We start from the raw sequence: 144,179 nt of genomic DNA, 5'->3' as shown, positions 1-144,179 counted from the left end.
TCAAAACAATTTCAAATTTTAACATGTCAGTTTTTCTTTATCAAACGTCCAGCTGTCTTTGCATTTTTCCACTAATGAATACATAAAAAATGGTCAATTACTAGAGAATGTGCTGTAAGGCACGTAGAGCATTGGTCTGATTATATTACCGTACTATTTCCTGGCTCGCAGTGACTTCCTGAAGTCTCCACTGGTTACCTGGCAACTGGAACCAGCCAAGAAATAGTCCTTCACATAACCCAATGTAAAATGGTGAATTGACATGTTGACACTTTTGTCCAAATCAGATACAGCATGGTCATTACGGAGTTTTAGAGGTGCTAAAGGGATGATATTGCTGCTTTCCCGTTTCACAATTGGAATAAAAACTGATTTTAATTACTAGATGTAACTGGTAGGATTATTGGTGAGCAGGAGTTCTTACACTGACATTTATAATGGAAAAGTTTGGCCAAAAGCAAACATAACTGCTACTGCCTACCACCTTTGAATAAATAGTTTGAAACATTACTACCATTTAACCCAGTTTAATAAAAAAATGTGTCTGTGTGAGCTACATCAGTTAGAAGAGTTCCATGTGGGAGATTTTTCTTCTTTTAACAACATCCAATTAAATTATTTGCATAAAATTGGACTTTATACTTTATAAAACTAATTTGTGTGTCCATCGCTTCCTAAACTCTTATAATTCCCGCTTTTTTTGTATAAACTAATTGGATTTCTTTAACTGTCATTGGATGTGTTAACTGTAAATCATAAGTTCCTTCCCAGCTTCCCATAATATAATAGCTGTTTCTTCTCCATTATTATTATTTGGAAGTATAGCTTTCCATTATCTCCATAATGTTTTCCCTCCTTCTATTTCCAGATTTATTGTTAATAGTACTGACCTCTTAGATTTTCTTTACTCTCACCGTGTCATCTTTTAGAGATACTTCACTACAAGCAGACACTGCAGGAGCTCCAAACCACAGAGGCCAGTTCTTCCTCTTGATGGTATTACTCATTCAGACGTGTTTGATGTACAGTATCTCCCATTTTTTCAAGTCTTGTAAGCTCCTCACGTACACTCAGCCAAAACTAATGCTTGCTTCATGAGGGATCCTGTGTCCAGCTGTTGTTGAAACGGTGTTAAAGAGGTGTTGATTCAACTGTGTGATTATTTTCAAGGCTGCAATTTGTGCTGCTGTTGAACTGTATTGTATTAAATAGGTAAGGTATGTCTGATGTGATGAATGATCCTGCCGTTGAATCAACACCTCTTTAACACAGTTTCAGCACAAACTGAACATTGAAACATTTTCACTTGGTTCCTTTTTTTCCCATTTGATGACAATATCGTTTTCGAGAAGACAGGATGAATATAGAAAGAGGGGAAAAACACAGGAACACTTTTTGTTATTGTGAGAACCTTTCAATTGACAGGTTAAACTTACTCGTTTCTTTTCTCTTCTTCTCCCCGTGAGTTTTTACACTTTTCTGTCCTTTCTCTGACTCTAACATTTTCTTAATAAGACATACAGTATTAAGAAGGAGAAAAAGAACAACCTAGAGTCACATGTTTAATCTAGTGGAAATTATGAAATCTCTGTTAAATGTGGAAAGTAAGATGAAAAGAAGTTGAGGGTCGGCTGCAGAAACTGAACATAGGAACAAAGGTTCTGTGCTAGATAAAGGAACCTGAAACCTCTGCAACAGAGCCTGCATGGAAATCCAATAAATGTTTAATTCAAGTACACGTAACTAAACAGCAGGAATTGGGTACTGCACTTAGTTCCAGTGGTGATATTATATTGCATTTTCTTTCCGTCTTGCTTTTTATAATCTTGTCTCTTCTCCCGTCTTGCTTTCAAAAGACAAAGCCACTCTGTTAAAGGTGCATTATAATCAAGTTTGACTCAACTTGACTGTCGTCATTCTCTTCTTCTCTCTCCCTGCTGGACTCAATCTGCCATTTATTTGATCAAATCACAGCAGAAACATTAATAAATTCCAAGGAAAGGTTTATTTTACAAAACCCTGTGCCCTGCTGCTTGCTTGTTTTCAGTAACTCAATCTTTGCATTTACATTCTTTGTACTATTTGGATGTGAAGCGCTGTGTCTGGCCTGTTCCCCACCTTCGCAGATTCTGCCGTTACACCCATGAGCCATTGTGATGACATCATGTAGAAAAATCCCAACTGGCTTCCCAAATAATAGCATCATTGAGAGTGAATACTCGTCTCAGGATTTTCTTAACAGTCAACAACTGAGGCGTGTGCAGCAGCACAGATCAGATTGAGGCTCATTAGTTTTCATGAAATGTACCTCAGGGTAAAAGGGTTGATCCCTCCGTGACTGTGGTCATTTATGGTGGGTTAGAGTTTTCAGTCCGTCAGCCAAGTTAGTACATTTTTATTTTCTCTGTGCCATATGTGATTTGTTCGTATATTGAAAAAAAAAAAAAAAACTTCAAAAATCTGTTTCCATAATAATGATAATAATAATAATACTAATGATGATAAAACTAATGATGATTAATCTGACGCACCAGATGGTTTGATACACAGAACCATCTGGGAAAGGGAGATGGCAGGTGCTTTCAAAGAAATACTTGGCCTGGGATTGGAGGAGCCATCTATCATCTGACGTAGTAGGACAGTGCCGAAGAAACAAACACAACAAAACACCAAGCTGCCGTCTGAGGAGCTTTGAAAGGTTGTTAGCATCTCCAAAGACAGTTCTTGGTCTTTTGGTGAGGATAATTTGTGCATAAAATGCACGTACGGACACCAAAAAAGATTCTTCTCCACAGCTCCTTCCTCTGGACGCTGACTGGTCCGAACCACTGTGGTTTATTGGCAGATGAACCACAGATATATTAGATGTACATATATTCTCGCTTCCAGCTACCTCACAAGATTAAATAATGACAATAATACACTTTATTTATTTATAACAAGGTTGTAAACTTCTTAACAGAAACACAAGATAAAAATAGCCAAGTAACACTTAGAATACAAAATATTACAACATAAAAAAATAGCTAGCAAAAAGATAGGCTGACTTAAAAGCACATTCACAGAAGTGAGTATACTGTAGAAAAAGTACTTTGAAGAGATGTGGAGTTCATTCATGGACTTGTTGAATGTGCAACTTTCATGGGCTGTAAGGCAAAGCCTGTCCCACAGGTCAGGGCAGATATCACCCTGACGGTGACACGAGAGGAAAAGCAGGACATGACAAAATTCATCAGGATTTATCCTCTGGGGAGGACAGTGATGGATGGAAATGTGCATTCATTAGCATTTTCTTTTGCCAGTTGCAGTGTGTCATCTTCTTTAAGGCATTAGCTCCCTCTCCCTTAAAGCGTGTTAGGGTTGGATAAACTCACAGGGAGAATAGGCTCTTTTGAAATGGGGATGAGCCACAGCTTTGGGTTCAATCACCAGGATATAAAATGTGACCAGTGTCCTCTCACGGAGCTAACGAGAGCCGGATCACAACCTCTGACCCCGGCGTGCTAAAGGTCGCCATGCTCATGTGAAATTAAGAGCTATTAACAGAGGGGCCATTGCTAATGAGGACCCCTGTCTGGACGTCCGAGGAGAGCTCAGGTCTGTGGAATGTGGGCTCCTCATGTGCTCTGGGAGAAGTTAGCACCACAAGCTCTCGTGATGCAGGATAAGCTCATTTAACTCATTAATAACAGCAGTTAGGAGCACTACAACAAATCTGCTTTTGGCTCCTTGAAGTAAAAATGAAGTAGAATTTTCTTTTTTCTCTTGCTGTAGGCCAAATACATCCAACACCTGACAGCTACAGGCTTCCTTTACATTTGTTGTGGACAGTCATGTTTCCCAGCAGCAGATGAGTCCTGAGGCTTTTGGTGACCTTCTGACCTTTCCTGTAGTGATATCATCTCCAAATGATTCATTTTGATGAAAGGACAACACCAAAGTTAAACAGTTAGCACAGTCAGGCTCTATTAATTTATAAAACTTTACACATATCATCAGTTCATTACATATATAAATATTTTTTAAATTCATAAATTTCAGGGATTTGCAATACAACTGGAATTCACTATTAAAAAAAGAGAGAAGAGGCAAACTGGCAATCTGTGAAGAGAAGCTAAATGCATGAACGCTCCCCAGGGGATGAACCTTTTCAGGCCCTTAAGCTTATTTCCATCACCTCCTTCCATTACTGATAGGACACACCTTGAACACACTCATTTCTGCCAAGGTTCTGGTTATTTCACATTTTCAGATTTCTGTATTTCTTTTTTTCCCTCTGTGTTCTTCTAACTGCTTTGAAGGGGGCGGGGCTGTAAAAAGGTGACTTCCCTGCACCAATCAGGACCGAGCAATATTTGAATCAGAATCTGGTGACAGTTGGTGGTTGATCAAACGTTATCAAACCACACACATGCAACCCTGATTAAGTAGATTAGCTGAGGTTTGAGTGTTAAATCCAACTTGAACTGTTGCCTATTTAGTCATGGATATTTAATGTTATAGAAAAGTACTTCAGAGTTCAAACCAAGTTTTCAGACGTTAAATAAAATGTCACCCACAAACCAACTAATTCTCTCATGGATTTTATGTGGTGGCAACCTGCACATATTGGAAAACCAGTTACACACAAACAGGTTTGCACTGAGGGGTGTAATGAGCAGTACAATCTCTACGGGCTGGTATTGGCTTCGGGTACAAAAGCTTGATCAGAGTTGTAACTGCAAAGTACTCATTAAGCTGCATAATAAAGGTAGTGCACTCTGTTCATGCATGTCTGTGCACTTATTTACATGTGTACATGTGTGAGGGAGTGCATGTGTTGCTTAACGCACCCGCATGTCCTGTTCCAGACCTCGTATGGTTATGATTCAATTTTTTTCCCTCTGAATGTGGCTACTGTCTGCCTGTGCAGATATGAACTGGATTCCAAGTATCTCATCGTGGTGATTTGATTACAGATCATTATCCTGTGAACTCTCACCACCCTGTGCTGCTGACATTCAGGCACCAGGAGGCGCTGCAGGTCACATGGGGTCTATTACTTCCTTTGTGGTCTGAGTGGGTGACAATGATGTCAACTCTCTTTAGGCCCTCTTATTATTTTACAGCACACACACAGCTATGAGGGAAATTACAGATAGAAAAGTGGGAACGATCCTCTGTTTGCTCTGTAGTGTAGATTAAAAATCCTGTTTTACACTGTGCTGTTATTATGGTGTAACACATGTCATGAGTCAAAGATTTTATCATCTAACAGCTGTGAGGTATGAACATGCTGTGTGGTCATCCTTGTGAAATCTACACACCCTGACACTGTTGAGCCACACTTCTAGTGAAAACAGCAGAAAACAGTTACTGTCAGTGTATGTGAATAAGGTCATCTCCTGGTAACTGGTAACAATGACACATCTGGGATCCTGAGAGCATCTGAATATAAAAACTTAGAAACTGAACTCATGACAAGCTTAGTTTAGATAAAGAAGGTGAGTAAGATACCTACTCTGCCTGGGGGCAAAACAAACAGACACATGAAATCTACTGCACATGGTCAAACACAGGAATATCTGGTGCCAGAGGTTTGACCAGGTCAGCATAGCAAGACGAAAAGGAAAATAATGATAATAATGATAATAATAATAATTAAATGTTAGAAATAAATAGATAACGAGTTTGACAAAATTATAAGATCTGTGTAACTTCTCTATGTTCTACCCCTACCACCAAAAAAAGAATGCATTACAATTACTTCCACAGACTCTAAAGGCATTGTAATGCTAAACTAAATTAATGATAATCACACACACTGATCCAATGACAACTCATATTAAGTTTCATGACTTTAAGCTGAAAAAGGGATGTGACAGTCGTTCTTTAAGCACTTTGATAATTGATAATATGATAATTATCTGTTCCTAAACAAGGTGAAAAGGGACATGAATGTATAGGGGGTTGACACATTTTGCTAAGTGAAATGAAACCTAATATGAGCCTTTTTATGTATCAGTGTTTGCCATGTGGATTCATTTCAAAGTCTGAAACGTCACCTTATAGGCTTCACTAAGAGGAAGTGATATCTAATCTGTCTGTGACCAATTACTGTCATGGTTCCTGGCGCTGAACACAATGTACAAACCAAAGGTCTGGTTGGAGCTACCTCATGGTCAGGTGCAGTGTCTGAAACTGTAAATTATATTGTCAAACTTATTAGGTCAACTGTGTAAAAACTTAACATCTAAAAACTTTCAATTTTTAAAAAAAAATTTACTTTGTAATGCAGAAAATTGAAGAACACAATAAATGTTAAACTAAATCTGTAATTAGGTGGAAATTGCTTTTTAGCGACGACATAGCAGTGCTTTGAGTTTAATGCTAGGCTATCACGCTCCAAATCCATACTACATAATAATTCCCAAGCAGATTAATTGATGTCTGATGTTGCATGTTGTTTCATTTCCTGTTAGCATAAAATTGGTATATACACTAGCAATAGTACGTCTACAGTATTTAGTTTTATTTAGTTTAGCTTGTTAGCATGCTAACATCTGCAATAGCATTAATTACGAAGCACAGCTGAGGATGATGGGACTCTATCCACCCAGATATTTCATGCTGATATTCACATGTGGTTCTGAACATGGGCCACATCAGTCACATTTCCATGTGTAGCAGCAGCCTTTAATAAAAAAAAAATATACAGTAAATTGATGATTGGAACTGAATGAGTATCGTAATCCCTCTATAATCCTTAAGGGAAACCACTGACGGGTGAAACGTGATTTCCAACATCTTTATTATCCTATTGTGTAAAAGGTGAGTAGTGTTTACTGATGACAGCAGGGACACAAAATCACAACATGAAAGCCAACCAGTCCCCCTTCAGTCATGAGATAAGTCACTGTTTACATTCTCCCGTTTTCAGAAAATTAAGGTTGATTAGTTTAAGTGTGTGAGGTTAGCTTATCTAAACTACCACTGTGGGAGACCAGCAGGGACAGTAAGAGAAATCCTCCAGTGGTTTTGGTTCATTTCTGCTTCTGTCGCTTGTATGTAAATACAGCAAAACATATTCATTTACTGTATTTAAGGAAACGTGTACAAACACAGAACACAGTCAGTTCAACATGTTTATTCAGGTTGGGAGATTTGTTATTGTTCAGCAGAGAAAAGGCTGAAAAGTAAACCACTGGGAGACAGGTGACTTTATGCCCAACTGTACTCCTAGGGACATCTGATGCCTGCAGTATGCTTTAAAAATAATGTTGTGTTCCAACCCTGTCCCCCAAAAATGATGCGTATGCATTGTACTGCTAATCTGCAACATTACATTTGAAATCTGGCTCCATTTACACTTGTTATTTCAAGTATCTTTTAAAAAAAAAGAAACATCCAGATGTGATTTCATACATTTTAACATACACATTATGTGTCTCTTTTGGCCAGATCACAAATCGGATCAAAATCCATTTGTGTTTTCCAGGCTACATCTGTAATCACTGAGGAGGCAGACCGTGGATGTAGTAAGAAAACCAGACAGTGAGAGGCTATTTCCTGCAAAGCTTTTGTATGCGTGCGTCTTGGAGAGACAGATGCATTCTGGGTGCATTTGGATGCATTTACACGTAGTTTTCATAACTATAGCATGATTAACATAATTATTATGTTTCAGTCACTCAAAGCACTTAAGCAAGGTAAGGGAAACATCCTAGTCTTTGTTGATTTACATCATTCAACCAAACCATAAACTTTCCCTTGGCTAACTTGTTTTTGCAGTTTACCACAGGAGGCTTATCCCAGTCTCTGGTGTCAAAGTCCTGTGGTTTTTATGATCACCATCCACCCGGATCACCTCTCTACAAATTCTGGGCACATGGAGATGGACGGGAAAATCAAAACGTAATTTCTAGGAGACAGTTGTGTTTTCACAATGCACTCCCCGAAAAAAACAGCTGCTGCACCTTCCACGTACAGGTGTATAATATCACACAGGTGATCTCCACTGAGCTTTTAATGCAATGTCCAAACAGCTGGTTGAACTTGTAATGATTTAATTGTGTCTGTTATATGAAGCTGTGTAATATTTCACTGCCAAAATGATGCTATTGTTATAGCCAGCGTTAACATTAGCAGCTTACTCACCAGTCTTGAAGGAGTGTCGCCAATTCAGCATCAAAGCAACTCTTGTCAAACGGCAATCACTACCACTCGCTCCCGGCAAAAAAACACTTTCAGCGGTACAGAAAACGTACAAATGGCCTATTTGAAGTGTTGCTTTTGGTCCTCAGCAACTTAAAGAGATAAGATCTCTAAAAACCAGTCAGTATGTCAGGGGTTTCCCACAATTCCAAAAACAGAAATCCTCTTTTGGTGTCAGCGTATGTGTTTTGATAGTCAACTCTCAGAGTGTCTATCTCCAGGCCGAGGATGACTCTGACTAGTGTATCATCAGTGTATCTGCTGCTGTTCAGTCTGACAGTTGCCACATAATGGATAGCTGGGGCGGCAGAGTAAACAGTCCAGGGCGTGAACTGTGTGCAGGGGAGTTCAGACACGCTGATTTATGGGCCTGAATGATAAATCACCTCCTCATTCAGAGAGGTCATCCTCCTGACTGAGGAAGATCTGTGGATTCAGCTGTGGCCTCCGTGACCCACAGCCGGGCCCGCCGCTACAGCCTGGAGCCTCAGTGCCAGTCAGATACTCCTCCTACTCCTTGTCAGTCATCTCCTCCTCATCCTTCTTTTCTTCCCTCCCTCGCCTCCTCCTACTTGAGTACTTTGCTTCTACCATCTATCTCTTGCTTTTCATTCTCATATTCCTCGTCCTCCTCTTACCCTGACACGTCTTTGTCCTCCTGCCTTTATTTCTCCTCCACTTTCTGGCTCAAATTTCACAAAAAAAACCCCAAAAAGGTTCTTCTCCTCTTTCACCATTTAACCTTCTCCTTTTTATACATCCATTCCCCTCCTGCTCCCGTCCCTTCACTCCCTCTCACCTCTTTCTGCCCCTCTTTTCATTCCTCATCCTTTCTCAGCAGTAACAGTGCTCCGTCAGTTGCTTCGCTTCATCTTCCTTCTCTATTCCCTACTTAATCGTGCTGCATGCATTAGCGCTCACTCTGTCATCATTTAAGTGTCTGTCGCAAACACCTACTTTAAAACAAATGGGGTGAGAACATGCCTTCTGAAAAAAAACACAACAGTTTATCTTAAAGCAAACATTTATGTGTACACTATGAAGTCTTGCTGTGGACAGGGCCGTCTGCAAAAACATGTTTGAGCCAGTAAAAAAAAAAAAGAAGTGTAAACGCTTTATTTTGAATATTTTGTCTCTTTATTTTGCCATCAAACAGCCTCTTTCTTATGGAACTACATTGTTTCACTGTTTGGCTTGACTATCGGTTCCATGTTTTATTTTGCTAAATATTTAGTTCAAAGGTGTCGGAGCTCTTTATTGAGAGGAAGGTACAAGTGGTCGGCAGGTGCTAAAAATGTATGAAGTAACGAAAATAATGGCGTGTTGTGCAGTCTTGTGGGAGTGGGCGCGCATACGCCACAGGGGTGGTGGTGGTGGTGGTTGTGGGGTTGTATTCGAGTTAATTGGAACGAATTGCGGGTCACCCACCTGGACCCTCCATCCAACCTTTGGTTTCTCCGAGTGTTTACCTGAAATCTGCTACAGTTTTATAGGGTCGCTCAGAAAACAAGCCGACTGACCTGTTGTTGCTATGGTTTTTGATTCTTAAAACCACAAATGTATCTCCTTAAGGATATCAAAACTTCAAATACAGGAAAACACAGGAAAAGTGTCAAACTGCTACTAGCTTTTTTTTTTTTTCCGTGGGCATTTTTTAAGCTGGCGAAAATACGTTTTTGCGGACGGCCACGTCCACAGCAGCTCAATGCTCAGCTTCTGTGACGGCTGCTTCTCCAAACTGGCAGCATGCTGATCCCAATCTACTGCAGGCAATACACTGACTGTAGATAAGTACCTCCCATCAAATAACCTGAACTATCACTTTAAGTGATTAATCAATCATCAGAATGGTTGACAATTAACCCATCAAGTGTCTAATCATTGCAGATCTGTGATGCTCACTTCATGTGGTGATTGTCCAGGTGAAGGTGGGACCGGGCTTTGAAGTAATCTCTCCAGCTCCTCTGTTTGAATGATTCACACTACCAAGGCTAGAAAGACATAAAACAAACTTAGAAATCTTAGCCTGGGGTCAGGCAGGCAGTGGGTAACAGCCAGAGGAGGATGTGACTGCACACTGACCTTATCTCCAAGTGTTTTAGACGTAGTGACCTTAGGTAACTCCACTTGCTTGAATATTTTCTTTGAAAACGCTAGCTTTTCTTTCTTTTGTTGTGCTGGTGCTCACAACTCTCAAGGCACAAAAGAGCTTGACTCCCTGACAGATAACCTAATAGAAGTAAATGAAAGTATTACATTTTATTTAAGCTGGTTTAATTCTATGTATTGCAATAATCTCAATACTTTATATGCATGGGCTGATTCTATTTCAGGGCTGCGTGAGCCTCAGTTCATTCTTCATGTAAGCACCTTCCACTACTGTGGCTGTGTATATATTATCTAAGCATGGCTGGGCCTCTGTGTTCTGAACCAATCAGGCTGGACGTAGTATTACTGCTGTCATCTTTCTCAGCACCTTTACAGCAAAGCTTCTTTCCAAACATCAGCTCTCGAAAAATATTTTGTTCTAGTTGCTGTTGTTGTCGGGGACTTTGTTTTTTCTCTTTGTCTTTTATTGTTATGTAAAATCTTTTCACCTATTCTCTATTGTCTGTTTGTTGTTCAGCCTTTTTTCCTGTTTTCATTTAGCTTTGATCCAGGGCTAAGACAGACAATAGTCTACAGACAATATCGCAGTGTCTTGTAAGGCAGAAAAATGATGACTTCAGGTGGGTGTGAAATAGCTACAAACCGCTGCTTTATTCCGGCAAACAGAGGAATCTCATATTAGAGACGACACAGACCATAAGGCCGGGTACGCGCTGGCTGCATGGCATGTCCAGAGCATGTCTCGCGCCTCGGCAACGTAGCCACCACGCAGCCTCTTCCCGTCGTGAGTCTCTTTGAGTAGAGAAATTGCATTCTTGGTGGTTTAAACCAGAGTCCAAACTCTGAGGAATGACACACTACGCTCAGTTTGAAGTTGGTAATCTGTCGGCCTAATGTAACTCACGTATAATAAAGGGTTTCCCACACATAGACTTTACACGGGCGGGTCGCTCTGGTTTATTAAAAGTCGTCCAGGTATATTTGTCAACTCATTTTGACCTTTTATTTGTATGCCCTATTGATCGATTAACTATTCTCTACTCGTTCCCCTGTACCGTTTCGTTCCGCTAACGTGCAAAGACAAACAGAAGGGGAGAAAGGGACAGAGGGAGAGACATGGACAAGTCAGCTCTCAATTCCAGTGGGTGGTCAGTGAAGATGCTGGCACAGGCCATGAGACAGCTGAGGGAGAGGCAGAGGCAGCAGGTCCCAATGTGGTAAGAGGAATATGTCACTGATAAATATTTAATAAATGCAAATGTTGCGTTAACATTCACATGTATTTGTTGTTGGTCTCACCAAGTCACTATGTCAACGACCCACCATAGCTGTGGTGAAAAAAAAAGAGAACTTAATGTTTCAATACAAACCTTCTTGAGGAATTAATTTTCTTAATTTTTTATTTTTTTTATGTAATAGACCATACGCTGTATTTCAATCACAGCCAACTCCTCCGTTGTCAGTTATGTTGTTCTTGCTGCCTGTTTGAACAGCTCTGTTTGAACCTGCCAGTGTCCTAACAATGGCCTTATCTAAAGTTCATGTTAGAAGTTTAAGTTAAGAGTTAAAGAAAAATTCCTTTCATTTTAAATGTTTGCTGTGTTTTCCCACGACCAAACCTCAACACTGCTTTTATAAAATTCACGGTCCAACTTAAGAAAGCATGTAATGGTTTTTTTGTTTAACTCCTGATAAACTTTTTAACAGACAGTTTGTAGAAGTTGGCGGTCCTTTTTTTCCTTTTCTTGATTCAGTTGTGTTTTTATGGTCATTTCTATCTTCTTCGTATCATCTTCTACAAGCTTTTTACTCTGCAAGTTCTACCAAGGGGTCAGTGTTTTCAGTTGCTGGATCCAGAGTCAATAGGTTCTGTAAATACTCTGGAACAACTGACTAATGCTTGAGTATTATAAAAAGCAAGTGCTCTAGTACTTTTAACTTAATTTTTTTTTTTAACTTGTATTAGAGTAATATTTGACTGACTGTCTAAACTTTGACTCAAATAATGGAGCTGAGTACTTTATCTGACTGATAAAATACTATGATGATGGTCGTGTATCAGGGTTAGAGTTTTATTTTAGTTATTCTTTCGTGGAAGCCAATTTTGATCCAAATCAAGAACAGAGGGGAAAAAAATGAATGGGCTGTTAAAGCTCCTGGTCTGTTCAGCCCCGGCCTGTCACCCACTAACAGATTGAAAGTAGTGCTGTCCCTCATCAGTATGGAGCAGGTGATCTCCGCCTCTCTGTCTCATCTTCCACTTTTCTCATTATCTCACCTCGGAGCAGACGCACATGGACACAGTGATGGGAAGTATTCACCAAGGAGATGTGTGTTTGTGTTTGTGTTCATGCTCCAGCTTATCCTGCATATTTGAGTGTGCTGGTATGCGCATGTGATGTTGTGATATCGAGCGGAGGTTCTGGAATCACCCGGTGCGTTTGTTTGTGTTACGTGTGTGTGTGTGTGTGTGTCACCGGACCCTGTCATTCGATTACAGGTCACACTAATCTAATCATCCAGCTGTGAGCAGCCGTTTATGAATGGGACTGTAGTCCTGGTGAACACAGACCTCAGTCTGTCAACACGTTACCTTTTGCTCAATGACAAGCCGGTGTCTGGACCGACTCTGATAGCTGGCGGATGTTTCCCAGACTGATTACTGTGGGAGTGAGCAGCCTTTGCTTCAATTTAGACACCTCAGCAGCTCAGGTTAGGCGTGCGAGTCTAAACAAGAGGTCACGCCTGGCCTCCCGAACACATCGCCCGACGCAGGTCTATCTGAAACCTGGAGGATGTCCAGGTGTGACTGAGGACAGGCGCGTCTCAGAGATAAAGCTGTTATCAGTGTGACTTACTTGGACTGGACGGGGACGAGCGACTCGGCTCCGATCCCTGAAATCATATCGACGGGAAATGCGGTCCCCTCGGATGAACTCCGAGGCGTTTCGTCTGCTTTATCATTCATTGGCCTGCTTGTGAGGATTGGCAGCTGATACACATTTTCTCAGGCTCAATCAGCTGAGCGGCTTGAGGTAAAACCGATCAATACTTTTCATTTTTAACAAAGAGGCAATATCGACCGCCTGAAACAGGCTCCTCAGTGGGCAGGGGGAGACTTTCTTTGCTGTGATAAGAGGCGTATTATTTTAATCATCATCATCTTTCATTTGCTCCTCTTTTATCTGTCGCCCTTACACAGGAAAATGCTTGAAGAGAAGGTGGCAAAATAAGAAGCTGCACAGAGTGCTGTCGAGTCAGACAGGCAGAAACAGATTAGTTGACTCATCTCTGAAGCAGTCGCTTATTTATTTTTTTTAAGTCTTTGTTGAATTAAAGCTGTAGCTAATGGGATGACATGCTAACGCCAGGTTGTGAAAACATGCTGGCATTCACTCCTGAACACAAACACACAGGACACTGATTAAAACCCCTGTATATATAGAGTACTGGTAATGAACCCACTACTTTTATATACCACTAACTGGGACTGTAGCTATAATAATAATAGTGGTTTTACCATAACCACTACTGGTGTTTGTTGTGGTATCACCACTGTCATGACGCTAGATATATAATTTGTTGTTTCCTGTAGGGGATTCAGCCTAACGTACTCTGAGCCTTGTGGCTATTCCAGCCGCTAACAGGCCACCACACATACCGGGTGTACAGATGTTGCAGTGGGTGCACACAGGGCCTCACACCTTACTTCAAATTGAATTTCCTTTCTGTCCAGTGAGAATAAAGGTCACATGAAATATTTTACTTCCTGACTTACGGCTCCAGATGATGGTGCCCCCAAACCAGAGCAAGACTATGTAACTGATTCTTTTAATATCATAGCCGATCAGGCTCTCGCAGATCTCTGCGCCTGACTTACCAAAATGTGGGAAACATGAAAACGTGTTTGATTCATTTTTCCTTGGACTAAACTATGTGAAATAGAAGATACGGCTCTGCAAACACACCACAACAGACTGACCAGGACTCCAAGAACAGTCCCAAAGACTGAGGATACTCAGAGATGTAATTCAGACTCTAGGTTTCCACGGAAACATTGGACAAACTTTTAGCAAATGTGAAGCCGGGCTCATAATTTCTCTGATTTTTCTTTCATTTGTTGCCTAAATATAATCACATGATGTGAACCCTGGTCGTGTGCTTGTACACCCACCATTCACACCAACCACTTCCTGGTGACTCTGCTGCTGTTCATACATGTAGCGCTTCATTCTGTAAAAAAAATATATATATCCATAATCCAGCCAGCAATTACACTGCAACCACAACATAACATGGGAAAGCATTTTAGCAGCAGGGTCCTGCACCCCGGATCCTGTGATGGCTCTGGGTGCCACAGATGTTAGAGAAAGAACGCGGGTCTTGTCTCCTCGTCTCCTCCAGCTCGTCTCCTGTGGTGTCGCTTCTCTTGAGCCGGATGTTGGGCGACATCCGTGCTCACAGTCATTGATGTTGGTTTAAGTTCATTTAAGTTAACGTATAAACACAGAAAGAAGCAAAGATACCAAAAAAGAAAAAGAAAACCCTCAGTGATGAGAGTTGTTATTATTATTATTTATTGTCAGTCACAGCCTTGATAAAAGCAGTTTCCCTCTGCTCAGCAGCACGCCAACTTTCTTGTGTGAGTGTTTTTCCTCCTCCTCCTCCTCTCTGGGCGTCTGCCTCTGACACAATCATGTTCAATAAGACCTGTCTTCATGACGAGCAGAATAACCAACAGAATAATGACAGCCATAACGACCATGACACCACTTGTAGCGGCTAATCAATCAAAGTTATTTGAAGTTAGTTGGAGTAACTGACACACACACACACACAAACACACACACACACACACACACACACACACAAAACACGCACGGAGATATAATATTGTTAATAACTGAAATCATATTTATTCAATAATATTCTCAAATTGACTTGAGACAATGAGACAATAACATCCAACACAGGAGTGTGACATGATTAAAAGTCAGTCATGTGCTCTCTGTGATCTAACCTGACAGCCAACAAATCAATGACCTACTTATAGACTGCCAGAACAGAAGGAACACATCACGTCACGCAGTCGGCACCTACACAGGCAGGGGCGGACTGAAATAATGATTCAGGCTGGGAATTTGACTCCATCCCAGGCCACCCTCGCAAACCATCAGACCGCTGATGTTGCAGACTAACCCAGTTTGTTGATTTAACGGGTTCCAGACGAGTTATGAATTTGGCCAACATGTTCATCTGGGAGGAGAATTATACAGATTTTGAAACACAAAAATTAGTGACCGAGCAACAAATCTGAAGAAATGTGTTCGATTATAAATATTTTATTAATCATTTTCACAATCGTATGTTATTACAGGAGAAAGTGGAGGCTACATGTGTCCATATTTATACTATGTTAATAAAGCATTAGGTGAAGATCTTTCTCTTTCAAATCACTGTTCCCACCGCTCATCAACAATAGATCAATATTATTATTATTGATGGCCATTATCAAAGGCAAACTCCATGTAGAAAGATAGGGCTGGCAGCAGCAGCATCGGTGTGGACACACACCGTGAGCCGGAGCAGTTTAGAAGGTTGTCACGCACAGGTGAGGTGACGCAAGAGGTCTTACCTTCCTGCTTGATATATTATCACCGTTCAAGTTGACTGTTGGTAACGTAGCCCAGAACGACCCTCAGGCCGCAGGGAGATGTCCCGCCTCTTTGCTCATCATGTCATCCATCACCCACATTCTGCTTAAGGCCCCTAATGGCCAGTTTTATTGAACTGATATAAATATTTCATTATTCAAATGAACATTATTCAAGATCACACTCAGATGCATCCTACAAATGTATTTATTTAAAGTGAAATCCTCTGAAAAGGCTCCAACAATACTACTGCTGCTGATATTACAACAGCCACCGCTAACGCTGTTGCTACAAGTGTCTGCATAACAGACATTTCGGTTGTGTTGTTCAGTCGTCCATCTTGCGCACATCTGGTACAGTAGGTACATTTTGATTTGAATCAATCCCATCACAGCGGCGGCGTTTTTAGCACTGCGCCTGAACACAACAAGGCTGCTGCTGCTTTCACTACACAGCCCTCACACGGCTTTTACTGCTGCTGCTGCTGCTGCTGCTGCTACACAAAGTGCTCTGGATAAAAGAGTGAAATAAATGCAGTCCAGAACCAAATGATACAATTTTTTTGTATCTAAGCAATGATACACCACACTGAATAATGCCTCTGTATTTCAGAATCCACCCTGCTGAGGTGTCACGTAGCAAGGCATTGAATCCGCAGCAGGTGTTGAACTGCTGCTGACACAGCGCTTTGACCTGCCAGAGGGGAAAGTGAAGAATAATGTCAGTATCAGTGTTACCATCAGATGTAATTACAAGACAATGTAATGGTCATATTATCATAAGAAAATAATGAATATATGTATTCATGACCACCACACACACACACACACACACACACACATCATGATGAAGCCATAATATGAGACAAAGAAAGCGTGTACCATCACGCAGCCTGATGGAGATCAGAGCAGTCAAGTTCCATCACAGTTTGTCAAGAGGCAGAGAAACAATGAAACTGCTCATTGTATTTTTATTCATCGACCAAATTGGCAGATGAAATACAAACCATATTCATAAAGTGGAAATAAGAGGTGGAGGCAACACAAAGCTAATGGCTCTGCTAGCGCAGCAGGGCTTATTGTTTGACTGCTGTAATAGACTCTCAAGGACAAGCTATTGCTTAGAACTGTCCTTAATGTTTGCAGAAAACCACATAATTATTCTGATAGATGAAATGCTGTGAAATCCAGCCGGGGTGTTTTTGCATTTTTCTTGAATGTTCAGATAAACACCACAAACCCGACAAAGTATTATTATGTACAAGTAAGATTTCTTTTAAAGTTTACTTCCTTAACAGTTGCATAAAGTCACATAAAGTCACAGTTGCATGCCTTCCGAAATGATCCATGTGACTGTGCAACAGCAGCTAATATGACCCTTCTCTGCTCAGCCCCCTCTCTGGTTTAGGTTTGGGTAAGTTAAGTTTTATACTAAAACTACTCAGTTATGGTTCAAGATCATCGTCCTGGTTCATGATCATTATTCACACGTTTCTTGTCATAGGTTGTTTCAAGTGTTTGAACAAATGACTGGTATCATCATTTCCCATGTTTGCATTGCAATACAATGTCTTCACAGATAATAGCAAGACAATAATGGAACTAACAATTTATCGTTAGTTGTACAAATGGATGTGCATATTTGGGTAAATAAGCAGTGGATAAACAGTGATATTGAAATTAACACTAATACTGGGTCTAAACAACTTGTCATGTTTTCTACTAATGTGTATTGGGTGAAGTTAATCCATCAGTGTGTAATGACCCAAATTTGTAGATTTTTTCTCACTTATCTCCAGTGTGCACAATAATATATTAAACAGTGCCAGTTTACCAGTTATTTTGTCTTTCAAATTATTCATTAAGCAGAAACGCCTGGTTCCAGTCAGCTATCTCTCTTTATGCCATTGTAAATTGAATATCTTTGGGTTTTGGGTTGTTGACCAGACGAAACAAGACATGTGAAGATGTCATCTTGGGTTCTATATATTTGGGACGGGCTTTTGTCACTTTTTGTGGTAAATTTAAAATCACCAATTAAAAAAAATAAATAAAAATTCTAAACAAGATTTAATATTCAAAATAAGAATGTGTCACAGCCCTAAATACTACACAACAACACAGGGCTGAATGTGTGTCATTATAAGAGGTAACACTGACAAAAAACTTGAATGAACATGGAATTATGAAATCAAGTAAAAAAAAAGTCTTTTGAAAAGACAAATTGTAAATAAAACTGTATTTAACTGTTACTATGAAAATGACTGAAATCGGTGGTGAAATTACGTTTTTCAATCATTTCACAAATTGTTCTTTCATATATTTTAAACCATTCATATGATTATCTATTTGATAATGTCTTTTGTATTTATTTAACATTGACACTTGCTCTATACATGGTTGGCCAGTTGTGAGAGTAATGACAAACATCTGCCTGACAGTGTTTTGATATCGGACTGACTAACCTGTGGTATGGATGAAAGTGCTGCACTTTAGCTGCTTGAACATTCAATAGAAAGATGAACAGTCATTCAGCCATACTACAGCATCTTCCACCATAAAGGAGGGGGTAATGGTGAACCTGTTGAGTCCTCCAGTTACTAACAGATAAAGAAGGTGTCACAGCCTGTGCGTGAAGACAATAATGCATTTGAAGGTGTAGTTAATGAGAATTTCAACTGGAGGAACCAGGAAAGAACTAATTTGATCCTCTGTTTCCTCAAGAAGCTCATTCTGTCAGTTTAATCATCATCATCGCCGTCGGGTCGCGGCTTGACCTCGTCCTCATCGCTCCATAGGAAGAGCTTTCACTCTGGGAGCACAGAAAGTTGCTGCTCCGATGTTTTCACACAGCCAGGCTTCCTTTGTCCACGGGATAGATTGAGTTCTGCTCACTATATAACCCGGGTCAGTTCAGCACATTATGAGGATCTTTTGTTTGTGCATGACAAGTTTACAATAACCAGGCACATCAGTCAAGGAAAGACTAATTACATTGAGCTATCACCGCTGCTTCCATCCAACCTTTTATGAATCACTTCAGCTGAATTCATTGTGTGACACTAACCAGGGACTGAGAAGAATTTACTTTCTTTGTGGATTCCTGCTGTCAGGTAAATGTCAGGTAAAATTGTTATTCTTAAATCTGTGGCCATGTTTTTTTTTTTTGAGATTCATTTGCTTTCTGGAGCCAAGAGGTGATGAAAAACTCCTGAGCTCTTGATTGTAATTGTCCCGTTTAAGCATGAAAGATAAAATCAGCAAGATTATAGTGAAGAGACCACCTCTTTCTCAGAAAATGTGACTCCTGCTTTCACTCCAAGCAGCCCCCTAACAGATTTACCCTGTAATCCTTGCTGACAATTCACCAGCGAGGGCTTTCAGGATTGTAAAGTAGATTAACTAAACAAATACATCACCTTTGGAGGCTAAATCTGTCTTCAAGGAGACTTGTGAGAGATGAGTCCGTGTGCAGGGAAATAAAGAGCATGAATGAGACCAAGGTGTCTGTTTGTGACAGCAGGGTGATCGGATACCTACTGAGGGCATCCTGTGACTTAGAAATCACACATTTCATCTTTATAGCAATCAATGTGTCACTCACTGTTGAAGTGTCCTTGAGCAAAAGCTGAAGAAATCTGTGATTTGCTGCCAGGGGCTTCCTCTCCTTTGGTTTGAATGACCTCTCTTGAGCAAAACATGAAAATAAAGTCTTTATTTAGCTTTGTAAAGTCTTAAAGAATCTCTGAAAATACAGGAAAATAAATAAAAATGGTTGGAGCTTGAGGGGGAGCGTTGAAACGTAAATATAATTTTTCTGCTGAAGCCTGAATCTCCACCAAGCCTGGGAGGGATACTCACAGCTTCTTACAAGGAATTCCCTAATGCAATCACATCAGCGCCATCATTTATCAGATTTATTAGCTGCCATGATAATTATTGGATTAGTGGATGTATAAGATTTTTATTCCCCCTCTGTTGCTCCACCATGGAAGCCCTGCAAGGCAAGTGTTTGTTTTTGTAATACGCAATAAATTTGCGTATTACAAAAACAAAGAATATTAGAATACATTTCTAGCCAGCAGAAAGACATAACAGTATGTTACATAACTTGCTTACACATAATATATGTACCTTATGTTAGAGTACATGGAGAAATGAACAATCACCTCTAACAGACACATGAATGCACTTTAGCTTCTTGGATATTACAAATTTCACTGGTCTCTCAGGGCTTTGGCAATTGAAAAAAATAATCACAGCCTCTTGTGGCCAACATGAAAATTACAAAAAAACAAACAAACTTGCTTCTCAGTGCTTCCATAACATTGACTATAAAGATTGATGTAGCGCCCGTGACGTCACCCACAGGTTTCTGAAGAAATGTTTTGAAGCTCAGAGTCGGCTGCTCCACCGTCGCCATCTTGGCAGTACCTGACTCTGCTTAACTCCTGGCTGATCCACAACTGGGCAATTATGCAAAACTTTAAGCCTTAATAAAATTTAAATGGATGAGTTATATAAAAATTCACCCCATACAGTTCTCATGAAGGAGGAAATTATAGAGATGAATACTGTTTTCGTACCAGGCTGTAAACATGTTTATTTCTGCGTTCTAGTCGGGCATTTTAACATGGGAGTCGATGGGGATCGACCCATTGTTGGAGTCAGACTCTAGTGGTCGTTAGAGGAACTGCAGTTTTTGGCGCTTCCATGTTGGCTTCATTTTTCAGCCTCGGAGGTTCGCCGCTTGTTCCATACCCCACACTGTAAGTATTCTTATAAAGTGATGTAACATGACAATGGCACCTTGAATGTGTGTGTTCTAGGGGTCTACATAAACATGAATACATTTTTCATACACAGATAAAATGCTCTGAACAAATACATTAACATTCAAAGATTTGCAGTAATGTTGGTCCCCCTGATTTACACTCTTTACCACAAATGTCACACTATCTCCTCACAGACATCACCCAGTGATGTCATGATCTCTAGTGTCCATAAATCTGTTTATTGTCTTGACAAAGAGCTACTTAAACATCATAATTATCAGCTCACACCTTTTCTTCAGTATCAGGTGATTGTTGTCTGTAGAGTGTAACCAGCAATAACAAAACATGTTTTGGAGGCTTGAAGCAGGCACAATAGTTACTCATGGGGTTTCTTACTTTCTATTGTCCCTCTCTTCTGAGCTTATTTCCTTTCACAATCACACCCACCTGTGTCACATCTTTTCACAGGCAGTTGTTTTGTATGTTTATTTATTTGATTTTGTCCAACATAGTCGACTGTAGAGACTCAAAAAAACAAAACAAAAAAACCCCCAAACAAATAAAAAACATTTCCTTTGGGAGTTTGACAATTTGCTTCTTGATTCCCTGCTCCCTGTGTCTTTTCTCTGCCTCACTCGGATAAATGTGTTTCATTTTTGTTGTGAGAACTGTTACAAGAGCTTTTGCCGTAAACTGCCACATCAGTCTGCTTTTACAGGAAGCTCACAGGTTTACAGTGAGCAGGAATGGTATTTGTATCAACAGGAAAAGTGTGTTTCCATGAGATATTTGGAAACATAACTTTGAAAAAAAAAAAAAAAAATCAGTATATACATGTCTTTTGGAGGCCGTTGGTTGTTGGGGCCCCTAGGGGACTACCGGTGCACTGGTAAAGTCTGTCTCTGCCTGCTGAGAACATTTTTTCTTGAGAAACTATATTCTGCTTGGCATGAATGACAGGGTGATTACAGGCATTCAAATACTACAAGGAATGAAAATGTTACAATACTTGGTTTCACCCATTGTGGGAGATAATTGAAAAGTTATGCTATTAGTGCTCAGACACTAATTATTGCACTTAGAGCCTGACTATGTGATGTAATATTATACTGTATGCGACTAATAGAAAATTACCAAATCCAGAGGGGGCCAAATGATCAAAACAGGTCCTAAGATGAGGCAGAAAATTCTACACCAACGTACAGTCACCAGATCTGTTGTACAAGTGGTCTATGGACTCTCTCCAGAGTCTGTCTGACAGGATGTTCAGTGTCCAGATGTCTTTGGTTTCTTTGATTGTGTGGGACATTTGAAAAACGATAATTCATAAAGGTCCCATATTGCATGAAGTGAGATTTCCATGTCCTTTCTGATTATAAAGCAGGTCTAGGTTCTATATTCATACTGTGAAAGTATCAAAGCCTCAGTCCACAGAGAAATGATGCACACAGCCCACAGAGAGTTACACTTCTCCTGTGTTTTATTTGAAGTGTTGATCCATAAGAAGATATATTTGTGGCTCTAAGAACCAAAAACCATCTCAGTGTAGTTTTACATCTCCTCTCTCAAGCTTCTCTCTGGAGCTCTTGTAACAACAGGTTGGTGAGCCATTCAGAAGAGAGGAGGCTCTGAGCCTCTCTTCTGATTGGCTGACTGTTTTCTGCGTGATCCAATAAAAATATAGCAGGTTTCAGGTAAACACTCAGAGAAACCAAATCCTGCAAGGTTGGATGGTGGGTCCTGGTGGGCAGGGCTTAGGGTGTGGCTGAGGGCAGTGACTGTTTTGTTGTGACATCACAAAGTTACAGAAGTCCTGACTGCTCGTTTTAAGGCTCGGTTTCTGAATACAGGCTGTGTGCATTTCTCTGTGGTCTGAGCGCTTTGATGCTTTCACAGTATTAATATAGAACCTAGACCTGCTTTATAATCAAACAACACATGGACATCTACCTTAAAATAATAACAGGACTTTTAATCACTGGACTGTAGGCAGCTCTTAAATCAAACTTATTTCCATTGGAAACAATAACAACTTATATTATTTCTTGAATTCGGAGAGCAACAGATTCCTTGACTCACTCCAAGGCAGCGTCAGTAGCTAACATGCAGACATTTTGCAGCTCTCTCTCCACTGAGTCCTGGCTGCTCCGCTCTGCTGGGCTGGCACAGACGCCTGTGATCCATCATTACCAGCCACAGCCAATGCAGAGTCACCTCAGCCCCACACTTCTCCGCAGGCTGTCTGCTAATTAGGAGAAGCAGAGAGTTGTGAAGTAGCTGCGATGTAATAACATCTACAAGTTATGCATGCACACCCCAATATGGAGCAGATATATTTTAGATTTAGCTCAGCGAGGGGATGTTTAAATATGCTGTTATATCAAAAGTTTTGTGTTAAAAAGAGACAACTTCCATTGGAACAAGCACAAAATTAAAATGAAATGTAAAACTTTAGTCCAGGGGATAACTTGAGTTGAAAGTCAATGACAAGATAACAATAATGTCAATTTAAAAAAACTCTTTTAGGCGCCATCAAATGTGAAACATATATCACATATTTGTCAATTTTATGCCCAGAACACCACGGAGCTGTGTTTCTGTATGACGTGTGGGCACAAGCTCTATCTCAACGTACCACCTGCCGCAGATGATTATTTATTTTTACACAGAGCGGAGAAATGTCAGTAAACGCCGATGACTGCTTTCAGGTGATCTTTGGAGTGGCATCATCTGTGTCGCCCACATGCTGGTGTTACCACATGTCCCACCAATCGCTGCCACCGTTGCTACACCTGGCAGCTGGTTCCCGTTGGCTGTTTGACAGGTTCGTGATGATTTGAGTTTGCTCACAGGAAGCTGTGCAGGAATTCTTGGTGCCGAGCCAAACTTTGAAAGTCACAGATATACAAATGAGGAAGAGTGGGGCCGACAGCTCGTACTTGGCGCTCAGTGGTTTTTTTTTTATTAAATTGTGTTTCAATCCATATTAGGGTTAATCAGCTGTATGTTAAATATCTATTACACAAGCATTTCTTTTAATCAATGTATTTTCCCTCAAGGCAACATGCAGGGTTTGTTCCTGATACTACCAGCTGCTATTCAGGATCAGCTGCTTCCTAATTGGTCAGCTTCTTTTTCATGTGAGTCTTCAGCATTAATAGTGATGTATGAGACTGGGCTCCATCATCATTAAGTAGACAGTGATTCTGCAGCTCCACTTTCAGCTCCTGACACTGTTTTCTCCTCACTGCAGGTGAAACAGTCGTCACTACTTGAGGGCTGCACTTCACGCTGCATGGCCAACAGCATGCAGACACTAAATTACCCCCACATATATGACAGCCTAAGAAACCCACATGGTGCTATAACAACCTCCGCATTTTGGAACCTGGCTGCAGGAATTTACTTCCATTTAGCCATTAGACCCTTAGTGAGGTCGTTGACCTTTGCTGGCTGATAAGGCCTGTTTTGCAGTTGGTGTCCCAGTTCGTTTTAAGTTTTGGTGTGAGTTAGAGCTGAAACAATCAGTCAATTCATTAATTATTTGCTGGACAGGTGAGTAGTTAGCAGCAGTTTAAGTCATTTTTAAGCAAAAGTTACAAAAGCAACTACAATTACAAAGCAACCAATGCTGTCAACTTGTGGGGAAGGGGGGCGGGGCTAAATAAACCCAAAACCCTGTGTACAGAGAGGAGAGTTAGCATTAGTCACTGCCAGTTACAAGCTAACAGACAACACAAAGAAATAAAAGACGCTAACTACGCTAACCGTTGTGATCCGTCTGCTAGTCTCTGGTTCTGGTCTCAACAGACTCCTCATCTGAGTCTGGGTCTGAAAGAGGCTCAAACATGTGGCCGAGTCTCTCTGATGTTTCCTCCTCTAACCATCTTGATGCTCTCTGCTCTTTCACCTGTCGTCCTAGCACAAGCAGAGGTGGTGGGCGGGGCACGAGGCCTTATCTGTCTATCCTTTTTTTTTTTTTTTCACTTTTTATGTGGGAAAACCATGTTAAACAAAATATTAATCATAGCAGAGTATTTTTCACATAGTTTTAAACATGTCTAAAGAGGAACTTCAAAGCAAGCAAGCTGTATGAATATCTCAACTTGGGCTTCGTGACTGGTATTTTTCCAAAACTATTTCCTTTATTTAATCTTTTATAGGGAAAATGGTTAATGGGGAAAGTAACAATAAAATGACCTGATAGTGAAAATAAATGTTGGTCGCAGCCCTAGAGCAAGTCTTGTAGGGAAGATCAATTCGTTTCTTGATGGCTGTCCTGGTTATGTTTAAATCTTATTTCCTTTATATTAAAAGTATCATATACTTACATCAACACACCATAACGTAGTAGTTTATTTGAGTTACTGTGTGTTTTCCATGATCTATGCTGAAGTCGCTCCTCAAATTATTGTTGTAGTTTATGTTATGTTTTTGTTTTGATATCAGGGGCTCTTCCTCAAGCTGACCGCAGCACAAGACATTTATTTTCAAAGCCTGTGATAAAGGCCTCCAACTTTATTGAAAAGTGTCTGTTTCATTTTCACACAGGCCTTCCCGGAGGGGGATCAGATATCTGTCGGAAGCGAAGCCAGACAATGTATTCCCTCCTGCCCTTCCATAGCCCCAGCCGCCCCCCTCCTCCCTTCCAGGACCCTGTCAGGTTGAGATCTTGACCTGCCAATGGAAGCCCCCTTCAGCCCCCAGCCCTGCCTCATTCATCCCACAGACACATGAGCTCATGAGTCCTTTCGATCACTGGCTTCAGATCAATTTTACTGCGCTTGGAGCGATTTTGCTCTAGTAGTCCGATTCACGGCTCCCCCATGTCCTGTTATGATCAAGCACCCACTTCAGATTAAAGTGCCTCAGATCAAAGGCTAATGAATAAAAGCTGGCTACGCTAATATCCAGACCTTTTCATTCGATAGACTGAAAGGTGTGAGTGCTGCATGTATTATAAATCACTTTGATAGAGATTAACTCAACAAGCTACTTCAAAGGGTCATTTCTTGCCAAGCTGATTTCTGCTTTTGTTTACAGGTCCCCCAAACATTGTACAGGATGTTTTTCTGGTTCTCAAGAGGGGCTAAGACCTGGGTGCTGGCACAGAATATGACTCAGTTAATGTAAATCATTCTGTCTTTATTCCTCTCCCCAAATCTAATCTCGGCTCCTGCGGTTTTAGAAATAAGCTAATTTCAGGCTGACAAAATTGTGTTATGAGAATGGGAGTGAGTGGATTGATTGAAAGGGCAATAAGGGCCGATCAATGAGCAGATGAGCTCTGGACCTTCAGCTCCACAGTCTGTGACTCCCTGAGGCAGATTTGGCAGTGATTCGGGTGACACCCTCTTATTTAGTGTTTGAAGCGGTCACCCACAGCTGTGTCTCTTCCGGGTTTTTGAATGAGGCTGCATAGATCTGATCCTAAAAAACACAAAAACAAAAAAACGATGCAGGAACAACAAAAGCAAAAAGTAAAACCAGATATTTCTTTGTGTAACCCTGCTGGAAATAATGGGTTAGAATAGGAATTATTTTATAAACTAATAACAACTATAAATATTTGAATTATTAATTTAAGTTTTAAGTTAACATTTTATTTTCTGCAATTTAATATTATAGTTGTGATAATTTAGTTAAAATTCCCTAATTTTCTAATCAGGCCCCCCTTACCTGCCTCACCTAAGGTCCTAGGGTGAGTGAGCGTGTGTATGAGAAAAGGGAAGTGCTGTGACGAGAGAGATGCGGGAGACAAGTCGACATATTGAGAGAAACTACTGTGTTGTGACCTGTACAACAAAGTGTAAAAAGAGTGAAAACTAAGTCATAAAAGTTAAACAGTGAAGCAGTTGTACTGCGGGAGCCGCGGACCGGGAGGAGTGCCGTTCTTTTGAATTGAGTTTCCATTCCTCGTGTCTCGGTAAGCTAGCTTTCCCGGTGCTGCTTGGCTAATTGCTAAGTGTTACCATGGAAATTGTTACATTGAGAGTTCAATTTAATATCCTATTGTGGTTAATAAATATTACAATGTTAAGAAGATGCATAATTGATGCATAATATTTAGAATATGTGTTAAAAGTAGTCATTTTATTGTAAAGGAAAAATCGGAAATGTATATTACTGTGGAGAGCCTAACCTCTTCACTTTTCATGCTACTAGAAGTATTAAAATACTGTCCAGCAGTAATGTTGATTAAAAAAGTAGTATGTTGTAAAATTGAATTCATGTTAAAATTAAAAACTTGTTAAAAACTTATTTTACCTACATGGTGAGATAGACAATAATTGGAAAGGAAAATAAAGGGAAAATACACATTGAAGGTAACGTTAGTAAATGTTATTGTGTAATGTGTTGTATTATTACTTAAATATTGGTTAAGCTGGAACAGGTTAATTCATGTTTTCGTGTTTAATATTTGTAAATTGTTAATATAATGATTGTATTCTGTTAGAGCAAAATAATTCTAATGTCATTAAGATTGAATTGAGATGTTGAGCTAGAAAATAACATGCTTGTCATAATGTTGAAAATACATTCAGTCTTATTTAGATGTTATTATCTAGGATAATGTTGTACAACTTTAAAGAGAAAATATAACTAATTGCATTGCATTAAGAAATAAGATAAGGAGAATAGAAACTAAACCTGTGTTGTAAATGCAGGTCTGGTTTTTGGGTTGAGTGAGAAATCCTATGGAGGAGTCGTACAACAGTTCCAGTAGATGGCGAGCCACCCAGTTGATACCAGGAACTCAGAACTAGGATTCCACTGAAACAGCGGATCTACTTTCTACTTGTGGTAAGATTGTGTTGTTCCTCGTGACTGATACAGCTCGAACTCACAGCAGACTTGGAGTGCTCTTTGACTAAACAGACTGATAGATCAGGTTTCAGCCTGATTTGGACTTAAACTTGACTTTGAGCAAAACAACATTGACTTTGATCATCAGACATTGAAAGAAATTGAAGAGTGACTAAGTCACACATAAGGACAATTTATTTTATGTTTAAGGGTCATTTTGTTATTTTTCATATTTGTGAAAATTGTGTTGTTCTGCATTCTGAACAGAAACTAAAGCTGCAGTTAACTAAACTCGTGCCTCTTGTGTTTATGGTGATTGTACTCTACTGCTTAGCTCCTTCCGAACCTAGAGTATAGCGCACCCACGAGTGGGTTACATTTGCTTTGACTGACAACAAGGGGGAACTGCTAATGAAAGTAATATGAGTGTAAGGTTGTCATGGCAGTGGAAAGGTTGTTTTCATCCGGAAAATGGTTGGATGATAGAAATGTGGTGAATCAGGGAAGCATGGGGTATCTGCATCATTGTTTCCCAAAGTCTCAGTTTTTGCACGTCCAGATTAAAACGCAACCCTGGAGTTTTCAAGTGAAAACAGGACCAGCAGCATTCAGGAAATATCTGCAAACTCTCTCTCAAAAGTGATACATTTTAAAATTAAAACTCATTAGTTTGGATGTCGCCTGACGGCAGAGGAGTGATAAAGGGACACCTCTTCCGCCTCGTGTTTTGTCTCATTGTCACACAAAAGGCCTTTGAGATGACCACAAGGGCACTTTGGCTCATTGAACGGGCACTTGGCCGGGCCACAGGGGCACTTTGGATGACTAAGATACACTTACCGGGTTTACCAAAGGTGCTTTTGGGGGAAACGGTTAACCAGAGGCAAACTTGGGCTGACCGGAGTGGTACTTGGTCTGACTGGATGTGGGGGACTTGGTCAACCAGAGGTTCACTTGGGGGCTCTTAGTTGAGCAGAGGAGCACTGAAACTCATCATAAGGGCAACTTGGTGGTCAGGTGCATGAACACTTGCACAGAAGGGGCACATTAGTCGACCGGCATGGCACTTAAGTCGATCAGAACTACACATCGATCTACCACAGGGGCACTCGGGGCACTTTGATCAACCAGAGAGGTGCATGGGCTGGACAGAGGGGTGAGCTGACTCCACCACAGTGGAGCTTCGGCTCACAAGAATGGCAATTTGCTTGACCAGAGAGTCACTCGAGTTGACCAGAGAGCATTTGCACTTTAATCGAGCTGAGGTTGACAACTGGGGCACATTGTTTGGTGGTTGACCAGAGGTGAATGTTGTTAGACCAGCGTGGCAGCGTCGACTGGAGGGATTCTTTGCCCCCCTTCAACTGCCCCAAGGGTACTTTGGTCCACCAGAGAGGCCCTTGGGCTCACTAGAGGGGCAATTTGGATGACAGGAGGGTCAACTGAGGTACCTCTGACCAGAAGATGACTAGGCACATCTGATGGTGCCCTTTGGTTGACCGGAGTTGTACTTGAGCTGACCAGAATGGCACTTGAGCCGATCACAGGTGCACTTCAAGGCGCTTTTGTCGATCACAAGGATGGATGCTCGGGCCAAATAAAGGGGCAATTGGGGGCAAAGGTGCTCTGTGGTGAATCAGAAGGGCATTTGGGCCACCATGTGGTGTGACAAGAGACAATGACATGTGCTATGGAATATAAAGGCTCCAAACAAGGGAGCGCTTCATCCCACCACCACCCTCTATGCACGCCACTGGTATAAATGTACAAATGTGGTGTGAACCCCCCCCCCCCCAACATAGCTAACATTCCAGTGTCAGCAGCCCTCAGTCTGAATGACTTTAAGCAGGGCTGGCTCCACGGGTCACATACGTTACTTACCTACATGCAGGGAAACATCCCTGTGAAAACATGGATGGAGAGGAGTTTTTTTCTCCATAAAACATGTGAAGCGTGTGTGTGTGTGTGTGTGTGTGTGTGTGTGTGTGCGTGCGTGTGTTTGTGTGGCTCCTGTCGTTGTGTGAGCTTACACACACTCTCAGGCTTTTGTGTGAGCTTGTGTATTTGTGTTTGCAGAGGTCATGTATACAAAAAGAGTTCAACCAGGTGCCACACACAGACCTACAAGTGCAGATTCGACAGGAATAACTCGGACCTCCCACGTCTTTTGGGATCTGAGTTTGCCTGTCATCGTGCATCTTCCTCACACCCCGTCTCTCTCAACTCCTATTTCACTTTAATTTGTATATTTTTCACCACAGCCAAAAATTCTTTATTTAGAGGCTATTCTTCTTCTAACCTCAACACCTACATCCTGCACAGGGCCGTATCCAGGGCCAGCTGCGAAGGTTCACACTGGAGTTTTAGACAGAGCGATGAAGAGAGAGAGAGATGGAGGAATAAACCGCTCCCTTGGGGGAGAGATAAACATTTACTTTTCCATGAAGGGATGGTGATAGCATTACAAGCAGTTGGAAATGAAGAAAAGAGGAAGTAAAACTAAGTCAAATGCACAGTGAGAACAATAGATAGACGGAAAGGGAAGTACATGACTCATCAGTCAGTGTTTAATGCAAAGTTTATTCCAATAGCAGTGCCTGGTCTGACTTTTTTTTTTTTTTTTCCCAAAAACCTTCTGAAAAGTAGCAGAGCAGGGCCTGTTGAATGTTAAGTGACCATAACCACTACCAGGCATTAATCTGCAGTTCGGGCAGGTTACCAGAACACACTGTGGGCTTAGAACAAGAGAGAAGAAGCAGAGCAGGCTGTGATTTGATGGTTTTAAATAAAAAAATGAAAAAATGAAAAATTGAAATATCAGCCCAGCCCAGTCTCATGGGGATTTCTACCTGCCACATTGGAAAGGGTATGGTGTGAAAAACTATAATATTTTTATAGGATAAATACAACTGCTACATAGCCAGCACTGTCCATGAGCTTTCAGTGATGTTAGATTTATAAATATAGAATAGTATAGTATAGTGTATTTTACAGTTATAGTTAAATAATTGCAGATACAAAAATGTTCATTACGGCAGCAAACTGATAATGTAATATATGTCAATGCTGCTCACTTATGTTGTTTCGGCTGGACCAGCCCTAAAAATGTAAACGTCCATGACTGACTCACTGACTGACTGACTGAGTGATAGAGTTTAATAATCAAACTGCAACATTGGTCGGCCGGCCGAGTGTTGGAGTATCCCTCAATCGCCATTGGTCTTTCAAAATGAATGGCACATAAAAGTTTCTATTGGGGGGTTGTTTACATCCTGCAGTGTTGGAAACGAATTGCGAATTTGAGGCTTATTTTCAAAAAAGCCCCTAGTGACAAATCCAGCAATTTTTTAGACAAACCATGGCTACTTAGAAGAGAGTCTCCAGTACTGCCCTGCAAGTGAGAGGCACAACTCTCTCTGTGTCGACTCTGTTCAGTGAATGGCGAAGAGGCGCAGCAGCAGTTTGTTACCCACATGGAGGCTGTTTGCTTTGTGACAAACAAAATAAGAAAGCTTTTCTGTCGCTGTGGTAAAATCAGGGTTTTATCAGCAGAGCAGCAGCTTGAAAGTTACCGCTGGTTAATATGTAGTAGGCCGAGTTTCACTATTTCAAACTTGTTCCATTGTCTGACAACAGAAACAGAAAAACATGGAAATGAAAGCAGCTTTCCTGGAAATTCGGCTGTATTAAAATACTGTATACGTAAGCACAGAGAGGAGGAGAGAAACAAACAGATAAGAGCCTGAAACCAGCTGACACTAGGCAGAATTACAAATACGACACAATGATGTCAGTTGTTTACAGCGGTAACAGTGACACAGCCATGCAGACCTACCCATATGACCTAGTCTTGTTTCAGAGTGGAAGGAAGTGATAATGAACCAACACAGTGCTTTGGTGAAATCAGTCAATTGGATGTTAAAGATAATTTTCACTGAAAAAAAACAACAAACCCAGGCAGTGTTAATGTTCTCTGGATGGTGGGCGTATAATGCAGCTGGGCTGATGTGCTTGTGATTTGGTTTAAGCTATGAAGACACTTTGGTTGGAGAAAGTTGGTGGTTTGAATTAAATATTGAAAAAGTAAACGTCTCGCTAACTTTGAACTCTTACACTTTCCCCAACGTAACCAGGTGCTTTTAGATTCCCTTAAACAGAGACAAATAAATGTGAATCAGCCTGTAGTTGAAAATGAAGTCTTATTAAGGAGACAGGGTGAGATAGCCTATGCTGTCAGTATGCGTCATCTACGACCCCTCCCTCCACATCTTTCAGGACAATTTCTGTTACTTTCCGAAACTGACATTCCCAATTGGCTTGGTGTGCACAGGCGAGAAGGTAGGCACGTCCTCGCTGTCGATCACTTTCGTGTTTTGGACTGTAATCTTTCCCCCGGACGCTGATTTTGTTTTATATCCAGAGCATCAGAAACTACTTTTGGACAGTTTTTTTTAGCCATAACAGACGTCTTCATCTTCAGGGCAGATTGGAGGTTACACCGACTCGATATCGAAAAGTGATGAGACGGGCCGTGGCTAGCTGGTTAGCATGTTAACAGTAGAACAAAACAAGTGATAGAGACAAGAGTGACACATTAGTGTTGCTTTGTTCACAGCTGGAGACAGATCTTGGCGAGTAAAGGAATGAAGTTTGATGTGGTACTCGCAACGTTTCTTCTAGACTGGTAACAGCTGTAAACTGTGAGCTGTATACTGGGAAAAACTGTCTACTTAAAGGAAAAAATCAGCTTCCAGTTACTTTTGGTAAATTTACTAACAGCTGCATTTTGGGCCACTCAGTGGAAAAAAAAATTCAGATTTAGAAAAAAAAGGTAGTCTGGTCCATTTTTCTCATTGGTGTAAACAGCTGAATCACACATCGAGATCTTTGTTCGGCTCTGCTGCCTGCCTGTAAAAGTCCCCACATGCCACTGGTGTGAGTAATCCTAAAAGATCTTTGGTGAAATTTTGACAAAACTCAAATCAATCCACAAAATACAAACATCTCAAGTGGTTTCAGCAACTTAACTTAACTGTTGAGAAAAAGAGACAGTTTGTTCATAGAAAGAGATCAGAATATCAAAATGGATTTTTCTTTGCAGAGCCGAACGTCATTACACTGTGTTTACCAGCTGCTAATAGAGGAGCACTGAGGGGTTGTAATGTCTGTGTCACAACATAAACACTCAGTGGCACTTTGATGGTGCTGCTTTATTACAGCTTGCATTCATACACACCAGGGAAACAATATCAGAACGATCTGCAGCTCTTCTTGCCGCCCTCACTCTGCTTCAAGTGATTCCACGTCCTGTGGCAAAATTGTGTGTGAAACACTTCATATAGACTCTCACTCCTCCATGAGCGTTACAGTGGACTCATAAGGCCATGAGAAGCATTAAAATGCACCACTGTGTGTTGTGCTGGCAGCCCCACTGACCCTAATTCATAATGACTCCATTGTCTTGGGGGACACAGACATACATCAGGCATAAATGAAGTAGGACAGGCACTTTAGCTGCTGAGATGAGGTGATTATAGCTCATGGATTAGTCTGCCTGTGTGAGGTGGATGATCAGCCTGATGTTCACACATAAACACACACACACGTGCACAAAAGAACGCAAAAACACTCAGACCTGCAGGGTTGTAGCCTATATACTGCAATTACAGGACATACGGACATGTGCATCCACGTACACATGCAGTGACCTCACCTCGACACCCGAACAGCTTGTGGGGTTTTTTTTTACTGTAAAAAAAGGACCCCTGGAAGATGAATGCAATGCTGTCGAGTTTGATTTACGTGTTTTTTTTTTTTTAGATGCAAAGGACAGTCAAAAGTACAGAGAAGGGTTTCATAAAACCTGATTACCTGTGCAGGTTTATTTCAGTAAGTCAGGCTTATTTTACTTTGTGTTACATTACATTTGCTTCATTTAGCAGATGCTTTCGTCCAAAGCGACTTACATCACTAAAGCTTCAAGCTCATTTTCAGGAAACTTTATTTCATACAGGAGGATTAAATAAGCCTGATTTAAGTTATCAGACTAGCCTAGCGCTGGTCAGGTTTGTTTTCAGGCTTAACTTCACCTCAGGATTAGCCAGTTTTACAGTCAATCTGTCAGACTGAAGAGGGTTCCTACATAAAGGTTCCTATTTTACCTTTCTGTTGCGTAATTAAAACCTGTCACTTTAATACATTTAAAGAAACAGGCACCCTGAAATCGTATTACTTCAAATATGAAGGGTGAACAGCCGCTCTGAAGTACAACCGTCATATGGAGGCTGACAAAGTAGCCTAATACACTCGGGTTAAAAAAAACCCCAACAACACTATCTTACTTATTTTCTTGCTATAAAATACATCACTAGACTGTGGTTGTATTTCATGTGTCAAAGCCGGTTAATGTCACGTTGCGTCTGCATTCACACTTTCATTCATTTTGAGCAGCTGTTCTGTGAGAAAACTCACTCCTCATGCAGGACTTGAGCCGACGGGGGGAAGATTACAGACACACTGAGCAAACAGAGGCGACCAGTGTTTTTTTTTTTTTTTTATCTCTACTTGTGTCAAAAGCATGAGGTCACTGTTGGTTTACAGGATGCACTAACACTTCACAGGGGTTTTTGTGAACTTCTGTTGTTGTGTCGTGCTGCTCTGTGGCTGGAAACATCACAGTTTTATCCATATAGCTTGCTTTTTTTTTATTTTTTTTTTTTATCTGTGCTTCATGTTCAAGGCCTTTTGTTTGAAAGTCATGAACCAGACTTGATGTATCCTGATCTCAGCAGCTCTAATCTGGATTAATGACACTGTTTACCGCTGGTTCAGTTTGTTCATGCTTTCACAGTAAAACCTGATTTTCTGGTTCAGCCTTATGAAACACTCCTAAGCTGTAATTGTAGACAACTCAATTCAGCTATATGCACAGCACCAAACTACAGGCAAAGTTAGTGACACATCTAGCAGCTGAACGTGCAACAGCTGCACATATGTTGAGATAACATGCGCATTTGATCTATAAAGGTCCTCGGTGGATACAAACCTGCTGCAGTTATCTCACTCTGTGGAGCTCTCGGCCACTGTGCCGCTCAGTCACAGCCAATAAAGCATTTGATGTGATATGTATAGAGCCCTTGATGTGATATCAACCCGATGGCCTTTTCTATTTCACTTCATTTCGCAGGTGCTCACCCCAGGGCTTGTGTCCCGGTAAAATGAAAAAAAAAAAAGTATTCCTACTCGTCCCTTTAACTGTCGCGTTTATAAAGGCTATTTCATTTTGTGCTCTGAGAGGCCCAACAGCTTTAAAGTAAGTGTACACACTGGGGGTACCAGGGGCCAAACAGATGGAGGGGAAACTCTGAACCGGGCTAGATGGAGTTCATGGAGCCTGTTCGGGTGGAATAAATCAGGCTGTTTGTGAACAGGAGCCTCCGTTTTGAGGAGACTGTTCAGTGTCTCAATAAAGTTTACAATCCTCCTGTTAAGCCCAGACCAGCTTCCTCGGTGGTACTGTTGTTATGAGGAGGATTAGTCTGAGCTCATGTGTCTCTGCACTCACTCACTAATGGACTCTGCTTTCCACCTGGTGATATTCATGCAGTGTAAATACTTTATAATCCAATTTTGGTTTTTTTTACCATCCAGGAGATGAACAGTTAAAACTGCCTCCTCTTTATTGAGCACAGTATTAAATCCATGCGAAAAAGACTCACCATGGAGCATCAGGCAACTTGTGGTGGTTTTCCCATCACCACCACTACGTGGCGCAGTGAGTCATGAACCCAAGCAGCTGCACAGCTCACTGCAGATCCACAGCCCTGAAAACCTGCGGGAGACTTGAAGTTTTATAATGTCTGCTAGATGAATGTGTGGCCAATAAAGATGCTGAGAATAAAATGTGCTGACAGTAGAGATGTGCGGCTGTTTTTGAGTCATGCATGGAAATAATGTATTCCCCAAAACAAGTGAAAACTCTGCCAGCTGAGATACTTATCATACACGCTGGTTTTCAGGGCAGTCGTGCACGTACACTGTATTGAAACCAGTTGAAGCTTGTTTGACGCACGAGAGAACAATGGGAGACTAATGAAACTGCTGACAATAAAGTCATAAAACTAGCATTGGAAACAGCTCAACTTTGGTTATGGCGCAGTTGAAGCAAAGCAACTTTAAAGGACAAACGTGAGAAAGTCAAACTCGGACAGATTTTTACTGAAATAATGTTGAGACAGTGAAAAAGGGGAGGGGACTTATTTTGCAGCATGTTTATGAAATGATCTGGGATCTGTCTGCCGGCCCTGGGAAGCACAGATACCCCCCAGGAGGAGGGATGTTGTTTTTGTAAGCGAGACGCCCGTCATTCAAAATCCGAGCCAATGAGACTGTGCGCAACCGTGAAACTGTACACTGCAAGAAATATCCGCGGTCACAACAAGCAGCGGCTGCGCTAAAAATCCCGTCTGGAGAAAGTTGAGAGTGACATCACTCGCCGTGCACGCAACAAATCCGACGTTTTCTGCCTGAATTGCAGACATTTGAATGTCTTTTCCGAAGCGGACTGATCCACTTTGAGGTGATTTTCTGACACATGTGAAATGCATTTACCATAAACCGGATCTAAAGCGGAGCTGGTGAATCCATTCATCAGTTTTCTTCATTTGAGAAAACGAGCTGCACGTGATTCAACAGTTTTTGAGACCGAACGCCTCAAGCGCAAAGACGAACACTTTTTACAGTGTGCCCCGGCTGGCACAGTAGGAGGGAGGAGGGAGAGAGAGAAAGAGGGGGAGAGAGAGGGATTGGGGGGGGGGGGGTGGAGGAGTTGGAGGAGGGGGGGTTGGTCCGGGAGAGCATGGCCGCAGGAGCCACAGCGCTGCTGACTTGGTTTGGTTCTTCCAGATTGGTAACACCGCTTCTCGTGCGCTCTCGGTTATGTGGCGGAGCCGCTCGTCATTTAACCTGGACGTCGTGTGCGTGTACGCGCTGCGGAGAGGTTTGATCAAGTGCGTGCGTTGTTATTCGGCAGGGCAGCAGCGGGTTCAGACGGAGCCGAAGCTGCGGGTTTGACTCTTCTTCTTTTCGGCTCCTTGGTGATCCACGCTGATCAGGAGCGGAGAGCCCGAGCGCGCGGGGACTGTTTCTCTGCTCTCTTCATCTCTGTGTTGTGGAACATTTATTTCTCTGATTTCTCTGCCTCCTCTTCTGGGAAATTCAGTTGCGAGTTGGAGAAACTGTTCGCTGCGCGGAGCAGAGTTGAGCCGGAGGGAGACTGTTCGTGGTGCGGGCAGAATAATTGTGGATTTTCACTGTCTGTTCACTAGTTTCAGAAGAACTGTCTCTATTAAAGCGCGTGAAGAGTGAACGATCTGAGTGTGAAAACGCGGGCTGAGCAAGAAAACGCTGTTTTAAAAGAAGAGAATTTAGTTTTTTTTTATTATTATAAACAGTGAGGAAGGAGATACATCTGTGCCGGGACTAAGTGGACTCTCATCCCCTCACATCACAGCATTTCACCACCACCATCCATTAGAACCTTTAAAACCCGAAGCGGGAGGGACTGTAATCGATTTGGCTTCATCGGAGTTCCAGAGCAAATATGCCGCAGGTGGAAATGATCCTCTTCCTCATCCTCATCATTGGGATGTGTGTGTACGGCCAGGACCCGGCTTCCAAGGTGGTGTCCGACCGCTACGCCGTCTACTGGAACCGGACCAACCCCAAGTAAGTAACCCCGTCCGCCTGCTCTTCTCACAGGGACGCACCGGCACACTGGCGCTCGCTCCCTCCGCCCGCTGAAGGCGGCGGACTTCACCCTTGACGCTGCCCGGTTTGAAGGTGCAGTAGCTCGGGGTGTCTGGGTGTAACCTGAACACTCCGAGCTCAGTTTGCAGCATTGAAAGAGCTAAAAATCAAAGTGTTCCACTTATAAAAAGCAAAACCTAAACTGCACTTTATATATGTAGAGTTTAAGAATCAACCTGTTTTACATCAATTTGTAACAATGCACATCATGTAGTTACATTTTCTTTGGATTGCAACCATCACGAGCTTCTCTCCAGCTCACACAAGATTGACAAATTGACTGTTTGTCACTTGGTTTACTGTCGACAGCCTTTTACATGTTTCTCTCACTGATAAATTGTCGTGATGGTTACAGTTTAATAATCTCTCTATCAACAATCAACTCTGCATCGTAAATCCCGCTTAACAGTGGAACAACCAGACGTTTTCACACGGGGCTCTCCGCTATTACGCACCATTACGCGCTATTACGCATTCATGGTCAGTATTTGCTCCACATCCAGGTTGAAAGGGAAATACATGTAGTGTAGTTACGAGCTGCTGGGAGAAATGTACTCCGCTGAGCGCGAGCCATGCTGGGTTCAAATACAGCTGAGTCGCTCCCAGTCTGCTGCCATCGATTAGAATTGACAGAGTAGTTCTTGTGCCAAATGGAGACTCCTCCAGTGGGAGTTTGGAGATATTTCGTGCCAAGTTGTGTCGAGTTTAGGTTGTTTATTATTATTATTATGAGCATCTCAGTGACATACTGACTTGCATTTAATTTGCTGATAAAGTGTGTTTTGTTGTGTTGTTGGTTTGAGTGGAAACCTGCACGTAAAAACTTTGGGTTGCTTCCTGGTTCTAATTATCACAACTTTTCTCCCAGAAACTCTTGGGAATGAGCCCAGATTCTTCTGGTGTGGATACTAAAGTGACACTTCTCCCCTTAAGCTGCCTCCTGCGTCTGTCAGGGCACCTCCCTGAGTGACTCAGTGCCTCACTCTTGGTGCTTAAGCACATATGAGATAATGAGTGTGTGTCACTTTGTTTCAATTGGACTGCAGTAATTTCGCTCACTGGTATTATCGGGCTACAGTTTCGGCGTGAGTCAAAAAAAGAAATTCATATCACTGTTTACTCAGGGACAAGAAACTGGTTTGTTGGGCTTCAGAGTCTAAACACACAACAAGGCTGCGGACGTGTGGCGGTATAGCAATGACCCTGAGGCATACGTGTGCAGAGCTTGCTGTAGGAGAGTTTGACCTGACAGGATGTGAATGATACAAATGCAAATGCTGTGGTGGTGACATGAAAGGCTGATGGAGTTCCTGCTCTGCTAACAGACAGATATCTGAGTCTGATAACAGCTTTCTGTCCCACTCAAAGGCTGCAGGTTGTTTTTTTGTTTTTGTTTTTTTTTTCTTTTTGGCCTTCAAGCAGTTCCCAGTTCCCAAGTCGGGTTTCTTGGTTGCCATGCTCCCCCATCCAAGTGCCCCCCTCCACCCTCTCTGCCCCCCCCCCCCCCACCCCCCCTCGGCCCACGCTGGGGCAGACAATAAGGGGGTACACAGGGGTATTTCAGCAGCGGCCAAGACGCAGCGTGGTGCTCGGTCTTGTGAGAGATCCACACATGCTGAGGTCACACACTCGGTAGTAACCAGGCGAGTCGCGGGTTAAGCAGCACAGAGGGGACCGTTGTCAGGGTCAAAACCGGGGCAGTACCGCCGGCCATGGGGCCCGGTGACGGCCCCGGCACGGCACCCCGCCTGGGCTTTGTCTTGGCAGAAAGGAGGCTAAATAAATGAGTAACTCTAAATGACTGTCTCCTTTTCTCATTCATGACTTTAATCTAAACCTGACCTGGGCTGTATAATGTAAGGGAGGGACGTGCTCAAAGCCTGGGGGCCCCCTGACCCAGAGCAGAACCTAACAGTATTCCATAGAAGCCTGCGGGCCCTGGGTCCCTGCTGTTTAATGTAACCATACTCAGTATTGGAGCCCTGGGAACCTGCTGCGGTACAGTCCCAACTTCCAGATGAGCTTTCTTACCCCCCTCTTCTGCCGCCAGCGCTGTATATCCGACCAAAGTGGGGAAAAATAGTATCCAGAGCAGCAGTCCACACTCAGCCATTCATGAAATCCCCTACAGGAGCTCCGGAATTGAAATGGGAAGTGAATCGTGAAAAATGGAAATGCGATGACATTTTCATGTTTTTGCTATTGTTTCAAAGGGGCAGAGAGGAGCCTTTTTGTAATTTAGATAAACATGCGTTTATGTTTGCTGTGCTTTCATCTCAGGGCAGCATCTTCGTGCTCTGATGCTTGGTGCTGATTAGGCTCAGATGAGCAGGACTGGGAGCGGTGGAGGGATTTACAGCCCTGAGGATGGTTCAGTCTTGCCTGGAGTTTAAAAAGCTCTGAGCCGACAACGAGTTACTGTGCTCGTAAAAGTTACTTAATGAAATTAAATAAAACTCCAGTATTGGAGCCTTGTTAGGGGAAAAACTGCTGAGACATAATTGATGTTATGACTCCTACCTGTTTTTTTATGCCAAATCCCCCCAAAAAAAGAACTGAAACAGCTTCAGATAATTGTGCTATTTAGTTATTTATCACTTGGTGTGGAGGCCGCAGTAAAATCTTTTGCATTGTTCGGTCTCAGCAACAGTCCATTTGTGTGTGTGGGCGTGCGGACGCTGTGCACATAGTTCCTATGCAGGGTTGGAAAGCCTGGGAAAACTCCTGCTGTAGATTTAGTTATAATAAATGTAGGAAATTCACAAATCTGTAAAGAGTATTTGGCAAAACACAGTTGTGTCTTACTCCTGTTAGATATTCTCACGGAGGAGGGATGAAGGATGATGCGTAGCTCGTTGTTCGTACTACAACTCCCTGTTTCGCAACACAGAGACAAGTTTATCAGTCCTAAGTACATGGTTCCACTTTCTGATAACGCAGATAATATACAGGGTTTATAAGTTGTAACTAATGACTTTACTGATGTTAATAAATCATTTAATAATAGCTCTGTAAGAAGCCGTTTGTCAGATGAACTTCTGGGTTGCCAGGTTGTGAGAAACAGTCTGACCTCCTACTTTCTTGCACGGCTGCAGACCAAAACCCATTTATATTAACAACTTATTAACATTCACAACTGCAGACATGATGGATTATTGTATTGGAAGAAGCCTTTATTAATGACTTGCTAACATTTATAATTTCACATCTGTTGGCTTATTAGACAGAGAGAAAGTTGTGTGTATGTAGCAAAATACAAAGTTAGTTGTAGATACAGATAGTTTTCAGATATTATAAATGAATAATGAAGGATCATGTGAGACTGCTTTTATAATTTAGCTCTGGTCATATTATAAAGGCACAATTAGCAATTACTAAAATGGTTAATAAATAATAATGGCCTTTTAGATCAGAGTTTATAGTGCCATTAGCAACTGCTGTTAATCATTTAACATTAGTTGCAACTTCTAAAACCTTTATAAAGTGACTTATTAGGAAGTTGTAAAGATTCATAAATGGATTTAAATGTGCACTTTCCTCACTAATAACTGATTAATAATCTATTAAGCATAAAGCCATTATTTAGAACTTATAAACGCTTTATAAAGTGGATCTACGTCTAGATTACATGTATTAGAAGAATTAAAAAAAAATGTCCTTGTGTGATCTGTAAACCTCATTAACAGATTCATTAGTCATTAACAAAGTCTTAGACACAACTAACAAACCGTGTGTTAAGCGGGTTTTGTACGAAAAGTGGCACCAAGACAAAAACATTCCAATCAAGGCAAGAAATCAAAACCTGGAAAACAAAAGCTGCAGCGTTTGGTGGTGGAAACGCTCATGTAAGAAAAATGAGCCACAGATGTTCCTTGTCAGCTCCGCCGTCTGTGTCGGTAACCAAATGATGGAATAAAGTGTATGAGTGGGGTATTTACTGCTGCTCTGACAAGGGGCTATTAGTGAATTCCCCGCTCACCAGCTATTTAGCTGCTTCATTAAAACCCGCCCGGGTCCATATGGTCTGCACGCCGCCGTTGTCGTGGCCCAAGGTGTTTATTTGTTGCTGATAGGTGGGATCAACGGAGAATCAGGGCCGAGTTCCGTCCCTAATCTCCCAAACTGTTTGTGTCTCAGACGCCATGGAAACTGATACCCCTCGTCATCAAAGAAGCTCATTGGGTGGGACTAACGACCTGACAGCTGGGGAGAGAGGGATTCCAGTATTCAGGGAGAGCACTGTCACCCCAGGGGTTTCCTTTAATCCCTGATAATGCCCATCCAAAGCTTTCCCCAGCAGATGCAACATATTTCTCCATAAGGCAATCAAACAATCTTTTCATGTTTGGTCTAAATGTGGCGATTGACTCTCTCTGATGATCCAAATGATCTTTTCCCTCTCAATTTCTGGACATGCTTGATTATTTCTGGCTGAGGTAATACCTCAGAAAGCTCCATGACTTGACACTTGTGCATATTTCTTCTCATAGCAGAATAACCTCCGCTATTTGCTTTTCTTACACTGCTCTCTTTTTAATCTCCACTTAAAGAAACAATGCTCCATTTTTCACTTGGTGGGGAGCTGATGTTGTGATAGTTTCCCAGTGGCATTGTGAGTTTCCCCCGTTTGCATTGTTCCCACTGTTTACCCTCGCTTTCCCCTCTCAGCCTTTTCCCCCGGCTCCCTGCCGCTCGGTTCCGCTTGGATTAAAAACGGACACAAAAAGGCAACCACGTCCAAATATTGACTGGGTCTCAGGACTGCAGCCCTCTCCCAGCGCCCGGCACAGACTGCCTGAAAGGCCACTATTGTTCCGCTCGTACTCAGCGGCCCATAGCCGGCTTTTAGCCCAGCACAGAGACAGACTGAGACAAGGAGGAGACGGGAGCGGTGGTTTTGGAGAGTGTGCATATGTTATCTGAGGTGGGGCAGGCGGATTGTAACAGGAGGGACAGCACAGAGAGAAACTTCCGCATTAGAGGCCAGAGGCTACGGCAGAGGAACAGTGTCCAGGCCGTGGAGTCCCAGGGTGGGGTCACAACCAGTGGTTCCACCCTGAGGAAGTGTCAGTCTCAAAAGGCATCAAAGAGCGCTGACTGAATGTGATTTCCTGCACTGGGGGCCTCAGACACTATCAATAAACTGAGGATGAGAGGCTTCTTATCTGAGGTTTACCTTCCATTTTATTACAAAGTGCAGGAGCATTAAGCCTCCGCGCAGCACTTTAGTCTCTCAGCGCATGAAATGAAAGGGTGTCACATCTTAGATATGAGATCCCATATTCACTTTCTCATTTCATGTCAGTTTCCCACCATTCGATTGTACCTTACAGGACGTACTTAAAAGACTGAACCTCCAGGTCAATTAAACTGTGACTTTCTATACCCGGCTCTCAGCACAGGGAGGAACATTCCTGGTGCTCTCTGCGACCCTGCCTGCAGACAGAGGCTGCCCCGGCCCTCCCTCTACACCCTGACTAATAAGGCCGGGTCCTCGGGCTGCCGGGGCGTGATTGACAGGAACTAGTGACGAGAGGTTACTAATAAGTGTTGAAGGTTTATTGGTTTACGGCAATAATTCTCTCCAGCTCTGGCGCAGTACAAACACTGTGGTCACAGTGACTGTTGCAAATCAGTGCGTTTTCCTTTCTTTTGCTGGTTGTATCTTTCATCACAATTGATTTCCTAAAATAAGAGAACAAAAGACCGGAACAGCTTGATTCCCTCAACAGAACTACAGCTGAAGTCAGCTGCTTTCAAGAATTTTCTTGAACTGATTGAAAGAAGACGGAATAAGATGAATCGCTGCTGTTGAATTAAGAAAAAAAACCCTGAATTTAGAAAATTCAGCTTATTCCACCATGCAGTACGATCCTCTCTGCAAATTTCTGATAGAAACCCTTCTGTTTCAAGAATTGTCTCAGTTTCAGTGCCCTGGAAGAAGGCTGAATGTGATCGTTTCAGCTAGTTTTTGATGAAAGTTGTCTCGTTTCAAGAATGTTCTGTAGCTGAGTCTCAGGATCTTAAAGAAGACAGAAAGCAGATGGCAGCCCCACAATCCTTTCCTGAGCTGGAAACAAAACCAGTGAAAAACAATTATTTCAAGCTGTTTTCAATACAGTAATGAAATTGTTTTCTTATTCTAGAGTTCATTCTCAGTTTTATTTTGAAAAATCACACTATAGATTAAGGGAAAAATTGTTAAATTGCATTAAAATGTTTGACTGGTGTTAGAAACTGGTTGGAATAATGTTTCTGAAGTGGATTTTCTTTTCAATTACTTTAAGATTATAAAACGTTTATAACTCACCAGTTGCCAAAAAGCGACTTTGTGCTCAAATCAGATACAGTGCGAGTTTGGCCTCCTCTGTTTGATATGTGCGACAGTCAATGGATTAGCGGGGGACTCTTCAGGCCTAATCTCAGTCTCACTCCGCTGCACAGAGGTTCACTTTTCTGCTGTTTTAATCTTGGTGGGGCTTTTTTTTCTTCTTTTTTTTTTTTGTGTGTGTTTGCTGTTTAAATGTGAGTGGTGAAATGGCATCCCCTGTGTCTTTGTAGGCACCGGTGAGGGTATTAGCAAAGAGGCTCTAAGGGGCTTAAGAGGTCAGCCCTCCCTTTGTGTGGAGACACAAAACACTTCCTGTGGGACCCTTCACCCCTCTCTGTTCTTCTCTCAGAAAGCCAGGCCCTGCCTGACCATTCACATTAATCAGCCTTAGCTCCTAATGACTGCAGTAAAGCTTCTGAAAAGTGCTTCCAAAATGCTCCTAAAGAGCCACTAAGCTGCTAACAGAGCGGGCATGGCTGCTGCTGTTTGCAGGGCATCACGCAGCATCAAGGAGAGCGGGGCGGGTGCTCGGCCATCCTGGCTGCTCTTGTGTTGTTCTGAACGCCATAAAATAGTGAAGCATTGGTTCAGATTGTTTGTCAAGAGCTGCGGTGTAAACTGGAGTCCAGGAAAAAAGAGAGAGAGAGAGAGAGAGGTGTGCTTCTCCTGTCTCATGCACCTGAAGGTTTTTCTGTTCAAGAGTTCACTGTAAAAGACTCCATTTGAGGAGGAAGGGTTTTGTGTTTAATCGATCCCCTAATGACTTTTCTTCTTGTACAGGAGTGTTATTTCAGCTTGATTCCAATACAAATCCACTTGTTTCAACCTTTTCTACAAAGACGCAATATTTTCCTGCAACATTTGTCCTCGTCTGATGTCCAGTCTCACTGGGAAACTCTTGAAACAAGCTGATTTGTATTGGAAACAGGTTGAAACAATATTGCTTCACTGGTATGTTCTGTCCTCTGCACTTTTATGGGTCACAGCAGACAAAATAACTTGATACGATGGAGATTTTTTTTTTTGCAGTGTAGAAGTTAAAGGTGCAGCTATCCTCTATTCTCTGAAGGATGAGTTGAATAAAAACGGGGGAGATCGGGGAGGGAATAACTCTCTTTGGGTGATTATCAGGTTTAATTTTTGTCGGTGAAACGTCTGCAGCTTTGACTCGTCAGCTGTGATGTCAGTAGTTTTATTACCTGATGTGGATCTCCTGACGTGGGAGGCTTCGCTGTCTCCTCTGCTTTTAGACAAACGGAGGTAATGCGAAAACTGGCACATCAGTAGACCGGACTCGTGTATGATTACAGCTGAAATGTAAATTGGCTTGAAATGTACGCTTGATAAAAAGCAAATGTGATCATTTTGACAGCGGGGGCCAAACCTCCAAGTAAATGTTTCTGGAACTATATTTGGGTCAGTGCGGCTTTGGAGGGAGGCCTGAAACTGAAAGTATGTGCACCTCCTCATCAGAGCGATATTTCCTGATTTTAAATGGCTGCTGACTTCTAGCTTTCTGTGTATCTTGGAAGAAATTAGACAAAGCTGATGTGTGAGCGAATGACTTTTCCAGTCAGTTCTTCGTGAATCATGTGTGATTCACAGAGTGATGAAGCTCTCGGAGCTGCGCGTACGACAGACAGTTTTTCCTTTTAGCCACAAAGACAAAAGCAAAACATCTCTGATGAAGCTAAACATGCTTTTGTGGGAGACACCGCTGCCGTCTAATTGCTTTTGTTTCTCGGGTTCAGATGTCTGGTGTAATGGTTTTGGTATGAGGGTTTATCTGATGATGGTCTGGAGCTGTGTTTTTCAGACCACAACAGAGAAGAGGTTTGAGCTTGTTTTGCCCCTCTCCGACTCCCGCGGTGAAAAGTATTGAAAAGACAAATGTTATTTATCCGTGTGAATAGCGGTTGTTTGATGAACTTGGTGTGACTTTGCAGGACCTTTTTCGTGTGGCGCTTCTGGTCCGTGGAGACTCAAAGTGTTTCCTCCTGTTGGATTTCAGCACACTTGGTGCTTTGGGACTGATGAAATATTAAAAAAGCTGTTTGTGATCTCACGATAGAGCCTGGACAAACCTTCACACGCAACCAGGAGAAATCCAGGTCAGGACCGGCATGACTTTAATAGAGGGGTCGACATTATGTCGGGTTTTCTTTTTTTTTTTTTTTTTTTTTTTTCTCAAATCCTTTCCTGGCCTGTGCTTCATTGGTGATGAATGACTGCGATTACATTGTTTTTGGTATTTTATCATCGCGCAACTTGAGTTGCAGGGTCATTAATTGAAATCTCAGACTGCCAAGATCTGTACACTTTCCATAGACGTGGCAGACCTCTCCTCTGCGCCTTTTCTCTGTGGTGTGCGGCGGAGCGGGGAGCACAGGCAGCCATTTTCCAAATTCGACTCCATTTTGTTTCAGGGAATAAAAGTAGGTTACGAATCCTGGGATGTCACTTGAGCAGTTTCTGATCTTTCTGATCTGACACTCAACCACTGCAAAAATCTTCTGAAGTCATTCATGTCTGTGAAAGAAATCACTTTTACGTCTGCCACTGGGTTCTGAAAGTCTGATTTTCCTGAAACGTGAAACAGTCTGGAAGAGAAGTAACAACGTTTCAGTCATTATAAATGCAGATCGGCTCATCTGAAATATTTTCCAGCATCGTGTCGTTCTTGATTCCTTTTTTCTTTACTGCAGTGACCTGTTTGTCTTTGAAGATGCAGATTCTCATTTCTGGAGAATTTTTGAAATTTCTTTTCACCTCAGTTTTGAAACATGATGATATATTCCTTCTTCGTTTGCAGATTTTTCCACTTGTTTGAAGAAAAATGTGTGTTTTTAGGACTCAATTGATGGATAAATGTTCAGTTTTGCATTGATGAAAATTTAAACTATTGTCCTAAATTTGTGGAAACAAAAAAAGGTTGAATTTTTGGGGCGAGCAATGATTTGCACTGTTAAAAAACTTCCACAAACAAGTTAAATATTTTTTTATCTACAAAAAAATCTGCAGTGGATGAAGGCCAAATTAATTTCGACAAGCCTTCTTAAAACAAGATTTTGTAAAAATCAGGCCACTACAAAACACTATCCACCCTTTAGATTGATAATCAATAACCAATAATACTTCAGAAACTGGTGACAAAAGTTTTTGAGGTTCTACTCAAGTCACAAATCACTGAGATTAATTTGTAGTTTTTGTTCCTGTTTTCAAATTGGTCTTGTTCTTGGAAAAAGTAAAATCATCCAGTTTTCTCTTAACACATGGTTGAGATGCGAGTGCGACAACCAAATAGTTCCCTCTTCAGGTTTGTCTCTTGTGGGTTCCGTCTGAAAAAATAAACAAAAAATAAAGTAAAAGAAACTTTTCTGAGCGGCCTCTTTGCATTGAGTTCTGATCGACCTACTAACACAATGATGATCGCACAGCCTGCCCTGTGCTTGTTTATGCACAGACCCTGTTGGTGTGTGCCATCACTGCTGCCCTATATGGGTTGGTACCTTAGTGCTCATATCACTGGCCACGGCGGCAGCGGCAGCAGCAGCGCGGCGGGAACACGCGGGCAGACGCTGCGAGCAACCCGCACTGATGATCCCCTTTTATGTCTTGGCTCCATCAGGGCCCTGAGTTATTCTAGTGCATAATTGATGGAGGAGTTAGAATAGCAGAAGTAATGCAATGAGAGGGTGCAGCCAAGCGGAGCGAGGGATCGCGTGCGTGGGGCTGCAAACATTGCAGGGGACGAGAGGAGGGCATCTGGCGTAACAGGTCCCAGCGCTGAGTCGACACAGAATATGTCACCGGCTCAGCCAATCGGCGCGCTCCTCTTCTCCGCCAATGAGAGGTCTCCACTTGAGCGGAGTACTACGTTCTCATGAATCGGGCGAGAGGCTCTTCGGTTATTAGTGCTCCTCAAAGCTCCTGTTCCTCCTTATTTTGTGGTATTAAAGCTTCAGGTTGAATCAGAGATATAATTGAGATCATTTACATTTTACTGGAGATTCCACTTTGACTGGGAAGGAATGTTGTAAATCTCCTCAGGGTATTTTTTTTTTGTCTCAGAAGTTCTTTCTTTGTCCCTGTAGTACATTCCTAAGGTTGCCTTTGCGGTATCAGCAGTGACAGGGTGGATATCACACCTAGACGAGCACCTACAAAGAGAAACTAATGGCCCAACAAGGCTGCATTGTCTGTTTAACAAAGGGGACAAGGTCACAGATAACCTGTCCCGTCCTGCTTCAAAGAGACTGATGAACTCTGAGGGAACAAATAAAAAAGACCCGCTGCCTCACCCAAAGTTTCCCTCTGTTTTACTGTCATTAAGAAAAGACTGTGTCTAAAAATAGCCCAGACAAATAAAAGTATTCAGTTATAAAATAAAGGCAGTTTTGGACCAAATGTTGAATCAGCTAATTTTTTCTAGATTAGATTTAAAAGATGGGAGATAAAAAAAAAAAATGTATGTAAATATTTCTGATTTATTTCAGCAAATAAATAATCATAAATCTCACTTTTAAGTAATTGAAAAAAAACCTTTTTAGCACATATGACATAGAGCTCTGCCAAAAGCATCCACTTTAACCAGTTGTTTTATCTCTTATTCAATCTGCAAAATGTATTTTCCCACAAACCTGCCTGTGGTGCTGAGATAATCCCCTTGATTACAACATTTTCTTGAAACAAGAAACAGTATCTTTGAATGAGAGAAAAATAAGTAAGAAAAAAAAAAAGGTCAATGAAACAACTCTCCCGTATAGAAAATGCTTCAAATGTGTTAATTTGTGCTGGAACGTGATGTTATATCACCTCATTAACAGACCTTTTCATAATTTTTAAATACAGTTTTTACAGTGTAATTATCCCACTTTAAAAGAAAAGTGATGAAAATTGCAAAAACAAACCAACAAATAAAAAAAACCAAAACAAAGAAAACTTACAGAACTAGTTTTCTTCACTTTATCTCTTATTACACAAACCATACGACTCCTTCATACAGTGTTTGTTGTGTATCAATTAGTTTCATACTTTGTGTCTTAATGTGCAAAATGTGCATTAGCCACAGCTAATGGGAATTTGTTGAAATTTCACGGGCAGAGAAAGTGTTGTTTTAATTATGCAGCAGCCCAGCGTAATGAAAACACTAAGTTGTGCAGAGTTTTGTGCGGCTGTATAGACAGTAGCCGGTGTTTGAAGTCGCCTCTGAAACACAGACCTGTCCAGCGGAGCACTTAGAGGCCACTGGACCGGGACTGTGCCCATTAAGATCATAAAATCCCGCTCATAAAGATGTTTTATTTGTTTCCTGAGTGTGCCGGCTGCTTAGGTTTCCATCAGAAGTCTTTATGGCTCAGTGCTCATGTTTCTGTCTCTGGATGGAGGTGATATTAAGTTTTAGTGGACTTTTGTAAGTAGCAAAAACCTGGTCACCAAAAGTTCACTTATTATTTTTTTGTTTTTCGTAACTGGACCTTTTTTTCTTTCAGCTGCAGTGTGATGTATTGCAGTGAATCGCTTTGTTATAAAGTGTCATTTTACGGCAGGTATTTTAAATTTCTGCGTCAGAGGGAAAACAACGTCAAATGCAAGGAGATATTATTTCAATTTATTGCTAAATATTTGATTAGGTAAATTTAACTAAACCCCCCCCCCCCCCCCCCCCCCCCCCCAAAGTAGGCTTTTTATCAATATAATCAGATTATCATTATCTGCATCTACGTATGTCATGCATTTTTTTTAAATATAATTTTTATAGTGTATTTTAGTTGTGACTTTTCATTGACATTTTTTACGAATTAATGTATTTCTTTAAGTAAAATTTATTCAAACAAATTTTGAATATTAGCATAAATTTTTTTATTTTAAATCAGACTTTATTTTGAATTTGAAATGCACTACACCCACAGTCATATATTCATGACAAAATATCGCAATATAAGTATACAAACATGGATATATTATTGCATATACACATAGAATACAAAATTACTTTTCCAGTGTGTAATATGATGCCATGGTTACAGTTACTTAAACAGAAAATTAAATCTTGAATATTGCGTTAAAATGTACGACATTTAATTAAAAAAAAAACAGCATTTTCACATTAAAAGAAAATATTTCCAGATAAAAATTTAAGTCAATTCATTGATTTTTATATCCGTCTAATTTAATTTATTTATCTATCGTACATTTTTCAAAGAAAATGTTTGCTCTAATCAGATACCGAGTCTTATGACTTGTGTTTAACACAAATTATGGGGGAAAAAAATTCCAAGGCGAGCTGGCATTTGCAGGGTTGAACCTGGCTTTGATGCGGCCATGTTTCGTTGGCGCTGGGTTCCACTTCTGTCACTTTCCCTCAGTTTCACTTATTTGAGCCTTTCTGATTATAGGCTGGAATAAAGGGGAAGAATTGATCGAAGAAGGAAGGGAAAAAAAGGGGGCCTGATGTGTGGATGTTGAAGTCCTGTGACTGCTCCTCTGGGTCACATGGCCCTTCCAGAAGTAGTGCTGGTGAGGTCTAGACACGCGATACACAGGGGGGTTAGAGAAACACGCCGGCTAAGACGTCACACACATTTACCATCCACCAAGCCACTCCTGTATGGAGGCAGGCCTGTTCTAAATTTTGCCCAGCAACCCAGCAGTGTAGTGGGAGATGTGGTGTTGTGGTGCAGCACCACTGTTTGACATACGTCTTGACTTATCCAGTCAGAAATTACATTATTTTCTGATTACACCAAAGTACAGCGGGAAGCATTAAGACTCTGCGTGGGTATAAAGTTTATTTTGAAGTGATCAAATTGTCTTTTAATAATTATTCCCATGTTGAATTAAGAGTTTGAAGAGCAACTCTGCACCAGCTGAGAGGCCTTTCCTACATTTGGTGATATCATGTCTTTGTCGTTTGGGGCCCAAAAATGCTCCAAAAAAATTAGGTTAGAAATCTTCTATCCAACAGTGAAACTGGATAAATATGCAAATTGGATCCAAGCTCAGAAAAAAAAGAGAGAGAGAGAGAGAGGTGTGTCCTCTCAGAAAGTCACCAATCAGGCTTAACCCATTACCCATTACCTCGTGGCAGCCAATGAGCCGTGGAGCAGCTGTGCTGTCATTGGCCCGTTGAGCACAGATAACCAAAACTGTGCCAGATACACCAGGGTAGAAATAACCCAGAATTCCTGTTGCCTGAAGGGAGCAAAGCTCTTAATGCAGCATGCTGAATTCATGCTGCAGCAGCCTGCTGCTTTCTGGGAGATGTAAACTCAAAATGCCAAACAACTATCTGAATAAATCACTATCTGTATGGTCTCTATGCATCGTGGCAAGGACACACACACACACACACACACGCACAGTTGCAGTGTCCGCCACGGTATGAATGTTAGAAGGTTACAGGGAGCTGAGTGTGCTTTCTCTGTTGGGTGCTTGCTCATTATGTCCAGTGTCTCTCATGTCTCTCTGTCTGTCCTCCCTCCTTACTTTTCTTTCAAGGAACCTCAAAAGCCTTTTTCCCCTCAACTATTGATTCAAAATCATATATTAAAATCACTCTCAGTAAAATATTAACCTGATAACACCCTGCCACCAGCCTCCACCCACAACCACAACCCCAGCCCCCCACCCACCCACCCACCCACAACAATAGGCTTTTTTTTTTCATTTACAAATGTTTTCATATTACCCTCAGTTTTCTTTCAAAATGCTGAAATATATATACAATCCACCAAATTTATAATTTTTTGGTTTGTTTTTTTTTTTTTTGAAAATTCGTGATACTCCCGACCTAATCTATTATTGATCTATTACTAAAGTACCAGACTTCCAAATTTTGGTCTAGTAGTGATAAATTTTGTCATATATAAAACATTCTTTAATGGGTCCATACAAATTTCTTGGCAAAAATTTTATTATAGTTCAAGCAAAACACCCTAATTTGGTGTAAAATGTGTTATTTGTAATAATCACAAAAGTTGTTGCAGTGTCACAATCCCAACATTTAGTGTAAAAAACCCAAAGTTTGTAATTATTGCAAATTTTGCATACAAGTACTGGAAAATTGCTGCTGTTGTTGTGATTGTGACAAATACGTTACAGTGCACGCAGATTCCACAAATCGGATGTAGCACAACCAAAATGTTTTTGTTGTAATTCCACAAAATTAGTTACAGTTCTTCAAAATTTCTTGTCATTATAATGAAGTGCACCTGAAATTTGTTTTGCATGATAAACTGAAATTTTTTTTTTTTTTTTTTTTTTTTTTACAGTGTCAGAATCACAACATTTAGTGTAACAGCTCCAAGATTTTTTTATAATGACAAAATGTGTCATATAGCCCTTTAACAACTTCCTGGTATAACCAATAAATGTGTCACAGTGCACGCAGCTCCAGGTCCCTGCGATGTGCTGCCTCCAAGTCTGCTCTCCATGGTGTCCAGATGTCTGTCATCCAGCTGCTGACTCCTGCTGCTCTGCTATCAGATATGAGAGGGGCGATTAAGCCCTCTCAGATTTCACAGCTTTTGTTCTACTCCCCAAAAAGTACGCTTTCACCCCCCTGACCGCTCAGCTGACTCCTCCACTCTCTGCCAGGTTTCAGCTGAAGTCACTTCCTCCATGTCTGCGACGTTCAGCCGCTTGGACGCTCGTCACCGGCTGAGATCAGTGTAAACCCGCTGTTCTCGAATGAATGTGAGCTGTTCGTTCGTCCCCCGGAGACCCATTTTTAGATCTTCTCTTGAGAAAATTGCTTTGGTCGTGATCCCTGCAAAGAAAAGGTTCAGATGCTGCACAGATGAATGTCAGTGCATTGGTGACTTTAATTTGGCGGTGTGCTCTGTGGGTGCAGACACACATTTAATCTGCTGTGGAAAATGAGTCTGCAGACTTTGGGGAGACAGTGTGATCGCACACAGACACACACACACACACACACACACACACACACACACACACACACATACTTTTACACCCACACACGCAGGCCATGCATGCCTGCACACAGAGGCAAACGCACACAGATGCAGACGCAGACTTGTGAGCAGGGTGTCATATGTTTATCCTGTAAGTCAGCTGTTTGATCATAATTTGTGATTAATCAGCCATGAGAGCTTTTGAATTAAGTGCAGCTTTTCATGTCGGAGTAATTGCAGCCTAATCCGTCTGGCCTTTCCCAAATGCTTTATAGTTTAGCAGAGCAGATGACACAGAGCAGGGTGGCTGGGTGCTGCTGCTGGTTCAGGTTTTAGTCCCACTTGTGTCTTGAGCACAATAAAGCCCCTGCCCCACTGATCAAATGTATGTCTTGGATGGTATTTGTTTTTTTTTTTTCAGCAGCATCTGCTTCCACATTCAAACAGTTTATCCTTTCTACACAGTCTGTGTAGGTGAAGAATCAGCGCTCTGTCTTTTGTCTGTAACCAATGTCTCAGGTGCGTAGGTTCACAGATCTGCAACAGGAAGTGACAACAGGGAGCCACATTATTCAGTCGAAATGTTCTTTATCTTCATTCTTTTGGTAGAGCTCGTTGCTTTCTGACTTTATTTTCTAATTTTCTCAAAAGATGGGTGAAAAAAATCCATAGCAGAAAAGTTTCCTAAACTGCACGAAACATATTCTGAAGATTAACGTAAGATACAGTGTTTGGGTGGGTGGGAACATAGTGGAACATTTGACGTTAAACCAGATCTTTTTAGTGAAAATCAGGATAAACCACAGACCATGAGAATTACTTTCCTACCGTGCTTCCTGGTTTTTTTTATGTGTAATAGACAGTATGTATATTTTTCTTTTTCTTTAATTCCCAAATTAAATGAACTGGACTCACTGACGATATAAGAGCGCGCAGACAGGGTTAATCGTCTATCCAGCGAGTGTCAGCTCACAGTTGTATTTGTCGAGAGCGCTCTGTTCGCTACATGTTGGACAGCACCTCTACTTTGTAAAACTTTGATTTTGTTTGTGTTGTACTGCTGCCACAAGTTGCAGGTTCACCAGCGCCTGCACATTCATCTGCCTGTTAGCTCGAGTTGTGCGTGTTTCTGAGAATCTGAACGAATCGATGAGCATCACCGCCATTCAGATCCCTCGAGATGCATCAGACTCTCCCCGCATGGCATGCCCACGGGCACGCTGTTCCCTCCCCACAAATGTTTCTCCTACTGCCCTTTTGTTCCACTCCAGAATGGAGTTGACGCGTGTGAAACCGAACGTGATACCAGGGGCCCGAGAGTTCATTATTCGCTGCTGTTCTCACGGGGCGAGTGAAAAATCACTCCTTTGTGCAGAGGAAGAAAGAGCCTTCCTCTGACCTCATGGTTGCGCAGTGTAATGTCAAAAGGCCCCGAGGTTTGTGCGGTGTAGCCACACCCACTCTGTTGTGCAGCCGCCGTGGAATCTGACCAGGGTCCCTCGTCCATGAGAGAGAGAGAGAGAGAGAGAGAGAGAGAGAGAGAGAGCTGAGGAATAAAAATCAGCCTCTTGTAAACAAATGTTTGGATCCCACATTGTATACCACACTAATTGGACTTTGGCTGCTCGGAGGAGTTTCTTTCCTCCAAATCCAAATAGTGCATTTTCTGCATTCTCTGTATCCTCTCCACTTCAGACCTCGCAGCTCAAACTTCCAGTTAGTTCCTTCCCTGTAACGGCCATGTTAAAGATTTTCTTCCTCTCCACGACCTCTCTCTGCAGCTCTGTGTGCTGCGTCAGACCAGTCTGAACTACAGCTCTCCTCAGCTGGTCACGTCTCTCAGTGCACTGACCAACATCAAGCACACAGAGCCCTTCCTTCAGTGCACATCATGCACTTGGTGGTGGGTGTCGGAGGCGTTTCTCAAAACTTCAATCTGAACACTAACAGATGACATAATGACCCACAAGAGCCTGCTGCCTCTCAGGTGTTAATTGGAGCTCTGTGTGTGGTATGTTTATATATGTGTGACTGTGTATTTTTGACATAAATTCACCCCTACACACACACACACACACACACCCTCTTTCTTCTCAACTGATTTTTTTCTGTTATTAAGATCTGGAAATCTTTATTTTGTTAAAGGTCCCATATTTTACACTTCTCCTGTGTTTTATTTGAAGTGTTGATCCATAAGAAAATATATTTGTGGTTTTAAGAACCAAAAACCATCTCAGTTTAGTTTTACATCTCCTCTCTCAGGCATCTCTCTGGAGATCTAGTAACAACAGGTCGGTGAGCCAATCAGAAGAGAGGCTCTGAAGATGGTGGGTCCAGGTGGGTGGGGCTTGTTGCATGGCTGAGAGTGGTGACTTCTTTGTTGTGACATCACAAAGTTACAGAAGTCCTGACGGCTCGTTCTAAGGCTCAGTTTCTGAATACAGGCTGTGTGCATTTCTCTGTGGACTGAGCGCTTTGATGCTTTCACAGTATTAATATAGAAGCTAGACCTGCTTTATAATTAAACACATGACATCTACCTTTATACGATATTTAAAAATTTAAAGCCCACATATTTTGACTGGCTTCATGTACAAATCAGCAGAATTTGCTGTATACAAGCATCAGTCTGCCTTAATCTGTCCTGTTTTGAGATACTGATGTAGAAACCTTGTTTGTTGACAGCAGTAATAAAATCCTTTGGTACATTCTGTCTTGAAGCAGTGTTATCCCGTCTTGACACTCATTCACGATGCGGACACATGCTAGACAATTGAAAAGAAAAATCCACTTGCTTTAATAAGACGGGACTTTGAAGAGCTTCATAATAGACAAACACTTCCTGAAAAGATTTTGGCAGCTGCTGCTAAATCCTGTGGTACTGTACATTCCCCTGCTTGTCTGCAAGCTCTGGTAGTCTGTCTTGTTTTAAGATGGTGACTCATTTCTAGGAAAATTCTTGAAGCATCAACACATTCTTTTTTACTTGTTTCCACAAACAAGACTTTAAAGTTTCATCGATATACAAAATTGTTTGGTAAGATTTATTACTGCAGCTCCTCTGATATTCCCCCCTGCTGTCTTCTTCTTCTTCTTCCCTGTTTTAAGACTGACATTTCTAGAAATAGAAGTGCTTCTCCGGTTTCTAACAAAACAAGGTGTTCTCTCTTTACTCAACAATGCACCGAAATGACTCGCAAAGATGGTGATTTTTCTGCAGCGGCTGCTCCAACTTTTTGGTACATTCACCCTCTGCTGACAAATCCAGACTCAGCCCGGATCACAGGCAGTAATGTAAGTTTTCAATGCAGATCCTGGTAACTGTGTGATATATGATAGTCTGCTTTAATCGCTCATAATTATGACACGACTCAACCGGAGCGGCGCTCTCGTGAGGTTGATTTTGGACGCGGCTCTGATGTTCCATCCAGCTCCTCCGTCTTCCCGTCTTTCTCCCACCTCCCCAGATCGCGCTGCCTCGTTAGCCAGGAATGTAGAGACGGCACATTTCTGCTGAACTAAACCTTCATGGGAAAACGTTGCTTCTTCTGTGGAGGAAGAACTGTTAATGGATTAAGTGGCTGCTGTTTCCCACCCGGGAGCCAGGCCTCGATCTTCCCCCAGTTTATTCAAGCTAAATGTCCCCCACCCCCCACCCCCACTCCGAATAGGAATGGCTAGCGTAGCTCAGCTTTAGACCCTGGTCCTCTGCCATGAACTTGGCTTTCCTGCCCCTCTTCACCCCATTCATGTCAGCAAGCCCTGGCATTCTTGTTGGGCCTTTTAAGTGTGTTCACTTTGGACGGCGATGAAAGGAGTCGGGGGAACACGGGATCTTAAATCACTTAATGAGGGGAGACAGGCAACGCTTTTGTCCAGCTTGTTCTGGAGCTGCGTCCAGCCAAAGGCCTCTAACGGGCTCTGACACCTCGCTCTGCTGCAGACCTGAGTGTGTGTGTGTGTGTGTGTGTGTGTGTATATGTGTGTGTGTGTGTGTGTGTGTGTGTGTGTGTGTGTGTGTTGGTGCGTCGCCAGCATCACTTCAGCCCGCCTGGCTTTAGCGTCCGGACAATTTTTGTTCTACATCTCAGCATTTATCCGCATTTCCTCACCGGCTCGGCATGTTTATTTGGTCTCAGCATATTTTGTGTGTTTGGGCAGCGGGAAGCATATTTGTGTGTGTGGTGAGGGTTAGGTGGGAGGCGGAAAAGAAGCCGCATAATGTGCTCGGCAGCGGTGACGAGGACAGGGTCGCTCCCTGCGGGTGTTTGGCCTTGGCCTACGCTTAGCATGTGCTGACTGAGCCGGAGCATGAAGGGAAAACCCAGAGAAGGAAATAAATAAACAAGTGGCCGTAGCAGAGGTTCACATGTTTGTGTTTCGGTCATTACCTCGGCCTTGCACTTTCTCACACACACACTTCTGCTGATCCAATGAACAAAACACACAAATATGTTAATGATGGGTGTATAAGATTGTTAAACTTTTTAATGAGCCCTAGGAGGAGTACTTTTACTGAAAGTAAAGCGCCCATAACTTTGTATGATATACGTACGAACCGTTCATACACACTTTTTGTAATTCTGTGATTTATTACCGTAAATCAGTGGTTCCAATTCTTTTTGGCTTGCATGTATGTGAAGTGAAGTATTTGTGATCCCCTCGTCAAGTTTAATACAGTACGTTTTAACCATAGAGTGATTTTTCCCTCATCACGCTGATTTATTTGAATATCTTTTAGAGGCCAGAGGAGGATAAACTATTCATAACTTTGCAGGGATAAAGGGAAAAAATGAGAAAAGCCAGAGAAAACACTGTCCTTTGGTGAAGCAGAAATATGTTTATCTCCCACTTTTTATCATGAATTATACAACTGCAAGTGAATTTTTATTTGTCTGAGGTCACTTTCCATACAGGCACATAGTGATTTTCACTCTCTCAAAATTGCAGTTATGTTAAGTCTTTGGTCTTTGACCTTCATCATGAAGTTTTAGAGTTTAGCATGTAGCCTGTTAAAGCTGTGTTCTCACCATGTGGGCAGAACGTGTAAAATGGTAAAATAATCTCCATTACTATGACGCGTAATGGATGTTATGATGGAGTAGAGCTGCGTGATACACCAAATTAATTTGATAGATTCGAACACAGTTAAATGTTTACATTGTGAAAGTCAAGTGATTACAACGTACACAAAAGTTTATTTTCAGACTTAAAGCGACATACCCATAAACTGTGATGTGAACGGTTACACTATATTCCACCTGCTGCGGTTTACAGGGATGTTGTGCAGGTGTGCAGTTTCTTTCAAGGACAGAGAAAAAAAAACAAAACGTTTCAATCAATGATTTCTGCATTTTTCAAAGGGAAACATTCAAATCGTGAATCATCCCCAAGCTTGGAGAAAACGGATTTTATTTTTCGGCCATATTGTCGAGCCCAGCCTGAGAGCATTCACACATTACTCCAGGGGTGTCACCTCTACAGTGCGGTGCAACCTGTAGTCACACCGTGATGATCGAACAGTAGCTGAAACAAGCTATTTTTATCACGTCAGACACTTAAACCAGGCAGAAACAAACTGCTTTGGATGTATAACTTTTTAAATTAGCAGTGTTTAATAGGTAACACACATTAACAACACTGAAAATGCCCGCGGCCACTTTCATCCGTGTGTCCTCATGCCACTGAGGGCCGACGCACGTCGTTACATCAGGAAACAATATTGTTCTGTTTCCCTGTGTGGGTATGTGTCTACAGGCATCATTTTATCCACATTAATTAACGCTACGTGTTTTCTGCACTTGAAGTGTGAATAAAGGATTTTATTTATATATTTATTTTGGCGACCATCTGCTGTTCGATGCCAAGTGGAAAATACCATGTCTCATGCTCCTATGTTATTACATTGAGGCTAGTACTTCTCATCTGGCTGCTCTTATTGATGGTCTGTCTCGGGATCAAAAACCAGGCGAGATCAGTAACAGGTTCGGTTGAAAAGAGGAATTCCCTGTGTGTGTGGGTTGAGTCACTGTCGATACCAGCTCAGCTCATACTGTATGAGAGAGTCCAGAGCAGAGTGTAGTAGCAGCACTGGCCTGATAAGGATCAGGAAGGCGCAGGCAGGCCTGGGGTCAGCTTTATAACTGAGGCCTCCACGCCATGACAATGACATCACAGTTCAGGAAACCCCCCCCACCCCCAAAGCTTCCTCTATCCTCACACACATCAGACCCTGGCTCTCTCTCACCTCCTCGACACCCGCTGCTCCACGCTCCTCCAGCCGTGAGATGAGCTGCTCTCCCTCTCCACCTTCTCCTCCGCTGCTAGTTAAGTCTATCCACCTCACTCACTCCATTTTCACTCGCGCGCTGCTCTTAACACTCTCCCACATTCTTCACCCCTACTCCCACACTCCTCCCTCCCCCCGTATTTTTCCTGTGACATTTCTGCTCAAGGTGCGTATTAGTGCTGGGATGGCTTTTTGGCTTTGACATGTAGTGCTCTCTCTCTCTCCCCCTCACTCATTGTCTCTCGCTGTCTACTACCATCTCCCTCCTCTTTCTCTCTTTTGCACATGCTGCACACACACACACACACACACACACACACACATTTCACACATCCCGGCACACATACTGACGAGCTGGCAGGCTTGTCTTCAGTTACAGGACACCCTTCAGTGTTTCTCCTCTGTCCTCGATGTGTAAATGAGTTTTGTGAACTCGTCTTCATTAGAACCGGAGCTTTTCGGAGGCCAGTGTGGGCACCCTGGCTGCAAACCAACCAGAGATGAACTATTAACATATCAGCTGTAAACAGTTGTTCGCTGCAGAGCTGCTGTGCATGCGTGTATCCGTGTGTGTGTGTGTGATTGCGTGTTAATGTTGCTCTCTAAAAAGCCAAGATTTATATGGCGTTCTCAATTTAGCTTCAGTGCAGCCGCTTCTGGGCTGTTAGGCCTCACTGTTCCTTTCAGCTGGCTCAAGTCCGCTTCCTTTCACAGTCCTCCAAAACAAGAAGAATGCCATGAAGTTCCCATGGTAAATCACATTCGCATTTACATTTTAGGCCTCATCCAGAATGCAATGAACACCATGGGAGAGGCTATGTTCAGCCCCACAGCAGCTGCATCAAAAAACCCATAACTTTCTGCACTGTTGTCGCCATAGGTAACGTTAAGACGATTAAAAACCAACACATTTTATAGCGGTTTATTCCTCTCTTGAGGCATGAATTTAGGACTTGGTTAAGTTATGGAAGCAATCATTTTTTCCTCCCACTCAGTGTTTTTGAGGTGAATAGTAGAAGTAGTGAAGATTACAGTCAGTTAGGAGATACGACATCATCAAATAAAAGAAAAACACATTTTAATAAGAAAGAAAAGTCAATTAAAAAAGAAAAAAGAAAAAAAAGAAAACCGTAAATATCCAGAATCTAATAATAAAACACATTCACAACTCTATACAAGCCACATGTAATGAGGTATTCTGTATAAAATGTGCACTTATTGTGAATTATTGGATTTGATTGGCCACTGCAGTGTCTGTGATGACACTTGTTTGTATTGCAATAAAAGCTGAATCGGGTTCAGCCTTTTTGCAGATGATGAACTTGTGTTTTTTAACACCTTGCTCACTGAAATGAATGAGGAAGCATTTTGATGCAGCTTTTGTTAGTCTGTAAATGGCCAAATGTACAAATAGGTAATTATCTGAAATGAAGGTTATGTAAATTTTACCCTGTGGATTATATACAATAACATGTAAGGTTGATGGTCAAATCAAAGATGTTTAGACCTTTGGTTTCCAACCTTTTCTTTCTTTCTTTCGGCTTACTTGAAAAACTCAAATAATATAACGATAAAGTATACGATGTGTTCCAGCCAGCGACGACTTAAAAGTTCCTCTCATTGGCTTATGACAGTGAGAGACCATAATATAAAAATTAAAAATAATAAAAACTGTATTGTTTTGCAAATGATTTGTCGCCCCCCTTGCAATACCTTCGTGGCCCACCAGGTTGGGAACCACTAGACAATTAAGTTACAATCAAGTCTACTCGGCATATAACTGTTGTTTAAAAGCATTTCAGTGCCTATACCTCACTGTAGAGTAAATTTAATAAATTGTGTTTGACCAGGCTGTTTTTCCCAAAAAGTGTTAATGTTTGCCATTAGTCTGTATCTTGTATCCTGTATCTTTTAATTTAGATGAAAATTTCAAATTTTGTACTTTTGTGTATTTGGTCTCAGACCAGAATAGATTTGCATATAGCTTAAAAACAAACACATTTTGCATTTAGTAGGAAAAACTTCTGTCATTCTTGTTTGCCGATCCCAACGCCGAGCCCTTCGATGCTGCTATTAGAGCTCATTGAGAGCTGGGATTTCTATATCATTATTTATAATCCTGCAACAAGTGCTATTATACAGTTACTGAAGGAAATATCCAAATTTATGTCAAAACTTAAATGAAAATTTTACATTTTCTTTAACTCAACTTGTAATTTTTAATAATCTTTTAATTTATTTGTAGTAAAATGATCCTGCACAAGTCCTGATTTATCTTATTAATAATGCTTGTCACCGCATTCTTAAATATGACATATTCATTTGATGAGAAATATACAGGTAATTGAAAAGCTCTGGAAACAAAATCAGGGATTTACAGTGGGCTACGTCACTGGTGCAGGTGGAGGCTTGAAGGACACTGCGCTCAGTCTGAGGAGCCCTGCGGCGCCGCTGATTTTCTCGGGATGTTTACTGCACTAAATGAGAAGTTTGTGTAAAAAAGAAAATACATACCAACCAAACCACAGTCCACCCAAGTGGTGGCTGAGGTACAAATCCTCCATTTCCAGACACTACGTCTTTGCCAAACTGCACTCTGCCAGTACTGCCACATCTGTGCCTACTCAAGTTTTTTTTTTCCTGCTGCATTCTTTTCCCCAAAATATGCAGATATGCTTTCAATCAGAGGATCTGGAGCTCAAATACAATAAGATTATGATTTTATCAGTTTTCTGATGAAGCTGAGATTTTCTCAGGGTTTTAAATTCTGGAGTTATGCGACTACTGCATGTGAAAAATACACTTTACAGCTTTGACTTAGGGTCTAAACTTTATGGCACTTAAAAAGAAAAAAGAGGCTGTTCCTAGTTGCCAACAGAAAGTGCAGAAGTGAGCTCAGTAAAGCCTAGATAAATATGGATTCATGCTTGTGCGACCAGACTACAAAAAGACATGTGTACTTTGCTTTGCAGCCGCTTTGCATGGTGTTTGAATGGGCGGCTCGATACTATGAGACCATGAGAAACCCGCGACATGAAAGCCGTCGTCTGCGCACCAAGGAAATTCTGCTGACACCTAATCACAAAAAGAGAGGAGTGAAAAAAAATCAGCCGGAGCCCACAGCGATCTCGGCGGGTTATCTTGAGGGAGCGTAACCTTTGTGACACTGATAGGATTGTACACAAAAGAAGCCGCTTTGCCTGTGCTCGCAGCACAAACACACACACACACACACACACACACACACACACACACACACACACACACACGCACACACCAACTTCACCAACTTTTATTTTTTTCATTAGCTTTCTTTGGAGTGTGTGAGTGCTGTGAAGCAGCAGAGGTGATGGATGTCAGGTTGCCCTCTGTCGCTGTTCTACTCGACTCGCCTTAATGGACCTTTTAGAAACTTGAGTGAAATTGATGGGAAAACTAACCCCCAAAATAAAACCGAAGCGCCATTCTTCTCTGTTCTTTTCTCAAGTTCGCAACCGCACGCCGCCTTATCAACACCCAATATATTACACACAGTAAAAACCTCCCATAAAAATGTGTTTCTCTTTATCTCACGGAGCTGGTCAGAGCTGGAAATCGAAGTCTGGGCTGGAAGGCTACCAGTGAAACCAGTCACTCCTCTTCCCTCACACATATTTCTCAATGTCTTTCTTCCTCCTCATCTGACAGAGCTTTCTCATGTCAGGCCAAACATGTGATTCTCTTTACCCACTGCCCCGGAGCAGCTGATAGACCAGAAATCTTCGGTCAGGGCAGGCAGCCGCGGAGGCAGACGCAGACAGAACTGTTTATTTTATTTACTATCTATGGAAAGTGTCTATTTCTGGGCGAGGTGTAAGTCCGCCTTGATGAGGTGCTTAAAATCAGGGGGGATAAAGGCCAAGCTTAGGGCTCGGTGATAGCCTCTCTGCACCCTTGATGGACCGGGTTTAACTGGGTGAAAGAATGAAGAGGGGGGGTCAGAGAAGTGAAAACAGTCAGTACACATTCACCACAGTCACAGAGTTATTGCTGGCTGATTTGTTTGAATGTCATGATGAAGAGAAACCTGGCTCACAAGGCCGCATTTCTGCTGGGGGACAGGTTTGTGTGCGAGTACAGAGCTTCGGAGAAGGACAGCATCGCTTGACACCAGTGTGGCCGAATGGAAGGAAACCTATAGTGGCGCATTCTTGTATCCAAAATAATAAAATCAATTAATCGATCAATGGTTTAAGTCTATAAAGCGTCAGAAAGCGGTGAAAAAATGGCCATGATCATTTTCTCGAGGCTAAGCTCGTGCAGACGGGAGGTGTTTTGTTTTGTCCGTTCAACAGTCCAAATCCCAAAGATATTCAATTTACTGCAGCTGTGGCAGGAGGTAGAGCGGATCATCCACTAACCAGAAGGTGGGTCCATTCCCAGCTCCTCCAGTCCACATGTCAAAATGTCCTTGGTTACTGAATCCCAAATTGCCCCTGATGTATCGTCGATGGGTGTGTGTGTGTGTGTGTGTGTGTGTGTGTGTGTGTGTGTGTGTGTGTGTGTGTGTGTGTGTGTGTGTGTGTGTGTGTGTGTGTGTGTGTGTGTGTGTGTGTGTGATAGACAAGCACTGTATGCATAGAACAGTATGTGTTTGTGAGAGAATGGGTGTCGTGAAAAGCGCTTCGAGTGTTCGATAAGACTAGAAAAGCTCCATATAAGTGCAGTTCATTTACGTTCATTTTTAGGGAAGCGAATTTTCAGACGTGAGAACCAGGAAGCGTTAAACGTGTCGCATTTTTGCTTGGAATGACAAACAGTAGCTGACCGGCCCTACGTTGAAGTGAAAACTGATATAAATAGGTCGATCCGATAGACGCACCACGTCAGGGAGGAAAATGAACAATGACATGAAATTACCCTTTTTCTCCATGTTGATCCATTTTAAGCTAAGATTGTTTGATGTCCTGTTCCAATACTATTGAAAAGTTTGAAAAGGAAATACTCACGTGAAGGAAGTAATAATACTGTTAAACTAGTATCTCTGTGCATTTAAGAGCACTAAATGAAGGGGGGTAGTAGCGAGGATGAGGGAGAGGGTGGAGGCACACAGGTAGAGCAGCACCAGCAGAGTGAAGACCCTCAAATCTTCATCTTCATCTCTGTCTCAAACTGCGACTGAGACGCTGAATCACTCTCAGCGCTGAGGGTCCGAGGAGGTCCCACCATGTGCACCGAATCTCAGCCTAATCTCATGTCTGCCACCGCTTCACTCACGCTGCTCAGCCGCTGTGTGTGTGTGTGTGTGTGTGTGTGTGTGTGTGTGTGTGTGTGTGTGTGTGTGTTCGTGTGTGATGATCTGAGGTGCGTCTGTTGGTATTCTCACCTGAGTCACCACCTGTGGCAAATAACTGCGACAGAACAAAACGGGCCTGATTGGAGTCACTTGAATGTTTACACGTGTGTGTGTGTGTGTAATGTCTCGGTGTGTGTTTATCACTCCGATCAGCCTCTGGTTCACTGATAAGAGGACAAACAGCCGGCAGGAAGTCACTCAACACACACAGCCGGAGACTGACTCCTGCACACGTGAGTCTGAGACTCTCAGTGTGAACGGATGATGTTATGAGTGTTAGCGGAGATTTTCTGGCACTTTTGTTCACATTGTATTTTATTGTGACGCTTAAGGTGGTTGTGCAGTGTTCATTTTGTGGTGTTATCCTGCAGTGCTGCAACTGTGTTAAAAGATTGCTTGCTCCTTTTACATTTTTCTTCTTTGAATGGGAAAAAGTTCACCACAGCAAAGTGTCAGAACATTTTCCTTTTTCTAATGCACATAGCATTTATTTTTTCCAGTGCGCATCAGGTGGCGTGACATTCTTGTAATTGGTTAAGGTGGTGACACTGAATCCTGAAGTTTCAGCTACTTCTTAACGTTACAGCCGACACAAAACAAAATAACCACAGTTTACTGACACATTCCAGCTACACCTGCTGAGAGTAAGATGAGAAGTTGGTGTGTACACTAAATGTGACGTTACCACCAGCAGCCGTAACAAAACACATCTACCGGCACCTTTAAAGCTCACTAATTAACACGCAGTTTGTTTCATACAGACAAAAACAAACTGCAAAAATGACACGTTTTGTTTTTTAAGAGAGAGCTTATGTGTCGGACTATTTCTCTGAGTGGTGCAGTGACTTCCTGGAGCCTCTGCCGGTTGCCTGGCAACCTCACGGTGATGATGAGACTGTTGAGAGTGGCAGCAATCATCTGATTTTACTCTCCATAGGAAAGCATAGAAGCGTATTTCCTAAAAATGTTGCAATATTCCTTTAAATTAGATCCTAGAAAAATCGAAGTACACAACATCTCGCAAAATTACTAAAATGCTTTGATGCGGTTGACGCCTGTTTGGGCCGCTGATGTCTTCTTTTTCCAAAGCATCCCAGTAAAATCTAATGAACGTGCAAAAAAAACTGGTGTTAAGTCATGGCAAGCCAACTCTCTTGAAATGGAACAACTTCGTCCCAACTTTGTCAGGACCGAAATCACACTTTCATTCACATTTGAGACATGAAGCTCATGCTCCTGCACAGAAATACTTACAGTCCAGAGATGAGCTGCACAGGAGGCGAAATCTAAGATTGATGTTAAATAAAAAGGTTCGAGGTGGAAAATCAGCATCGAGCCACTCTTGGTTCCTCTCCCCTCTTGTCAGTTTTGTGCCTTGATGTCAGCAGAGGTCACTCGGTCTCGACCTGCTGACCCCTCTGTTCTTCACGAGTCCACAAAAGCTTCAGACGTCGCTCATACGATCGCTGCCGACAACAGATCCACCCTCATGCTCCCCTCCCCTCCCTCCCTCCCTCCCTCCTTCCAGCCGTCCTGCTGCCATTGTCTAAATGTCACCCTGCAAACAAAACGCCTGTTCATACAGAGCCGGAACAAAACACAGCATCCTCCATTCACACTGCGACTGTCAAACACTCAACAAACGCTGCCACCGCCTCAAAAACCCGGCTGTCTCGTTCCCTTTTTTTTATTATTGAGGGCAGAGAACTTCTCACCCCAGATCAAAGAGGGTATCATAGCAAACATGGCAGAGATCCCATCCCTGATACTCATCCTGTGTGTGTGTGTGTGTGTGTGTGTGTGAGTGAGTGTGGGATTTGTGCATGGTGGCTATGAAAAAGCCTATTGTGGTTTCGCCAATGTGTCTAATTAGTGTGTACACAACTATGTCAGTTGTCCTGTGATCTCCTCTTGTGTTCAACTGTTTGTGGTGCTCTATTGTGAGCTGAGTGGGAACGCTGAGGGACATGCAGAAATCTGTGTGTGTGTGTGTGTGTGTGTCCTATATGAGTGTGTAGATCTGTTATCAGAGACACGCATCAGCGTTCCTGTCTGTCTGCCTGTGGTCTCGTCTTCGTCTCACCCGCGAGCTCAGCGTCTCGCATGCCTCTTGATTTACGGTGACGAGGCCCCGCGGCTCCAGGATCGGGTGGCGCTGCTGCCCAGTGTGCCAGCCAAGGGCCCGAGGAGTCGAGTTCAGCCCGGTTGTTTACTTTATGCCCTTTAATAACTTAAGTTTATGCCCTTATCAACTGGCCCGGCGCCATTTTTTCTTTTTCATCATGCAGCTCAGGGTCGAGTTCCCAAAGGTACCCGATGGTCTCTCTCCTGACTTTCATTCAAGAAAGTGCTCGAGTTACTCAATAAATATCGGCTGTATTACCCAGAAGATTTCACAGTTTTTAAAATGCACTTCTCGCTGATGCTTCTTTCTTTTTCCAACAAAGTGGGGTAAAAATAATCCTGTCTAAGTCAACAGTGACATGAAACTGTAAAAACAAGTTTGAGGAAAGTTATTTTCATGGGCATAAACCCGATATTCAGAGTGAAAAATCATTTTAGCTGTTGAGGAATTTGTTTTGCTGTTGGTAAAGAGCCGTGCTGACAACTTAACAGAGGACTGAAGGGTGTGAGGAGGATCTGTGAGCTCCATACATACTGTACATGTGTATCTGCTACCAAAATAAACACAAAGAATCCTTGCACTTCTTTGCATCTTCCTCTGAATCCGACTGTTTGACGACAGTAAAGTTAAGTGAAATTCAAAGGTAATCTGCAGATCTTTACAGTGCATGATGGGACAGGCAGTATGACTCACCCCAGAATCTATTCTGTCATTTTATATTATCACCTTTTAATAAACAGAATTTTTATGAGCTCCTTAGAGCAAAAAGTGTCTGTTGATAAGGTAAATAAAAAAAAAAACAACAACAGCAACATTTGAACAGAAGAGGAAATGATGAGACTTTAATATGAAACAGCCAAAAATGCATTTCCAACACCCAGGGACGTTTTTTTGTTTTTTGAGAGACTTTCAGTCAAAATCCTTCGATGGGTCCCATTGTAACAAGGCTCGGTGAGTTCAAACTGTTGGAAGATTAACTTTGACTTGATCAAATGTTTTCTGTTCCCCCCTGCCCTGTTTGCACAGATGAAAGAGCTGACTGAATGGGCTTTGTACTGGATGAGGGATAAGAGTATTGTTTGGATTTAGCTTTTGTCAAAAGGCCCAAGGATTTTGAGTTTACCTTGTCTCTGAGTTTCAGTCGCTGGGTTTCCACCACAGAGACAGTCTTAGTTTTCTTGGAATTTCTTGTTGCAATAAAGATCTTGAAGGAGCTGCAGTTTTAAATAACAGGATGTATTTAAATGGTTCATTTGAGAACAAAATGTCCAATACAAGGGAAGAAAATCATTATTTCTTTGATGTAAAGGCTCCGAACTGCAACAGCCTTGTTGCCTGGTGAAAACCATTTATTTTCAGATAACTTGTAGGATTACATGCACAAGAAAGCTTTAAAGTCACAGTTGAATTAAAAATACAATTTCCCGTGTCCCTGTCTAACTGTTTACTTTCGCTTGTTAGACGCTAAATGTGTCCAAATTTGGGGTGGCTAGCTAAACCCCACCCGTATATGTAGCTGTATTTTACTGTTAGCTAGCAGAGCAGTATCATAGTAGGAGGTGTTGTTAGCATTCAGCTAATAAACCTGTAAAAACAAAGAATGTGGTTGAGGGCAAATGTGTTTGTTTAACCCTTATCCTAAGGGCTAACGCTAACAGCTAATCCTCTGCAGCTCCCCAGCTCCATATTTCTTTTCAGCTCTGTATCGTCCCGCCGTATTCACTAAGTGCCGCCCACTTTTGAGAGATCCAATCGCTTGTTAAGGATTTGATTCAAATCCCTCTTGTAGCTAAACCCCACCCACATGTTCTGTTTCGCCCTGAAATCCGTCACATGACCGCCTTCTGTTTCACTGTGACTTTAAAATGTGATATTTACGTGACACATCTGACATCAGCAAAGGAGCTGAGTGAAGTTTATTCTTTGAAAAGCCCCATTATCTTTATTTTCTGCTGCTGATATCAATAATCAATTTGATTCGGCTTTTTTCAGTTGATAAAAATCTTGTTTTTGAGCAAAACTTTTCATCAGAATAGAGCACGCGTTTGAGCTCCTGTAAAGGCTTTGAGCTGGATTCGCCCTGTTGAAGCCCCACAATGCCATGACGGAGTGCGTGTGGTGCCGTGGCCGGAGACAAAGCCACAGGAAGATAACGCAGAGGTGTGTTATCAGTCTTTGATGCTTTGGTATGGCCGTCTGAGTGTGTGTGAGTGTGTGTCCTGCTTTATCTGAGGACAGAGATGTAAGGGGGCCCTGACCTTATCATGGTGTCTCTGCCTCCTCCTGCGTCCCATCCTCCCCTTCTCCTCTTGAGATCATCAATACAAACACACACACACCCAAACAAAGCAGATCAGAGGAAATGCTCCAAAACAGTTCAATACATCTGCCAGTGACGCTCTTTGAAAGAACAGGATTCCTGCCAGTGTGTGGTGACGCATCCAGACAGCTGATATCGATAAAACACTGAACGTCAATATGGTGGAATGAGTGGGAAGGTCCCATCATTGACCTGTGGTCACTTAAGAGCGGAGAGCCACAATGACAGTGTGGGTGTGCATGTTGATACGGTCTTGTAGACCTGAACAGACCAGTACTGTACTTTAAGAGTGAGCGTAAGGGTGAACACCCACTTCTCAATGATTCATCTGAAGCCATACTGAATGTATTTCACATCCTGTCTCCAGAACAGTAGGAACACTGGAAGATCAGTCAGCTTCACAGGGTAGTACATTAGGCTGTACATACAGGGAGCAATATATGATGATTTTATGAAGTATCTCTCACTATAACATCTCAGGTTGGACATTGTAATGAATCAGCAGAAATTATATATAGTAATGTTTGATTTAGAGGATTTCAACTAAATTATGAGATTGTAAGATCATGTAGACACAAGGCAAGTGAAGTACTAAAAGTATTCAACAAGTCACATGTTCTTGTATCACTCTGTAATAGTGCTGATTTGATCTTATTATCTTATTTTTTTCCCTTCACGTTAGTGGTGAAATAACAGCTTTTTTTCCTTTGACATTAGATTACATTGAAGTAGAGTGCTGGAATCAATAATCTGGCAAAGAAATGTGATTAAGAGGCGTATAAAAAGGACCCTAAAAGGATAAGTGGTATGGCTAATGAATGAACAAAAGAATCATCCTGATGCATTGATTTGATTGACTGAATACACTGATGTGAAATACTTGACACTGATTAAAATGGACAAATATTGCATCAGTGTATAAACTGCTATTCACTGCTGAGTTTGATATGTTTCCTGTTTTCCCTGACAACTCCCTGACATTTACAACCACAAACTACGCTGCTGTCATTAGACACATCTTTCCAGTGCCTTGGTACGAAGTTTGCACGTCTGAACAAGTTCAGCTACTTTTTACAATTTACATTTTAGTTTAATGGTTACAGTGAATAATTACAGCTCTGTTCTCACTGAGCAAATAAAGGCTCCGTCGCTCAAAGCACACAGCAAACGTCTGTTGTGTGAAAGATTTCTGCCTACAAGTAATTGTTTTAAATCTATTATATGTAGAAAAGTAAAAGTCACAGCACATGTTGTTAGCGCTGCCATTTGCCCTCAGAAACCGATCAGATCGGCTCTTTTCACTCGGCCTGGATTTCTTGTCTGTGAACTTCCAGCTCATGTCTTTGATATGAATCTCTGTGCCATTACTTCAGGATTGTTGAGGTCTAGTTTCCCAGAGGTGGATGAAGGCGGCTGCAGCGTTTGATTTAAGACTTTTATTTTCACCCAACACTTCTCCGCCAGAGGAGAAGGAGAAGGCTTTAATTTACGTCCTGTTTTTTACTGTGCAAGTGTGCGGTCGCAGCCCTCATCTGTTTTAAAGCAGGGAGGGGAAGTCATTCGGTAACCTCTGCGCACGTGTGACTCGTTAGCTAACATGGCTATTAGCCACAGTTAATTCTTTTCTCTCTCTTCGCTGACGGCCTGCAGAGACATACATAAATATCCTGAGCGGAAAACCAAAAGCGAGGACACGTGACTCCGGTCGCTTCCTGGCCACCAGCTGACCAGCTCAGCACTTTTTGGTTCATGACAAAGTCCTTGGCATACCTCGCTGACCGCTGACACCACGTTGCCGTGGAGAAAAGGGACGTTCCCGGGTGTCACTTGGTCCTGATCAGCGTTAGATTTACGGTGACTTGACCCAGGGAAGGCCATCGTGGGGTGTCTGGAATTATCCCAGGTCAACTCCTCCAGGGAGGGACTGTTAGAGGTCAGGGTGAGGGATGCAGATTTATATAGCCAGAGCTACATGCTGCACATGCTCTTTCTCCATTTAGCTAATGGGTCCGCTGTCATAATAACAATCCTTTCAGGGAGGAAGAGTTATGGCCTCGTTGTCTTCCTGCTGCAGTTGCTTGCGTGTTTCCCTCTCGGAGAGCCGCAGGTTCGCTGCTTACGTAAGGCTTGTTTGGATGGCCTGATGGCCCGTGGCCTCAATGTCACATCATGTGGTTTGATTCCTGCAAGAGCCACTGTGTCCACTCATGTGTGAGCGTCCTTGACCAAGACACTGAAGACACCGGGCCCACTCACTGGCTGTAATATGATCCACCGGTTAAAATAAGTGTTGTGTGTGTTATAGGGAGTTTAAGCCCCACCATCACTGGTGGCTCGCCTTTGTTCAACTGTAACACATATGTTTTTTCTTACAGCACTTTTCTCTGAAAAGCTGAAACATGTTCCTGAGCTTTTTCTATCCACAGTCTCTGATAAGATGATACCTAATTATAGCTAAAAAAAAAATACATACATACAAAAAAAAAAAAGCGAAAAGTGTTCAAATCACAAAATAAACAATGATTCTTTAGCATTCAACAACTACATATCCCATAAGGCTTTGACAGCATGCCAGTAGCTAAAGGACAGCACACACTAGCCGTGTCACACAGCATCATGTAATTTTCACGCCTGCAGCGCACACTGGTCGTGCCATACAAGACAAAGGAAGTTGTCAAGGTGCATGTGGCGAACGTGATAAAATTTGCTGGTTTTCCAGATCATCAAATTCTGTCAGTGGTGACAATGTCTCATGTTGAACCATGATGACAGCTGACGGTGAGTGGGCTTACATGGAAAAACAACAGGCGATGCTGTTCTTGTCATACACTGCTGCTGTGTGTGGTGCCCTTAAGTCATGGGATACAGTGTTGATGAATGCTAACGAAATAATTATCAGATCTTACTGTCGTGGATTAAAGCTGGAAAAAAAAAAAGAATCATGGTGACTGTTCCAGAAAAATCCAATTTCTCCTAAAATAAGTAAATTTCTTCAGGCTATAAATGTGAAGAGGAACAAGCAGCCACGTAATGTAGTTAGTGTAACACAGTTTACAGGCAAAGATCAGTGCAACAGTAGATTTAAGATGACAGTAGATTTTGTAATATTTGGTAGAAATGAATAATAACTACAATTAAAAACACAACTACACGAAAAATGGTAGCTGATAAAACAGCTGACACAATAAGCAGTGCACTCGTAACAGTCTTATAAACATCGACACCCACTGACAGCAAATCTTCATACACAACTACCAAGGAAAGCATGTTTTAATATGCAGCACAAATGGAGAGTGTGGCAGTGATACCATATTAGAAATGTATTATTCTTTAATACGGGGACACAGGTAAGTAGACTGACGCTGTCCACGTCTGAGCCAAAGTGCACATGCTGTCTGTCAACAGCCGGGTCCACACTGCGAACATCTGTGCCACATTCCTCTCCCATTCACACAAGTGTAAAGACAGCAGCGCAGGAGACTCCAGCTAACCCCGAACACTGCGGATTAGCAACGCCACGTTGGCTAACGGTACAATACAAAGCGTTGAGAGCAGCTAACAGGCCATGCGCTGGTTGCATGTGTAGCAGGTGTGCCAGACACACACACACACACACACAATTGCACACACATAGATTCATCACGGGCTCATCACAGACCCACACAGACAACACACACAGGCCAGATGGGTGGTTATAGATCGACATGGGCCATGTTCCAGCAAGCAGCATGGTCATTAGAGAGGAGAGAGGGCGAGCGGCAACGACAAGGCAGGAAGGAGGAAGTAAGACTGCGGTGAAGGAAGCCGAAACCTCTCGGGAGCCATTTGTCTCTCTGGCTCTGTGTATCACATTAGGAGGAACATAAAATTTTATATTGTCTTAGATGAGATTTTTAACTTTGTTTTAGACCAGGTCTCACCCCAGTAGTAACACTGGTCCCTGGACAAGCATTAAGCTGATGCACGGCTAAATATCTCGACTGAGACCGATGCTAATGAAAGTCTTTCAGGCTGTGTGACATCTCAGTCGCAGAGTGAATGCATTCAGCTGTTTCATCTGTAAGAATAATGGATTGCATCGAACCTCAGTACTTTGTTGGTACCAGAAAGTGTGTCTGAGGTGCACCGTATGCAAAAAGCCGGCATCAAATGTGGAGTCAGATTCCTAATCTTGACATATTTTTTGTCGGACTGGGGTTTATTGGGCTTTGCATTGATAAAATCCAGTATCAATTTCCAAAAGTTACCCTCCTAACAAATCTAATTAGGTTTAGCTTTTAAAATTTGCAAAGAAATATAAATAGCTTTGATGTGTTATCAGCTTTTTTTGGTTGAGAAGGCAGAAACACTGCAGTTTTGAGTGGTAGCCTAATTAATTTTCACAAAACTGCAGCTACACCTAAAAGTGGGAAGAAATAGTGGAAAAAGAAGATGTGAAATGTAGATTTAATTGGACACACCAGACACCAAACTAGCTTTTGCACCTAATTTGGGGCTTGCTCGAAATATTGGAGGTCCAATGGAGATTAACTAATGAAGTTGACGATCTTAAAATATTGATATCAGAGAGATTCTCCTAAAATTGATGCGACATGCGATTAGCTAGTCGTAGTGTTTTCTTGCTGTTCATACTGAATCAGCACCAGAATCAAAAAAATTCCAACGATATCCAGCTCTAGTAACAGATGACAGTGTGAATTTATTGCTTCAATTTAATTTTCATGCGTGTGTGTGTGTGTGTGTGTGTGTGTGTGTGTGTGTGTGTGTGTGTGCATGCAGAGTGTTTATTTAGGTAGTAAATCCCCGGCAGGCAGGGCCGAGTCTGACGATGAGGCTGTGTGTCAGGACTTACTCATCAGTGTTTGGGGAAGGGATTATGAGGGATGAGAGACCTACATCCACACAAAACAGGATGAAGGGAAAAAACACGGAGTGAGAGAGAGTCCATTTACTAACAGCAGGCGTGTTCTCCTCCTGTCTCTCCTTCTCTTTTGTTCTCCTGTGCCATTTAGTAAGCTCTTTTATCCAAAGTGCCTCACCGTACCATGCGTGGATACATTTTTAGCATCTGCGGCTCCACTGGGAATGCACCACCAGCCCCCCTCCCTTCCCCTCCCCTCCCTCATCCTCACCACCGCCACCGTGGCGGCGGCGGCGGTGCCATGCTCTGCCAGTTGAGCTATGCACGACCACACACTTCTTTCCTCCTCGTTAGTCCTCGGTCTGTGCAGTCACTTCTGTAAATTATTAGAGTAACGTCCAGCTTTGTGCGACAGCTGCCTCAGTCACGGCTGCACCACATGTTTTTTTTTTTTTTTTGTGTGTGCTTGGAATTTGCAGACTGTGGAGGGCTGCTGTTTGATGAGCAACTTTCATCTGCAGATTCAGTTTTACATGAAGAGAAAGCTTTCAGCAGCCTGTGGAGCTTTACTGTTAAATGTGAACTGTGTCTGGACGGTAGAACGTGGGGCTGGGCAGGTGGAAATGTAGCAAAAGTGATGTGTTTTAAAACTTAAATGTATTAGTGTGGATGTAGCCGGAGGTTCGGTGTTTGTCATCCTTGCTTCATGTGAACGTGGACTAACGTTAGTTGGATGTTGTGGAGGCATATGACCGTATGACATTTTTTTAATGGTTTTTAACAGTTAGTAGTTAAGAGACAGATATTTCAATCAGGAGTTGGTGGAGACCAAAACAGAGCTAAAAGGAGAGTAGGTATTGGACTTAGATACCAGGTGTCCAGAAACATGACTCCAAATGCTGATGTTGCTCTGTGTATCTGCTGGCTTGGTAAATAGATGCTAACATGTTAGCCATATCAACTTAAAAAGTGATAATAAGTCAGTGTTGTGTTCAGAGCTTGTTTCTCATGCCCCTAGGTGGACAAAAAAATCAATTATTGCAGGTTTAATACAAAATGTAAAACAAAAGCATGAAGCACATGTAGAGATTTCACACTTCAGTCACGTGATGACACCAGATAAGACAAGAATGCTTAAGAGTTAAAGACACATAGATGAAAGTCACTCCAGGACGCACTTTTAATCCCGCCAAAGTCGGACAAAAGGGGCTGCCAACATGCAAAACAACGAGGCATAGTAGGAGGCAGACATGTTTTCCTTGTCTCCATCACTCTGTCACTGGTCCTCCACAGCTCACCCCGAGCCGTCAGGCTCAAATCAGGGGAACAGATGAGAAACAAATGGGTTTTGTCTGGCACACATGAGGCAGGGAGATACGCTTATCAGGGCTCCAGTGGTGGGCTTTACCCAACGCACCTCCGCCGCCCTGAGCCACAGCTGCCCCCTTCAACTTTCTCCTCTTCCTCTCTACCTGCCATTTTATCTGAGGAATGTGGGAATGCATGGAGACCAGAGATGGCGGGAAGGAGAAAGAGAGATGAGGGGAGAAGAAAGGATAAAGTGGGAGAGGATGGAGTCTCTGGGTGCTGACAGGCCTGCTCTCTACGCCGACACCTTCTCCTGAGCCCAGCCGGATTAGAGCTTCAAGGAAGGGCTACAAAGCCCCTCCTCCATAAATCCCACAGCATACCCTCCAATCACCCCCACCCCACCCCCCACCCCACTCTTCTGCCATAAACCAGCCACTGCTCCATACTCTTAGGAGGGTACAGTAGGACTTATCACAGCTGCCACACTTAAAAAAAACAACTTGTGCCTGGCATTCTTGTGATTTTCAGCTGAACGGAAACTGAAGCTGACACTTCAATGTTTGTATTAAAAATGGTCCAGGAAGTTTCCAACCCCTTGGGGTGACCCAAAATACCCCAAATAGGTTCAAAGCTGGTAAAAGAGACTTTTAGAAAGACCTGGTACATGAACCTGCCGCTACACCACAAACACCAACAGGGGAGGAAAGCATCAATGAAATCCATCATGTACCAGATCAAGAAGAGGTTCTAATCTCAACCCTAGGTCCACTTGGGTTTCATTGGATGTCACCATGGTCTCTGTTTGATACATAACTACCTATATGTACTACATTCATGAAAAAGTAATCAATAGATGGATCGATAATGAAAATATTGCCCTCAGTCGCTGCCCCCTCCCTTTTTGCCGTTAATGATATCATACCAGAGGGCATTTCAAAATGGCTTGTGCAAATTAAAAATCAATAAGTGAAATGGTAAGGAGAGCCATCTTCAGGCTTCAGCAGCAGTTTTATTGCATCTGATCTCTGATCCGTCCCGGCCCAGGCAGTTATGTTCCACGTTACCTCCTCTTTAAGTGTTTTGATACTTTTCACTCGGTCTTTATGTCTTTAAATCAATACTGGTATCAGAATTCATGTGGTGCTGAATCATTGGTTTTCATTGCCTCAGCTTGTTCCTTCCTCTCAGGCACATGTGCGGCCTCTTACCACCGTCCGGCGGCGTCACGGCAAACCTTCGGACACACACCGACTCTCTGTGCTGTGAAATCCGCTCGAGGCCATTTAAAAACTCATCGACTGTAACATCATCCTATTGTGCAGCGTTCACTGTCAGCACCATCCACTTAGCGCGGCCACAGATGCTCATATCGGCCCCGTCGCTGGCACCGAAATCTGTGACATGTCATTTGTAGGCCGGTCCCGCTGACCGCCGGGCCACCCCCGACGCTCCCATCCATTTACGGCGAGGCAGTGAGTGCTTCAGTCATGACGAGAGGCCCAGAGGCAGAGCTGGCACAGCCCAGAAGTGTTTGCGAGAGTAGGTTAGTGAGTGATTGAACGCAGCCCTCTGTGATGTGTGTCAGAAACAAAGACCTGCGTCAAATATTGGGCGATGTGCACGCTGACTGATTCAGCTGAAAGAAGCCTCATTTGCGAGCGCGCGCGTGCAGATATTTCAGGACGTGCGTGCGTGCGTGCCTTTGTATGCATACATCTGTGAACTTCACTGCGGTGTTAATGAGAAGCAGAACAGCCTGGAGGTGTGTGTGTGTGTGTGTGTGTGTGTGTGTGTGTGTGTGTGTGTGTGTGTGTGTGTGTGTGTGTGTGTGTGTGTGTACACAAGTATGAGCTCTCATCTCCGGTGTCAGATCATCGACGCAAAGAGAGGAAGCAGGGAGGTGAATATTTATTGCAAACAGGGGAAATTCCTCTTTATGAAGACAAATACAGGATGGGACGACGCCGGAAAGAATTTCAAAATTAAAGACCATCCAAGATTCATTAGCATTTATTAACACTTTCTAGTTTCCCCGTTTTAATCATGTGTGTTGTGATCTTGTCTTATTGGATCTGCACTACATTTGAGGACAATAGAGACAAAAGAGGCCGAGAAGCTGTTTGGCAAGGTGGCGGTTTATGAGTAAAGAATCAAATTAATCACCGGGAAAGTTTAAATAGGCAAGATTTGACTTAACGACGCTGCCGCGGGGACAGTTTACACTGAAGCATGTGGTAACATATAAACAGGACCTCGCGTACGATATACAAAGACACGACAAGACATACTGTTCCATTCAAAGTAGACTACACATACACCACTACATCTAAATATTCAATATTGCTGTGTAGATTTTGTACTTACGACAGATTGTATAAACATTTTAGCTGACAAGAGCTGACAAGCGTTTGTGCGCACAAACCACCAAGAAGTCAATTACCCCCGCTCCCTCTTCTATTATCTCCTGTAATTTTTCTCCTCCCTCCCTCCCTCCCTCTCTTCTCCTCCTGAGTGAAATAAAGCCAAGTGAGCACAGCTGGTTTGTGACCCTTCAGTGGGATCTCTGGCTCTCCTGGAATCCCCCCCCCCCCCTGTTTGTACTGGGCCGAGGAAACCATCCGAGGGAGCGAGTGCAGTACTTGGACACAAGAGTCAGACCCTTGCGTGCAGGTGCTGGGATTGTGACCTTTATTTTGATATCACAATACTGTAGAAAACAGAGACAGGAGCAGTGCCTTTTTTTTTTTTTATGCCATATTTTGGGAATATAATCATGTTACTTCTTTTTCAAATGATCCACCCAGAAGAAAGAGCAGAGGCAAGGAGCACAGACTGATAGGTGCAAAAGGTCAGAGAGGTCATTTACATTCCCCTCATGCGCTGTCTGTCTGAAACCTGCTTCACATCTGCTGCTGAGCTGAAAAGAGCAAATGTAGTTCCTTGCAATTAAGACCCCCACCCACCCACCCACCCACCATCAGCACACACACACATCACTGCCGCCGCTGACACTGACCGCTGTGAGTCCGTCTGTCTGGCTCTGGCCTCATCCACACAGATGTCACGGTTTGTCAGTCTGTACAGTTAACAAGCGGTGTGAATACATTTTTTTTTTTTTACCACAGACAGGCTTTAGCATCAGAAAGCCTTATTTATGTATTTTCAATTGTGACACCTGATCTATGTTTTTTTTTTAACTTTCCTTAGTTATGTTTTTTTGTTTCTGAACATCTTTCTTTAAAGTCAGTGGTAGAAACTAAAAGATCAGACTCGGGGAAATGAAACTGGTTTTCTTCTCATTTCTGCTTAAAATTTAAAAGATGCTTCAATCATAAAATTTAACACAAAAAAGTTTACTTTCTTAGTTTTCTTTTATATAAGTTTAAAAACAGGTTACAGCTGTTCAGTTAAGGTCTTTGCCGACTAATTTAAATCAATTACAAACCACACTTTCACCCTGGATGTTGTATTTTTGAGCTGAGCCTTTTTCCTCCCTCGAGAAGTTGGTGTAGAAATTTAGGAAGCAAACCCTGGAGTCCTCACGCTGCAGCGACCGCCGGCCTCCATCTGCGTCCTGCAGCGCCGGCTCTTGTCACCTGACACCATCTGCGCGCTAACAGGCCTGTGAGAGCCTCTTCAGGCCGGCCGGCACACACTGCAGGGCCCTGCGCTGCCCGGTGACAAGTGTGGAGGGACAAGAGCCAGGAGGAGCACAGGAATGCAGCAGACACTTTCTGTGTATGTATGTGTGTGTGTGTGTGTGTGTGTGTGTGTGTGTGTGTGTGTGTGTGTCGCTCACTCCCTGTTCGGGCTAACACAGGAAGAATTGTTCTCACTAGCTTGTTGAATGCAATTCATGTTGTTTTCTTAGCTTGCTTGCCTCTGGCGAACCTGCGTCTCTTCGAGAATCTCAACCAGCCTGCTAAAAGAAAATCCTTTCACTTCCTCTTCATGTCACGCCAGTTGTCCTGTTGCCTATTCTTCCTTAAATGTGGTAATTATTATTTATTAGGGAGGGAATTTCTTCTTACTGGCCGGTTGTTTAAATGCAAGTGTCACCTCGATCTGTGTCAAAAACTCTAGACATTTAAATCCAGGGCATTGGGTAGGCTTAACAGAAAAACTTTGCTTCTAGCTGAATGTTTTTTAAGGACAAATAATAAATTAGTCAGGTAGCCAGCTACGTAATTGTCATTTAAGAGAGAGATAACGCACAAGATGTTCCAACAAAGATTTTTCTGAGGTGGATTTACATTTTCTTCTATATCAGAGCACCTCAGAGTGCATTATTGAGCTTATACCTGATAGGATTATAGCTTATTATTGTGTTTAAATCATACAGAATAAGTCTTGTGATTTTCTATGTTTTTCTTATTGTCAGCAAATCCCATGAAAGCAGCAATGAATTGATCCGGTAACACATATTGTGTGTGCATCCAAAGCCTTATACGGCTTATTCCTCTGTGCCGCGGCGCTCCATTGTTGTGAAAAATTATTTTAAATACATCAGTGAACCACACAGTTGCACTGTGGTATTGCTTTGAATACACACATTGGCTGCTGGAAGTAGAGCACCAAATGTGTAATAATGCACCGCTGAAAATAGTTCCCAAAAAATTCACTATTTACTCCTGTTTGAGTTACGTTTGATAAAAACTATATATATATATATATATGACATATATATAATACTATATACTATAAAACTATATATACACACACACACACACACACGCACACACATATATATATATATATATATATATATATATATATATATATATATATATATATATATGACCTATGACCTATGGTTTTAACATATTTACACCCTCAGTCACAGCCAGGGTAAGGAGGTCTTTTCATGGGATTATAGACGAACAGCTCCGCTGTCTGTAGTCAAGGTAACCTATAGTTAAGTTAGCTTCACTGCTTACTGATAGTAAGTGAGCATCAGTTTTGTTGCTATAGTGATCTGTAATTTGATATTCCCATTATTGGTTTGATGGGTGTGTAATACATTTATAAGATACAACATATCACATGTCAGGAATCACCGGTGCCACACTTTACACCATGATTTAGAATAATAACTTTATTACACTGTTGCTCAACAGGCCTGTACAGTGGGCAACAGTCGGAAGAAATGTAGTCATAATTAAACTTATTGTTTAATCAAATTTGTATCTTTATGAGTTATTTTACGAATGAGCTGTCAAGCTTCATTAGGAAATGTGTTTTCATTTTTCCTGGAGTTCAGTGCCTGTGTGTGTGCTGTCACTCCTGACCTGAGCTTAATCATTTGAGGGATTATGGGGATTTGAGTCTTTACCTGCCGTGAGAAAAGTCGACCTAATCAGTCTGTCTGCCGGTGACGGCCGCGGCCTCAGTCACAGCGTCGGACCGTCTCATGTCGAATGAAACCTAACAGGTCTGGACATGTCACACACTCTTGAGTGAATCACACATACAACCGCACAGGCAGGCAGGGACACTCTGTTTATCAAATGTGTCTCCTCAGACCTCATACAACCCCCAACACACACACAAATACACAACTAGTCAAACACTCAGAGCGGTCAGTAAAGCCACCTGTGTGTATAGTGGTCAGGTTGGAGCAGTTTGCTTTACCTGACTGATGATCGCTCAGGCTGTCAGGGCAGCAGAAAGGCTTTGTTGAGGAGGATTAGACGCCTGCAGGGCTGGGCTCGGGTTACTCCCTGAGTTAGGCTCAGCTAGCGCCTAATGACAGAGGAAAGGTGCACTTTGTGACCTGTAGGTGTTAAACTGAGACCTCTTCTCAACTGTGATGACCTGGCTCTGCGACCAGACAGGTTGAATGTGTGAGATGACATCTTCACTCTCAGCGCTGAACTGGTTTCCCATGTGAATGACTTCACAGCAGTAATAATAAGGTTTATGTGATTATTATGTGATGGTAAAACTCTGAATTACTCCTTTTGTGATGCTGAGAATATGTAAAACATTTTAGTTGGAAACCTATGTAAGCAAAAATCTTGACTTGACCAAGAAATCTTTACACAATTAGTCATTTTTATGGTCTATTCATCGGTAGTCATTACTGGAAAACAAGATTTTAAAAGCTTCATCTTTGGAGGAATGATTTATGTCCCAAAGTTTCTAGACATGAAATCATATGTAACTGTTAATTCTTATATTTCATACCAAAGGAAAGTTCTGTCAAATATGTATATGTCAAATTAATTTATTTCACTTAATTACTCTGGTAATCTACAGCAGAGTCGTAAGGTAAAACTAAGCTAAACTAAACAAATGTGAAAACTTTCTACAGACAAGTATATACTCCAATAAATATAAATTTGATTTATAAATAAATGTGCATATTTATTTTGGTTAAATTAAGCATTGATTTCTGCAGCTGATTCCCTGTGGAATTCCTTCTAGAAATCAATAAGTAGACACAGTTGACTAAACTCCAGTAACTATCTCAGAAGTTTGTCTCCATTTTCCCTATAATTAGTATCAAATTACATCGTTCTCTCAAGGAATCTGCGCAAGAATTTATTGGGAAATTACTGGCCCATTAAATGAAACGTTACAGACAATAAAACTGGAAAAACACTTCGAGTTCTCATGATGAATCAACTGAAAGATGAGTCAAAGAAATCCTGTGATAATCACTTGACTAAGAGCTTCTGTAGTGAACAGTTGAACGTTGCTTGGCTTTGATCTTTATGGCTTCTAAAGGCTGATACGGTCAGTTGACGGTAGATTAAATGGGAAAACTAGACTTAACAAAATGAAAAGCACCAGCGAAATAAAGCCTGAGCTTTGCTGTCTGACATTTCACTGCAAATGGACCAACAGTTATCCATCTCGTGGCAGACTTGACCACAAAGTACTTTTTAATTCATTTCAGCTGTACAAGTAAACAACATCAGCAAAAACTTAAAGGTCCCATATTGTATAAAGTGAGATGTCTATGTCTTTTTTTAATTATAAAGCAGGTCTAGGTTCTATATTAATACAGTGAAAGTATCAAAGCGCTCAGTCCACAGAGAAATTCACACGGCCTGGATTCAGAAACTGAGCCGAGCTGAAAGGACTTCTGCGACTTTGTGATGTCACAACAAAGCAGTCACCACTCGCAGCCATGCCCCAAGCCCTGCCCACCTGGACCCACAATCCTGCCTTGCAGGATTTGGTTTCTCTGAGTGTTTACCTGAAATCTGCTATATTTTTATTTGATTACGCAGAAAACAGTCAGCCAATCAGAAGAGAGGAACAGAGCCTCCTCTCCTCTGACCACTGACCTTTTGTTACTGGAGCTCCAGAGAAAAGCCTGAGAGAGGAGATTCTTAGAACCACAAATATATCTTCTCATGGATCAACAACGTCTGGAAAAGTGTAAAACATAGGACATTTAAGTAAAATAAAACAGATGAATTTAAAATCGACGTTTCCAAAGTAAAAGTACACAAAAATGCTAAATCATGCAATAATAGGAATAAAAAAAGTACTTTGTAACTTCTACCAAAGGCTTTGTCAGCAACCAGGCAAAGCAGGCAACTCTCCCCTACATACTGTATGCAAACATGCTTATTCTTATTTAACAAAAATTTGTTTAGGAATATGCAGCACCTAAACACAGCATCAAATGACACGATAAGTATAGAAAAAGTGCAGAGAGAGTGTGAGGAACGGCGGTGTTAACAGGAGCCTGTTAGCAATTTTTTTTCAGGGGGCCCTATAGAGGTTAATGTCGCCATGCTTCCACTTTAGTTTGTATGATGGTTTTCAACAGAGTGCCTTCAAAAGACTGTGCAAATAAGAGGAAATAGTGGGTTTGAGAAATGATGAGTTGAAAAATGTATTACAGTGTATTTATTCCTACACTGAGTTATGTGGGTCACTTTGATTTTATTTAATTTAACCCCGACAGCAGTGTGTGGAATAACATGAAAAATGTCCAAATGTTTGTGTCTCTGTGATTAGAATGGCCTTGGTTTAGCCGCTGAAAGCCTCCCTGTCCATGTAATTGGCTGTTGTTCAGAGGGTAAACACTATCTGAGAAGTGTTGAGCCTGTGAAGTGTTTGGTGTGTGTGTATGTGTGTGTGTGCTAAAGCAGTGAGTGCTGAGAGCAGTGTGTGTGTGTGTGTGTGTGTGCAGACTGATGCTGGCTCTGAGTGATTTTAAACTCTGCCCCTCTTACCTAAACTGTCTCTTTCACGCACACACGGAGCGTTTCTGTCAGTGATTGAAGTTCACTTGGTGATTCTTGGTCACTGAAGGTTAGCCAGTCAGCAGAAACACTTGTTCAGCATGTGTCACAGCAGCCTCAGTGGCTCTGGGCTGTGGCTGCAGTTGTATATGAGCCAGAAAAAGTGACAGACATGTTTGACTTTTCAGGATTATTGCTGACTTTCAGTGATTTCCATAGGTTGTACTGTTACTACAGACTTTGCTGTGTCACTCCTTTAGGGTATTTCCTTCTCAGAGTTATGTCTGACTTTCAGACTTTTAACTGTTGATTCAGTAAATGTTGACTCAACGCCGCATTTTTGAGGTGTTGTTTTATTATTTTGTCTCCTATTGAAATGCTTTCCTGTCTGCCTCAGACTCAGACACTACCAAAGAGTGAGAGAGCAACAAAATAAGCATCACAAAGGCTTCAGGAGTGAGAGTTAAGGTCAGGCGCCATGGAAACAACACAGTTTTCCTATTGGCATTCATCAAAATCTGCCAGTGTGTGTAAACATGAGGGATATTAAGACCACTCAAAGTCAACTATTAATATCCTTTTTATGCTGCTCTCAGTTGGTGCTCAGCGGTCATTAGGTTTAAGCTATGTTAATACAACAGACGTATGGTATGTGCCCACCTGAGGGTTGAGATCTGTGGAAGGAGCCCTGCTGTTCACCCCAAGGTCAAGGTTTGTGACTCAGGGTGACTCAGGCTTTTGCTATTAGAGCCCCCCCTCTCTCTCCCCCGACTGAAATCAGACACTGTACCTAATTAACTTCTTTTAAATCTCTCCTTGAAATGTATGTCTTGCTGTCAGCCTTTGGTAATGTTTGATGTAGTTTTTATCAAGGGCTGAATGATTTGCAAAAAAAAAAAAAAATCATATTGCGATTATTTTTGGCAGATATTGCGATTGCGATACGAGTCACAATTTCAGTTTGAATGATCATTTTTGCTTTTTCATTTACACTGCCACAACGCTGCCAACAATGCACAGCAATGTGGTGACACATTTTAACTTAAAAAAAAAAGGCAGCTCCTGCAATTCGAATATTGACCATAATGCAATTTCAATTATATTTTGATTAATTGCAACCCTAGTTTTATACTTAATTATTGTTGTTACATATTCTATTACCTCTCTTCACGTATTGTTGGATCCTTTTGCATAATGTTTGATATATGTTTTTATTTATGCTGTTCTACTCTTTTCACTTATTGTCTTCACGCATTATATACTCAGGCTCTTTGATCTTCTCTTTTATCTGGTTTGAGTTTTCTGCGAAGTGCTTTATGAATAAAGTTATTGTTATTATTAGTGTTATTATTATTAAGAGTTAGACCCCTTTGCTCACTTATACAAAAACACATTCTTTGATAGTTTTTGTACAGATGTTCGTGCTCCTCAGAGGAAGTCCCCTACTGACATTTCTAAGTGACATATCAGGACAACTATTGGATGGATTGCCATGGAGTTTGGCTCAGATATTCCTTTTTCAATACCAGAGAATCATACATCATGACAACTAGGAAGCAGTCCTGCATTGTAGTGTGATTATAATGGGACATGATTACCCTGGACAAACAACACTGACACTGATTCAGAGCGCTGCTCATTGGTGCCGAGACTGAGCCTGTGGCTGTTTTGATAACCGGATGGTCTCTCCTGCTGATCACCTGCCCTCCTCCTCCTCCGGGTTCAAACGCTGAAGGGCAGGAAGGATGTACATTAAGGGCAAAAGTACTCAAAGTCATAAAAAGTAATGACAGTGTCTGCTGATGCTGGCAAGCAGCTACAGTCCAACCGTGTGCCTACAGTCCATTATTTGAGGATCCCGTGTGAGTGGTCGTATCTTTTTACAACGTTCCTTAATGGTTATGGATGAAAATGATGGCCCACATGATGACGCCCCTCTTTCCACAAGGCGATAATGGCGGTCACATGCCATTTAGGATGGGAGAGAGGGGTTGGTAATAGCAGTGAAAGGGCAGAGATGGGGTGGGGGAGAGAGAGGGTTAGGGATAGTATTAAAATCATTACAGTTAGAGGATTAAGATGGCAGCCCGGAGCGCGAGTGGAAGAAAAAAAAAGGCAAAAAGATGAAAAAGGGAATAGTACTGTAGTGTAAAATGAGCACAGAGGAAGGGTTAAGATGGCAGGTCCAGCCCTGCTCTGCTCTTTGTGTCTCCCCAGGGGGTAGATGAGAGATGAGAATGCCTGTCATTCAGTGCAGTGGAGTATATTTATCCAGCCCTCCACCCCAGACTCCCACTGAATATGTTTCTATCCCTGTTTGAGCTCTTGCCTTTGCTCTCTTTCCTCCTTTAAATCTTTCATTTTCAATTTTCTCTCTCCTCATTTTTTTTCTCTCCCTTTTCACTCTCACATCTTCCTTTGTCTCTTTCTCTCTGAAACCATCCCCATCACGGATCTGGTGATTTACAGGTTTAATGAACTCAATATCAGGATTTTAATATGGGTGTGTTTTTTGATATATATATATTGAAATACGGCAAATGTGTGAACAATCGCTTAAAAAACAACCTTCAGCTCCTCATTTTGTTAGTTTGCAATCTGAAATCATTAATATGGAAACTTCAGAAATGTATAATGACATCAAACATTCATTCAGCATCATTTACAATATGACATTACTGAAAGATGATGAATGAAATTTTTATTTGAATTATCAAACGGCCCTCAAGAGGTATCTGCAGAAAAACGGAGTCGGCTAACTTTGGTGAAAAAAGGTTTTAGTTGCCTAGGTTATGTATAATTGTAGTTTAACCAGCGGTTTCAAATTATAATCCATAAAGTTTTGAGTCCTGGTGGATTTGGAGACAGCTGCAGTTACTGGTTGTAACTGCGGCTCCCAGATTTCCATACGAAAAAGACACGTGTCGACCACTGAGGGCCGACCACGCCTCAAACAGCTACCCCGTCAGAAATGCAACAGAAGAAGAACAACTGCTCTAGCACAGCCCAACAAACCAAGGGCTGACTGAACGAAATGTCAAGTAGTTTTAATAGAGCAAACTAAACACAACAGCTACGCTTCCTATTATAGAGTCATGTCATGTTTATTACCTCTGATAATCAGACTCAATTGCCAGTTCGTAGAACTTCGTTCATTCAGGTATTGTGGTAATTTTATCCCCTCTATATATTAGAGAGGGGCTTTATTTGCTTGTGTTGCCCCAACCAATCACCAACTTCGTTGTTTACAGTTGATTTTGGTAAATCACAACAACCTGTACAACTGTGTTAATCTCATAATCAATCATAATTAATCTCATGGATTTTTATTTTAGAAGCCTGGATCGGGGCTGCGTGCAGATGCAATTCACAAAAGCCAGACTCCGCCACTAACAATGAAAACGACTACATATAAATGCAGTTACAAATACGATGAATGTAAATAGGAACAAAAACTTGAGTTTAACGTAATGAAAATCTTTATTAATGACATTATACATTTTTAAATACATTATTACATGTATTCACATTAAGATATGGTCATTTAAATGCCACTGAAACAACATCTACAGTATATGTAACCGAGGCGTCTTACAAACCTTCACTTCTTAACGTGACCCAGTTTTAACCTCCACATATTATGACCTGAGTCAGAAGTGTACAGATATCTCTCCCTCTCCATGTTTCTGGCTCAACAAATAGTCTCTTTATCTGTACTTTTGGCCTCCATTCATACATTTTTGACTCTCGCGGTTAGAGCTCTGTCGCCTGTTGCCAAATCTTGATTTCTCTTCTTTCTTTTTTTTTTTTTCCTACCTCTCATTTTCCGAATCACAAACAAGGGCAGGCGGTGAGAGTGTCGCAGGCAAACAGTGAGGCAGAGAGGGGAGAAGTGCTGCTGCGTGTTGCAGTCTGAACAGCAGGCTAGTATCTCTACTCCAATAACAATTACATCAAGTGGTGTGTTAAATGAGGTGGCCCAAGGTTCAGCGGCTGGGGCTAATCACTGCAGTCTGCTCCCTAAAACGCGGGCAGAGGGGTGGATTTGGTTGCCGTGAAATGCTTAATTTAACCCAGGCGCATACTGTACGTGTAAAAAAACACGCGGTGAATGGAAAGAAAAGGAAGTTTCACACACTGAGATTGTCACAGAAAAACGGATACACATCTGTCTTATGTCTCCTTCCCTTGGGCGAGGTGTGGAGGTGAAAAAGCCGCCTGCTTGTGTTCTCAGAGATGGAAATCGGCCGGCGGTGAGGTGATCTATCAACAACGGCTCTATCTCTCCTTTATGGCCCTCTCCATCATCACATCCAAGCAGTAAATCCTTCCTCAAACTGACATGCAGCCGCTGACATGTGGTTCCCATCTAGCGATCCCACAACCCGGGGCCCGGATTCAGCCGAGGTGACGCTAATCGCGGTAAGGGAACGGACTGATAGCCGATCTGGGGTCAGTTGTGAACTTCAGAGAGCGGCGGAACGGCTGGGTGTGTGTGAGGTGTCGCAAAACACATGAGGAGGAGGAAGAGGAGGAGGACATGCACATGATGATGTTTCTTGGATGCGATGTGGATGTAGTTTGTTGAAACATTTGAAAGCTGTATTTCTGTACGTGAGTGGGCTCGGTTTGGTTTAATGCTGGTCAGCTGTCGGACAGCAGCTGGTTATGTTTCTTTTGGCTGGTCCAGCCTGTCGGACCGGTCCAGATTTCTGCTGCTCTCTGTGGCCTTTCGCTCAGAATAATATGAGCTGTGTCTGCAAAGTGCACGTCCATGTGGGCGGATGGATTTGTATGGGTGCTGTTTTTCTTAACTTTTATTTATCCCGAGAGGTTTTCTTTTTTGTTGGCAACGCCCCGCTTAAGGCTCACAGAGTAAGCCACATTACCACCTACACTACAGTCTTTAACTGTTGCACGCAGGTCTGAGAGCTCATTTTGGATCTGGTTCCAATTCCTAAATTCCTCTAATTATCAATCATTAAAGGGTGAATTCACCCAAACAAAAATACACCTTTTTCTCCAACCTCTTGCGTTATTTATTCATATAGGAAGCTTTGATTTTAATTGCCCAGCTTGTGAGATATTTGGAGGTAAATGGTGCTTGAAACATTCGATTTGAAATTCTCAAAATCATTGTTTATATTTCAAGGAGCAAATGGAGCACGCTATGAACAGATCGGACTGGAACTACTTTCTTCTAAGGAAATAGTCCCTATGGAAACAGCTGACAGACAACTAAGTGGAAAAAATATTACTTTTGGGTGAAATATGGGTGAATTTCCAAGTCTTAAAAAATCTTCAATTAGTTATTTTTCTTCTTCTCTCTTGGCAAAACTAGTAAGTTTTAGTACTTTGAATTTTTTTTAGGTTTTAGTTCTAAACTTAATTATTCATATTTTTTTACATGAAATAATCAGAAGAAATAATCCTTCTAGAGTTGGTAAAGTATCACTGAGGATTCAGATTTGATACCGGATTTAAATGCAATGAAATGAATTAACTGTCTGAGTGAAGATGCCAACTGATTCTTACTCTTCCTCAAATATGTTCCTGTTCAGTCAGGGATTCAAACCAGCAGCCTTTCAGTCACCTTCCTAAACCTTTAGCTCCTGCTGTAGGTCCTGTACATATTCACAAGTGTTTGAAATGTTGGAGTCTCTCAGGGTCATTTATGCTCCGTAGCAGTAGGAGGCGGTTTTATATGCATTGAAATTTGCCCACTGGATGTCCCAAAAGAAGGGCCATTACACCTCGCAGTCTGTACGCCTCGCACTGCGCTGAATATGTGAATGAGGAACATGGCCTCCGCCGGCGCTGCCGCCTGGAATGCTACAGCGGGTGTGAATATGAAATACGGCCTCTTAAGGTGGAGCGCTTGAATCTGAGCCCCGCAGGACTTCTAAAGGCGGCTTGTGTGAATCCGACCCGAGCCGATATGTGCAGATCTGAGGGTCTCCGGTTTGCGTCCTGATGGATGAGACTTTGACAGCCACTCTGTGTCATGGGGAAGGGGCATGAGGGGTGTTGTGGGGCCCCTGCGGGGGCAGATTGAGCGGACCAGGTGGTACGGCTTGGCGCTGGCATGCGGGGCACTCGGAGGGCGCTTCTATGTTTAGCCCTTACATGATTTTACATGTGCTGTTTTTCCTGGGCCTGCTGTGGGACGCGAAGGGGACGGAGCTGCGGATCCTAAGTGGTTCTCTCCTGTGGCCCTGTGCAACAGACACTGCAGGCTTCTTTCATTGGCTTTGTGCCAGCAGTATTAGTATGTGCGTAAGTGTGACACTTAATATAATCCAACACTGTAAAACATCACACAGATATGTATCAACTTCATGTAAATACACAAGTCCTGTTCATTTCAAATGAATTCTTCAACCTTCAACCATTAAACATTTATTAAACTATTAAGCTAAGTCTTGAATGTTTCCTCTGATAGTAATAAAAACATTATGAATCATGATGACGGTACGTATCCACCTTAATCCCTGCCCCTATAAACGCTTATAATTGATAACAGTTACAGGACGCAGACTCATGTAACGTCTTTGTAGGAACAATGTTGCTGCAGAGTAGCGCTGAAAAAAAATGGGGTTAGGGTTATGCTGTCATTATTGTCAACGATGTTGTCATTATTTCGGCAGATATTGCGATTGCGATATGAGTCACGATTGCCAAACAAATGTCCCATCCATCACATCAGGAGAATAGGAAATATAGGTCCGGGGCTTATATTTATGGTTTTTTGTGACTCGTTTCACCTTCATCAAAAAACAAAAATTGCAGCTCATTTGATTCGTATGACGCACGTGGCCATATCGCGATTTTAATAATATTTCGGATAATTGTCAGGAAGTGTCTGTTCAATTAAAAACCGACTTAGGAAAAATAGAAGGTAGAAGTTAGGAAAGTTTATTCATTTAGCATTTTTGACAGTCAAGAGTCACAAAGTCAAGATCAGCCAAAATAGAAAAACACAGAAAACACAAAGCTCAGAGATAGAATAGCAGATCCACTGAAACACATGAGAAAGCAGTAAACTGAGTCATATAAATGCTTTACGGAGATATAAACAATTGAAATCACACAGCACAGGGATACAGTAGAGTAATCAGTAAAATATGCGCAGTTCTCCGAAAAGCCTGTTTATACCGTCTTTAACTGCTTTTTAAATGACTTTGTCAGACTGACTTTTGCTGTTCAACTTAATAACTGAAGTTTATTGAATTTGTTGGGGCACCCCGGTGGCTCACCTGGTAGTGCGCATACCATTCAGACTCCGTCATTACTGCGGTTGCCTGTGTTCAAATTCAGCACAGACCCTTTGCTGCATGACATCTCCCCTCTCTCTCTCCCACAACTTTCCTGTCCCTGTCATAATAAATGATAAAAAAAAAAAAGAAATCTTAAAAAAAAAAAATGTATTGAATTAGTTTTGTCTAACTCAGTGAACTTTAAACAACTTTGACCAAATTAAAATGAAACATTTTAATTTACATAAACCAGTTCACAGTGTGTTGTTGGATTATGTGTGTTGAATGTCTGTTGATGGTAACGAGCGTCCCCTCATGTTGTTGTGGTTGTCTTTTTTCCCTCGTGTTTTCTATCTTCTCTTCACCGCCGTGTCAAACGCAGCCCCTTTTTCAGTCATTTCAATAGAAGCGCTGTCTCAGTACAGCAGAGGTCATCCTCTCACCTGTACCTGTAGCGACGTGCCCTCTACAATACAACACAACAAGAACTCGCCTTTGTGGAAACACAGTCTATTGTGAGCAGTGCAGGAGGGGGGTGGGGTGGGCGGGAATACAGTTTGGTCCTCTCTGATCTCCTGTCTCTCAGCTGACAACTTGACAGGATATCTGCAGAGCATTTCCTAAAATGTAAAAGTGTTTTCAACTTTTTTTTTTTTCCCCCAGCAGACTCCTGAGGGACCACCATGATGTGTGAGTCATAGTCATTTCAGAAAATTATAGAGGTGAAACAACAGGGAAACGTGACTGGTTGTTTAAAACCTTTCTCTTACTCTGCCTTTGCTGTGACGTGCAGTTAGTGTTTTATTAAATGTAAAATTTCACGGAAGGTTTACGACGTCCCCTTCTTTCTTTATTGCATTTATATAATATAATTAGCCTCCTGATGCCTTCATCTTGCTCCTCCTCCTCCTCCTCAATTACGTGACCCTTGCCTTGCATGAAGGCCCCTTGAGAGACTCCCTGTTGCCCCCCCCCCCCCCACACACACACACACACACACACACACACACACACTGAGGTGCCATGTTGGAGCGCCGGCCTGCCAGAAAGTTACAAGTTACATTTTTCCGTATAAATACACAGTAAAGCATTTTAGTCCGGAGTGACACGTCTCATCGTGAGCGGACACCGAGGGTCTTATTTAAAGGGCTTTGCAGGGTTGGGAGCCATTGATATTCCAGGTCGGTGCAACCCGTTGAGACATTGTATGTGAAATTGGGCCAAACAAATAAACTCAGAACAATTGCACAGACACATGCGGACCTCCTAGCTCTTATACAGCTCCTATGGGAGTTTTAAATCAAGGATGTGCTCTTTCCCACTCCCCTCTTTCACATCCCTCAAATTTTCTCACATCATTTTGGCTTCTTCTTTCACATTTCTCTCACCAGTCAATCTCTCACTCTGTCACTTCTATTTTTTTTACTCTCTCTCTCTTTCTTTGTCTGTCTCCAAACCTTGGATGTAATCCTCTCTCACCCCCCCACCCCACCTCCACTTCTCAGAACCTTGAACACAACAAATTTTCCGAGTCTGAGTTTTTAGCATTTCACCATCTCCCCACAGAACGCCTATTACTCAACCAAGTCAGCTCCACCGCACTTTGATGTGTGTGAGACCTCACTGGTGGATAAGTGCTGGTGTTGGTGTGTGTGTGTATGTGTTGTGTGTGTGTGAGAGCTTTGCAGGCTTGTCATGGGCGGGTGATTGAGTCCAGACGTTGTGGGTTCCTCTTTTCACTGCCCCTCCTCCCCAGCCTCTCTGGTTGTGGGTTCAGAGTGTGTTGGGCCCGGGACTCCCTGGGGTGCAGTAAAGTGATAGGGCAGCACAGGGGGCTCGGATCGCCCCTGGGGAGGGAGGTCAGAGGTGAGAGTCTCGGCCCTGCCGAGCCAGGATCAGGGCCATGTTAGTCAAACATGCTTCAGGTGGGGCCTTCCTGCTGTTGCTGCTGCTTAGACTAGCACACATCTGGGTCTGTGTGTGTGTGTGTGTGTGTGTGTGTGTGTGTGTGTGTGCATGTGTGGATGTACATTATTCTGAGTGTCTCAACATATTCCTCTGTGTATTCCTTCTTTTTTATCACTAAATAAATAACATGTATTTTCACATTTACTTATGTACATTTGCTCTCAAGGCTTAAACGTCCATATTTGACACTTTTCCAGTGTTTAATCTGAAGTGTTGATCCAGTAGCTCTAGTAAAAACAGGCCGGTGAGCCAATCAGAAGAGAGGAGGCTCTGAGCCTCTCTTCTGATTGGTTGACTTTTTGCTGAGTGATCCAATAAAAATATATCACATTTCAGATAAACACTTTGAGAAACCAAATCCTGCAAGGCTGGGTGGTGAGTCTAGGTGGGCGGGGCTTGGGGCATGGGTGAGAGCGGTGACTGTTTTGTTGTGACATCACAAAGTTACAGAAGTCCTGACGGCTCGTTTTAAGGCTTAGTTTCTGAATACAGTCTGTGCATTTCTCTGTGGACTGAGCACTTTGATACTTTCACAGTATTAATATAGAACCTAGACCTGCTTTATGATCAAACAACACATGGACATCTGCCTTTAGACTATATGGGACCTTTAAATTACACATGTTCACAAATAATCAAATAAATAAAATGACAAAAAACAAAAATATTAACTATAGAAAGTAATGTCCTAAAAATAACTGATAGGATGGAAAAATTAGTTAGGGTGATTGCATATTTGCATTTCCTGACTTGATCTACATGTATTGAAAACTTTCTCCATGTGATATAGACCTAATGTTCACGACACATGCAGCCACGTATGTGTTAACATATACTCCTGTGTAGACACACTGTATGTGCTCCTGACTTACATAAGTTGATTGGTAGCTTTTAAACTTAGCAACCTATTTAAAAAATCTTGGTTGTTTCCTGTAATTTCAAAAAAAAAACTTTTATAGACACAGTCGTACCAGCAAGTAACTTTGAGTAAATAATCAAAAAGAGGACGATTAGATGGAAGCTGAGCAGGAAGACAGAGAGAAGCGAGTAGGAATCCAGTTTACAGGAAAATGCAGAAATGCATGAAGCATGAAGCATGTCATGGGGAATTGAGTTTTTTTGATGGACTTCTCAAACGTCACCCTCCATCCCCCAGCAGCTGCTGAGAGGGACGACAGCGAGGTCAGTCCGTCACCTGGGCTCAGACACTGACCAAACACCGGCTCTCAGGCTGAATAATGGGCTGTCACTAACCCCTGACCTCAGCTCACAGTCTAAGGTGTCCGATCGATATCGGCCCGAGCACGGCGAGCGGCTCGTCTGACGACAGACATCTTGTGGTGTTCGGCCTGATTACACTGTCTGTGTGCCCTGCTGGATCACCCACATTAAGCTTAATGAAACATTAATTCAGTCGGTATACAGTATGATCATCGCCATAATCACATGTAAACACAGTGAGGTGCAGCATCCTGCATGTTGTTCCTCAGTGCACTTGCCCGGCAGGTGCTGATGGGACATATTCCAGTGAGGTTATTTTAACAGGACCTGTTCTGGGACCTCCTGGAGTTACACAATGTGGTATTGGAGGAGGTCCGTGTGTGTTCCTGTGCGTCTGGGCTCATGTGCTGCATATGCTTGATTGCATGAATACACCCGCAGATACGAACACTTCTTGTTTGTCAAAAAGCGCCGATTCTGTGGTCGGCACATTCTGTTGTTGTAAACTGGCGTCATGGCAACCTGAGCAGCCATGTTTGGCACAGAGGGGGTTTATGAGTCAGTGTGTCGGCCCCTTGGGGTTTTACGCTGACTGAATGACGGAGCCCTGCTGTGTGTGTGTGCGCGCGTGTGTGTGTTGACTGACACTAACCCCATGCTGCTGTTGCTGCTTTGACCTCTTTAACACCAGAATAGCTTTGTCAGTAATTAACCAGCTCCGTCCATGTAAAGACAGGAAGAGAATCACTTGTCTCAGTCACTCTGCAGACAGTCAGAAATATTCATCTTAAAGGGTCAGTTCACACAAATCAAGTCACTCACACTCGGATCGCCTGCTGTGTTTTATACAGTGTTCAGCTGGTAATAGTTTCCAATAATAAAATACAAATAAATGCATATTTACTTGGGTTTAAAGGGGCACACCACTGATTTTATGCTTTCAGATTTGAGCCCAAAAAGTATTTTCCCCCGTAAACTGCCATTATAAGAGACATCTGTACAACATCTGGAACTGTAAACGAGGTCAGTTATGAATTTTTCCTCCATTGAGGATTATATTTGTTTTATTCGCGTGTGATTCGTCATCATGATGTTAAGTGTATAAAAGGAGGGGGAGCGAACTGGCGTCGCCAGCAGGGGAAATGTGAATGTGCATGTGCAGCAGGACGCACAACATGGAAGCAAACCCAGATGCTAGAAAACATTTTTGTCCTCTGCACCAGACGAACAACTTTCATTCAAGTGACTGGGTGGAATCTTTGAGTCCAGTATCCTGATCCTATAATGGGTTTGAAAGGCATGAGACAGGCGAGGTGCGTCTAATGAAAGGTATTATTTAGGGTGCATTATGGGAAATGTAGGCCTGACTTATACCAGAGACTAAAAATCAGGAGATCTCAGCCTCTGGTGCTTCAGTTTTGACTATTCTGTCAACGGTGGAGGACTCACAGCTTTATGGAAGAAGAGCACTGAATCATGGGAAAAGCCCTTTACATGCAGCTTTTCTTTCATGGAAATATTTCATCTGATACAAATATTAGATTACATAGCTCTTTACAAGAACTTCCTCAGAAATTTGTGTTTGTGTTTAAAATTAACATTCAAGATTTGAGAACTTATTATTTAAAATGAAAAACTTAATTACATTAAAACCATCAGTACATTTCTCAAAGTCATTTGGCATCAGTTCAGCCAGTTTCCAGTTTTTCTCACTGTGTGCTGCTGCACAAGGTACAAGAACAACAAACCTAATCTGCACACAGACAGAGATCCGCCTATACATAAAGCTTTACATAACACACTCTCTGTCTGTGTGTTCGCCTGGCACACAGTGTGTCTGCAGCTGCACTGAAGGACGATTAGTGATTGGCACAGTCAGGACCACCAGGATCCATAAGCAGAGCGTCCCGCTCCCACTCTTCCTGTCTCTGCTTCCTCTTTCTCCAGCCTTTGTTTTATTTTTTAACTACCTGAGGTGCCGTCCCACAGGCAGCAATGTGTTTCCAATCTGAGGCCATTTATTCACCTTCTCTGATTTTGTTCCCGGCAGGAAAAACCCAGAAACAGAGAACTGTCTATACTTTACAGGCTCCATTTTTCCCATCTCTGTGCTGTCAACGCCCAGTCCGACTGAGCCCCCTGGCAGACACATTTAAATGCACTCTGTGTGTGTGTGTGTGTGTGTGTGTGTGTGTGTGTGTGTGTGTGTGTTTGTGACTCCATGGACAGATGTGTGTATATAATTAGCCAACTAAGTAATAATGGCTTTAAACTCCCAGCGGCAAAAAGCCCTGAATGATGGTGTATGTGGAGGGAGGGGTGAGCGGGACATCCCAACCCTGAGGGCAACGGGATGGACAGACAGACCCCATCTGGTGACATCACGTCACATGACCCAGGCTTGATTCCCCCCTTTTTGGCCCCATAGAGAGTTCCCCCTAGAGGCTGTGATCAGGAACTACGGGGTTTTTTTAAAAAGTCAGTTAGTACACATCGGTTTGTGGAGGAGTAAATAGAGGGGCTTGAAACACAAGCAGCATGAGGCCTGTGGTTTATGTGTCTTTCAGTGCAGACATTATCGCTGTGTGTGTGTGTGTGTGTGTGTGTGTGTGTGTGTGCGTGTGTGCGTGTGTGTGTGTGTGTATGTGTGTTAAGACAGAAGCTTCATGTGTTTCTGTGGGCTCAAAGCATCTCCTCTTTTCTCCCTTTGTGGAATAACCCTGGGAAGCTGCCCCTCGCCTGACCCAACTGTGTTCATGAGGAAAACAACCAGAGGGAGGTTTATCCTCCCCCCGTTTACTTTCTCCTGCCTTCTTTTTTGTATTCATTCTTCTTCTTCCATCTCGTTTTTCCCTTTCCTTGCTCTTCTTCTTCTTGCTCATCTTTTCTCCTCTCCTATTCCTCCTTTCCTTACCTCTCCTCTCTTCTAATCATCTTGTCTTGTGTCCTTTCCTCCCTTCTGCTTTCTTCTATCTTCTTGTCTTCTACATTCCTCCTTTCTTCTCCCTCTTATGCTCTTCTTTTTTATTCTTTTCTCTTCTCCTTTCTACTGGTTCCTCTATTCTACTAGTCTCATTTTGCTCTCTTGTCTCCCTTTATCTCTCCTCTCCTCTCCTCTTCTCTCCTCTCTACTTCTATTACCTTCTGTTCTTTTTGCTCCTTTTCTCTTTTCCACTCACTTTGCCCTTCGTCCTTGAGTTCTCCTCACCCGCACTCTTCCACTCGCCCTCTTCTCCCTCATCTTTACATCTCCTCTCCTCCCATCATTCTGTTTTCTACCCTCTTGTTCTTCACTTCCATCTCTGCTTCTCCTCTTCTTGCTCTCCTCCTCTCCTCTGGCTCAGGCTCTTTACTTTTTTCAATTGTACTTGTAACGACTATAAAACTGTCACGAACAAACTTACTAATTAGTTTTTTCTTCTCCTTCCCTGTCTTCACGTCCTCCTTCCTCTCAGGACCATAGCTGCCACCGAGGACACTGAGATGTATTTTTTCTGGGAATTTGCAGGTTTTACCAACCTTAGGGGATTAATTATTTCTTGCTGTATTTTCTGCTATTTTTATACTTACTATATATTTATATTTGACAGCTTTAATGCCAGTGAAATAACTAAAAATGGCTCACCTGAATATGTGACAGGTGTGTCAGAGGAAAGCACGACTTCAAACAGACCAAAACGCCATGAATAAATATACAGTATATACCAGCAGGAAGCAAGGCAGTGTTCTTTTTTTTCATTCGTGCCAAAAAAATAAAGAATTAAGTATTTCTTCAGCAAATTTAATTGTTGGCCACATGGAGAGGGCTTTGAAACAGCGTTTAGGCCTTCATGTTGGGAAATAAAACGGTTCGTGGTTCTGCAATTTTCCAGTAATTTCCTTCAACATTTCGTGGAAACAGCTTCGTAATCTGGCAAATAAAGACAGCGTTCTCTCAGTCAGAGTTTAGTGATTTGGGTTGTGTTTGTAAGCACTTGTTGATTGCCAGAGGAAACTTGCGGAAAATAAAATCAAAACCACTAATGGAATAGGCTGAATAAATCCAAATAATAAAATTCCTCTTTTCTTCTACTCACTCCATCTACCACCCACCATCACCAACCCCCCCCCACCCCGTCTTTGTCTGTTTCTGTCCATACTGGCTCTGTCATACCTTACCTGTGCCAGGCCAAACACACCAGATGGGGCTAAAGAAAGTAAACAACAGTGTGTGTGTGTGTGTGTGTGTGTGTGTGTGTGTGTGGGAGGGGGATGGCTGACTGAAAAGAGGGATTATCCATAGATGTGTGCTTTGTTAAGAGCTCCAGCTCCTGATTCATTGATAAGCCTCCTCTAACTGGCCGTGAGTAATTCAGCCAATCAGGGATCATTAATCCCCAGGACAAATGGATTTAGGATTAAGGTGCTTTTATTTTGTTAATGGCTCGTTATGACACATTTTCAACTGACAGTTTTAACTGCAGAACTGCTTTTTTTTTCCCCTGGTCGCTCTCTCTACCTCCTGCTATCAAACCCCTGAACCCTCGATCAGCCTCCTCCACCACCTGCTGCTCAGAACTACGCCAGAAAGAAAACACAACTATTGAAATTGCCTCGATCAGCCCAGGGAAAGCTTAATGACTCAATAAAAAGTACATAACACCAAATCCATCTAGAGAAAAAGCAGGTGAATAAATCTTGCTGGTAATGAAAAAATGAAGAAATGCTGAAGATCACGAACGCTGCAGAAGGTTTTTAGCTCGGTAAATGAACGAGGGTTTCTCACGCTTCAGGCCAGTCCACAGAAGGAAGGGGGTGGCGGTGGGGGAGGTGTTGACGGGCGGACCAGAGCCGCAGCGCGGACATAGTGGAGATCAGAGAGGAGATCAGCAGGAGAAAGTCTTTGGTCAGCCTAATTTAAAGAAGAAACCAGAAGACAGCGAGAGAGTGGAAATGTCATCCCCTCCACATCTTGAGTCGGGCTGTATGTTTACGGCTCCGTGTCTCAGCAATATTTCATTTCTGCCACTCAAAAACCTCCTTATAGCCTCCATCTGGCAAACATCTGGAGCATGTGCTGGTGCTCTTGCTACTCTCACTGTGCATTTTATCATCTTTTGTAACACCTCAAGTCCATATTTTAGCCTCTTGGCTGCGAATGTTTGACGGCCCTCCAGATCAACGTCTAGTGATCTAATCAGAAATGGATGGCCGGGAAAAGAAATGCATCTAAGACGAGAATAAAGAACAGTCAGCTGCTACAAAATACAGTTTATATGCATGCAGACAGGAATCCAGGTTGTTTCCAGGCTCATCACTAAGAAGGGGCATTTTTAATGATTCATGAACAATCAGAAAAAACAAAAATGGCAGCCGTGGGAAATCAGATGCCTGTCTAACAAGTTTCCTCTGTCTACTGGCGGTGTTACTTCCAATCATAAATTAGTTTTGCTACTTTTTAAATCCTTGTTGTTTAATTATTTAATCACTTCTCCTGTTATATTTGGTTTTATTTTCCGTAGGTTTTTAGACTTTCGCCTCCATCCCAAAATAAAGGAGGCGAGAGGAATTTTGTTTGTGGTTTTCAAACTTTTCAAATTATGTTTTCAAATTCAAGAACAGCTTGTCTTTCCAAACAAAAAAAAAAAAATAAATAAAATTTCCCTGTTTCTCTGGATAATCCCCAGAAGTGTCAACAGTGTTTACAGGATAGGTTGATGCCTGGAGTAAACACTGTCCCAGCTCCAGTCACAATCTGAATGTATCTGAATATAAATATCCAGCTCTGAACAGGGTCGTCGTCACTTTCACAAACTTTTTTTCCTCCATCTTTGTCGCACAAAGGTATTAGTTATAAATTCTCCTTGATCCCGACTAATCTCGGTTGTTACTCCTGGGTCAGGTTTGATTGACAGCCACCGACACTCGCAAGGTTAAAGCTAAACATTTAAGGCTTAGGACAGACAGGGGAGGACAAAGCAGGCTATCCCACAGTGCTTCTGGCTGAGGACATGATACCGTGGAGCCGGTTGACCCCTGGTAGTCATAATATCAGCCAGCAGCTCTGGAACTGAGGCTAAAGGAAGCCACGCTGTGCCTGCCTGGAGCCAACGTGCTCAGCTGGTGCTGCGGGGGGGGGGGGGGAGTGGGAGAGAAAACAAGAGCTTTGGTTTCTCGTTTGACCAGACTATAATTAGAGAGAGAAAAAGATTAGAATATGGCTGACGATGCCACAAGACACCCACACACACCCTGCTATCATGCGCGCACACACACACACACACACACACACACATCCGCTCAGTTGTGGCCCCTGCAAACCCAGTAGGATGGCCACTAATCCTGCAGCACATTTACAATCTGTGTAATGACAACTTGATACCCCCAGCAGGCCGCGGCCAGCACACACCTCTCTTTATGCTGCTCATGCCTCCCGAAGCCCCAACATGTACATGTCAGCGGCAGCAGCTGCGTCTAGACCCGTTCCTCCCTGCCACACATGGCCTTAGATCAGCTGACTGGTATTCCCATTCTCTCGGGCGTGGAGCAGGAGGAGGTGTAATATCCGATCCGTAGCCAGTGAAGCCCGGTGGAACCCACCCACCCCCACCCCCCTCCGACACACTGTGTCAATGAACAGAGGTGGAGTATTGAAGACATCCGCAGTATGTCAGTATGTCAATGATACTGAACTGCGGGCCATTAGCAGCTACAGAGACACAACCATCCAGCCGTCCAGGCTTAATCTGTCTCCACTAAAAGCCTCAGAAATGCAACCTTATACGGCGCCTATGGGAATATGTGTTTCCAATCACTCTCCCCAGGAATGAATACCTGGCATATCTCGTCACCGCACTCCTTTCCCCCCTTTTCTCCTGTCCGCTCGGTTTACAGTAAACAGCGGGCGGAAGATCTCGGGGCTGTTTCAAGGCGATGCTTGAGAACAGACCTCATTTTCCCAGACTCAGAGATTCCACAAGGGGCTCCTACATCAAGCTGTCATGTTGGGCTAATGAAAATCTCATTCTACTGAGGGATCCTCTTAAAGCTGCTAAAGGCACATGCTAACCAGGGGATTAGCCCTGTAACGCTAGGGGACTTTAATTTCAGCACCAGTATAAGTCATCACTATGGCGCACTAACATTGATATATGGCTTAGGACGGACTAGCGTGTGTCGTAAGAGGTTTCTGTTGCAGGGGGGATTCGGTTTAGTCTCACAAGAGGGTTCGGGATGATTGAGACTGACATGATGAGATCCTGTAAACAAAACCAGAAGAGCCGTAGCCTGAATGTGTCTTTCATAGTCCGGCCCCAGTTTGCGCTGCACATATGGGAAATTTTCCTTCAGCTGTGGCCTCGCTAAGATACCCTGAGTATCACGTGTTGTCATCAGGATCTGGAGTACTCGTATCTCTGTGGAGAACGCGTCTTCAAGGAACAAAATGGCGAGAGTGTCCCCAAACAAATCAATGAGTAACTGTCTGCACACTTAAACAGCTGCTGCCGATGTGCCCCTGAGCAACGCGCAGCTTCAGGGTTTCTGAATGTTAAGTGTGTTCAAACCGCAGGAGGCTGCTGCAGAGAGAGTGCGTGCATGCTCAGCATGTTTTCACTGGATAAATAAATCATTAGAAAGGTCAAGATCGCCGATCACATGCTCTCGCACGATGCCATTGTGGGAATTATCCTTGCATGTAGAACAATCACCTGACACGATCATAGATTAATCATGTTAGTATTATTGCTGACACACACAGAAACTGTCCCCCACTGTGGTTTATGAACACAAATGATTCCAGTCATGTAAGCACAAGTGGTAACAAGCTTCTGATGCACTTTCCTTCCTCATAAAACACCAATTTTTAGCAGTTTTGAAACCTTACATCTGCATTTCCCAGGGTCAGTATCTGGAATAGTGTGAAACCACTGGTAGGAATGTGTATTCCCCCCACAGCGCTATTAAAGGTCCCATATTGTACAAAGGTAGATTTCCATGTCTTATTATAAAGCAGGTCTAGGTTTTATATTAATACTGTGAAAGTATCAAAGTAGTCACCACCCTCAGCCATGCTCTAAGCCCCGCCCACCTGGACCCACCACCCAACCTTGCAGGATTTGGTTTCTCTGAGTGTTTACCTGAAATCTGCTCTATTTTTATTGGATCACTCAGAAAACAGTCAGCCAATCAGAGGAGAGCCTCAGAGCCTCCTCTCTTCTGATTGGCTCACTGACCTGTTGTTACTAGAGCTCCAGAGAGAAGCCTGAGAGAGGAGATACATAGAAACTACACAGAGATGATAAAACCACAAATATATCTTCTTATGGATCAACACTTCACATAAAACACAGGAAAGGTGTAAAATATGGACCTTTAAAGGTCAAACACTCAAACAGGTATCTTTTGAAAATCATGAAAAAAGGACTTAAGATTTGACTGAGACTCATTAAAGACTTGGGCTGAGACAACACACCAACGCATATTCAATGTTCTTCTGCACAGCTCTCACGTCTCTGGATTTATTCACATCTCCCTCTTTTCTCTCTCTCCTCTTCCAGGTTTTATCGGGGTGACTACCACATCGACGTCTGCATCAACGACTATCTCGATGTCTACTGTCCACACTACACAGGCCCGGTGTCCGACGAGCGGGCCGAGCGCTACATCCTCTACATGGTGAACTACGATGGCTACAGCTCCTGCGACCACACTGCTAAGGGCTTCAAACGCTGGGAGTGCAACAGGCCTCTGTCGCCGAACGGACCGCTCAAGTTCTCGGAGAAGTTCCAGCTCTTCACTCCCTTCTCCTTAGGCTTCGAGTTTCGCCCCGGCAGAGAGTATTATTATATCTGTGAGTACGCACCGACCTCAATGTGCTATTTACAGCATTTGTTCCACTTTTTTGATTCCAATCGAAATGTGCTGAGTATGACTTTGACTGTGTGGTCAGATTTGTATTCTTATTACTTTTTCTTGATCAGATTTTTTTCTGACTCAAATCGAAATATATTTATTATTTTGTAAAGTTCTTGTATAGCTGCTTGTGTTTATATAATGTTTATCTCTTGGTAACTTTTTTTGTGTTAAATGAAAAAAGAAAACTTTCGTAGAACTTTTTTACATTTCTCAAAGTAATGTACATAAAAAAGTGTCATTTTGTTATCAGTACTGAAACTCAGGTATTGTATCAGGACTAGTAAGAGACATTCACAGCAAAAACAAGCTCTATAAGACCCACATCAGAAGATCGATATCAGTTTCATCCTGGAATCTGGCAAAAAGACAGCAGCAATGTTTGGGTTTTGTTTTGCAAGTCCTTGAAAAAAAAAAAAGGCCAAGCCAAAACACAAGCCAGAGGGAGCAAAACATCTCTGCTGTCGAGGTCTCGTCTGAAGCATCTTTTGTTGCTGACTGGCTGAGCTCAGCTTTCTCCTCCTCGTGAGAAGACTTGGGAAAACAAGCAGCTGGGAAGTCATGTTTTCATAAGCGAAGTCAATGCCCTGAAGGTGCAGAGGAGAGGGACTAAATGAGATACAGTGAGCTCCATGGTAGATTTTTAGGAATTTAGCTGACACTCGTGGTCAGGGGAGCTTCATGGGTATTAACAGGAACAGGAATAATAAGGAGTGCAAGTGTCAGTGGAAAGACAGAACTATTTTGGCTTTACAACAAAGTACAATATTTAGTTTTTCCTTTATGCAGTTTTTCAGCCTCCAGACCCAGAGCAGGTGTTTCAGAAAATTTACTTTAAAGAAAATATGCAGTTTGGCTCATCTGACCAGATTGAAAGGATGTTTTTGTTCTGTTGAACTGCAAATCAGATATATGATATCTTTTGGCTGCTCACTGATTTGACCCTTTGAACAATGATTTCACCTGTAATGTAGCTTTAAAGGTCCCATATAGTATAAAGGCAGATTTCCATGACTTTTCTGATTATAAAGCAGGTCTAGGTTCTATATTAATACTGTGAAAGTATCAAAGCCTCAGTCCACAGAGAAATGCACACAGCCTGTATTCAGAAACTGAGCCTTAAAACCAGCCGTCAGGACTTCTGTAACTTTATGATGTCACAACAAAGCAGTCACCGCGCTCAGCCATGCCCCAAGCCCCGCCCACTCTGACGCACCATCCAACCTTGCAGGATTTGGTTTATTGTATATTTTTGGTTGATCACTCTGAAAACAGTCAGCCAATCAGAAGAGAGAATCAGAGCTTCAGAGAGAAACCTGAGAGAGGAGAGGTAAAACTACATTAGGATGGTATTTGGTTCTTAAAACCACAAATATATCTTCTTATGGGTCAACACTAGAATAAAACAAAAGTGCAAAATATGGGACCTTTAAAGTTACAAAACAAAACAATTTATCATTGACTTGATTTTTTTCCTGCGTCCTCCCTGCAAGTTTCATACACATTTCCCCAAAATCCACTTTGTGGCTTTGAAAACTCCACTAAAAGCTGAAATGAAGATCTGTAATGATACAGGGAGGATCACAATGAACGTTTTCTATTATTTTTTCCTTACATGTCCTCCAACGCTTTTGTGTTTGCCTCACTGATCTTGGACTGTCTGACAAATGAGCATCTGGAATCACAAGATCATCAAAGTTGTCCTCATATAACCTGTATTTTTGTTGCAGTATTTTGTGTCCTGATGTATTACCCTTCACTACATGTTTCTGTTGGACCTCTGCGTTCGTTGGCTAGTCTACTGGACTCTGTTGCTTAAAATGTGACTGTTTAGGGAAATTGTGGTCTATTGTTGGCCCTGCCAGAGAATTACTGATGTTGTTGCAATCCTTTGGATGTTGATAAGAAAAATCATACTTTGCCTAATTCTGCTTCATTTGCTGAGTTGGCTCTGGTTGATGTGAAACTCAGTGAAGATGATGTTCTTGCAGACTAGGATGATGATTGATCATCAAGAGAGAGAGAGAAAGGCAGAGAGACAGCCCATATGGCTCTGAGCAGTTTCAGGCCATATGGACTATCTCTCGCTGACTCAGATTCATGACTCATCCATCAGATCGTTGTTCACCAAAGACACTTTTTTTCCTCCTCTGAGGACATGGGATCTGAGCACGGTATGAAATAACAACAGACAAAGACACCTCAGGGAACATACCACGATCTTGTTGTCAGAGCATTTAACATAATCCCAATATTTGTCCTCATTGTATGGAGGTGTGTAGTTGGAAAGAAGAACTGCTTCAGGAAGTGTTTATCACTAAATTCCAATGTGAAAGTTTCCTTTAAATGAAATACTTCATGTTCCTCATTCCTCAACATTGAAGTCACCTGGATAATGCAACAGTACTATAAGTTTATCTTGTGGATATTAGTTTTTATTATTTCATTTTCATTTTTGAGAAGTCGTAATTTTCTGTCAGTTTTTATGATGAATAGCTCTAAATACAGCAATACCCATGAGCCTCAGCTGCTGTTGCTGTGGAGAAGAAGCTTTAATCGAACAAAACAATGCAACACATCTGTTGAATACATTTAAAACTGTCTCAGAATCTTAAAGTGAGAGTTTTGGCCATTCGACAGGAAGCAGAACAAGCTAAAACTACAACATTGACATATTATCTCCTTAAATGATCATATGAAGTATATTATATATAGTATATATCATAGAATTTACTGTTAGAACTCATTTAGAGTTCACCTGGAAAAACCTCTGCTTTGGTATCCACCAAGTCCTCGAGGAATTATATAGTTATGCACACGTATTCACTTTAGCTAGTCGCTACCTTTGCCTGATTTTTGCTGCTAGGCTGGTAGTGTACAGTAGGTTTATTAAAGCTTTTCACTGAAACAGCTTCCTTTTCCAACTGGAAACTAGGTTGATCAGAGTAAACGAAAAAAAAAAGCTATGGACTGAAAAAGCAAAACAATACAAAACAATTAGCCAAAAGAAGCTAAAGTACTCTAGAGACCTGAGGCCAACTGCAGAGTTCATTAAACTCTGTAGGTTCCTCATTACTGTATGACCCAATTCACATTACACACAGTCATTTAATCCATTGTTAATAAAGAAATGTTGATTAGTGCAGCTTTAAGCTGCTCAGTCTTTTACCAGGTTTCTACACAGTGTAAGCCTTAGCTTTAGCTCACTGTTAGCAGTGCACCAACAGAATTTAGGCTTGGTGACTGAATGTTTTGGACCAAAAAAGTTTTTATGTCTCCATACTTGAACTAATGACTCTATTTTTCTAACTCACAGAACAAGATATTTTATAAAGCAGCTGCTTGACTCTTGTATTAGAGTTTGATGTCCATCCAAGCCTCGAGGCGCTCCAACTGTCTTAACACTTCAGATTGTCTGTGCAGAAAACAGGACTATTACTTTCCAAGCCTGCCATGTCAGTTTTCTTTCATTTGGAATCTTGAAATGCGATGCAGTAAGAAAAATGTCTTGCTGTACTACAGGAAAAACATATTTTTCCAGATGGATCTTTGTTTTTCTTCCCATCAGCATCATCCAGATCCAGAAATTCTGGCTGCACTACAGTAAACTACTGTATGTTTTATCAGCTGCTGGTATCAGTGTCAAATTGCATGTTAGCAGTGTCTTGCTCTAGCAAAGCCTGACAATAGCTGATAGTTAATACCTGTGTTGTACATATAATATGGTTTGGGAATCTGTTAAGTGGCAATGTAAATGACACAGAAAGGGGGTTCATGTCTGCTTGTCTCAGTGTAGACAGACACTCCTTTGTCCTCCTTCGTGGTGATTGTCATTTGCCCCAGGCAGGGGGGGAATAGGAGGCGGGGCCACGTCAAATAGATGACACCTGCAGTTGGCTACAGGCCTGCCCGCCTGGCAGACAGACAGACACCCGAGGGAAAGCCTGGTGTGGGATCAGTATTGCGGCCGGTCCTATAAGGTCAAAGGTCACCAAGATGACGACGAGGTCTGCGCTGCAAGCTTCTCATGGCCTCAGAGGGCGGCATGTTTTTCTAATAGAGCCGCAGTGGAGCGGGGGAAGCCTGATCCTAATCTCAGGGGATAGAAATCCAATTTTCAGAGGAGACAGTTGAGAGTCTGGCTCTCCCCGTGTGAGAGGGATGACTGTCTCCCTGTAAAGCCCTCGCGCTTCAAACGCCTGGGTCCCGCTTCATACAGCCAGTGCAGATCTACATCGATAATGACATGAACCCCGCCAGCACAGTGCCCCGACAGTTTCCCTTTAGCTTCTTGCAGCTGAAGCAAAGACAAAGGGCTTTGTTCCCCAAGATAAACCGATCATCACAAGAAAAACACCTGATCCTACAGTAGGTTATTTATACCAGAATCTGTCTAATTCACCTCACAGCTACACTAAAGCCAGGCCTTACACGCCATCCCAGCCTGTTCAGTGACATGTGTTGCTGGTGCTGGATGCATGATCACGGGTCCAGCGGCACATGACTTGAACGTGTATAGTGTGTCTTGAGCGTGTGACCGGGAGGTTCACCATCACGATGAGGCAGCGTCAAGATGACCTGACTAACGCTCTGAGTCTAGGGTTGCAGGCAGAGCTGGAGTTACAGTCACAGCGAAGCTCGGCTGTGTTGCTCCAGGACAGGAAAGCCAGACTCTGACCTCAGTGGCAGACACGAGAGAGAGGAAGAGAGACAGTCGGATAATTGTGTGTGTGTTGGGATCTGTGAAGGGCTGCTGGTAGAGGGAGAGAGAAAAAGAGAGGGTGAGGAAGTGAGAAAGAAGGAAGAAAAGATCCTGCAACAGATGCAACTTTAACATTTTAGTAAGAAACAAGGCGATGTTGTGGAGGGTAAAGGATCATCTTCAGGTTTAATATGCATCATGACCAGTAATCCCAAATAACTACAGTGTTTAATGACCATACAAAAAATGAAAAAAAAATCAAACAAACAAATGAAAGCAGATAATTTGAAAGAGATAATACATGACAAGTTCTGCTGATATATGAGACCTGCAGGGTGCATTATAGGCTACTGCTTACCAAAGGAAAACAGGAAGCGGCTGTGTTTTATTTCTCCAGAGGCTGAAGCAGTTTTATACTTTTAATTTCACCTTTTACGATCTAAAAAAAAAAAAAAAAAAAAACAACTGCAGCTACTGTTACTGCCAGTTCATGACTGTAGATCTGTTTTTGAGGCTGCTTCTTTTTCCTCCCTACTTGTGATTGACCAATAAATTCGTCTACTGCACCTACTGGCATCCGTACATCCGGCAATCCACTGATTTTTCTCCAAACTTCCAGAGATGACGCCTCTACTTGGTCTAAAGAAATAGATTCGATGTCAACTGAGAGTCAGCATATCATCTGCAATTCATTGTGGTATCGTCAGCTTGTTTTGGGTGTTAGTAGTAGTAAGTTATACATGACAAATAATGAGAACAGCCTGTTTGTCATAGTGGCTGATAACTGTGATTTCAATATTTTGCCATCTAACACATGTAGTCACTTTAAACCGTGTTTGTTTCAGCAAGGAATTAACAGAGGGGCTTCTGAGCGACGTCATCAGTGAGGCAGTGTGCGGGCAGGGGACAGAATATAACCCAAAATAACTGACAGCTTACAAGGAAAAGTTGTTTTTGTGCCTAGAACTGCAAAAATGACAAAAAGTAATAAGTGGAAAATGTTCCTTACCCCAATAAGGAAATCTGGCTGTTAGCTCAGAGAGCAGAGTTAGCTGTTAGCTGTTAGCCGATGGACAGATTTTATGAAGGCGGTGGTTGGTTTCACACTGAAACTGCAAGAATAAACAACGGTTTTAAGGTCAGACAGCTTCACACTGTTGCTGTTTGATGAATGAGGCTACTGCTAAGGCTCTGTGTTTGACATGCGTTTAGGGTTTCACTTTGGGAATGGGTGACAGCTGATGGCTTTGGATGGAAAATGTGTCACGTTGTTATGCTTATAATTTTCCAGAGAGAAAAAATTTAAACATGCGCACAGTCTCTTTTCATGACCCTGTGTGGCTGCATCAATAACACTGATTGAATCCTGTATTGACACAGTTTGTAGGGAGTGAAGCTCAGACATGTAGCACATCTGGCATTTATCCAGTCGTATATTCTGAGGAAATATACATGCTGATGCACATGCTAACTTAACGAACGTAGTAACGGGAATGAGTGCACTATTGTCTTAACTTGTGCAGCAACCAAAGCTAATGCTAACATTTATCTGTGCTGCTGTCAGTTGATATTTTTGTGCACATGCGGGTCATTTCTTTCTACTTGAGGAGCTAACCATGTGTATAAACTCATCAGAATTACCATGGGAATATTTAGCACGTTAGCTGCCAGGGTTGACAGTTGTGTTGCAAAAGTGTGTGTCACGTGCAAATTCACGGGTAATTTCACAGGTTTCATGCAAGCTGCTTTTTATTCTCCCCCCGAATGCTGCACTGCTTCCTCAGTTGCTTGTAAACAGGAAATGTTATGTGAAGCATATGCATCATTGCTATGGTTACCTGCCGTTTTATGCATGTTTGCTCACTGATTTAGTGGCTGGTAATAAAAAGTAAAATAAAAAAAATGATAGTAACCATTCTGAAATAGTCATAAAAAGAAATCTGGACAACCATCTGGATTAGTGCTGATTTTTTTTGCTACTTACCCATTTGATCAATAAATCATCAGGGGATCATTTGATAACCAGAGTGCTAGTTAGGTGCAGCCATAACCCCAATAATGTCATAAGACTCATCAGATGTTCTACATGGGAGCTCTAGACAATAGCTTCTTTCTTTTTCCAGTAATATTTCCTGATATCGCCATCCCTGAAGACATTCATGCAAGACTGCAGAAGTAGACGTTTTAATGGAGGCAAAAAAAAAGGAGTTAGAGAGAGATAACGACAGCCGAGGAAACAGAGACAGAAGGAGCATGAGAGGCAAAGAGAGAGAGAGAGATAAAGAAAGAGTTTTGGCCAGTGGAGTTCAGAGGCAGGAACTGAGACAGTGAGTTCTCCCCGTCTGTTCCCGCCACCGTAAGGGTGTGAGGTAAGTTACTCGATACCCGCTGACACAGACAGAAGCAGCATGATTGACACCGTGTCTCTCTCGTTTATTTCCTCCCTCTGCTGCTTCGCTTTCAATATTCCTCTCATGGCGGAGTTTTAAAGACGATTTTTATCTCCTCTCGCAGCCGCACGGCATCTGATAAAGTGCCTTTTGAAATAAGAGCCTGAGTCATGTGCGACAGTGGAAACACTGACATGGTTTACTTTTATCCGGAATTCACCGCCGGGCCTGCATCCATCACACGGAGTGTCTGGCTGAAAGGATTGAGGAGTGTCTGTGGACAAACAACGGACACGTCTGTGCACAGATGCACATACTATGGAAAACCACAACCACATACGTGCATGCATGCATACCCAACTCCAAACACACTCAAGGGTGTATGTGTGTGTGTGTTTGTGTGTGTTTGTGTGTAGAGAAGGCAGCAGAAATGTCAGAGTATCAATGCACATGAGGAAAAAGGTTAGAAAAATATAACTGTGGGACGAAGACGAAATATTCTTGACAAAAGTGAAGACAGAAGTTGAAGTCATTCGTCACAGCTGGAGACACCCTCAGCACTCTATTAGCGACTTGGTCCCCAGCACTTCTTGAAAACTAATTAGTTTTGTTAGCTCTGCAAAACAATCAAAAAAAAAAGTTTTTTTTTTTAATCTTTGCCTTTCACAATCAGGAAACAGAGGAAATGAGATTTTGTAGGTGAGCATAACAGCGTGCCACACATCTGCAGAAATGACTGCCTGTGGCCAAATTAGTAATGGAAATATGAGGGTGACATTGAGTTATTTCATATCAGGAAACATGAAGCAGAAATGCTTCCACATCAGGATGAGAGTGAAGTTCAGATGGCGAGATAAAGCTCTTCAGACTGTGTTTGGAGGAGGAGAGAGTGGAATACCTCTGATGAAGAAACAATCGACCTTGTCGTTTTGTTCGTCTCTGCTGCTGAGCTGATGTTTATGAATGAAGGTAGATTTCACAGAGTCAAGAGGTCTGTGCTCAAGTGAATGTGAATTGAGAATGTTGAGTGGGTTTGCAGAACCAGGACCAGGAAACTCGGTGTAATACAACAGGATAGTTTCGTCTTTTGAGATGCAGCTCAGGCTTTGACCATGACTTGGCCTCGGAGACAGCATGTAGTGTGTGTGTGTGCTTTCAAGACTTTCATTACATACAGAACACACTGGAGTTAAACAGCAGTTCAGCATCATCAGACCTCTTGAAGTTGTCACATTAGGCCAGAGAAAGCAAAGAAGTGTTTTTTTGGGGGGTTTTTTTGAGGTGAAAGGTCCCAGATGCTGCGTCAGTCGTCTTCTGTGATACACTGCATGGGATAAAGACATGTATTTTATTGAGCCTGACACACATGTTTGTTACCAGGAGCCCTCACCTGTGATGATGGCCTGGGGGCCATCATCACAGGGCTGATGTTGCGTAACATGAAGCCGGCATTAGATATGATCAGCCGATTATTATAAACAATCTAATGTCACATCGCAGGGCGTGGATCTAAACAATCACAAGTGCAACATGCCGGCTTTCTACACTTTGTTGTTCCAGGCAGCTCATACTGTTCAGCTGGAAAGACCCCCCCCCGTGTGTTCTCACTGGAACAGAGAGAGATAAGACTCTCTCTAAGGGTCTGCGCCGGAATTCTTGACATTTGTAGAAAGAATTGGAAGCAGAGAATGAAATCGTTAGAGAATTTAATATTTACGTTCTCCTCGGGAATGACTTAACTTTTACTCAGTGGTGTAGGTCTGGTTAGTGAGTGGGTTGGGTAAACACTTGGTATCGGATTGGATACATTGTTCTGTTTGTATTTTTTTTTTTTATATTGAAAATACTTTATAAATAGACCTTGATCAAAACCAATCTAATGTCATACTGAATCAACAGGACTTTGATGATTTTGAATTTGTCAGTGGATTACAACAACATCAAGTGAAATGGTGTCCAGGCTGGGAGATCCTGGACACATAATCATGTACATGTCATGCATAACCAAAACACAGCAATAGTTCATCTCTAGAAATATCAGTGTATTTTTTACAGGACCCATTTTTTCATTTATCAGAAGAAGCCAAACCTCCTTAAATATTAAATGTTGTCTAAACACAAGCGTCTGTACAAGAATTTTCCCAAAATTTAATTGATCAAATTTCAATTCAAACCGGGAGCTATGTGGGGCAGCCTGATGGATGAATGGTTAGGATGGATACCACACGGGCTCAAACAACCTGAGCAGTGAGTCCCTGGCTCGACTCCTGGCCGTCCATACTCTCTCCCTGCATTTCCCATCTGTCTCTATTAAACAGGAGCTATTACATAAAGGAATAAGTAAACAAGGTAAACAACAAATCTGACCATACATGTGGTATCACCAAGAAAGTACTGAGGTCTGATGCCCAGGCCAACATCTTGACAATGGTGGTGAATAAGGAAGGATTTCTTAAGCCAGAAACCAGAGTCCTATGGTTATAGGACTACATTCTGCCAGCTCTAACAGCTTAATACATATATACTTAAGAATATATACTTAAACATAACCAGCTATTGTCATTTAACAGTAGGCAAACTGAAGGTGCTACCTGCCAAGGATTAGGGCTAAAAAGTATAAAAATCTAATTTTTATACCAGATTTTCTTTATTGAAACTGATAATGTGCAGTGAAGAATGTTTCATTTTTATAATGTACCAAAGCTATTTTCTTTATATCGCATGCATTTGAAGCAAAATGTTGAAGTGCAGCAAAACTGTTTTGATTCCAACGATGGTGAAATCATCATGATCTCATTGTTGAGCATGAAAACAGTGCCAGTCATTCCAGCCTCTAATCACGCAGCCCGAGATTAGATCACGTGAAGCATTTTCAAATGGAAAAATGTAGGTAACGTGTTGAACGTGTTCTCTCGTTCCACAGCCTCCATCACTGACGACAAGGGAAGACGGAGCTGCCTTCGACTCAAAGTCTTCGTCAGGCCACAAAGTGAGTCACAGATTGTTGTGTCTACTCTGCCGGGTTTTTCCATGCTGTTGTGCACCAGCTTGTGATCAGGGTGCTCGGCGGGTTGACGTTGGATTTGTCTAATCTTCCCATCTCTCTCCCCACTTTGTTTCTCAAAGACAATTGTGTGAAAAACACCGGGAGCGTGCAGGAAGGGGTCGATTTTGAGGACAACAATCACAACTCCCTAGAACCCAGAGGTTGGTGGGAATATACAGTACATAATGTGTGTGTGTGTGTGTGTGTGTGTGTGTGGGTGTGTGTTAGAGATTAAAATGTCCCACAACTGCTACGTCTGCTGATAATTCTCTTTTCTTTTCATTTCCTTTAGAATTTTCTTTCACTTTGTACGTCATGACTTTTTAAAGAGTCTAATCTAATGAGGCTTTGAGTGAAAAAAATTAAAAAAGAAAGTAGCTAAGTTAAAAGTTTACAAAGAAGAATCAGCACACGGACCAAATCAGCTGGACTTTTAATTGTGCTGTTGATGCAGTATGGCTTTTATTATGCAAAAACCGTATATCTATAATATTACTTTCTATAAACTCTAATGGAAGCGTACTGACTGCTGCTAACTGGAGCCCAGTCTCAACACTAATTGGCCCATGTATTAGCCATATATGGGCCAGAGCTTCCTTGTGTTTGGCTGTGAACACGAGACCGTGGCTTTGTCCTTACCACCTGATTAACCCGATAATCCTTCTGTCACTACTGTGTGTCAACATTTTCATTTCCGTGTCTATGTGGGCTTTGTCTTTGTCGACAGTTCTTGCTCAGCTGCATTAACACACTAGAGGGCCCTGGGGCAGAAATTTGCTCTGGGCCCCTATGGACCCCCTGTTTTGGAATAAATTGGTCGAAGGAATGGTTTGACATTTTGGGAAAATAATCTCCTTCACTTTTGTGCAGAGACTCTGCTGAGTCTGCCCATCACACATGAAGCTACAGCCAGGAGACAGTTAGCCTCTCCACCTACCAGCACCTCTAAAGCTCTCTAATTTACTTCAAACTGAATCCTATTTAGCACCGTTTGAATTCTGACACAGGCCTCTGGGTTTGGATGCATTACCAGACTAAGTGGAGCGGCTGTGTTAGAGCTAATACTTGGTGTTGTGTTGCTCTTTAAGGTGCTTTTCATTTCAGTTCATACTCTGCTTTAGGGGGTGCATATTCCCAACCAAAGCAGTTATTCAATTTACCATGAAACAACTGACACATGATTAATATGAGGGTGTGGGGCCTGGGGCCAGTCGCAGGCTTCTCCTGGTTGGTAATGCAGCCCTGTTGTACATGTCTGTGCTCATTTATCCCCGTGCATGACGAACAGTGTCTGATTTCCTCAGTGTTTCAGCTCAGAGAAAACCAAACCATCGCTTCTGTTAACGATGATCATTTCCATCTTTCTCCCCCCCCTCAGACGGCATCAGTCACGAGTCTCCGGAACCGTCTCGAAGGGATGTGAATTCTGTCGGCCGGTGCCAGACTTCAGTCGTCCTGCTCAGCTCCGCCCTCATACTCCTGGCTGCCATCTTGTCTTTATAGCGCCTAGTGTGAGGAATCTCTTGCAGGAATGGACTGTCCTGATTGGACCACAGGCCTGCCCTACCCTACAACCCCTCCCCTGAAGGAGCACTTTTTAAAAAAAACAAAAAAAAAAAACACTGACAATCTCTCTCAGAGAGAAGAGAGAGGAAAGGACTTCGACGCCGAAGCCTTTGATGTTTTTTTTTTTTTTTTGACTTTGGAAAATGCCAACTAGTGTGATTCTTGACTTTCCGGTGGGTGCTGATGGTCGAGCCCCCACCCCGAGGTGAAAGAGTCTCTTTACCTGTTCGCCTCGCTGCTGTTCACAGTATGCAGATGTTACACATTTATTTGTGTTTGAGCGAAGCACGCATACATGCTTTTAAACATATACACACATTTGAACGCAAACTACACAATCAGTACACTCTTTAGCTTGAATGGCAAAGAAGCACAGCAGGATCCCTCTGAAGTTTACAGACTCTTAACATCGTTGTGTTCAGGAACATCACGTAAACACCCCCGACATGTAACATGATTAAATCTCACGTCCAAGTGGAAAAAGGTTTCAAAGAAGATCTGGGAGCAACACATCACATAGCGGGCCAACGGAAGGGAAAACAAGGGGGATGTTGTTGCTAGGAGACTGTTGCCGAGGGCAAGTGGAGTTACAGGACAGGCCTTTGATGACTTAACCTTCCTCTCAGGTTAAAAAGGATGCATCGTCTCAGACTGTGGAGGACCCTTGTTGAGAGTAAAGAAAAAAAGAAAAGAAAGAAAGAAAATTTTAAAGAAGCACTCATCTTTTAGTGTTTGGATAGAGGCGAGTTAATGATTGAATAATGTATTTGTTTTTTTGTTTTTTTAATAAATCACGTAATTCAATTGTAGCAGACAACACGAGTGTACAGTAAAATATTTGAGCGAAGCATTAGAAGTCAATATGGTATTTTGCCAGGCAAAATGTATTTTCCTATTTATTGTGAAGTCCTCGTGCTTTTATTCTGTTCTGGTTTAGTCTGTAAGTACAGTAGAAAGGCAATAAAAAACAAAGTACACTTCCCATTCAAGTTAGTTCATATTACTCACAGTTCAGTTGAAACAATCATATATGATACAAAAACACTGCGTACAGTTTATGTATCTGTTTGGATCGATTGCTGATGACGGTTTTTTTAATTATCCAGGAAGAAAAAAAAAAAAGTCTGATGTGCTATCAGGGTGTAGAAATCATAGAATATTTGTGTCTCGAATTTTTGTCATTAACGAATGTCACAATTGTAGTTTTACTATTACACTATTGCTTTTGTGAATCACTGTCATAACACAACTATTGTATATAGAGGCAAATTTCCTACAAAAGTTCAGGGATGCGTCCATGCTTAACATGAGGTAAGAAATGATTTTAGTCTTTTTTTTTTTTTTCTGATGGAGGGGGGTTTACTCCTCCTCGAATAAAGCAGCACAAGTTTTCTGTGGCTAAAGATGTTTCTGAGAGACAGTGACTGAGTTACAGAGCAGGTGGTAGCGGTGTGTGTGTGTGGGTCTGGGGTTGCATTCTTTGATGTTGTGTAAAGTGCCGTCTGTACAGAAAATACACCAGGGGCACCCTCGCGCCGGTTATTTCTGGAATGAAAAATCGACCACCAGGCGAGATGGAATAAACAGAGCGAGGTGTCCTGTTCTCTCCAGGCCAAACTGAAACTCTACCACCAGTGGACCTGAGAGGGGGGGAAAGGAGTGAGATGTGAAGCTTCGTAGTGCTCCTGCTGAGATCAATACTCCTGTTCTTCTTCTGCTTTGTTTTATTATTTTTTTTTAAAACAGATACGTGCGGTAAACATATCCTATCCACACGTCAGCTTCAGCAGCACTGTTACCTTCACGTGCGCTCACTGCCAAACGAAAACCACAGCCCTGCTAGATTTACAGAGCCCCTGCAGTACCTGCTCATCTGGTACAGTGCAAAGGAGTATGGGGCCACTTTAGGGGGAAAAATAAGATCAGACTGAGATTAAAATAATCATTTTAATATAAAAGCCATAATGAGAAGAGTCATAATGATGAGAATAAAGTCAGAATTTTGAAAAGTAGGTCATATTAGAAGGATAAAGTTGAACTTTAGAGAATAAAATAAGGCTATTATGAGAGTAAATCAGAAGTTTAGAAGAAAAAGCTTTATGGGAGTAAATTCATCATTTTACAACAATGATAATAATAATAATAATAATGACAACACAAGAATAAAATTGTAATTTTAGAAAAAATCAAAATATAATAAGTATAAAGTTACATTATTATTAAAGTCAAATTGTAATTTTATTCATAATATATGAGAAACAGTTACTATTATAAGAATAAAATGTAATTTTCTTAGCAAGCATCAGATTTTTATTTCCCTTGACAGTGGCCCTAACACTCTGTGAGACTGCTTGGTGTCAGCGAGGTCAAGCCCAAACTGTTGAACATATGATGTCATAGCGATGTCATTAGGGTCATTTTTTTCCCAAACTTTAGAAAATTACTTTTTAAGAAATGGAAGTTACTGAGTTAAATTGGTGCAGTGCCCCTTTAAATAAATACTTCACCCTCTCAGTTTGCAAATGACAGAATTCTGTTGATATTTATGTTTATTTGAAAGTTGCAGCATTAATACAATACTCTCCAAGTCATTTCTTGGATTCGTGAATTCTTTTGAACTACTGAATTTTACAAGATAATCTCACACTGTTTGATTTCTGTCTGTTTCACACACAAAAACCTAAAGAACATTCTCATATCTCAGAATGAAATCTATTAAAATGTCATTAAATATCAGCTGAGCGTGCGACATAACATTACAATATGTGAAAGTCATCCCGTAAATTTCTCAGTTAAAGACCAGTGAATGGAAGTGAATAAGTACATTCAGCATGTTGATGATCAGGGAATCATTTTTAATTTGAGGGCACTAATTACTTTTCCTCCTGACACCTTTCAGCCTCCACATACGTAGTTTGGTCGACAATTAAAGTCCACTGTCACTGAACTCTTTGCCTCTAGCCATGCCACAATGAGAAAAACCAATCAGTTAGTTTTGTGGATACTGTGTATCCAACAATTAGCCTGTTGTAACATACAGTGTTAGATACTTTCTCTTTTTTTCACACCTCTTTTAAAGGGCGATTTAACTGACACATTAATGTTCTTAGCAAGAAAAAAAAGTCAATGTTTGTAATAAAAAAAAATGCTTTATTTCATTTTATATGTCTTTTATATGAAATAGAAAAAAAACAGGATCAACATTGTACATGTGTTTGTGCAAACATGGCACATATCAAACATGCAGTGTGGTCGCGTTACAATCATGAATCAAAGGGCCTGAAGAAAGAACAGATGGATCTCCAAGAACCTGAAAACATCCGTTTTCTCTCCCTTTTTTTTTTTTTTTTTTTTAAGGAAAAAATAAACTGCTTTTGTTCATTGTAATGTTGCATCCAAAGTGTCTTCAAGGTGCAGTATGATCTTTGTTTCCATTTGTGGTCTCTCGATAATCTTCACCTCCGGCTGTTGCGGTTGAGGTTGCTGTGACGATGTTTGCGGGATCCGGGAGATGCGATTGACTTTTTCTTGGTGTAGATGCTCGATGTGTTCGTTTGTGGCGGCAGGAGAAAGTCTGTTTTTTCCCACATCAAATTTTGATGTTTCATGTTTTTTCGAACAAACTGTGCTACAAGGAGGGCAGTGTACTGTGCTCTGAGGACTTCTTCTTCACCTGATTTTGGTACCATGTAGCCTGAAGCTAACACCACTGTGTCCCTGGCTTGCAGCGTCTGTTCTCCATCCTCTGTATTTAAAAAGAAAAAAAAAAAAAAAAAAAAAAAAGGATGTGTGCTTTTGTCAGTGCATCTAGCATTGGGAATGTTTTGTTACTTTAGCCACAACTGTGTGTTTTTTTTTTTTTTCCCCAAACATGACATGGATGTGCCACAAAACTGCACATTTCTTTTAGCATTGTAGTAACTGTACCTTGTGCCTATATGAGCGCCATCCTCTCCTGTACTCATCTAAACTGTTCTAATGTCTGTTTCCTGCTCAGCCCCTCACTAGACTTTTCTACAAAAAGGCCATTTCTTTGTAAATACACGTGTTGGAGCAGCTATGACTAACTAAAACAAACAACAAAAAAAGATTTAATAAATATTCCTTTGTCGTTGTAATTGTCGTGTCTGGTTTTGTTTTATTAATAGTTATGTAAATGAGTGACAGTTTGTGAAACGGAACGAACGTCAGAAAGGCGCGAAGGCTGCGTCGGGGGCAGCTCGAGCGCGAGCGCTTGGATGTTTGTCTTGGTTGTCACTCGATGCATAATCACACAGGCTGAGTCCGGGCGAAGTGGGTGAACAGCTGTTTCTCTATAATCTGGAGGTAATTCACAGGCTGAAAAAACAAAAACAGAAACAGCTTCAATTAATCTTGCGGGAATGTGCAGCGCTTCGGGGAGCTCTGCCAAGAAAACTCTGTCTCACACGCTCTCTTGCTCCTCGCTCCACTCTGCCTCTCCTGCTGTCTGCTTCAATTTCTCACTTTTTGTCTTTCCCAGTCTTTGTCTCCGTAACCCCCCCCCCCCCCGTCTCTCCAGTGACTTTGCCAACCTGATGCAACAACGTTGAGTCGTCATACTGTAGCATTTCAGCAGCGTTGTCACGAACGCGCAGGGAAATTTTTGCAGGAAAAGGTCAAGAACACAGTGTTTTTTGGTCAAATGTAACAACCTGCTTCATCAACGGTAACAAAAGTGCAGCTGAGGCAAGGTCTGAAGCAAAGTGGAAAATCGAGATTTCTGCCTTTGATGAGCCGTGAACTCTGAAGTGGTGGATGAAATCTTCTCCACTCCAAAAGGGAAACTCGAGCGATTTAATACTGCTCTTCCATCAAGTTAGCGGAGTCACATAAGACAGATTAAAAACTAAAATGCTTTAAATCTAAGCAGCAGATGCTGAAACATCCAAACTTTTATCCCCTCGAAAAAAAAAAGATCAAGCTCCAAAACATGTGTCCTTCATTTTCCATAACGCAACCTGATAGCGTTGTTCATTACACCCGCACATTCCCGTGTCTTTTCTCCGCACCTTCGGTTTGAAATTGTACTCTGGTAAAAGTAAAGAGCAATAAACAAGAATCTACTCTAGTGTCAAAAGTAAAATGAGTCATAGTGAAGTTTCACTGTCAGGTGGGTAAACGTCAGGAGGGCACGTTAGAGCGTTGTCCATTCAAGGCAAATTTTCCTTGCTGCCTCCGGGTGGCGTGCCGTCAGGGCGAGTAAGGCAAGCAGCGGGGGCGGAGCCTGACATGCTCGCTGCCAGACATGCACCTGGAGGCCCCAGCTCCTTCCCCCACGAGTCGCCTCCCAGCTCCGCCTTTGGAAAGCAGTGCTTCCCCTGTTAAAGCAAAAATTAGACATTATTTAGAACGATACGAAGTGGAAGCCAATATCTCTCCTCGCAACTGACCTCAGAACAGCATTCTGTCCCATAACGGATCCGATACCTGTTTGCATTCATCATGTAATTTACACTCGTGGCAGCAGCAGGCTGTCGTTTCTGGAAGCTAGCTTGACTTCCAGCTGTTGTATCTGTAGTTTCTATCATTTTTGAAGGACGTGACTGTGTCCCATTGACAAAGGCTGGTGCATGTCAAGTGGAGTGCTTGTCCTGGACTCATCTTCCACTGTTCTGAGATCAGTTATGATACTGCAACTTTATACGCATGCACAGACATATGTGGAAACTAACATATAATAACAAAGAGCGAAGATTATGAAGGTAATCACACTAGAACAAGACAAAGGAACAAAGTATTTTTAAACAAATCCTACAAATTAAAGTAAAAAATTTTGTACTTTTTCCATAAACTACAGAACGACGCATAGACATGTGACACAAGGCAACTCAAATACTGTACCTCTGTAACCCCGCCCATTTAAAAAAAATCAATCTGTCATATAAATGAATGGAATAAAACAGTTTCTTTCTGAGGTTCACAGGAGAAAAAGACACAACACAAGTCGCTAAATAAAGTGTCCGACCCTCAAAACTCACAGCACATTCCTTGATTAAATGTACTCCAGTTACTTTCCACCTCTGCAGCTCTACAGATTGATTTTGGATATCGTGGATCTCCCTGCAGTCGTCTCTCTGCTCTGTCAGGAACGTGGAGTAAAGTGTATTTTTCCACTGTGAACAATGAGGGGAATTTACCTCCAGCGATGTGAGGAGAAGTTGCTTATGGGCACAGAGTTACAGTCACTGACCTTCTCCTCTGTTCCATAACCGCTGGTGACACCCTAAAGTCCACCGCCGCCACCCCTCCGTCTTGGGTCCTGCGAGGCCGTGTCTATTCTCGGACGGCCCTGTGGTCAGGTGCTGACTGAAGGACACGCTCGGGTTCTCTCTCCGTCAGCGCAGCGGCGGTTAAAGACGGAAGACAGGCCCTAGTGGTTAAAGACGCTTCACTACAAGCACGGCCAGACATTTCACTCTCTTTATGAATCCAAAAACGTCTGCCCTGCTGGAGTCCCCTTCAGCAAACACTTCAAAAAGTCATTTAATGAAGTCATTCCTGCCTGTAATGTACCTCATTCTGTTTCAAGATATACAGACACTTATTTCTTAACAAATTTTTAAAAAAATTGTTGTATTTGTTATATATTGTATCTTGATTCAACACAGAGAAATTCCACAGCGGCGCGAAGCACGAGACAGGACGTGTTGACTCGACTAAAATTCTCTGACCTTAACTAAAGTGCTGTTGTAGCTTAACCCACAGAGGGGACTCAGGATGTGAACCCCAGTCTCCAGCCTCAAAGTCAGAAACTTTGAACATCCCATCATCCTCCTGGCGATGAGCTCTGCGTGATGAGTAAATGTAGCACTTACTACACGGAGAAAAAGTCACTATAAATGGATATTGGAATGTAAGATCAGACGTTTAAGGAGAAAACAATGAAATCGGTTGTCAATGACGCTTTTACTGTTGAGTTCAGTATCGATATTTTCACAGCTTGCCAGATATGTTAATTAACTATTTCTCATTATGTTTAATTGCATTCCAGCTGGCATTAAACCTATGGAAAAGGCTTGTAGAAAGCATTTAGACTTGAGCTCATTTCAGCATCTACTGCTGTGTTTGGATTTCTTAAACTGTCTCTTCATTGGTTTTACAATATTTTGCCATAAAGAAAAAAACAAAAACTTTTAATTTGAAAATTCCTCAAGTCTTTTTTTTTTTTTTTTTGGTGATGAGGCTACGTTGGGTCAAGCTGGACTCGTGTTTGTAAGTCTGGCTAAAATCCTGCCTGCGGCCTTGGTTAGGACACAATGGTGAATGAGGTTTTTGGGTTTTTTTTTTTTTCAGTGGATGTTTTTGCAGAGAGAGCAACCATTACCAGCTGTAGGCCTGCTGCTATTCACAGTGGGTAGATGAAATAATGTGAGCACTTCATTTAACAGGACTTTAACCAGTAGTGTGAACACTGAAGGTGTTTGGGTTCACTCTCATTAGCAGTTAACCAGCCAATGTACTGAGAAGTAAAAAAAAAAAAAAAAAAAACCTGCAATACTGTTGCATTAAAGTTACACTAAATGCAGTTGTCTTTGCCAGAAATAACTAGTCAGGAACTTCAAAGCAGGAATAAAATCAAATAAAGCATAAAGCCACAGAAAGAAAGCATATAAATAAATTGAGGTTATTGAGGCAGAAGAACTTAATCAGTTCTTTAGTGCAATTTTATGTAGTGAGCCGACATAAAAACTGCGCACAAACTTAATATTCATAAAATTCATTGTGACATTTTTAATGTTTCAGAATGTTTCTGACTGATGCACCTGCGCTCCACAAATGAGATACTCGCACCCTTTTGAGCTCTTGTCTCCTGTTGTTATGGAAACTCACATATTAAATCGCCTCTACAGAATTATGCTGGTAATTGAAATTCAACATAATACCCCACATTTATATAAAAGTAGTTTGGTAACTAGCATCAAGCTGCCTCAGACTCTGAGCTCTTTCCCTTATTGTGGCCACCACCTGCACGTGTTTCATGTTGACCCACGGTGGATTGTGGGAATGTGTTGAAATGGACTTCCCACTGATAACTACTCTCCTGTTATCTGTGCTTTAGGTCCGAGGGACACGTCCACTTCCTGTTCTGTCTGCCCCACCGATGGCGAGAAATAAACATGCAATCCCTGTTATCTGCTCCTCTGTGGAGGATACAATCAGCGTGTGAGGCGGAGGGATTCCTCTGGTGTTTAAAACTCTTATTGTGCGATTATGGAGGATAAAGCCAGGAACCTGTTCACAGTAGCAGGATTAGCTGCAGACAGACTCACTGTATCTGCTCTGCTGTTAGATAGATCAGCTGTAAGACTGCGAAAGCTGCTGATTATCATGAGGGATGAATTCTTCACAGCTCATTGCCATACTTTCACTACTTTTTATTCTGAATTACGAAACGCAGCTTCGTTTTAAGCATTTCTAAGAGTTTCTGAGGGGTTTTACTACCCTTGGAAGACATTTCTGTTCTCATAAAAAAAAAAAAAAACTCATAATCCTTTCCAAATCACCTCGATTCACGGTTGACCCCGTACAGCGGTGTGACATCATGGGAGTGTTGTGCGTGAGCTCAGGGCTGAGCGTCCGTGTGTAATCCTGCGTTAAACCACCTGAGAGACTGAGGGTGAGGAGGTAACCTGCTTCATCATTTTCTTTAAAACAGTAAGAGCCTAGAAGCTGTTTTCTGTCACTTCCTCCATCTGCAGCGCGCCTCACTCAGCGGACGCCTTAGCGGGAGGTGCGAGGTGCGTCACTTTCATTAGCTCGGCTGTGAAGAAAAACCTGCCGCCTTGAGAAAATGTCAGTGGCAGGAAGCGGAATCTGCCGCTTGCTGTTGTTTCGTCTGAGAAGAGCAGGAGAGAAAGTGTGGACTGACAAAGCAGCTGCAGAGAGTTTGTGTGTGTCCCCCCCCCCCCAAAAAAGATATTTTGCTATGTGGCCAAAACTATGTGGACGCTGTAGGCCGTGCTTTTGGTCGGGGGTAGTTTTTCCTGGTTTGGGCTTGTTCAGTTAATGCTATATCATGATTTTTTTTAGACAGTAATGTGTTAATGTTTTTCCAACTTTGTGGCAACATTTTGGGGAAGGCCCTTTTCAGTCTGGCTCAACTCGTTCTTCCACACTGAGCACAGAGCACAGAGCCGTGTCCTCAAGCCCATCCAACACTTTTTTGGATGAACTGGAACACCGACTGTGAGCCAGGCCTTATCACCCAACATCAGCACTGGACCTCACTAATGCTCTTGTGGCTGAACAGGAGCGAATCCAAAATCTTGTGGAAAACCTGCAGTCAGCACAAAGGCGGCTGTTATAGTAGCAGATTCTGCTACACAAAACTTTCTTTTTTACTTTTTCAAACTTTGCTTTTTTTTTCTCCTTTTGCCTCTGAAAGGTAATAAAAACCTGCCAAAATACTCAAAACTGCCTCTGTGGTATTTCCCACTGCAGTAGGTGTCTCCCGGAGGACCACTCTGTGCCATGATGACTCAAACACATACACCATTCACACACACACAAACACACACATAGACTCATGTGCTGAAAACAACAACATCCACTAGCTGTAATAAAATGATCCAAGAAGAAGAATCATGTCCATCCAGTGATGAAGAGTGGCATGTGCACATAACCTTGCTTCAAGGGGTCACATGGCAAAAAGGTAGGAAACCACTGACCTATGGTTGTAATGGTTGGGTGTCCACATACTTGTGGTCAAAACACTTCCTGTGTACATGCCATTAGATTTACTTAATGTGTACTTAATCAACCAGCAAATGAGTGAATGACATCAGTGAATTTTCTTTTAATGGACAGTAACAATCAAAAAAAGGCTCTCCTCTTACAACTAATTTGTAATTAAAAAAAATCATTCCTATGCAAACTTCATACTCCCCACTATTTGGTTGATAATGGCCCGAGCAAAAATGTGTGTTTTACCATGAGCAGTGTGTCACAGCAGCGGAAGACAAATAGCTCGCACAAACAGACAAAGAGAGTCCGAATTTTGTTTGCCAAGTCTCATCACACACTCACAGTCAGACAGCTGTAAACAAGGCAAAGCAAAGAGGAGTGATTTCATTTCACAAACCTGTATCCACTTGACTCTTCCTCGGGTCAGGAGCATTATTCTAAATTAATTATACCTCTAGGCGCAACACCGGCCTCTGCACACACACACACGCACGCATACACACACAAGCTGGGCATCCACATGCTGGACTTGCAAGGAAAAAGACAGAGCCCAGCTTCACTCGCAAGTGATACTGAATGGTTCCAGGTTCACTTTCATTAAAGAATGATATGCGGACATTGGTTGTTGTCAGGCCCCAGTCACTGGTGAAGTCCTTTGTGTAGTGTAGCCACAAACTGTGTGAAGCCTAATTTGACCCAGTGACCATCTTCAAAAATAAAAATACCATGTATTATACAACAGTTAGTTCCGACCAAGTCATTTGATTGGACCAAAGGGCATTCCATGGGTGCTGATACAACACTGCGACTTTTAACTACGTGTATCACTCCGCTTCACAGGTGTTCTATTAACCGTTAATCAGCGCTACATTAACGGTCGTTATCTATCTTAGATTGTAACAAACTATTTCCAGAAATAACCAATGCAATTAAATGATGTGTGGTCGTCAGAAGAGGATGAAGGGAAGAAGCCTGGATACTTCGGCGCACACCTGAGGTAACGTCTAGACAAAGTAGCAAGCTAGTGTGCACTGTGCACGACAGGAAAATGTTTATGTGTTGCTTAGCAACAGTCCAGTGCCAGTCTAGTTGCCGAACTATTTGTGTTGGCATTACCAAATAAATGATAAAATAAACAAACACATCATAATCTGCTGTTGCTTGTCAGTGTAAACTAATATGTTGTGTGTAAAACTGTTGTATAAAAGCCTGCAGCCTCGTACTTATGACTATTATCACTCCCTTTCGTGTGATATTGCTCTAATCTCATCCCATTGTTGGAGGAAAGATGATGAGAAAAAAAAACAAAAACATATAGCTGATTTTCAGGATTTAGTTAAGTTCTTTAAAATACAATAAATCATAGTTTAATATAGGGAAACACTGACTACTGCTGCTGAGGTCAAAATGAGATGTGAGACTGAGCTGAAATCTCTGAATATCCAGCATACTCAACAGACCAGTTTGACACCTTCTACTTCATAATCCTTCATTTTCCTGATTAATTTTCTCGTCATCTTGGTCTTAAGAGCGTCTCACGAGGCTCGTGTTAATTTGATCTCACAGGGAGAGCCCTCTGTAATATCTCCGCTTTAATTCTCAACGCTTCCTCTTCAAACTTTTATTCCTGTCCTCTTCAATTTAGCTGAAGGGTTTGAGCAGATGGAATTGGTTGATGGCCCTCAGTAAATGAATGGTTTTTTTGGGGGGGAGCAAGATGTAATATCAGCAGCCAAACAATTGCACCACCTCTTCAGAGACGCTGACCTTCGGCAGTGCAGCAGCGCAGCCGCAAACCCCGAGGACAAACCCATTTCAGAAATCATCATGGAAAATCATGTTGGCCGTGTGTGTGGACAGCGAGGTACTGGCTGTATTACTGAACTCCCCCGTATTCTGATAATAGAGACCACACAATGGTACGTCGGCCAATTCTCTGCCCCGCTGTTAAAATGAAGCCCTATTCAGTTTTATGTAGGCCATCTGTAAGTCTACTCAAACCTAAAAATAAAGCCTGAGTGGAATAGAACATATTCATTGCTCTCTGCTTTTGCTGTAGATGGCTCCGAGCTGAATGGGCTCTCTGAAAGGAGAGAGCTGAGCCAGAGAAAACACAGAGCACGGCACTGTGATTGACTCAAGGCTGGTGAAATGGGCTAAATCTATTATTAAGACACATACAGGACTGAAGCGTAAAGCCCATACCTTAGAATAAAAAATCAATATTGGCAAAATGGCCTCCTGTCCTGGTGCAGCACAGTGCGGAGCATCATGATTGATAATTAGTTGTTCCTCTCTACATCTGATCTGATGTATTGTGGCATGTTTGAATAATGTGTTGTATTAAATCACCGAGCCTCTTGTGTGCATTTCTGCATAAATGAAGCGAGCAGGACGTCTTTCTGCAGTGGCTGTGTTTTTTAGTAGCAGCTGATGTAGTGGTTTTATCAGGCCCAGCTTATAACTTGATGCCTAAACACCAGAACTGTCACTGGAGCTTGTGTCTCAAGCTGTACAGCATAAAGCCCAGCTCTATACAGAGGCAGATAGCTACAGTTTATCTGTGTAAAAAGTAAAAGTAAGAAAATGGTTATAAAAGGCCAAACTGTGCAACAGATAAATTCATTAGAAAAGCCCAATTTCATCAATTTTAGGCAGATTTCTCGCCCTTGAAGGAGCTATTTGTTGGCTAAGTTTTGCAATTGCTACATAGCCAACTTTAGCATTAACAGCAGATTACTTAACCAGTCTTGCCCGGAGCTTCAGCCACAGTTGTATTTACAAAATAAGAGGTTATAATACATCCTCTGAGCAGCACTACTTCTTCAGGGCAGGCTGGATGCTGCAGTGACTCTGTATTAGAAAGTAAGAAGACGGACTGACCAGGCCAGAGCTAGCTGGTTAGCATGCTAACTTTAGTAGAAGAAAAAAACTGATAGAAATGGAAGCAAAACAAAAGGGATGCTTTCCACTGCTGGACACAGCTCTTAGCGAGTGAAAAAATTAAGTATATGCAACATTTCCTGTAGACTGGTAAGTGAATAGCTGGTATTGCTAACGCTGGCTATGTAGCAATAGCCATACTTACAAATAGCTCCTTTAAAAAAATCATTGTGATAGACCGTACATAAGACTAAAAAGATGCCACAGGCCTGGTGCAGCAGCGTATTACTCTACCTGTTAGGGAACGCAGGAGAAAAATGTTCTCTGGACAAATGTGTTTATTTAGCTGCCTTCTTTCATTTCAACTAATGAAAAGCATTTAAATGTGTGATTTAAAGGGAACTCAGCCACACCAAATGTTGTGAAGTTTACTTGAATCAAGAGGCTGAGATTGGAGGCACTGCTTCTCAGCTAAACTAGGCTAGTTAACTTTTACCAGGATTACTGCACACACCACAAATCATGAACTTGGAGCTTTTATTGTAAAAAACTCATGAAGACCACATTGTTGTTGAAACTGACTTCACATGAAGGCAATAAACACAATCCCACTTAAAAGCAGCAATAAATGCATGACAAGATTTATGGAAATAGCTAATGGAAGCACAGGAAAAATGCCACGATACAAAATGGAGCCCAGTATATTATTTTCTATATCAGGTCACCTAGCTTCATGGCTCTTATTTCATGGCCACTTACAAAATAATAGATGCTGACAGTTCATATTTACAGGTTCTGGTTCTGCCAATGTTTAAAAATTATTTGCTTATGTTCAACAACTTCAGTTGCTGATAGACAGGGAAAGGTAACCCATGAAGTGTAAAGGAAAACAAAAGTCCATACAATCTGTAGAGGCCCGCTCATGAGTTCTTCAAATGATGGAAACTATAATGTAACATTAAATGTACTAGTGGAAGAAATTGTGGATGTAAGAGGACTTCAGCACTGTGTTACAGTAACTGTTACACAACAACAACATAAAGCTGGAACACATGGGACTGCACGGAGCTGCAGGCGGTGCAGAGGCAGGTGTTCTCCCAGCCCGGGGGCCTCAGGAGGCCACCTGGCACTCAGGTACACCCACACACACCCACACATACAGTTACTCTATGCAGACACACACTTCACAACAGTGTCAGTGTATGAGATCCCAGGAGCCAGCTCACAGACAGGGCAGCTCTACTACAACACACACCTTAACATACACACACATTCACAACCTGTCGCTGAGGAGTTGACCTCTGCCTCGGCAGAATTAGTACAAAGTGGTACAAAGTAAGTGGAACAGTCAGAGGAGCTGTGGAAATGAAATCTGGAGCAACTGATTAAGTTGTTTCTGCACCAATAATTTTGGCAAATAATGAATATTTCTGTGATGAATATTGTGACAATACAGTCAAAGTACAATACAGTACAGAAATAAAAAACTTTTGCTCTTCAAAAGTAAAGGGAAAATAAAAATAAATAAGCCAAATTAAAGACAGGTAAAACCATGCATAAGGCTCATAACCAAGGGTGCCATCTATGAGGACATTATCACTGACATTAAGTTGAATCGTCAGTGTTTACATGAGGCTTTTGAATGTGCTACTCCGTCTCTGTCTATATTTCCAAGTGGCTCCTATGTATACAGGCAGCTTTATATAGAAAGTCATGATAGAATTGTTGACTTATTCCTCATGAACATCATGTCACATGTTCCTTCTCCTGGGAGAACATATACAAACATTCTAGTGTTGAGTTGTCCAGACTCAAACTCTGCAGTGATGTCTTCTGAATTTAAACTGATGTTATTGTTAATGGGAGCAGTCAAAGTGAGGTTTGACGACGGGCTCAAGTACCAACTTCTCACAAATACAGACTGCATATAAACTGTTGTAGGCTATGTTTAAATATCTGGCAGCTTGGTTGCTGCTTAAGGGTCTGCAAACCTCAGGGATACCACAGAAAAGTACCATGGCTCTGAAAAAGTCCAGAGCTGCTGTGGCAGTGTCTTGTTTAGAAACTGAGTTTAAGTTTTGAAATATGTAAACATTCATATTAAGCACAGTAATGCTTAAATGTTCCATATTTAACACTTTTTCAGTGTTTTATTTGAAGTGTTGATCCATAAGAAGATATATTTGTGGTTTCTAGAACCAAAAACCATCTCAGTGTAGTTTTACATCTCCGCTCTCAGGCCTCTCTCTGGAGCTCCAGTAACAACACGTCAGTGAGCCAATCATTCTCTTCTGGTTGATAGCAGAGAAACTGGTTGACTGTTTTCTGAGCGATCGGAAAAAAAAAATATTGCAGATTTCAGGAAAACACTCAGAGAAACCAAATCCTGCAAAGTTGAATGGTGGGTCTGGATGGGCTGGCTGAGGGTGGTGACTGCTTTGTTGTGACATCACAAAGTTACAGAAGTCCTGATGGCTCGTCTAAGACTCAGTTTCTGAATAGAAGCTGTGTGCATTTCTCTGTGGACTGAGGCTTTGATACTAATATAGAACCTAGACCTGCTTTATAATCAAAAAAGACATGGACATCTACCTTTTTACAATATGGGACCTTTAATTAATGCTAAATTAGCAGAGATGATGCTGGTGCACTGCAATAAAACATTTTCTGCCCTAAAGGTTTATTATTAAAACAGGTTTTTATTAGTTTATTAGTGTAATTGTTATTTTTCTTCATGCTATTGCAGCAATCCGCCTGATTCTGTCTGTCTGATTTGTAGGACTCTGATACAAACAGTACTTGGTAAGAAAGTTTTTTGCAGTGTGTAGATGGTGTGGTTTTAACAGAATCAGAGAAACCACAGCAGTCTTGGGTCTGATCTGTGAGAATCATTGTTTTGATAATTAAGTGTTCATACTTAAGAAGGCATCTCAATATTTAACAGGAGAGCATAAACCCTTATTCTCAGCTGGCCTGTTGTGCTGCAGCTTTTAACCGGCAATTACATCACCGCAGCCCCAGCTCCACTTTGGACACTTGTGTTTGCTCTGCCTTTAACTGTTTAAGCCTCATTAGAACTAATGTTAGTTTAGACTTTTAGTTCATTTATTTTCCCTATAACAAAAAGACAAAACACAGAGGGCACTTCAGGATCTCAATAACTCCGCGGGTCCTCCTGAGGAAACACTGGAAAAAGTCAACATGAAGAGAGATATAATGGGCGGTGGTGAGTGTGAAAGGGTTTTGCTCCAGTTTGGAGTGTTTTTCTGGTTGAATGACATGTTTCCCCGCAACAATACATCATGACACATATTTAAACCTTCAGTGCACTAATAGTAGACACATGTGTGAGTTTATTAGAGAGTTCAAAGAAGTCCTAAAAACCACCAACACACTGGCTGGCTAACAGAGCAGGAAACAGACGGGTCCTGCTATCAACAGATCACAGGTGTGTCTGCAGAGTTTAACCACTAAAGGCTCCTTTTACATATTTGTACATTCAATTTAAAGAAAAAACATTCACATTTGTAAGTTAAATTAATAATTAAGAAAATTATATTCACACAGCAGCTTTTAAAGTGCTGAAGAGAGGCAGAGGAAGGAGAGCGTATGACTTTGAGCCTTAAGACTAAAATGTTTGTGGGCTAAAAGATGACAGATGTTACTTGATGCTTTCCCCTGGAGATCATTTTATGTTATTTGATCTTATTTTTTAAAAGCCTTGGTCTTGTGATACTTGCAAGGCACGCTGGTTAGGTCGGCCTATTGTAGCCGGAAAGCTAACCACAAACATGCTTGCCACAGGAAACATGCTAGCACCAATCAGATATAATAGATCACCGAGATAGCTCACTTGAATTGTCATTGGTCAAGTAAGCTTTGCTGGCTCAGTCACTAACAGGGCAGAAACAGTTTAAAGAGACGTATTTGTAACATTGTAACATTGGCTTCTGTCTGCTAACCACTTATCTTCTGTGGAGTCGTTTATACTCCGGCGCAGCAGGGTGATATGGAATCTGATGGTGAGACAGCTAAACACTGTGAGAGCGTGCTCTGATTTCGACTCTCCACCTCTGCTACTGCTGTGAATTCATGAGTTGAAATTTACCAAGGTTGAACTCTGTGTGAAAGATTCATCTCATTCCAGCCGATCATGGCAGTTCCACTGAAATTAATTAATTTTGCTGTGAAATTTCATGGTTAAATGCTGGTTTGATTGTGTCTTCATCTGTTACTGTGGATCAACGGTTCCTAATGTGGGTGTTAGGAGCAACCAATGCATCACAAGATCATTCTGTGGTGGTGCATTTACCAGGACAGGAAATAAGAAGTATCGGTGTGTTTGTATGTATTCCTGAAGTATTCTGTGTCCGATTGTGATGTTTCAGAACAGACACATCCACATAGCTGTTCACATGTGTGGGTGTTTCTGTTATTTATTTGAACGTCTTTAACAATAATAAGGACGTCCACATAAATCGCAGAAACACCCACACCACCAGCGGCAGGTGTACCTGTCCTCTGTTACAGAGGACAGGTACACCTGCCGCTTATACAAGTTGTATTATTGACCTACAGTGGGCTCCAAAAGTCTGGTGTTTTTCAGTCCTTTACCCAACTCTCGTAAATACTTGTAGGACACACAGATGTGCAGGAATCTAAGTTCTTCCTGTTTTTACGTTTTACAGTCCATTTTACTGCCTCACATTGTTGCAGCTGGGATCATTCTGTTGCGGGTTTTGGTCACAGGGAGCTTCCGGAACAGAAACATATCACCACCTAGCTGTACTGCCTGTTAACAATGTGATAATCTATAGGACCAAAGCTGTGCAGTCAGAACTTCTGTACAGTAAAATAAAACTGAACACACGCCTCATTGTGACCTGTATGATACCGTAAAAGTTTTCTTTGTATGTCTGAGTGTCAGAAGCTCCACATGTTCAAAGAGGATCTAAATGCTGTTCATTTGGAAGCTATAGTTACCCCAACTCTATTAGTAAAGTAAAAGGCCCAGATGTGTCATTGCCTTAAATTGCTTAATGACCTAGTTTTGATATAAAGAGAAGTCTTGGAGTCTGGTTTAAAGGGAAAAACAGAGGACTTTTACGCTGAACTGTGAGGAAATGGAGACCTGGAGGGTCCAAGATGGAGGAAGCTATTGTTAGCAGCTGTGTGGCACCATCCACTTGCATTTCCCCTCCTCTGACAGAGTGAAAAGCACTCCACAAACCGTGAGACAGGAGTCGATGATAGAAGTGCATCTTTTGAATAAACTGTGTGAACTAATTGTCCCACAAATGACAATTAGCAAGCTAGTTAGCTTGAAGAAGTCTCCCTCTTCAATACGTCTTTATTGAAAGAAATTGCAATCTTGAGAGCAGAATACCAGGGGGAGCAGGAGGCCCAGCAGAAAGAGAACAGAAAGAGGCTCTGTGACGTTCATGGACTGACTATGTTCCCAGCTGCATAGCATAGAACTGAGTAACAGTAATAAGGGTAACACTGATAGAGTAAACATTGTTACTGGTGGTGATGGAAAATAGCATGATGTCTACATTGCACTAACTGTGCTTTTGAGATGTAAATTTGTATTTCTAAAACCAACAAAGTTCTTGAAAAACAAAAGGGACTTGTAGAGGTTGCATCAGGGTTGACAGGCTGGAGAGGATCCTTGATTCACCAGTTTCTTTTTGTGTGTTAGAATTTAAATGTAGCCCGCTAAGTTAGTTGCCACACAGGACACAATTACTGGGGTTCTTGCAGCGCTTTATTGTCCTTCAGGAAACAGATTTGCAAGGAATATTTTGAACTGTGGATATAACCTATTTCCTAATTGCCGTAAGGCCCTCAGCCGGACTCAATGTGGGTAGCAACTTAAATACCGCAAAGAAAATACGACAGAGGAAATGTGATTCTTTAGAACACAGCGGTCTCTGATCAATGCAACAATTACAGGACGTATTCATGTATTTTCATTAGTTTAGCATCGTAATATATGTGTATTTTTGGTTAGTTTGTACTGATGAGTGCTCCCCCCTGGTGTGTGTGTGGTCTATATATCATACAAAAGCAGGTCTCAAATTTATTAGAAATTTATAAGCTACAAATATGTGGAATTATAAGTTTATAAGTAACTGATGGTTATTAATTAACAAATCCACCTCTATTTTTATTACAACCAAGTGCACAGTGTGTACGTGAAAAAGCATTTTTCATTCAACACCTAGATATCATTTACTATCATAAATGATAGACAAGAAAAAAATGGGCTCTCTATTAACACATTCTAATTAAATATTTAATCTACAATGAAATGTTTGTCTTTTTTTTCAAATTGTAAAAAAAAAAAGTCCCATATTTTTGTGGAAATTAATATATTAAGCAGTTTCTTTGTGAGCATTAAGCATTAAATAGATGTGTGTAAAATCAGGTGGAAATAGGCCCAAGACAGCTATTGGAGAAATGGTGGAAATGACTATTATCACTCGACTTTGTTTTACCTCTATGAGTTCTGGAGATTAATAAATAACTCGAAGAAAAACATAAAATATAATGTTATTCATGAAGATAATGAATAATCTGCTGAACATGGCACAGCCTGTAATTAGACGTCAGACACCATATGGAAGGGCCGGATATTCTCAGACATTGTGGCCTCTATAACTCATACACAAACCCCTTAACACACACACACACACACACACACACACACACACACACACACAAAATAAAATAAAACCCACAAAACCACGCAGACATACAGGAGCATGTTGAGCACACCCTCAGCTGGTGTTTGGTCTTCTACATTCCTTCCTTTGTGAGCCCACAGTTTGAGTCCCCTCCTCCTCCCCCTCTCTCTCATTCCTTCCTTTTATATGCCTTTTCATTGTTAATTATCCTGAATGTTTTTATTGCCTGGCTAATTAGCATAGCTTTACAGTGAGGTGACACCTGGTCCTGTTTCCCATGCTTACAGTACAGTGCCACTACCCAGGCCCGGGGTTCAGGAGTGTGTAGTTGTATGGTGGCTTACAGACGCCTGCTCTCACGGTTTGATGGATGAATAACCGTGGTCCATTAGTCATGCAGTGCCACTAAAGAGGCACCACTCCCAGGGCTGAACAGGTCACATAGAGACAGCCGATTATTACCGATGAAAAATGAAACGCCACTTCCATTTTTTTTGTTTTAGTTTGGTTGTTTGGCAGGGCCCTGTCCGCTGTGGACATATGGTTTTCCTCAACTCCTCCTGAATGTTTCATTTATTTATTTATTTTTGGCCATTGTATTTTTAAAAGAGAGGGGGGAAATCCCACAAACAAATAAACAAAGAAAAAGAAAGCAAGCACCTCAAACACCTATAATAGCATTAAAAACAACAAAAACAAACAAACAAAAACACCCTCTAAAATCTACTGTATGGACAGTAATGACACTCTCCTCTATTTTATAAAAGGACAAATATATCTTTGTTCTGACATCAAAAACATTTTGTTAATGATATAATAACAATTTGTTAGTGCATTTGGTGGAGTCTATTTTCAGTGGCAGATTAATACACATTTGGTTCCCTAGTGAGTATTTACAACAGCAGGACAATGTATGTGGGACTGAGTCAAAATAAATGTTGGTGTGTGTGTGTGTGTGTGTGTGTGTGTATATGTGTGTATGTATGTGTGTGTGTGCGTGCGTGCGTGTGTGCGTGTGGTAATGAAGGAAAATGTCACCAAGTGCAACAGTGCAGCCCACTCGTGTTTTGACAACGAAACCTAATGTTGTCTTTTAATTGGTAAAAATCTTCCAGCGATGAACAGAACAAAACAAACAGTGAAGAGAACAGGAGATTACAGAGACGCTCAGAGAAACTCCGGCTGAGACGTGGCTGTGAGTTCATGTTCCTGCGCAGGGCTGGTTAATGTGGATCAGAAGAAGACGTGAACGTTTTAGCTGTTTGTGTGAGAATCTTTGTGAAGCAGGTGAGGATGTGTCTGCAATCAAAACAAGCAGCCACATTAATACTAATAATAGTAGTAGTGGTAAAGATGGTGATAATGATGAGGAAGATGGAAAGTGAGAAGGAAAAAGGAAAAGGAGAAGAGAAGAAAAGAGGTGTATGGTGCAGAAGAATATGCTTTGACAACACAAACACTTAGTTGACCAGTTTAGTTTTGGTCTTTTCATGGGATTTGTTGACAAAAAACATTAAATGTCATCTGACTCGTCTTTTAAGGGAGGATCCACTATAGCTGTTCTGATATGTTAAATCCCTGGGCCCGTATTCACGGAGCGCTTTATCTTCCCACTCCTACCACCAGTACTCCTCAGTCACGCCAGAAGTCCTCTTCACAAAGCTGCTGAGACCAACTTTTAGTAAGGAAAAGCAAACACTAAGAGCGCGACTCCGTTGCTATGACTTACGTCAGTTTTCATGGATGAGCAGGAACCACAGCGTCTGTGCGGATGAAAACGCATGTACAACATCCCGCAGTAATAATTAAAAAAAACACAGAGAAATTAATGAATACAAACAGCTAACTGGCCTATTAGCCACAGCCTGTTGTAGCTGTGGGTTGAGGTGTCAGAACATTTCCTCTGTCCTCCACCAGGTGACACCCAGCTAAATATGATCCTTTCAAAATGCTGATCAGGTCACTCTCCATTAAGATCCATGAATCGTGTGTAGATCCTTGACTCTGTACAACAATGTCTCCAACTGTACAGGCAGCATCAGCACAACCTGTGTGTCGATGGTGGGATTTTGTTTTCCCCATTACAAATCCCTGCTCGTCCATCTCTGGCAGCGATCACAGCGGGTAGACCGACCATGAAGCTGCTTTATTTCTCCGCTCAGCTGTCGAACATCTAAAAGAAATCATGAATTGTGCTATGATGTTGGCTCAGAGCACATTTAGTGTTTGGTGAATAGATCGGCTTTTTTTCCATAAATTTTTAGAAGTTTCTTCTAAATCAGCAAGTTAAGAGCTACTTTTAGCCTTAAGATGCTTTGTGAATATGAGCCCTGATGTGTAGAATTTGTAATTGTTCAACACCCTCTAGTGGTAGTCACAATAAAGTAAAGACAACTGTGTCAGACGATTACACAGCACACACGTTAGTCAAGGGGGGAAGTAACAAATTAAATTCTCTTGTTAACGTAACAAAGTCGTTTTTTTTGTGTACTTTTCACTTTTAAAAATCAATAACTTTACTCGTACCGGAGTATTTCTTAACTCAAGCTTTTTACTTCGCTACATTTAAAGTCGAAATTGTTACTGAGTAAAACCAAAAGTCACATGATGAAGTTATGATTACCTGTGTGAAGAATGCAACAGATGAAACGAGTCAAATCAGCAGCTGCAGCAGAGACGAAGCTGCACGGCCCGGCGTCAACAAGCTAGTGTCACAACTACTGCGTTGCCTAGTAACCTAGCAATTTGCATGCGTTTGTCAGCTGCAGCCGCTTTTTACATCTCTGCTGTTATTCTATAAGAAGAGGCCTAAATATGTTCTTTAATGTAATAGTTTTATCATGTCATTGTTACCGCCATACATTTTACCCCTCCTTTTTTTTCTTTCCACCCATGTTGTTAGCTAATCTTAGCCATCTAAGCTAAAATGGATCATAATTACTGACTACAGCTGACAGTAAATGCAGTTAGGAAATGTCGGCTAGCTATGACCTGTGGTGCTCTCAGCGGGTCAGATGACGGCTCTGATCCTCTTCCTGGTGTGCTGTGAGGCTGTTCGTCAAAATACCACTGAATGAGACGTGTGAAGCAGAAGTCTTGAGAAAATGGATTCACATGAGATTTGTCTGGGTCACCTCTCTCCGCCTCCCTACAGAGTCTTAAATCACACACGGTAAATTGCTTACTAAAGAAAATAAGCACATTTCAGTGGCTTTTGAAAAGCAGCTAAGTGCTGGAAATAAGATTTGGCTCAGTCTGAAGTTGATTCAGGAGGAGCTCACCGTACAGATGTTGCTACGCCTTGACTCTCGCAGAGCTGGAATGTTCTGGAAATGTTTATAGTCGGTGTTTACTCTGAATCATGCTGTCTGAAGACAAGGACACATGCATGTCTCTCATGTCAAATGAAAGTATACTTCACGTCCAAACCAATGAGGTTTTTTCAGAGGAGCCTCAGCAGTCCACCGTGGTGGCAAAATGTTTCAGTCTGCTCTGTCCGTACTGTGCTGTCAAACCTCCGGCTGATAATCCAAACTCACACAGGAGAGTGAAAGTGAATATTTGTCTTGGCTTCCAATGTGTCAGGGAGAAAATTAGCCATGTGTTAGAATAACAGCACGTGTCAGAGTCCTGCAGTAACGTACGGGCTCGATCCTCTGGAGCAGAGAGCCGAGGCGTTTGAAGGGAAGCTGGAAACACGCCGGGTGCTGTCAACCCTCTGGCAGTTAGGGAGCGTGTAGCAGGGGTGAAAGGTCAACCACTTCCTCAAACCAATACTTCCCTCTGCCTAACAGAGACCCTCCTTCTCCATCTAAACACCTCAGGTTTACGTGGGAAAAGAAGGAAGTAATCACACTCCACAATTTAGTGAATATAGTAAAAAAGGGATAGAATAAGGGACAAAGAAATTATGGAGGAAAACACAAAGGGGAAAAGGGAGGATGAAAACAAATGAGAAGAAGAACAAAGTAGAAAAGGAAAGAAAAGTACAAATGGAAGGATACAGTTGTGACCAAAATTATTAGCCCCCCAGGAATTATGGAACATTTTCCTAAAATTCTTCCCAATGTTTGCAGCATTGACAAAACTCAATATAATCAAACATTCACCAGTGCTTTTTAGTAGCTTTTGGTACATTTTGTTATATAAAAAACATTTTAGGCTTGCTTTATATCAAATATAGAGAAAAATGGGGATGTCAAAAATATTAGCCCCCATGATGAGGAGGTCAGTAATATTTCCCCCCATGTGAATTCTTGCCTTCAAAAACACACCTAATTAACCAATCAGCTTCCAAACCACACCTGTGCAGTCAATTGGCTTCCTAACAACACCTGAACATTCAATCAGCATAAAAGGACTCCAAGGAACAGGGCACTTGAACACATTATTGAGAGGGACTACTTTTGCTCACCACGCCAATGCCAAAGGAAATCAGTCTTGAGCTCAGAAAGTTCCCACAGTTAAACATGGTGGTGGGAGCATCATGCTGTGGGGCTGTTTTGCAGCCTCAGGCACAGGGAGCCTTGTTTGGGTGCATGGCATCATGAAAAAAGAAAATTATGTTGACATTTTGAGGGATAATATGCAGAAATCAGCTCGTAGTCTATCCTTAGGTCGTCGCTGGGTCTTCCAACAAGACAATGACCCAAAGCACACATCGAAATTGGTCCAACAATTCCTCAAGGATACCAAAACCAAGGTCCTGGAGTGGCCCGCACAGAGCCCAGACCTCAATCCTATTGAGAATCTGTGGAAGGTGCTCAAAGTCAATGTCCATGCTCGAAAACCATGCAATTTGGACCAGCTGGAACAATTTGCAATGGAAGAATGGGCCAAAATCCCTCAAGAGACCTGTGCCAACCTGGTAAAGAACTACTCTAAGAGGTAGTTGTCAGTTGTGGCTCAGAAAGGATACACTATTGACTAATAATGGCCAGGGGGCTAATAATTTTGGATTTCTCATTTTTGCCCTTTTTTGTTTCAACTCATTGTATCAATAAGATATCCTAATCAAACTTGTCAACTTTTGTCTTTGTAGTGTATTTGTTTCTAAAATAACAAACAAGTGTTGTTAATGGCCATTTCCATGGAGAAATCAAGAGTTTTGTCTAATTTCATAAGGGGGGCTAATAATTTTGGTCACAACTGTAGATTAAAATGAAAAAGAGAAGCAGGAAAGAAATGACAAAAAATAAGGAGGGAAAGCAAAGGAAAAAAAACCCTCATCAAGCTTAAAGGCTGAGATACGAGGATTTACCCACAAAATATATCTCATGTTGAATGTAACCAAAAGGAAAAGCTACTGCAGACGGAGTATAGAAGGTAAAGATACAAGGAGGGCAGGAGGAAAGAAAATAAGAAAAGAAAGAAAGAAAAGCAAGATGAAAAGAAAGGAAGAAAAGTAAACAATGAAGGAGGGAAAAAATAAGGAGTGAGAGAAGAAAAATGGGGCAAAGAAAGAACAGGAAGTCAGGTTTGGAAAGTGCTTCAAGTCTCTTTAGAAGATGTTGAATGTAAAGTTTGACCAGTGAAAACAGAAACACACACGTCTTCTCGACTCATGCAACAGTTCTTTCTTACTTCTATGGTTTTGATTGCATGACTATAACTTTCCAAAATATTTTAATCGGTTGTTTCCTTTCAAATGGATCTGTACAGTCTCTATCAACAGGCCTGAACTTCCTGATTCAGATCAGGAAACAGTTGATTACTGAAAAAAAAAAAATCATGATCCCACTAATATCTCACTTTAAAGCTGCTGCAGCTGGACCGTGGATGTGGACAGACCGGGCAACAGTTCAAGAGCAAAACCTCAAATCTTACAAAAACACATCCAAAATAGGGTATTTATACAAATTCTCCTCCGTGGACGCAGGAGAGAAGTCAATGACCTGTGAAGCCGATGAAGGATGAAATGTTGGGAGAGACTCGATCTGTTGTTGGAGGCACTGCTGGAGCTGGAGCAATCGAGGGGAGTTATCAAACTTCCCATTTTCAGAAAGTGAGTCAGCCACTGTTTTATATTTTGCAATCCAGTGCTGACGTTCACACACAGGAAGCCGTGTGATGGGTTGGGATCATCGTGTGTTTATCGTTTTCAACTCGAATTCGAACATTTTCCATCAAAGGATTAAAAGCTGGACTCTTGAAAGAAGCGAGCGCCTCTGTGAGCCGTCTGAGTTCCTCTCACCAAGAGGAAGTTGACATGTCAGTTTGATAAATATTCCGACTTGATTGTTGTTTGTTTTTCAGTTCTGGTCCAGGTTGTGTTCAGGAGAAAGTCATGTGGACTGACAGGTAACTCACTGATTGGACGGTGATGATGATGTCATTCTACATTATCAGCCTGGACCCACGTGGTGAAATCCTCCAACCTGTTTTACTTTATTAACTTTTATTATTTCTGAATTGTAGAAATGTTCTGTTAATACTGAATATAAATGTGCAACATATAAATCATGATGTCCCACTATAGATTAACTTCTGATATGGGCCAGTCTGCCTGATGAGCACTTTACATACTTTAAGTATATTTTGACGCTAATACTTTTGTTTAAGTACTTTTACTCAAGTAAAGTCTTTAATGTTTGTATCACGATATTTCTACAGTACAGTATTACTGCTTTTATTAAAGTAAAAGATCTGAGTACGCCTTCCATCATATGTACCGTATATACCATATACCATACTTCACGAATTTCCCCTAGGGGATAAATAAAGTACCTACCTACCTATCTATGTGCTACCATGGTTACCAAATCACTTTTCATTATCAGATGGTGGATTCTGTAACTTCATGCTAAAATCATATACCCACCATCATCACCTTTGGGTCAACTGCTTTGCTTTCACACCATTAAAGACCCGCATCAAGCGTTCTCAGTCCAGTTGTCTGTTGCTGCCTTTTACTCAGTGATGGCTGCTCTTGAAAGGTGCTATATAAACACGCTCACTTACTTAGTAACTCATGTGTTTAGTCTGCAGCAGAGTTTGATTGACAGCTTTCACTCCAGGCCAAACAAACTGAACCCAATGGGAACAAGCAGCAGGGTTAATTACACTGAAGCTGATAAGTTAGGTGTGAAGGCGGCCCCAGCGACCTCTCAAAGCTCATGAGTAATCACGTTGCTGTCCAACAGGTCTGAGTCACTGCAGCATTACATTTCTCCCCCAAAAAATAACTGCTGATGTAAAACAGTTTCACATGAATGGAATTCGCAGGAGATGCTGCTGGTATTTTCACTGCTGCTTGTTGGTTTGGATCACACGCACTCTTTTCAGACACATCGCTGATATTTTGTGTGAGGTAGGCAGGACTCCCAGCCAACAGCATCAGAGGCTCACCGCCAGATTTGGTGTCAGTCTCAGGTTGCTTTTATCCGGCCACACAGAGCAGAAGCAGTGTGTGTGTGTGTGTGTGTGTGTGCGTGTGTGTGTGTGAAAACAGGTCTCCCCGGCAGTATCAAAGATGCTGCTGGCTCTTTGTCAAGACAAAGATGTAATGAGATCTTAGCTGCTCTGAGTCGGCCCCTGAGAGTTCCCCGCGCCAAACGTCCGGGGCCAGCCGCGGGTCAAGCCTCTCCTTGTGATTTATGTTCTTCTTTATCAGACGTAATGAGTGTTCTCACAATTAGCTGGAAACACGCTATCAGACTCCAACTCCGTGTCAGCGCTGACCCCTCGCAGACACAGCTGCCCCATAACGACGGCCGAGACGAACCCCGGGTTTTCTGTTTTTAATGGGCGGAAATCGCAGCTTCGCTCGCTGCAGCCGTGCCTCGTTACGCGGGCCTCATGAGAACAGCTCTCACCTCGTCACTGCGGAGCATCGGCTCGGTTTTTTCCGCCCTCCATCGTGCTGCGACCTTTGAGGTTTTTAGCGGGCAACATAAATCGACTTTCTCAGGACCGGGTCGCCTCTCAGAGGTGTCAACAACGGTGATTTGGAAAAGTGGGAGACATATTAGAGGCATCCTGCGTGAACTGTGAAGCAGCGACAAGATATATTTCTTTTGAAAGCATTCCTAACACGTACATGTAAAACAATACAAGTTCAAAACACGCACAGTAACTTAGAAACTGTAGATCTGCAAGATTACTGCAGTGGCAGTGCACTGGAAATAAAACTCTTTATAAAGTCAGACAGGGCCTGACGATCTCTCCTGTGCTGATAAATATGCAGTTTGTAGAAGTAGTTAATGGTTTCATTAAGTGTCTAACTACGTATGTGGGTATTAGAGTTAAGCCCACATTCATTATATCTTTTAAATAATGTATTCAGTGTCTTTACCTGGTGAGGAGGTTAAATGGCTCTGGCTTTAGCCAAAGTAGAGAAAGGAAAGGAACAGAAATGACATTAAATGGTAATGTGTTTCTTTCTGGAGGGCAGAGAAAGGTGGCCTCACACTCTCACATGTGGGGCCCCGCGAATGACACAAGGGCCTGGCCTCCCCCTCGTGTCAAAGCTGTTGTCTATGTCTACGTCTAAAACTTGGATGAGAGGATGAAGTGGACTCGTACATCTGGTCACGGAAAGAGGAAAAAAGAAAAACCATGAGAGTGAATGGCAGGAACAGCAGTCAGGTAAATTTGTTCTCCATGCTCAGAGTTTGATGTCAGCAGATAACAGCAGGCTAACGCTAAGGTGCTAGCTCACGGTCCATCTCTCTCTGTCTGTCTCAATAACTGAGCTGGTCAGTGCAGCTCTGGGTCTGTCTGCGTCTTGTTCTGTGACTTTGTGCCTGACAAAAATGAGAGTGAAATGTAACCTACTTATTACAATTTGCTAAGCGTTAATAGGCATGCGTTCATATCAGCCTACATGGAATGAAACGTGCGCTTTCCAGCAGCAACCTCTGTGTGGACCAGTCCGGACTAGGGTTGCCAAACGGGATGGTCCCGTATTTGAAAGTAAAATGCTGCGACCTGTATTGAATCAATACGGGACGCAATTTGAGTCCGACCTGTGGAAAGATATTGCATTTACAATGTTAATTAGCTGGACATACTTGACAAGATGGATGCACACCCCTCAGTAAATAATAACCATCAAGCATTCAGCCAGGCCATGGTATAAACAGGGTCCCTTAGCAGCATTTTGCTTAGGGCCCCAGGGAGGTCAGGACTCTGCAGGAGGACATGGACCGGTGATGTATTTTAATATTTGAAGGACAGGTTCACATTTCTTCCCTTAATCATGCAATAACCACGTCTTCCTAAAGTGATGTCAGTGTAAGTGACGGCAGACAAACTCCAGAGTTCTGAGTAAAGACGTGTTCAAGTCCAGCTGAAGCTCATGTGAGGCTTCAGCAGTCTGAGCCAGAAAAATCAAATGAGTATCTTTGAAACATACAGTTTTTATACCAAATCCCCCGTTTGTGTTTCTCTACTCTTTCCTTCGCTGAGGAGGGATAGTGGCGAAAAGAAGGAATTTTATATTGCAGGCTGAAACTTTGGAAGATACCTGCTTGATTTTTTCCAGCTCAGGCTGATGAAGTCTGATATTTGCGTTGGCTGAACATCCAGTGGATTGGACTGTGGATTTTGTCTCTCGTCACTTACACTGAACAGGCTTTAAGGAGGGATCTGTTTGAGGCCAGCGCAGACAGAAGTAACAGTTACCACCAGTGCTTGTGTATGTATTCTGTAATGAGAATGTAAATGTGTACTTTCATTTGGTAGATCTGAAGTTTTTCATTGGAATTTAAAAAGAAAAGCTTTTCTTTTGGTTTTATTTGCTCTCCTTTTGTATTACTTACTGTATACTGCTGAAGAGCACAGATTGACATGTATATAAGTAATTTAGCCCACAGGCTTGTATTTGACTGCCACTGTCATAAGAGGTTTTCACGGCAACAAGCAGCGCTCCGACGGATCGGTCATTTCCTGACCTTGAAAGTCGCTCTGCCAGTCTGTGTGGTGTTTTGGTGCATGTCAACGTGCACAGGAGGGAGGAGACATGATTTCCTGGAGAAATCTGACTGAATTTACAGTATGAATGACCACATGCTCCATCTAACCCCGCCCTCCTGCCCTCTGCTCTGTGGCAGAGGGCAGGAGGGAGGAGGAGCAGGTTGTCCACTAGTCCGAAGGTTGATGGATCAGTTAGGTTCACGTTACGACTGCGGTCATATAGTTTTATTTCGTTGTATGTCTTCTCCTTGTGTCTTAACCGGGTGGTGTGATTGTGATGTCAGTGTATGCAAATGTATGTGTGCCGGGACCACCAGGATTTAAAGAGCAAGATGGCGTGACCGAGCAGCTAAGGGGGAGAGCCACACTTGTTACCCCTGCCATACGTCTACCTTGGATATTTGATAGAGCTAGTAGAGGTGGTAGAAGTAGTAGAGGTTTTTTTCTGAACACCTTTTCTCTTGTTTTTGTTAGATAGGGGGCTCAGTTGATGTATTTTGGTTTTGGTTATCTTCAGGCAAGTTGTGTTTTCTTTTCATATAGACTTCTTCTGTTTGTTATTTTGGCCTGTGTCCACCCTGAAGTTATAAGTTGCTCTTTTCTGTTGATAAAGACTCCCGTTGATAAATGTAGTAATTTGTTTTTGTGGCTACTTGGGACTCGGGGAAGATGTGGCATTCATGTTGTGTCCTGGGAAAAAGTGCTGTGTGTATGTGGGTGGTAATGTCAAACTGCTTTTACTGGTGCTTTATAGCTGCAGTCCATTTACCTACATGAAACAAATAGCAGGTGTGCTTGAAAATACCCACACAGTCCGTGTTCCCAGAAACCACCACGCTGCTGCGCCTCTTATTGGGCTCGTGTGGTTAAAATAAGGGCCCTTACTCTTATTTCTAAACCAATGTATT

At 42.1% G+C, this 144,179-nt stretch overlaps 1 protein-coding gene across 1 annotated transcript; it reads left to right on the top strand.

Moving 5' to 3' along the window:
• The first annotated feature begins 36,381 nt into the window (after window positions 1-36,381).
• Window positions 36,382-118,197, top strand: LOC130186327 (ephrin-A5b-like). Its single transcript, XM_056403371.1, has 5 exons — window positions 36,382-37,263; window positions 102,021-102,313; window positions 112,391-112,456; window positions 112,594-112,674; window positions 113,892-118,197. Exons 1-5 carry the CDS (start codon window positions 37,139-37,141, stop codon window positions 114,014-114,016), a joined length of 690 nt encoding a protein of 229 aa, XP_056259346.1. The 5' UTR covers window positions 36,382-37,138; the 3' UTR covers window positions 114,017-118,197.
• Window positions 118,198-144,179: the final 25,982 nt, after the last annotated feature.

The sequence above is a fragment of the Seriola aureovittata genome, chromosome 18 (genome assembly GCF_021018895.1).
Source record: "Seriola aureovittata isolate HTS-2021-v1 ecotype China chromosome 18, ASM2101889v1, whole genome shotgun sequence".
Taxonomy (NCBI): Eukaryota; Metazoa; Chordata; class Actinopteri; order Carangiformes; family Carangidae; genus Seriola; species Seriola aureovittata.
The sequence above is the reverse complement of the archived record's forward strand: the minus strand, read 5'-3'. Positions and strand labels throughout refer to the sequence as shown.

Coding starts and splice junctions, on each gene's coding strand:
- LOC130186327 (XM_056403371.1), top strand. CDS start 37,139: ATGCCGCAGGTGGAAATGATCCTCTTCCTCATCCTCATCATTGGGATG. Junction 37,264..102,020: donor TGGAACCGGACCAACCCCAA/GTAAGTAACCCC, acceptor CTCCTCTTCCAG/GTTTTATCGGGGTGACTACC. Junction 112,457..112,593: donor AGTCTTCGTCAGGCCACAAA/GTGAGTCACAGA, acceptor TGTTTCTCAAAG/ACAATTGTGTGAAAAACACC.